Here is a 144,179-nt window from a genome sequence, read left to right as displayed (position 1 = left end):
CTGTGGAGCAAACCCAGTGTCTCCTTAGGGCCACATGATGGTTGCTTGTGCAGGGGGTAGCCAGGATATGATTACACCTCTACCCCGATATAACGTGACCCAATATAACATGAATTTGGATATAACGCGGTAAAGCAGCGCTCGGGGGGGGGGGCAGGGCTGCGCACTCCGGTGGATCAAAGCAAGTTCGATATAACACAGTTTCACCTATAATGCGGTAAGATTTTTTGGCTCCCGAGGACAGTGTTATATCAGGGTAGAGGTGTATTTGTTTCTCATGAACTCAAGGAGGGAGGGAGTGCTGGTGCTGCCAGAAGCACTCCATACCTGAGCAGGGGGCATGGCTGGGTAGAGTGAAGGGAGGTTAAACACAACAAATACAACCCCCTCCTGGGGGATGGAGTGGAGAGAGCTGCAGACATCCTCAGGTGTTCGCTTAGAATGTGGGATGTGCTCAGACCTGGACTGATACCAATAGTTACAATCTCACCCCTCTGCACACTGGCGGAGAAAGAGAACAAGGGCCACTGATGACTGAGCTCCCTAAAATGCCCTGAGAGAATCTGAAGTGCCGTGGGAGATATTATGCCTGTTGCTGTCCTATACAGGCATGATGTCTCCATCCATTAACATTCAGGCAGTGCACCTCCTCCCCTCTTGCAGTGGTTCTCAGATCCATAACTGCGCGCTTAAAAAGCACAGCTGGGAGACCTGCTGATTAAAGCAGGAGACATATGATGAGTCATTCATTTTCAGATGCAGAGTCACCTTCTGCCAAATTGCATTCTTCTATTTCTAGCCAGAATATGATTCAGAAGAGCTGCTCTTGGTGACTAGAGCACTGCTGACATGAACTTTGCTTACATACGTGCATTCCAAACTGACAGTGGGAATCAAATCCAAAACCAAGGACATCTTTTATATCCTAAAACACTGCCAGGCACTTCTTTAAATAGAGGGCACCTTTCTAGAGAAAGTTTAGTATTTTTATCTGATGTTGGTTTTGTGATTTAACTCAATTAAAATTCTTCTTTACTCTGTATTTGGGGTGGAAATTCACCCCAATGCTGAGGGCCTGCAAAGCCCACATCCCATTTATGCCCTTAACATGGGTCTTACATAGTGCATAAATCCTTATCCTATCCTGCTGGATAGAAGTGAATTTCACCCTGGTGTACTAGCGTCCCCATATTAGCCCTTGCAATCTTCTAAAACCAGAGCCACTCTAACCTACTGCTGTGGTGAATAAAGTGTCAGAAATGCTGGTGGGAACTATCCTGCTAATGCTGTTCACTGCAGTCTCAGTGCTTCAGTGATTTTCCGAAGTGCCAAAATGGCAGCCCGGGAGTTGTGCTTAGCTCCACGTACACTTTTGTCCTGATCAGTTAGGGCAGCAACGCAGCACTTCAAAAATAAAAAAAAATCTGTCTTCTGAGATATTTCTCCTAGCACGCCTCTCCTGCTGTGTTCCTAGTCTGTGGACCTTTTAGGAGTCCTCTCCAAGTTGTTTCAAGCCACCTCTGTCCAACTGGTAGGCCCCCCAGGAGGAACAGAACATTCCAACAAATACTTTGAATGCAGTGCTTCGGTGTTCCCACATAGCTGTGATCATTAACATTTCAAAAGCAAATTTTTGATCTTTCAGCAGGTGCAATCATGGAATCATAGCAATGTTGGACTGGAAGGGACCTCAGTAGGTCATCTAGTCCAGTCCCCTGCACTGAAGCTGGACTAAGTATTATCTAGAACATCCCTGACGAGGTGTTTGGCTAACCTGCCCTTAAAAACCTCCAATCACGTGGATTCCACAACCTCCTTACATAATTAGTTTCAGTGCTTAACTACACTGACAGGAAGCTTTTTCCTAATGTCTGACCTACATCTCTCTTGCTGCAATTTAAGTCCGTTATTTCTTGCCCTGTCCTCAGTGGATAGGGAGAACAATTTATTAACCTCTTTATAACAGGCTTTTATGTACTTGAAACATGCCCCGTCTCAGTTTTCTCTTCTCCAGATTAAACAAAGCCATTTTTTTCACTTTTTCCTCATTGGTCATGTTTTCTAGACCTTTAATTATTTTTGTTGCTCTCCTCTGAATTTTCTCCAATTTCTCAACATCTTTCCCAAAGCGTGGTGCCCAGAACTGGACACAGTACTCCAGTTGAGGCCTGATCAATGCTGAATAGAGTGGAAGAATTACTTCTTGTGCCTTGATTACTACACTCCTGCTAAAACAGCCCAGAATGATGTTCCTTTTCTTTGCAACAATGTTACATTGTTGACTCATATTTAGTTTGTGATGCACTACAAAACTCAGATGCTTTTCTGCAGTACTCCTTCTTAAGCAGTCATTTCTCACTTTTTATTTGTGCATTTGATTATTCCTTCCTACATGCAGTACTTTGCATTTTTCCTTATTGAATTTCATCCAAGTTATAGCAGACCAGTTTCTCCAGTTTGTCAAGATCATTTTGAATTCTAATCCTATCTTCCAAAGCAACCCCTCCCAGCTTGGTATTATCCACAAACTTTATAAGTGTACTCCCCATGCCATTATCCAAATCATTTTTGAAGATATTGAGTAGAACCAGATCCATGAAGATTCCTGCAGGACCCAACTCAATATGCCCTTCCAGTTTGAACCAGTGATAATTACTCTCTGGGTATGGTTTTCCAAGCAGTTGTGCACCCACCTCATAGTAGGCTCATATAGGCTATATTTCCCTAGTTTGCTTATGATAAGATCATGTTAGACAGTATCAAAAGCCTGACTAAAGTTGAGATATATCGCATCTACTCTTTTCTCCCATCCTCCACAAGGTTTGTTACCCTGTCAAAGAAGGCTATTAGGTTGGTTTGACATAATATGCTCTTGACAAATCCATGTTGACTTTTACTTATCTTAATATTTTCTAGGTGCTTACAAATTGATTGTTTGATTGTTTGCTGCATTATCTATTGCTTCATATTTGTGCCAAAGGTACCAAAGTCAAGCTGACCGGTCTATGATTCTCAGGTTGTCCTTATTTTCCTTTTTATAGATCAGTCCTTTGTAAATATTCTGTTCTTTGCTTTCAATTTCATGGGGTCTATTACAAATCCAATACAGCCTTATATTGTATATTGCACTAAAGGAGAATGTCTTAATTTCACAGGCATGCCAGCCCAAATAGCAGGAAGAGGAAAAAGCAATGCAGTGGAAGTTTTCTAGCAGGATCCAAGTCAATGAACCAAGTCCAGCCCTATGAAATGTATAAACCTCAGCAAATCCTGTGAAAGATACTAGTGGTGCTTCGCTGCATTTCTTGTATGTCCTGTTGTGTCAGATGTCAAATTTTTGAGAACTCCAACCTGGAATAACTAACGAGGGCTAGATCCTGAGCTGTTGTAAATCGGCATAGATCGCTCCATTGACTGAGGATCTGGAATATCTTTAGCACAATGCAGCAGGCATAACTTTAAATTTATACCAGTATAAAATGGAAACCCTAAATCTACTACAGTTTTGCTAAGCTTTGTGTCGTCTTATCTTTATAACTGAACATGGCAACTCTCTCCCTTATGGAGTTTTTATTCCTGAAGGAATGAAGTGGTTGATACTATGACTTTCTCATCCCTAAGAATGTCTTTTTATTTTTCTTTCTCCTTCCTGATCCTCAGTCTCTTCCCCTTCTCATTAACCCACATTCCCCTCATATTTACTTCCCACACTTTCCCAACAAATCCACTCCTTCTTCTCTCTATCTAGACTCCCCTTTTTTTATTTTCTCTCCAAGTTACTCTCCTTTTTCTCCGTCATTTTATATGAAGGAAGGGAAGAGCGAAAGGGGATGAAGCAAGGGAGCACCACATTCCCTCTTGTTCTCTGCTTAATGGCACTCAGTAGATTCACAGTCTACAGTTTATTCTCCTGAGGGCTGTAATACTTTGGTCTAAGTCTGGATGTTGGGTTTAATGTGTGGGTGCCGGGTGGTGTTGGTAGTCTGTGATACACAGGAGGTCAGACTAGATGGTTTGACCTTAAGCTCTTTGACGGTCTCTTTGATTCCTGATGAAAGCCAGAATGCCCAGTGGTAACTTATCTTCTGCAGCCCTCTCCCAAGCAAAGAGCTTGGGAACAATGCCCTGTACCAGCATGATCCCACAATCCCTTCCTCTCCTCCCTCACTGAAAGAGTGGAAGTTTTGGCACCGACTCCAGTGGGAGCAGAATCAAGCCATGAGAATTGGATACTGGATTCAATTCTCGTTGAAGCTGGTGATCAGCACCTCTGAGGGTCAGGCTCTTCGATTGTGAATGTCTGAAGGTCGGGGCTTGTCTTTTAAAAACGCTTTAAGGCCGCAGAAGTACAATTGCAGCAACCTATAAATAACACTGTGAGACAATATCCATTTGTCACATACCCCACTTGAAATACTCTGAGGCAGTGGTGTGTGGTGGGGAATGTTGTAATATTTGAAGATTTGTGAGTTAGGTAAAATACTAAAAAAAGCAAAGTGACCTCGATGTGATCCACTGGGGTTCCAGCTGAAAAATTCTAATTTCTCTTGTAAACCAGCTGTCACAGTTCAGGGCAACTGCACCTGTATTCCCTCTCCACATTCAGCAAGGGCACCTGCCCTAGGCACTCAGCTCCTCAGCGGTCATCTCTCTTGGGTAGAGACCCACATCTCTCCCTCCTGAATGGGGTTTCTCCAGGCTGCATGACTCTCTGCCTACAGTGTGATATCTCCAGCAAGACAGACTGCCTAAACAGCCAGTGTCTGTGCTTTGCTTACTCTTTGAAGGCTGATGAACAGCATCATTGCCCACAGTTACAAATTAGCACACAGCTCTTTCTAAGTAAGCACATATATTGTTAAGGTGAAATCATTCCACAGAAAACATATTAAAACAATCAAGAACCTACATATGTGCTAACAGTATTACCAGAGATCATCCCAACTCCAACAAGGGCTCTGGTCAGTGATCAGACCTTCAAACCCCACCAAGAGGTTTTTCTGTGATCCAAGTTCATGACAGCTGTTAGCTCAGAACCAGCCTCCCTGAATCTGAGACTCCCCTCATGAATTTGAGGGTCCCTCCTTTATACAATTTGGGCCTCTGATCTTGTCCTCGTGTAACAGGTGATCAGCAGACAGGTCCTCTTCTCAGGATGAAGCTTAAAAAGCCTGAGGACACTGTTTCAAATAGTCTTATGAAGCTCTTAACACTTCCCAGGTTTTACATCCTAGAGATGTTACATACAATCCTACAATAATACATCAACATTTGCATTTTTAATACAGTGAACTTCTAAAATACTTAACCATAATTCAACAAGGTTTGTCCAGGATATTTCAGGAAATTGCCGTATCAGTCACACCAGCCACTCACGATGGGCTTTGCATCCAACTATTGATCTCGACGCAGAAATAGACTAAAGTCATAAGTAATCTGTGTAGTATGATACACACCAATGGTGATTTAGTATGAGAAAACTGCATGCTGGATTGAATTGCACTTTCAGGCTGATGACAATGCACATGCTGCTTTGGAAAGACGGAGACCCCAATTTAGCTCTCACCAATGATACTCCCCTGTGCAATGATCTCATAGCTCTGCATGTACTGCTTTCTCATTAAGTGTCTCTCCAATACTTCTCAGAGGCAGAAGTGTGTAATAAATGACCTTTTACATATTAAACACCAACATCCGCCTTCATGTAATACTGGGCAGGGAGCAAATTCATTATATCTCCAGACCCTTCTCTGGTTTGAAATGTAGAGTTCACTGTGTAACTTTCAAGGGCTGAATCTTGACCCAGAATGAACCATATTGCAGGCATGTTTGTGATTTCTCTTCTTCTCTGTGTGCTGAATAGGCACAATGCCATTCCTTTTTTTTTTTTTTTTTTAAACTTGCTTTGTACGTTCTTAGCACTACAAGGCCTTGGTAAAAACTGAGTCAGGACATCAGGATTTGACCTCATGCTTGTATATACAATAATAAAACTTAGCACTCGTATACCACGTGGCAAATGTAATCTGAGCCTTCTCAAACCCTGTGAACTAAGGAAATAATACATAGTATTTGTGGTGTGCCTAGCATTCCTCCGCACTATAATCAAGAATCATTTACAGATGAGGAAACAGGGACAGAGACATTAAATGACTTGCTCCTGGCCACAGAAAAAATCCATTTCACATCTTAGATTAGAAAGTTCTCAGCTGTCAGGGTTGTGCTCAGTCCATTAAACCATAAGAACGGCCATACTGAGTCAGACCAACGGTCCTTCTAGCCCAGTATCCTGTCTTCCGACAGTGTCCAATGTGAGGTGCTTCAGAGGGAATGAACAGAATAAACATCAAGTGATCCATTTCCTGTCTCCCATTCCCAGCTTCTGGCAAACCATAGTACTCTTTCTTAAAATATACCTCTTAACAGATCCCCTAAGAAATAAGGCTGAGATTTTGAGCCTATCTCCATTGCACTCCTTTGGAAAAATCCAGCTCAAATCCTTTTCTTGCTTTGATGGAATTATTACAATATGTGAAGGAGGGAGTGGAAGAACCTGATTCTATTAAGAACTCACTGGAAAAAAGATGTAGAACTCACAAAACTTTCTGGTTTCCCCCACCCCCCAGCATTCCAACACCAGTACTGCTGTGCAATAACTGTGAGCTTGACGTGCGCTCTGGATGTTCACAGGCCAGTAAACACACCAAACCTCCCACCTAGTATCCAAATTTTCATATCAACATGACCAGAATTAATGGTTTTAGAAATGGAGTAGGCATTACCATGGCCAGGTGTCCAGTCATAAACCCATTTAACTCTGCAGGACTCATCCAGTATACTATAGTCATTCGATCTGGGGATGTGAGATAGGTATGATACAACATACGACCCAAACACTCTGGTGCTAATTGGAAAGAGCAGTCCACAATTACAATTGGCAAAGTGCGGATAGAAGAATGTGCTGCACTCTTCTGTTCAGCAGAATGAGAAAAAACATGATTTTTATAAGGTTTTCACTATTGCTTTCTGATACATACAGGAAAACCACTCACATACACAAAGAACTGTGTCTGCTGTTAGGGCTTGTCTCCACTTTACCGGGGGATCAACATGCAGTGATCGATCCACCATGGGTCGATTTACCGGGTCTTAGACTAAATTGACCACCGATCACTCTCCCGTCGCATCGACTGAGGGCAAGGCTACACTATGGGGCTAAGTCAACCTAATTTACGCAACTCCAGCTTAGGTCGACTTATTGCGGTGTCTACACCACGCTGAGTCGACGGGAGAAACTCTCCCATCAACTTACCTTATGCTTCTCGTTCCGATGGAGTACTGGAGTCGATGGGAGAGCGATCGGCGGTTGATTTAGTGGGTCTTCACTAGACCTGCTAAATCGACTCCCGGTGGATCAATCGCCACACGTCGATCCCCCAATAAGTGAAGACAAGCCCTAAAACAGTCACTTTGTCCTTGTATCCTAGGTCTGAATCCACTCACAAAGCAAAAGATCCTGTGATTCCATCTCAAATATTTTTGCCACTCAAACTGACCTCCAACTCCACTGACATGCTTCAAATCTCAAAGAAAGTGCAGTATGTTTTGTGTAGCAAGCACTGGCTAGAGCGTGTTGTTCTTATGCTTCAACAATCATTGGTGCTGAAGATTCTAGCAAAATCTTTTAACCTTTTAACTTTTTAATTCTCACTGAGCAATGCATTTTAAATCTTGTCCGTGCTGGGATGCAGTCAGCTGAAGTGCGAACACCATTTTGCACAGTGTAGGAAGAACAGTCAGTATCCATTACTGTAAATCTCTTTAAAAATATAAGGTCTGATCTAAAGTCCATTATGGCCAATGACCGTCTTTCCATTGACTTCAGTGGGCTGTGGATTAGGGCCAGAAAGGATGTTTTTTTTGGGACAGTACTAGTATTATCCACATGGCATAAATCTGAGGTGGATTGCATATTCTGGTATTTTTACACAGTGCTTTTATACAATCCTCTGCAGCCTCATTATACATGTATGTAGAGCAAATCTGAGAACTTTTGGTTTCGGTCCTTTTAAAACAGGGATGTGCAAACTTTTTGGCCCGAGGACCACATCTGGGTGGAGAAATTGTATACAGGGCCGTGAATGTAGGGCTGGGGCAGGGGGTTGGGGTGCGGGAGGAAGTGTGAGAAAGTGTGGTGTGCAGGAAGGGGCTCAGGCAAGGCATTGAGGTGCAGGAGGGGATGCGGGAGGGGGTTAGCGGGCTCGGGCAGGGGGTTGGGGTGTAGGGTGCAGGAAAGGTTCAGGATGTGGGCTCCAGCCCGGTGCCGCTTACCTTGAGCAGCTCCAGGGTGGCAGCAGCATGCAGCGGGGCGAAGGCAGGCTCCCTGCCTGCCCTGGCCCTGTGCCACTCCCGTAAGTGGCCAGCATGTCCGGCAATGGCTCCTGGGGGTGGGGTGGGGCAGGCGATTCCACCGCACGCTGCCCTGGCCTGTGGGTACCACCTCTGAAGCTCCCATTGGCCGCAGTTCCCCATTCCTGGCCAATGGGAGCTGCGGGGGGCGGTGCCTGCAGGTGAGGGCAGCGCACAGAGCCCTCTGCCCCTCCCTCCCCCAGGGGCCGCAGGGACATGGTGCTGGCTTCTTCCAGGAGCGGGGCAGGACCAGGGCAGGCAGGGAGCCTACCTTAGCCCCGCTGCGCCATGGGGTGGCAATCCTGTGGGCTGGATTGAAAGCCCTGATGGGCTGGATCCAGCCTGCAGGCTGTAGTTTGCCCTCCCCTGTTTTAAAAGATTGAAGAAAAATAATTTCCAGACATTCACATTAATTAATGTTATATGGTATGAGCTGAAACATGCCCTGAAATCAGAGTGCTGAACAAGCATATGGGCAAATCTGCCTTCTAAGAAAACTTGATATTTAAAAGGAAAAATCAGCAGGCTCATGGTCTATTACTAATACTTGACATTTAGATAGTATTTTTTTTTCTATAGATCTTAACGTACTTCACGGATCTTTAATAACTCCATTCTAGAGACAGGAAAACTGAGGAGGACAGATTTTAAGGCCTCAGTTCAGGAAAACATCTCTATTTAGGACAGTCCTTAAGCACATGGTTAAAGTAAAGCATGTGCTTAAATGCTGTCCTAATCAGGGCTGGACTTAAGCATGTATTAAAATGCTTTCTTGAATTGGGGCATACGGCCCAGATCCTCAAAGATATTTAGGTGCCTAACTTCCATTGATTTCAATCGGAGCTAGTTGCCTAAATATCTTTGAGGATCTAGGTCTAAGTGACTTGTTCAACATATCATAGCATGTTGGTGTCAGGGTCTAGATTAGAACCCAAGTGTCCTGACTCACAGCTCATGTTTGATCCAATTTAACTATTAGAGTAATTTTATTGTTTGTACAGTATCACTTTTCATATATAACTGACATCTAGGATCACTTGAAAGAAATTTGCATAGTCTCCACCCATCTGTCATTTTATATTTAAAAATCAAAACATGTAAAATTCTGTTTTCTCTATTGCTAACTACCAACATCAGTTTGTTTGTTTTTTAACTATTGTGTATTGGTTTTTGTCTGTTCCGTGCTGGAGGACATGCTGGCTGATCTCTCGAGATTGTATCTCTGTCCTAATACAGGAGAAGTGACAGCCTGCGTACGAGTCTTGGGCATAGCTAAGGTTGCAGTCTCCCCCCTTGAATGGTGCCAGGAAAGGACCTGGGAGAATCATTCTGAGCACAATGGCCCAGAGCATTTGTATCTAACTCCCATTTATTTCAATGGGAGTTACATACCTCAATACTTTTGAGGATCTGAGTTAGACTAACCACCTGACAGTTAAAGAAGCCACCATCGTTTTTAATTCATTATATAATTTAGATGAGATAAAGAGCCACTGATTAGGAATCCTGAGGGCCTAATTTGCCAAAATTTGCAATGCTGGTGCACAGTTTATTGCAGATTTTCTTGGGCAGAGGATCAATGTGGCATGGTCCAAATCAGCATTTATCTTGAGCGAATAATATTGTAATAGTGAATGCTTTGTTGCCAGTCACTACTCTAGAATAGAAAATGCCATTTGTATCTCTCTGTGTTGTACACTATTGTTGCTGGTGTTTTCTTAACAGTTAACTTGCATCACACACAAGTATGCCAGATGCTTCCTGTAAAACAGGAAGGGAGATCCCTGCCTCAAAGAGCTTACTGGAAGAGGCCCACTCCTGCACTGAGAAGCATGTTGGGGCAGAGCTCAAGGCAGGGTTGGGGCCTAAAGAAGAAATGCCTTGGGCCTGCGCCTCCTTTCACGTACACAAGTTTTACACTCTGTAACAACATGGATTTCAGTGGGGCTACTTACCAGAGTTGAGAACCAGGTCTTTTATTAAGACCCTCATCCCTAGAGCAGCCAGTAGGTATTGGAAATACTCTTGCTGAATTTTACATATCTGCATTGCAGAGGAGGACCTGTGCTGCACTCACTTGATGCACAAAGATTTATAAACAGACAAGTGCTGGGTTTCTTACAAAAAGACTGATTCTTCTTAGTTGGAAAAATATGACCAGGAAATGTCTGTCATGTAGGTTGTACTAAAATTGTACTCAGTCCAAGGCACTTTGGTGTGTGCTCTCATTGTCTTTTGTTAATCTTTCACTTTCTACATGAAAATTGCAGCAGTTTCTTTTCAGTTTGCATCCTTGTTTAGCTCAAGAGAATTGTATCTGAGCAGTGGTTTTATACTGGTTTCCTTCTTTGGAACACAACAATCCCATGGCACACAGTGGAAAGTTAAATCACAATGCAGTAAACAGATACATTCTGGTGCATATTTTTCCAAAGAGGAAAAGTCCCTCCTGTTGCCAGTAATGCACCTTTGTAAGAAAGTCCACTGTTAATAGTCAAGCATAATTAGAACCAGACAAAGCCAAAGAATATAATAGAGATTATTTTTTTCAATTAAGGAAATATTCTGATCTTGTGAAGGAGACTAAGTAAAAGGAAAAATAGTGATCTGATTTATCCTAAAGTACCAGAATGATATGTACACTGTCCATTGATCACTTCTATAGCATCTGGCTGATATGTAATACATAAAATATGAGGCTAGATATATGTCTGGATGGGTGGAGGGGGGATTGTGCAACAATTTATGATTCCATTAACTCCTTGCATCATAGTCAGTGGAAGAACTTCCATAGAATTCAATAAGAATTGGATCAGGCCCTAGTGCATTAGCTCCATGACTTGGGCTTGGGACACAGTCCATCCTCATGGTGTTGTGTTGTGGTTTAAGTATTGTACAAAAATACTACATAAATCTAACACGTGTATTTATTGAATTTGTTGGGCCCCTATTTTTATCACCTATTATCATAGTCATTGTCACTGACTGTACCAGAGTATCTGGGCCCTGTAACAGTGGGCACCACCAATCCCACTGTTAGTGGGGATTTGGCTCTTTAAGGCGGAGGAGTCCTGGGAAATGTAGTCCTAGAGGGAAGTCCGTAACCTGCCACTCCATGTAAAGCAAGCATGGAGCTCAGTTTAAAAGTGATTTGGTTGGAGGTAAAATTTAGCGTTGGTTGCTTTTGCAGGGCCTAGGCAGGAGGGCTTGAGGAATGGAGCCTGGAGGGGTTAAAAGATGGGATGTAGAAAGACTCCTGGAATGGATGATGAGAAAAGAAAAAGGCCCTGGAAGGCGAATGCAGAGTGTGTTAAGACATGAGCTGACACTTGCATTCACTTAGCGACCCGGGACATGGCCTCTGGTGAGGGTGAGAGGAAGTTCCTCTTATCTATCTCTGAACAAACAGGGCAAATGAGCTGCTGAGCTAGGGAAAGGAGCTATGGGTACTATTCAGTGTGGAGACGGGCTAAATAGACTATTGTAGCCTAGAGAAGGCACAAAGAGGAGCTGCAACCTGAGGAGGATGCACCCTGTGATGACAGGAGTAAAGAACTACTGATGGCTAGGAGGCTGTTTGATGGTGTTGGGCTTCAACTTAACTCTAGAAGGGGTGGACACTTTGGGCTTTTGACCAGAGACCTAAAAGCCTATGGAAGACTGAAAATGGGGGAAATTAGGTGCAGGTATGTGATGGTTACTGTAGAGGTAAGTTCCTTGCTTACAACCACAGATGATTAATTCTGGTGCCTAGGTACCTTGGTAGTCAGGAAGGATGCATTTATATCGCTGGAAAAGCTTTCACAACAGGGCTATGCCCAGGAAAGCAGGGACCACTCAAGCAGGTATGTCCTGTCCTTGTCTTGTTAATTAAGCATTCTGATATTTGTGCCTGCTGGCTGGTTATCAGCATACACAGTGAAATAGACAGGGAACAGTCAGAACAAAGGAGTTTGCTGAAAAGACAATTTATGCCCCAGAGGGTTTGTCTTTGGTGGAAAATTAGGTTGTGTTAGCATATGAGCTTAAGGAGATGTATCCACTAACACAGAAGGGGGCAAACTACGGCCCACGGGTCGCATCCAGCCCACAGGACCCTTCCTTCTGGCCCCGAAGCTCCTGCCAGGGAGTGGGGTCAAGACAGGCTTGCGGAGGAGCCAGCCGAACTCTCCACGGTGAGCGGGACGGAGGCTAGCCCCAGCCCCTCCCCTTCTGCTCCCCTCACTCCCTGCCTCCCTCGTAGTCACAGTTCCCCCAGTGCCTGGGCAGCATGGCTGCAGCTCCGGCCAGGCGGCACGGCTATAGGGTCGCCAGACCTGGTGCTCCAGGGGGTGTGGTCAGGGGGCGGGGAGCAGGGAGAGTTCCAGGGGGGGGGGAGGCGAGGAGCAGGGGGGTGGTCAAGGGGCCTGGGCCCTGCTGCCGGGGACAAGTGCAGAGCAAGCCAGGGCCCCCCTCCACTCCCAGCATGCTTGGCCCCCGTCCCCAGCAGCCAAGCCCAGACGGAGCGAGCCCTGCCCGACTGCCAGGGAGAGCAGCCAAATGAGCAGGGGAAACACACAGGGAAAGGACTGAGCCCCCCCCCCCACCCCACAGGTAACGTGGGGTGGGGAGAGCAGGGAGGGTGGGGGGGCCCAAAGGGGGGCAGTCAGAGGGTGGGGAGCAGGGGGGATTGGATAGGAGACGGGTGTCCCAGGGGGGTGGTCAGGGGGCAGAGAGCAGGGGTGTTTGGATAGGATGCAGGAGTCCCGAGAGGCAGTCAGGGGTGGGGAGCAGGGGAGGTTGGATGGGGGAGAGGGTTCCAGGGTGCTGGATAGGGGGCAGGGGCCAGGCCACGCCTCGCTGTTTGGGGAGGCATAGCCTCCCCCAACCTTCCCTACCTGGCCCTCCATACAATTTCTGTACCCGATGTGGCCCTAGGGCCAAAAAGTTTGCCTAACCCTGCACTAATATGATGCTAACTGTGACCTGGCAGCTAGTGCAGATAGGGTTTAACATCTTATCAGCTAATCCTGGGTAAATTGTGATTCCAGTAAAATTTACCTACAAGCGAGCAGCTGACAGTGTTAAACATGCTGGTCCCTGGATGTGAGACCATGCTTAACATAATGTTTCCCCTAATTTGTATCAGAGTAGCAGCCGTGTTAGTCTGTATCCTCAAAAATAACAGGAGTACTTGTGGCACCTTAGAGACTAACAAATTTATTAGAGCATAAGCTTTCGTGGGCTACAACCCACTTCTTCGGATGCATATAGAGTGGATACATACCTAATTTGTATGTTGTATTATTTAATTCTGGTACATGGGCCTGGAATGGAGGATGGATGCATTTTGAAATATACAAATCAAAATAAGCACCCCTAACATGCCCAGTTGTCAGTAAAAATCATCTAGTGATTTTATAAGTTAATGTGATATATCCTGGTGTCCCCATTTGTCCTTTAAGCCTGTGAAATAAACTTGAAAAGGATTTTATTTTGGTATGTGCCTTCCAACGTCAGAGCACCTTCCCCATGCTTCTGAGGGTCACTGGTAGTCAGAAAAGGGACAGGAAAAAATGTGCCATTTTCCACTAAATGTGTTTATCAGTATCTGGAAACAGGAACCAATCCCAAGCTTTGATTTAAAATAGACCTTCCTCTAGGTTAAAGTGTTTGCCTGGACCATATCCTATCAATAGGCTTGGAAGAATTAGATTTATATCGGTAAATGTCAATTTCATTGTACATGCCCAAACAAAGGAAAAAATATCTCCATCGACGATTATCAAAATTTACAGATAAGCCAAAGTTAGAAAAATGCTGCTGGAGACCTTATTAGAGTTTGATTTTAAAATATTTACTTTGTATATTTTTACATGCCATGTTGACAATGTGGGTTTGAATGGTTATAAAGCTTTAACTTTTTAATCTCAGTGTCTTCTGTCATTACATGATTATTATCTGATCCCCCTCCATTATTTCCAGCAGCTGTGAAAAATGCTTAAAAATAAACATCTGTCAAAATAATAAAATAAATAAATAAAAATTGACTTCTGCCAAGCCGGCCTATCAACAGAGGTTTGCTTCAGACACTGCTCTAGAGAGCTCCAAGGGGCTCTGCAGAAGAAGAATACCCTTTATTGCTTCCACAGAGGTACAGTTTCCCTCTAAATTATATTTCAGGCTGACTTAACCTGGAAATGTCCATCTCTGGACTTATCTATTCTGGCTGTGGCCCACTTTTGGGCCTGATCAAAGCCCATTGAATTCAATGGAAGGACTCCCATTAACTTCAGTGGGCTCTGAATCAGATCCTTGCTGTGGAAGGCTGATCAATGGGACTGAGCTCATTTCCTATACCTATTTCATTGAGCTGGAAGGGACTCTGAAAGGTCATTGAGTCCAGCCCCCTGCCTTCACTAGGCAGGACCAAGTACTGATTTTTGCCCCAGATCCCTAAGTGGCCCCCTCAAGGATTGAACTCACAACCCTGGGTTTAGCAGGCCAATGTGCAAACCACTGAGCTGTCCTTCCCCCTAGCTCAATCCAAGTGGAATCAAAATAACCCAAAACTCAATGTGTACATTCATACTAAGAGGCTCTCTGTTAGGAGAGCAGTGCTCACCAGAGCTCCTCTCAACAGGCTGTCAGCATCTTGGGCATGTATAACTAACTTGGCTGTTAACATTCATTTTCAGGCTGACACTAAACATCAAAGTTAATGACCCATCTCTACATTTTTAAAAACAGTATTTTTAAGTGTAGTTTGAAACCATTTTGACCTTTATTAGTTGAAGATGGCCAAAAACACAGTAGTATTTAGTCAAACAAACATGAGTCTGAAACTAGCTTCTTTAAATGCTGGGTGTAAGAATTCTGATGCCTTGAACAAACTGGAAAATGTTCACTCCTCTAGTCCCACAGTCACCAACACATCATAAAGAGTTTCTACGTAACTTCTGCCCAAGCTCTCTAGACATAGTTGACACTGGTTTTATACCAACTTACTGCACTGACTTACATCACTGGAGCCTGGAGTTACACTGGTATAAAAACTTATGCAAATGATCACTGAGTCCATATTATGTGTTGTATCAAGTATCAGGGGGTAGCCGTGTTAGTCTGTATCTACAAAAATAACAAGGACTCCTTGTTGTTTTCATATTATGTGTGTTTCTAAAGAGATCTGCAAAAATTAAAAAAAAACCTCCTAAATTTCAGAAAGGGTCAAATTAATGTTTAGAACATCCCAAGCAAAATCTCTCCCCTGCCAGTGTATGCTGGCACATGCTTTTTTCTTGCTTGTCCATGAATTACTATAAAATAGAAGGATCTGTAAACTGACATTTCTAAATTATTTTAAGATTCATACAAATGTTATGTAAGCAGAGTCTGAATGAGCTCTCCCCTGACATTTAGTGATGAGCTGTGGAAAAGGACATCAGGAGCTGATCTTGTTTGCATGGGCACACCCACCCTGCCTAGGTGCTCAGCATGATGGGATTGCTTGCCCAAATGATTGCTTTTGGCTGGTGTTGGATTCCCAGTCTCCTTGTTATTGGGCCAGGAGTAATAAAGCATAGTTATCCTTGTTGTGTAAATCGAGGGCAGTAGAACTGTACTTGGCATGCCCCAATGGAGGGACTCACCCTCAACTAAACAGCTCTTGCTAGGCAGGGGACATGGATTCCAAAGCCTATTGAGTTGCAAGGGGGTGGGGATAGGTACCTATACCTGGTGGTGTGGGCATTGCTTAAGGGTCTTAGGCAGCATTTAACTCTTTCTCTCCACTGTGTAATAAAAGAGCTAATTTAGGCTCAATTGAGAGTCTTGTAACATACTCATAGGTGTGTGCATGGGGTGTGCTGGGTGTGCCCAGGCACACTCTAATGCAGGGGTGGGCAAATGGCTCCACTCCCCGGCGTGGCAAGCCGCGGGGTCCGCACTCCTGGGCCAGAGCGCCTGGCCAAACGCAGCAAGCCGCTGGCCTCTCCCCCGCCTTCCTCCCTCCCCTGGAGCCATGCTGCCGTGAGCGCAGCTCTCTGGGGGCCGGGGCCGCGCACTCCCGCGGGGCAGCGTTTGGCTCCGCAGGGAGGCTAGGAGCCTCATCTCATGGTAAGGGGTCCAGGGCCAGGAGGGTTGGATAAGGGGTGGGGGCAGTCAGGAGACAGGGTGGGTTGGATAGGGGGTGGGATCCCGGGGTGGTGGTGGTGGTTAGGGATGGGGGGTCTCTGGAGGGGGCAGTCAGGGAGCAGGGGGGATTGGATGGGGCATGAGAGTCCCGGGGTCTCTCAGGGGGCGGGGGGGTGGATAGGGGTCAGTGCAGTCAGGGGACAGGGAGCAAGGAGGGTCCTGGGGGGGCAGTTATTGGGGGGGTGTGTCTCTGGAGGGGGTGGTCAGGGGACAAGGAGCTGGGGGGGTTGGATGAGTCAGGAGTTCTGGAGGGGCTGTCAGGAGGCAGGGGTGTGGAGAGGGGTTGGGGAGGCAGGGAGCAGGGGGGGTTGTATGGGTCGGGAGTTCTGGGGGTCCTGTCAGGGGGTGGGGAGCAGTTGAATAGGTGTGGGAGTCCTGGGGGTCTGTCTGGGGGCAGGGGTGTGGATAAGGGTCGGGGCAGTCAGGGGACAGGTAGGGGGTAGATTCCTAGGGGGGCAGTCACGGGACAAGGAGCAGGGAGGCTTAGGTAGGGGGTGGCAGTTAGGGGCAGGGGTCCCAGGAGGGGGTAGTTGGGGGGACAAGGAACAGGGGGGGTTGGGGGTTCTGAGGGGGGAAGTCAGGGGGCGGGAAGTAGGAGGGAGTGGATGAGGTGGGACTAGGGCAGGGGCGGGGCTAGGGCAGGGCTCCCTGGGTGCACACCCTAATGAAATGGGCTGCGCACGCCTATGAACATACTACAGAACTGAAATCACTGATACCTAGCTTTAAATATTAGACCTGATTTAGGATAGTGTCACTGATGCAAGAGACTGTGCAGTGTGCACCAACAGTTGAAATCACTGAGAACTGTCGTAAGTGGTGGGACCTGAAGACATCTGGGTGATCGGCTAGCAGGGCAGCCAGTGGAGAGGTATTGCAATTGGCCTGCAAGAGTGGAGAAGAGCGGAGCCTGGCAGAGAGGTGTGGTGATTGGCCAGCAGGGCAGTGGGCAAAGAGGTGTGGCGAGCAAGTGCCCGGGCAGCAGAGCAAGTAAGGTGCCTTCTTACGCCCCACTCCACCCAGGGTGGGAGGTGAACTCTGCAGATGCACCTCTGATCTCTGGGTCTGCATTGACCAAGGACAGCAACTGTGAGTCGGGTGCAGAGAAGGGACAGGCACGTTACAGGGACTTTTGTTACTGGACTTAAGAACCTGAGGGAAGGGTGGGTCTTTTGCTCATGGTTCGTGTTTATGGACCATGTTTATGGTGTTTTCCCAAATTAATGCTGAGTTACTTCCCTCCTTTTATTAAAAGTTTTGCTACACTAAAACTCTGTGCTTGCAAGTGGGGAATTATTGCCTCTTAGAGGTGTCCAGGGGGTGGTGTGTAATTGTCCCAGGTCACTGGGTGGGGGCTCGAGACAGTTTTGTGTTGTATTGTTGAAAAGGAACCCCTAGATACTGAACCAACTCTGCTGCTAACTCTGACTGGTAGAAGGGTTACAGTTACAAAGGTTAAAAACAACAGATCAAAGACAACGAAGAAAAGATAAGTGTAAAATTAAATACAATGAAACCAAAAGTTAATTTAAATGATTTTTTTTTTTTTACATTCACGTGAAAGTTGCCGACCTCAGCTAGCAAGGACCTAGCCATGTGTTTAAAGGCCCAGAGACACCATTACACATTGGTTGCCCTATGTCTTTCTGGTGCTGCAAAACAGTTGACTACCCAGTTCAGCTGGCCAGTTAAACTAAGCTTACAACTTTGCATCACCAGACCATAGTGGTGAATCTGGCTCCGATTTTTGAAACTGACCTTTCTTTCAAATTGCAAATAAACTAACACAAAGAACCCTGTTTCTTGTATCAGTGCCTGGGACCTAACTGATAGTAGTTGAAACACATACTTAATATACCTTGCATTGAAAAGTGTGCAGACATTGATATAGCACTTTCATCCAGAAGGATCCCAAAACACTTCACAGAAAGTAAATGGGAAAAGTCCAGCTATTACTGAAATGTAGCCACCTCTAGGGAGCATCAAAACACAAGAGTTTGAGAAGAGGAAGTGAAGAACAGCTTCTCCACTAAAAACTAAAGAGCTGTGTTGGCATCCTCCGTGGCTATTAGCATTGATACTAAGAAGTATGTTTCCCAGCACTTCAGGGTGCAGTTGAAGTAAGAAATCTGATATTGTTTCTTTCCTAATAAAGGAATTAGGCTCCTATTTTTCAGTAATCTCCATAACTGCTAATGGTACACTCTGCCATTTTGAAATTTTATAACACAGTGCTGAATCTTGGATTAGTCCTGAGTGTGATTGTTTATTTATTTATTTTTAATCATTTGAAAAAGCTTTAAGAGAAAGGGAGCTAGACGGGGTTTATCATTATGATTTCCCTACGGCAAAACTAGATAAAATTAGTATATTTTTCTGTAATTGTCTCTTTAATGCCACCGTATGGCTATATCTCAAAAACCACAGTACTGCTGGTTGGAATGAGAGTTCATGAGCTGTTGCAGAATATGAAGCAAACTGCTTAGTGCTGGTTGAAAACTTTTTGTCAGGAAATAGTGGTTTGTTGAAAATGAACTTTTTAATTTTCCATTTTTTTTTTTCAAAATGAAAAATGTTAGGAAAAACTGAATTTTCAAAACTAATTTTTTTTAAAAAATGTTTTGAAATAGAGCTGCTTTTCACACCTTTTTATTGTTTTAATTAAACAATAAAAGGAGTAAACACTGAGGTTTTCTCCTCTTCCTCACACTTTCCCTCCCTTTTTCCATTTGAGAGAAAGTAAAAAATAGAGGTACCTCCAAACTCTAAACAACGTATTTTAGATTAAAAAAAAAACACCTAAATTTTATAGTCTAAATGAAATACCCTCCCCCCCCCCCTTTTTTTTGTTGGTTTGTTTTTTAAAACAAAATAACAAATTTGAAAATTTTTGGTTAAAAAAAATTGGATAGGGGAAACTTTACCAACAAGAAAAACTCATCATGGAAAAAGAAATCTCATTTTCCAACTTGCTCTACAGCTGCTGGAAAACTCACACATTGAATCTGTTAATGTGTGTGCCAGTAATATAAGCTGCTCGGGATAGAAGTTCTCTTAGTAATATTCTGAGATTCATTGTCCCTGATGATAAAACTCTTTTTTATGGATGGAGAAGGTTGCTATCTTTTTCATATTTAATGCTTGCATCATTACCAGGACAGAGTAAAGGTAAAGTAAAGCTTAGTGGACAGTTGATTTATGAGTATGATGGATGTTGCATTGAATGGGTCTGGAAGAAGATTGTGCTTTCTGTAAATTGTTGTTGATTGCTGTGTAGTGTGTTTGCTAGAATTTCACTTGCTTTCCTAGGGTTTTTGTGGTAGCTGTTCAGTATAATTCTAAAAAATGAGTTTTCTGGATGTTATTTTTATTTACATTTATTTATTTTAATTGTCACATTGCTAAAAGCACAGCAATGTGACTATTTCCCCTTGTCTAGTTTCTAAAGACTCAGACCAATAGAAAGAGAAATAACCAAATCTCTGTCAGCAGCACATCAGCACTTCTTGGCTCTAAAAATAACATCCAGAAAACTCCTTTTTTCCTTTGCATAGAGTACATAAAATACCGCCAATCTGATTTGGAATTTGCAGTGTTGTAACCATGTTGATTCTAGGATATAAGAGACAAGGTGGGTGAGGTAACATCTTTTACTGGACCAGCTTCTGTTGGTGAGAGAGACCAGCTTTCAAGCTACACAGAGCTCTGAAGAAGAGCTCAAAAGCTTGTCTCTCTCACCAACAGAAGTTGGTCCAATAAAAGATATTACCTCACCCACCTTGTCTATCTGATTTGGTTTGTTACCCACGAAAGCTTATGCCCAGATAAATCTGTTAGTCTTTAAGGTGCTACTGGACTCCTTGTTGATTTGGTAATGTTACCCACACCTTGACTTGTCTGTTACACCTGAGCAAAGTAGATCAGTAGCCAGTGGAGCCAATGGATACTGGCCCCTGCCATATAATCCTGACCCATGTCATGTGACTGGAATCAGTCACTAAAGATCAGTCTCTTACTTGCTCTCTTGTCTGTTGCACCCTTATTACTCAAGTCAGTGGAAAATAAGGCCCCAGGTGACCCTTTGGTCAACAAATGAAGGGGAAGGGAAGCCCTCTCATAATGGGCCAAATCCTCAGCAGATGTAAATTGTTTTAGCTCCACTGACTTCAGTGCAAATATGCTGACTTACACCAGCTGAGGATCTAGCTTAGTGCCCTGAATCTTTCTCAAATCAGACTACTTAATTTTCCATTTTTCTCTATTTCCTGCCTTTCCTCCAAGCTTCGTGTTAAGAAACACTATCTCATTGTACGCTTGATCTTCCCTGTGGCAAAGATCTCCAGTCTTTGCCCATAGAACTCCTGACAGCGTGTCCAAATGCAGGCAAGCAAACTCCAGTCCTGCTGGGACGATTTTGGTGAAAACCTTTCAAACTAACTGCAGTTATCACCATATCTTCATGCACGATTTCGTATCAGGATAGGACAACTGAACCGGAAATTTGTATGGTCTGATAACTTACTAGAGTGAACATAACCATATTTCTCTGCCTTCATCTCAGGACCCCATACTTGTAAACAGTTTGTCCAAGAATATTTCTGTTGTCTAATGTCTTGTGACCATATAATGAAAGACTCTATCATAACACATAAAAGCAAGGGAGGCAGATATGCTGGGAGGAGAACAGTGATGAAGACAATTTCTCTGATTCCTTATCTCTGACCTCTTGTGGTTTTAAATATTGGTATTAACATGCAATTAAACTCGTTTTTATGGGTTGGGTTGAGCACAATTGTAAATTATTAATCAAACTGTTAATGTAGGTATAAAATACTTCAGGGGTAAAACCAACCCACACCAAAACAATTCCTTGGAACAGGAGGAAACTGTATAAAAAAAAGGCATTGCTATACCATATTCAATTCCTGACACTTCACTTCTCTCTGATACAGCATTAAAAATGTTTTACCCAGACTTAGATTCAAACTGTCAAATAGTTCACATTTGTGGCAATTGACATTGTTCAAATTAGATGTAGTTTAAGATCTGATTATGGACAGTTGTGTTTTTTAAACCTTAAAGAATTGTATATACAGATTAAGGATCAAATTCACTTCTCATTAAATACTACGTAGCTCTTATATAACACTTTTCATAAATTGATCTCAAAGTGCTTTACAAAAGAGGTCAGTATCATTATCTCCATTTTACAGATTAGGAAATTGAGGCAGAAGAAAGGAAAGTGACTTGCCCAAGGTCACTTAGCAGGCCAGCGGCAGAGCTGGGACTAGCACCTAGGTCTCCTCAGTCCCACTCCAGCACTCTGTCTTTTGGGCTGCAGTACCCCTAGTGCACGTCACTGAAGTCTTTGAGCATTGCATTGGAGAGGAGAGTTTGCTCTTTTATACTGGTATAAATCCAGAATAACTCCATTGACTTCCAGGGATTTACCTTTGATCTACAGTGTAACCAAAAGCAGAAATTGGCCTGTATTTTGGTATTTGGCCAAGTTCACACCTTTGACATATTTACTGAGTGTGAAACAAACTGTAAGGTGTAACCAGTGCTCAAAATGGGAAGAAAAAAGAGGAAGCTCATGTAATCCCACAGTTCAGATTTGGGCTGTGAAGCAGAATGAAGTGGGAATGTGGTGAAGTGGGAATGAGCCCTGTAGAACAGGCCTCTGCAGACCCTTGGGTAACCTCTGTCTTAGTTCCTCTTTTTCTTAGCTTAAAATATTATTTCCTTTTACCTTCTTGATTCATCCAATGAATTGTTTTTCCTTATTCAGTGAAAAAAAACAACAATCTACCTATCAAAACAAAGCTTGAGGTGCTGTGATGGAAGAATTCTTTTGTCAACCTAGCCGTGTTTACAACGGGGGTTAGACTGCAGTGAAATTTTTCACATCCCTGAGCAACATAACTAGGTCAATCTAATTTTTAAGTGTAAACCTGGCTTATCTCCAACAAGCCTGAATGGACTTTCTTAGGTAGTTTCAAAAACAGAAATGCAATTGCAAATGAGTAAAATGAGCATGATGTGACGCATAGTTTCTGGAAAACAAAAGCTGATGATATAAATTATATGACCTCCCATATTGTTGGTGGCATGAATTACAACTAATTTTAACAAAGCCAGTGCTCAAGTCTGTGTGAATTAGATTTAAATGAGCAAAGAGAAGTAGCACGAAGGTCCAGATTTAGATGCGTACCTCAGATTGAAATCGATGGGAGTTAGACACCTTTGAGGATCTGGGCCTAAGACTATAATCAAATGATAGGTATATATGATAGGAGGTAGATTGCAAAAGATCAGCCAGAAGGACTGAAAATAATGGTGGATATAGAATTTAGACTGTGGTGCAAGTAATCAAATAAATATACGTGGCAATTGCGCTAAAAGTACTAATGGTTCCCTTACTAATAAACTAATAACCTGGTACTTAAACCTGCTAAGGCAAATTTGTGTAAATGAACTAAAGGTCATATTCTGCCATCCTTACTCACACTGAGCAATACCTTACCGCAGGGGTGGGCAAACTACAGCCCGCGGGCCGGATCCGGCCCCTCAGGACTTTGGATCCGGCCCGCGGGATTGCCCCCTGTGGCACTGCGGGCCCCGCACCGCTCTCAGAAGCGGCTGGCACCACTTCCTTGAGGCCCCCAGTCGGGGGGCAGAGGGCTCTGTGCGTTGCCTTTGCCTCCAGGCACCACACCCTGCATCTCCCATTGGCCGGGAACAGGGAACCGCGGCCAATGGGAGCTTCGGGGGAGGTACCTGGAGGCGCAGCAAGGGCAGCGCACGCAGAGCCCACCGCCCCCTCTCCCGCAGGGGCCGCAGCTTCCCGGAGAAGTGTGGGGCTGGGGACAGGGCAGGCATGCAGGGAGCCTGCCCTAGCCCCGGTGCACGCCGCTGCCACCCCGGAGCTGCTTTAGGTAAGCGGCGCTGGGCTGGAGGCCGAACCCCACCTGCACCTCGCCCCCCAACTCCCTGCCCTAAGCCCCCTGCCTGCACCTCACACCCCTCCTGTACCCCAACCCCTGCCCTGAGCCCCCTCATACATCCCACACCCCTCCTGCACCCCAACCTCCTGCCCTGAGCCCCTTTCTGCACCCCACACCCCTCCTGCATGCCAACCCCCTGCCCTGAGCCCCCTCATACACCCGCACCCCTCCTGCACCCCAACTCCCTGCCCTGAGCCCCCTTGTACACCTCGCACCCCTCCTGCACCCCAACCCCCTGCACTTAGCCCCCTCGTACACCCCACATCCCTCTTGCACCCCTAACCTCCTGCCCTGAGCCCCCAACCCCCTGCCACACTCCTCCTGCACCCCAACCCTCTGCCCTGAGCTCCCTGCCGCACCCTGCACCACTGTGCACCCCAACCCCCTGCCCTGAGCTCCCTCCCGCAGTCCGACCCCTCCTGCATCCCTGCCCTGAGCCCCCTCCTGCACTCCGCACCCCTCCTGTATCCCAACCCCCTTCCCTGAGTCCCCTCATACACCTTGCACCCCTCCTCTACCCCAATCCCTTGCCCTGAGCCCCTTCCTGCACACCGCACGCCCTCCCACACCCTGCACTCCCTCCCGCACCCCAACCCCCTGCCCCGGCCCTGCATACAATCTCCCCACCCAGATGTGGCCCTCGGCCCAAAAAGTTTGCCCACCCCTGACATACTATGTGAGTAGTCCCATTGACTTAATCTTAGATCAATCAGTTAAAATTGCACTAGGGGATTTAACCTTGTTTATGTATTTTGTGCAGGGGGAACAAGCACATTGTTAATGTTCACCAAAACACGCCCGCCCACCCTTATTGACGTCAATGGGGCTACACACATGCAATTCAGAGCAGAATTTGACCAGTCATTTGAAAATTTTAAATAAACAGATCAGTTGGAATAGAAAGATGTAAGATTTGATTTCCACTATGTTAGGGAATTCTACTGAGCCAGAAAACCTATCTGAGTATAAACACCTTTATCTCTATATGTAGAACCAAGTAGAAGAGATGTGGGACTGTACTAGAGTTGGCTGGTTTGCTTTTCTTCTTTGGGCAAAGACACTTCCAGTGTAATGGCAGCCAAGAGATTAAATCCATTTTCAATTCATTTAGATGTGAAGAATGCAGCAAGTAACGCTGACACTGGCACAGCCTAACTAATATGAAGAAAGTCTTTACTAACCTCCTTAGCATAGGCAAATCAGCAGAAGTGCAAGGAAGATTTGATATAGGCAGGAAGTGGACAATCTAAGTGGGAGCTAGAAAAGCATGAAGCATTGTTAAAAATGTTATAGGATGTCACACTGAAACTAGACTTGGTTGAATCTGTTGGCCTAAGAGTCCTAAAACTTTTCTATTTCTACCTTATTTCAAATGGTTTGGTGTCCCTGGGGAACTGCACAGTGAAGGAAATGGTGGAAAGATATATGGCTAAGAGGAGAGCGCTTTACTCTGAGTCATGGTGCGGGTTTACTCACCAAAGAGAAAGAGAGAAGCACCCGAAAGTAACTAATGCCTTGTATTGTTCTTTATATATTAGAGAGACTGTCCAGTGTGGTGCATTGGGCCAAGCCGAATCACTCAATAGGGGGTCAGACACAAGATCTGTACTATCTGTACAAGACAACACTGAGGAAGAGGGGACTAGAGACATGTCTGCCAGTCCAAGTCATGGGCAGAACAGGGGATCAAGTGTTTATTCCTGAAGTGATGGTGCCAGCAGAGGAAGATGTGGTGAGTACCCCCAACCCTCAGGATGACCTTAGAGATAGAGCCATGCAAATCTGCAAATATCTGTTTTATATCCGTGGATGTGGATATCCATAGAGCATGTTTGCAGATCATGGATTGGATGTGGATTCAAATTTTGTATCTGCGCAGGGCTTTACCTAGAGAATTCACTTCCTGGGGGAGTGGAGGGGAGTATCTATCCATAAATATGACAAGCCAATGCTAAGGTTTAGAAGTGATTGAAAGTTTTTTTATGGGAACATATGTTTGGGAACAAATGTTTTGGGGCATGTGGGAGCAGTATAATGGGTTTTGCTTTCCTTGTGAGCTAGGTTGTATATGGGAGGGTTTAGAGAGATGGCAAAGGAATGGAAAGTAAAAGAATATGTTTTGAGGTGTGGTGTTACTTGTAACTAACTCTTGGGGAGACAATCACTGTCATCTGAGGGCTATAACTTCATTAAAAGACTGTAGGATTTAAAGACAGTGTGGTCTCACCTCATTCATTCAGGCTATGTCTACACTACAAGCTGTGGTTGACGCAAGTTACATTGGTGTACAACTGCAGAAGTTTGTATATCACTCAGGTGCATGCATACTTGGCTGCTTGTATCAGCATTGTGTGTACTCACCAGGAGTGCTTGTGTTAATGCAAAGTAGGTATGAGTAGGTATCCCAGTATGCTACATGCCACTGTCCAGCACAATGCCTTTAGGGAAAATTTTGCAATGTGTTGTGGGATAGAAATGACTCGCCTAGGCATCTCTGGGAGCTAGCAGTCAAGTTTCCAGCATGCAACTTTCTCCATCCCATAATGCCATCCATATTTCATAATTTTTGTGACCTTTTAAAAAAATCCCACAAACCCACATGACACTTTTTGCTGTTCGCCATCTTTGACAGAACCATGGAGCCCCCACAGCTCTGCACTATGCTCATCAATAGCCCAAGAAGGTAACACTTGTAGATCCAATTTCATATTTTTCCTTTTTGACTCAAATCTGTGACTTTTCGAATTGGTGCAAGACTTCTTGAAGGTGCTCGGCAAGTTCAACCTTGGATGATCCCATAATCAGGATGTCGTCAAAATATGGTATGGTATCTGGAATTCTGGAAAATAGAGTTTCCATGAAGCATTGGAAAGTTCTCGGTGCAATACAAATTCCAAACTGGAGACACTTGACTCGAAATGCTCCTTGATGACTGATAATAATCTGAGCATCTCTAGCATCTTCACTGACAATTAGTTGTTGATACACATGCGCAAGGTTGAGTTTTGCAAAGACTCTTCCTCCAGCAAGAACAGTGAGCAGTTGGTTAACAGCAGGCACAGTGTAAGGGTGCTGTTTGAGTGCCTTGTTCAAAGTGTACTTACAATCTCCACAGATTCACACATTGCTGTTTGGCTTGAGTACGGGTACGATTGGTGTAGCCCATTTCATATGTATAACTCAAGGATTTCCTGTGCAATGAGATGCTCCAGCTCTGTGTCAATCTTTGGATGTAGGGCAAAAGGTATATTCCTGACCTTCATGTGGATCAGCACTACTGTTGGATTCAGGTGGAACAACACTAGTGGTCCCTTGTAAGCTCCCAATTCTTCAGAAAACAGTTGAGGGAATTCATCAATAATCTTTCTTAGTTGCTCTTCTTTGATGGCATAAATGCCTTGAACGCTGATTACTAATAGTGTGAACTAGTTCCTACCTAAGAGACTTTTACATTGACCTTGCACAGAAAGAGCCGTAGCATGCATTCACATCACAACTTCTGGTGAGGTTGACATTTTGTCCATTGCAGCCTTGAAAACTTGGGAGGACGATGTGAAATAAAAGACAATGTGTCTTCCTTGACAATCGACACTCCCAAACCAGAGTTAACTTCCATTTCACACTCATGGCCATTGATGAACACTGTCATGAACATTTCAGAACCTCAAGATTCCTTATTGCAGACACTCAATGTGGTAAAGCTTCCTGACATCATTTTTGATGGAAGTGTCAAGTTTGCTTGATGCTTGAGGATGAGAATACTTGTCACGGTCTTTTTGCTTCATACTTATGCATCCGAAGAAGTGGGTTGTAGCCCACGAAAGCTTATGCTCTAATAAATTTGTTAGTCTCTAAGGTGCCACAAGTACTCCTGTTATTTTTGCTTCATACTGTTGACCTTTGATTGGCAGACTTTGTTCAAGGTGATCTCTCCTGCAGAAATGGTACTCAGAATGTTTGAATCTACAAGCGGAACATTGATGCCATAGGCGCTGACTTCCTGAGTTCCCGGGTGGAGCTCGATCCCGCTTCACCCCAGGCCCTGCCCCTGCCCCACCTCTTCCCACCCTCACCTCTCCCCCTCCCTGCCTCTTCCTGCTGCCGCTTCTCCCCCTCCTCCCCAGTGCCTCCTGCATGCTGCTGAACAGTGATTGCGGCGGGCAAGAGGCACTGGGCGGGAGAGCGGGGAGCTGATTGGTGGGGCCCGCCGGCAGACAGAAGGGCTGTGGGGGGTGGAGGAGCTGATCTGCGGGGCTGCCAGTGGGTGTTGAGCATCCACTTTTTTTTTCTGTGGGTGCTCCAGACCCGGAGCCTGATAAGATATTGGGATGGTTAATCTTGTCTGAGGACATTGATGTGTTTGAATTCCCATTGTTGCAATGAATTTGTTGACGATGATCATCTTTCTGACTGCGGTGGACAGTGTTCACATTAGTTGCTATGAAAAATTTCAAATTCAAGTCAGCATGGAGACAGCATTGAAGTGCTTTGTTGTGAACTCCACAGACAAGGCCATCTCACAGCATGTCATTGAGAAGATTACCAAAGTTACAATGTTTGGCGCTGTGACGTTGGTCGGCAACATAGGGAGCAATGTTGATTTTGTTTATGTAATTGACATCTCCGAACAATGACAGATGGCATAGAAGAGAAATGTGCCTTCAGCAATGCTATAATTTCATTGCATGTCTTGATCCTTGGGCAAAGCAGGTTCAACGAACGATCGTATAAAGTCAAATGTCTTGGTCCTGCAGACTGTCAACAGAAGGACCTGTTTCTGTTTGGGGTAGTTGATCTTATTTGCTTCAAGATAATAAAATCTTCCTGAATAAGAATCCCGTGGTTCAGGGTGATTTACATCAAAGTCCTCAACGTGTCCTAGCATAGCCATTTCAAGTTACAGGTGAACAACATTGGTTCAGATTCTAAAAAGGCAGCCTTCAAACTCGAATGCTTGCTGGTTGTTCTAGATCATGATTTGCTGCTGGATTTGGTTCCAGAACTCTGCTTCTTGCCTTAATCTTCAACAGTATCCCATCCTTATCACCCAAAAAGTAACATGGGGCAGGGAGAGTGTGGTGGCCTGGGCTGGGTGCAGGGAGGGTAAGTCACTAGGCAGAGCACATGGGGTTCACATGTCCTCCCCTTTAGATTGTGCCCCCATGTGGGAGGCATGAGTCATTTATGACCCGCGCCCTGCTTTGCCTGAGCCCTGTCCCAGCATTGTCCTTGCCCTGCACTAGCCTCGTTCCAGCCTCGCATCTGCCTCCTGATCCCCCCCAAACCCTCAGACTCTGACTATCTGGTTTTGACCCTTGGCATCTATCTGGGCTCCAGCTTTGATATCAATTTGGCTTGTCTTTGGACTCTAATCACCTGGTTTCGACCTCTGGCCTGCACCTGGATTCTGGCTACAGTTTTGATTCTGGTTTGGCTACAGGCTCTGATCTCAGTTTTGACCCTGGTCTGTCCCTGGATCTCGGTTCCAGGACCACTGCTGGCCCAGGACCAATCCTACGCCTAGTTGTGATCCATGCTCCTACCACTAGGTCTGAACAGCAGAGGCAGAGCCTGACAACAAGGCTTGCCAGTTTCCTCTTCACTCAGCATGTCACTCCCTGCCTGACTACCACAGTTAGCCCAGCAGGGACAATGGCTTAAGACATGCCTGGACCGTCTCAACACCAACCTATCTCAGGAATTGCAACACAAACAGGAACAGGCTTTGGATTCCGCCCTGTCATCATCTACCCTGCGTTCCTTCACACCAAAAGGACGTGTATTCGCTAAAGGTTACAAAGCTAGACCAAGGTGGATTCCTTCAACAATCATTGAGGTCACTGGACCCATCTCATATAAGGAAAAGTTTGGTGTTGCCATGTTGATCAGCTGAGAATGTCACCACCAAGCAACATTGCTCCAGAGGAGACTTCAGATGTGCCTACTCTAGAGCCAACTATTGATTCATCATCGATACTGCCTCTAGTCTCTGACACCCCAAGCTTGCCGAAGCTGATCTTTGGAGGGGACAGTGCTTCTGTCTCAGCTGGGATTCATGTTGAATCAGTCACCAAAGACACCTGCCATGCTGAGCGTCACCGCAGCACAGGTGAGAGAACCCATGATGGCTGAGTGATTATGTTGCCTACAGAGCAGGGGGAGGGGGTCTTATGTATGTATATGGAGTGCTGTAGTTTTTTGTGTGGGTGACTATGCTCACCAAGGATGCTGCTATTAGTACTCCTGTGAGTTGTCTGGAGGGGGGAAAAAAAAAAGATTCACTTCAGTTAGTCCCTGCAGTGTTTCCTCCATGCTAGCGGGCAGTTGTCTATGGTTTTCCTGTTCGCTTCCCTCACCCCCCCAAAAAAAGAGTTCATCACCACTGACTATATTGTGATTACGTGTGTTCCTCATCACACAAATACAACACTCTTAAACCTCGGAAGGAAGAAAAGGTACGGTATAGGAACTATCCTGGACAGGAAGTAGTCTATTTTTTTTTCTTGGGTTTCTTTGCCCCAGAACAAGCAAAGTAAAATTATGGGGAAAGATAGATGTGAGCTGCCTTCCAGGGATGCATGTACACATCCTGAGGAAATACAGCCCTACAACAAGAGAAAGCTATACGAACTCTATGCACTCAGATAAGAGTTGCTCACAAAACCAATCCTGATGTGATATAATTATATAGGCAAACAGAGCAGCATGACACCTATGATTCATGAGTCAGTTGTATTTTGCTTTCCTGGCTTCTTTTTTTATTTATTTTCTTTGGATTTAGAATAAAGAAGTGCCTATACACAGCTCTGAGCGCCATGCCAATTACCTGCCTTACATTTTGGCTTTGTAACTTAGTGGGTTACTGGGCCTTCATGGTCCTTTCTTTGCCCCTAACGAGGCACTCCTGAGAAAAACCAAGTCTTTACGGCTCCCTGTAACAGGAGCAAAAGGCCTGAAAGATTCATCTCCGGGTTCTTGAATAATGTGACACCCCCATTTTTTTTTCATGGGATAGAGTCATTATTTGACAGAGATGCCAGCTACAAAATGACCCGCTGTTGACCTGAAGGTGTGCTCAGTATCACACTAGGGCTTTATAGGCTTTGATTAGGCTGCAAGCGAGGGCAGGGTCAGCGTCAGCCCCTGGAGACTGGCCGAAGACTCGCTCCTCAAAGACTCTCCTGTTCTCCAGCACAAACAGCTTTTGACCAGCACTAACCGCAGGCGCGGGCAAGTGGCCCCGGGCTCTGGAGGCGCCGCACGGGAACTCCCCCGGCCGGCTGCCAAGCGGCTCCCAGCCCCAGCGGGGAGGCAGCAAGCGGAGCCCCAGGCCCCGCCCCTTGAGCACATCTGGGCCAATCGGGTTCGCTTTATAAAGCTGCCTGGCCCGGCCGCTGCAGCTCAGAGTCAGGAGCGGAGCTAGACTTGGACTTTCTCTGAGTTACTTGGGTCCAGCGCGGCGTCCCTTCCGCTTCTCTCTCGCCCCTGCCGGACCATGCCCCCCGAGCTGTACCACAAGGAGTTTGCCAACGCTGGCCAGAAGAGTGGCCTGCAGATCTGGAGGATCGAGCAGCTGGACCTGGTGCCGGTGCCTGAGAACTTGCACGGCAATTTCTACGTGGGGGATGCGTACCTGGTGCTCCACACCCTGAAGAAGAGCAACGCCACCTTCTACAAGCTGCACTACTGGCTAGGTAAGGAGGTGGGGGAGATCGGGCACAGGGAGAGGGCTCGTCCCTGTTCCTTTCCTGGTACGCGGACCGCCTTTGGTCAGTCTCGCCCAGGATCTGAGAGCTGCAGGGCATTTAAATGTCCCGGGAGCGCTCAGTTGTGAAGACTCCCAGGAGACGCCAAGGAACATGCTTGCAAAAAGTAGACGGGGAGAAGTGGCATTTGTACTTCTCTTAGATGCTAAAGGGGGGGCGTGCTGCCAAAAACTAGCCGGATCCAGCAGGAAACCGGTACCAAATGAGGGGCTTTGCAGTTCTTGTACCGGGATGTCTTGGAGTGCAGCTTTTGTGTTGGTGAAGCAGTAGAAGTAGCACTTGCTGGCTATTTCGATAATACACTTTCTAGGTTTGTAGCCAAAACTTAGGAGGCTCGACATGCCAGATGATCTCAGGTGGTTGTGTTTGTAGCAAAACAAAGTCTAAATTGTTAAGGTGGAACTGGAGAAGCTAAACAGCTTCTCTACTTAAGCAGTGGAACTGGGACCAAAAACAAGCAGGATCCAGCTAGTGCCAACTCCGGCTTGTGGTGGGGCTCTTGTGCCTGCATACGTTGGGATCCAGATTGCTTTAGTGAAAGAGGAGCTTACTATTCACGGAGTATAATTTGGGATGTGGCCGGGAGAGAAGAAGAGGGGTGATGAGGTCAAAAGTTGGTTGGATCTAGCTATATCCAGGAGTGAAATCTCGGACCCATTGAAGTCAATGGGAGTTTTGCCTTCAACTTCAGTGTGGACAGGTTTTCTTCCCGGATGCAGGGTCTGGGGTTTTGCAGTGCTGCTGCACTGGGATGTGTGGAGGTCTAGAATTATTTGTAGTAGAGGCACTAGACTTGGTTTCTATTTGAATGGTACAATTTGGAGAAGCTTGGGTGCAAAGTCAACAGGATGTGACTAGATCTATCTTTAACCCAGACTCTTCCCACTCTCCATTTTAGCATATCTGCAATCCAAGCACAATTTCTTCCTGTAGCAAGTGGAACTGCTGGGATTCATGTCTGTCAACTCTCTTCCAGTAAAGTGTTTAGAATGAGGATGCTGGGATGAAGACATGTTTTTTTGTGTTCAGGGTATTGAGACTTTCCCATCTTGGCCACCAAAAGGTCATCTAGCTTTCCCAGTTACTTGTGCAGCTGAATGAAAAGTTTTGCAGTGTTTCCCACAAGTTTTCTCTGAATTCACACAGACACACAGCTAAATGCAGACAATTAAAATCAGTTTTAATACCAAGAATTAATAACAATTTTGTGTTTTGAAGCTTCGTTTCCCATGGATTCTAAATGCAATGATTGCATATGAGACCAAAAAATACCGATTTATTAACTGGTATTTTGGATCTGTTGGATCTGTGTGACTCCTTGGGAGGAAATTCCAGAGGAGACCATACTGGGCTCACCCTGGGTAACTCTTATCCAATCAGAAATGAGAAGTGTTGTCTGCTTGGGGTACTGAACAACAGGTGTCAGTGCCAGAAGTGTTATAAGAAGAGCTGAATGAATAATTGATTTTTCAGTTAAAAAAAATGCTTTGTTCTGAACCAAACCTGCATTGTTTATTTGTTTTTGTTTTATCTCCCAAAATGAAAAACTGAACAAATGTTATTTGAGACAAACAAAATGTTTCAACATTGCCAATTTAAAAAAAAATCAGTTTTTTGTGTGTGCTGTAACTGTTTTCTGAATTTGACCCAAATTCACAAATAGTTTTAGTGTCCCCCAAAATGCATTTTTTGGCAAACCTACTATTTTCCAAAAAATTTTACCCTGCTCTAGTTAGATGGGAGTGCGTTTTGGCAGATCTATTCACTTGGCTTCAGGCACTAGAGGTTGTTAGCAGAGTGTGGTAATTAGCACCTTTACCAGTTAACTCTGTATTTTGTATTATCCGTACTTTATCATTGATAGGGTGGCCAAAGTGTAGTAACAGGTTTCAGAGTAGCAGCCGTGTTAGTCTGTATCCGCAAAAATAACAGGAGTACTTGTGGCACCTTAGAGACTAACAAATTTATTAGAGCATAAGCTTTCGTGGGCTACAACCCACTTCTTCGGATGCATCCGAAGAAGTGGGTTGTAGCCCACGAAAGCTTATGCTCTAATAAATTTGTTAGTCTCTAAGGTGCCACAAGTACTCCTGTTATTTTTGCAAAGTGTAGTAGGCACTTTACAGTTAAAGATGGAGAAAAAGTTCTTTCTGCCTTAGGGCTTACAATCTAAATAAGAATTGACATTCTAAAAACTAACCATTTGTGTTCTGTTTGTCAAACTTCCAACAAATGTGGGAAACAAATACTGTCTGCATTGTGATGATGCTGTGACAAGAGTGTGGAGAAATTTTTATTTTCTATTAAAATGGAAAACAAATGAACACTTAACACAAATACATGTTACAGTTCTTGTAAAAGCTTGCCCCTAACAAGTGTGCTGACACTCTTATGCTCTAGATGACTTCAAATGGTGTAGGTCTACTTTATTTATGCAAATGAACATTGGACAGCAGTGTGTAGTTAGGTTTTAAGCTTCCACCCCCACCCCCCCTCCCCCCCCCCCAGTTAGCTATTTTGAGTTTCTTGACAACAGGAAATGTTCTCTTGAGGTATAACTAAACAAAGTCTGTTTTAGTAGCAACAGAAGACCTTGAGGGAGATCTTCAGTGCTTAAATTCCTTGACTTTCAATGGCAGTTTAGCACTTAATGCCATTTTTGCCTTTGAGAATCCCCCCATATTATAAGCAAATTAATGGGATATTGCAAGTAGAAAAGGCTACTAGTGTACAAAAGGATGGGTGTGTATGGCAGAAGCAGACAGAAATAACTCTATGTGAGTTACTTGAGCTGCATCTTTCAAGCTGTGTTGGTGTGGATGGTGTTCTTCAGTAAAATATCTCTGGTTAGATTCACATTCCCTTTTTAAAAATATGCTACCCATGTAGTAAATATGCACATTATGCTTGCTTATTAGAGCTAATAGAATGTATCTGTCAGTATAATAAAGCAACAAAAATAACCTGGTTAACCTGACACTAACTTATCTTAAAATTGTGGGCTTATACACTTAATGAGCAAATGGCTCCCTTGATCAGTTTTTTGAGTAAAAGCCAACCTTTAATATCTAAGGTGTAATATTCTTGGTTTTCAGGTGTCTGAGGAGTTTCCATTAGTGTGCTTTAGTTGGTGGTTGGTAGAAATGTTTCTAGAGGTGGTTATGAATAAGGTCTCTGCACTTGTAAAATTATCTTTGTGGTCCTGTAAGTAAATTGTCATCTGGCAAAGCCAAAGAAATAATATGCTAGAGCTGAAATGGCCTGTGATGCACTGAACTTGCTTTCCTTTATTGGGCAAAGCCTTCAACAAAAACATTTGTGTAGGTATGTCTTTCAGAACAGTGAGCAAGTGCAGCTCCCCTTTACACCAATGGAAGGGATACTGCTAAAACCCCAAAATGTATTTGAAAATGGTAGGCAGTTTGGGCCCTATGTCACCTCTCAGTAAAGTCAGCATCAAAACTCTCTTTGACTTCGAGGAGAGCAGAACTGGACCCTCTGCCTTCAGTGCTTAAGGAACAGTGAATTACGGTAAATTGAAACAATCTTCCATTAACAATGGAAAGAGGGGTTTGCTCCTCTCAGACTACTCAATTGTGTGGCAAGGGACTTCCTCTGTCTCGCTGAACTTAGCACTTCGCCTCTGGCAGTGGCAGGGCCCATTCTGGTCAGTGTTTTGTCTCCCCCCTCTATATTTACTGATCAGTATTTTCAAGATAGGCCTGGGGCAGGCCCAAGGAGTGCTCCTCCTCCAAACAAAAGAAACCAATTTACAATCACAAAACAAAGGGGGAGGATACCTTTCCCTGCCTCCTCACTGGGGGAGTGTTGCCCTGTTGGCCACAGGGTGTCAGTCCTTCCCTAAACAGGCACTCCATTTTGGGTTGTTGACCCTGTAGGGAGGAGAGCAGCTTCTCACCCTACAATAGCCTATCTTCCTGCAGCCACTAGCCTGGCAGCAGCTTGTCTCTCCTCCTTCTCTCACCAGAGGAAGGGTTTTTAAAGGTCTGGGGCAACCCTTAATTGGCCCAGGTGTCCCTAATTGACCTGCTGTAGCCCTTTCTGAGATTATAGGAAAAAGAGCCTTTATCATTCTAGGGCTAACATACCCACCCTTTTCCTGGAACACAATAAGGACCACTCTCTTGCAGCTACCCAGCCTGACTTTGTCACAACTTGGGTGTGGAGGACAGTCCAGAATAAATGATATTATTTATCATTTATTCAATGATAAATATTTATCTGGTCCTCTTATAATTAAGGATTTAAAAAAAAAAACCCAAATGAACAAAAAACAAAACAACTCCTCCCAAAAACACAAAACCAGAAATAATAATAAAATGGAAATAAATTCCCGAACAGTAATAATTGTTTCTCTTTAGGGATTGGACATTTTCATCCTCCCAGCCATATATGTTGTTCAGTGTGTTAGTCTCATTTATGGTGCATCTGATTCCTGGCACGCTTGTGTTACTTGCATCTGGTCAATGAATGTCACTGGCACTAATAGAAGGTAAAGAATTGCTAAATCTTGCAGCCAATTCTGGACTTAGCCCTGTGATCACTGTACTCTCAAAACTCCCATTGATACCAACATTTTCAATGCACCAGGAATGCAGCACCAGGTTCTCTTAAACTTATGGTGGGATTTTCAAAAGTGCCTAAGTATCAGTGAGACTTGTGCTGCTAAGTCACCTAGGCACTTTTGTGAACTCCACTCTTATGTCTACACGAGCACTTTTGTCCGTAAAACTTTTGTTGGTTGGGGTGTGAAAAAAAACATGCCCCTACCGACATAAATTTCACTGACAAAAGTGCCGGTGTGGACAGCGCTACGTCAGTGGGAGACACTCTCCCACAGCCATAGCTACCGCCACTCATTAGGGGTGGTTTAATTATGCCCGCAGGAGAGCTCTCTCCTGTCGGCATAGAGTGCCTACACGGGGTACAGCCGTGTCACTGTAAGGTCTCTAGTATAGTCAGCCTAAGTCACAAATTCCCAGATCCTCAAATATCAGAGGGGTAGCCGTGTTAGTTCGGATCTGTAAAAAGCGACAAAGAGTCCTGTGGCACCGTATAGACTAACAGACGTATTGGAGCATAAGCTTTTGTGGGTGAATACCCACTTTGTCAGACGCATGCGAAAAGCTTATGCTCCAGTACGTCTGTTAGTCTATACGGTGCCACAGGACTCTTTGTCGCTTTTTACAGATCCTCAAAGTTATTTAGGTGCCTAACTCCCATTACAATCAAAAGAACTTCTTTCTTTCTTTCTTTCTTTCTTTCTTTCTTTCTTTCTTTTTGCCCCCCTTAAGTCTCACCTTTGTTTCAGGGTCTGTCTTGAATCACATAATGGTGATGCAGATAGACCCGATGTTTATTGACTCTCTTTGGCAAGTTCTTAAACTTTCCCTTACCATAAATCTCTGAAATGGTTAAATGTTTCTTTCCCTAAATATGTAAATAAAGCTCTAAAATTCAATGAGCTTGCTTTTTTTATTGCACTTTTGCAACTTGGCTGCCCATGAAAATTCAAATGCCAGATATCTTGTTTTTCCAAAATATTTTGTCTAAGTTTTATCTTCTGCCACAGTTTTCAAAGCTCAGATGCCAAATCCTTTTATCATTTCACTTACTGAAAGTTAAGTTCTTTATTACCTTAATATGCTGGAGTAGCAGGGTTTGATATTTATTTCTTAATCTGGTGCACTTCAGGATTTATTCTAAGCATAATCTTATATGTGATTAAATTTCAGTGTGTTAAAATTGAGATCCATCTGTGCAGCCACTTAGCTTTATTAAGAGCTAGACTGGTTTAATGAAGAAACATTGACAGACATTCTGTTTCACTAAAGTTATTGTTTGAATACAGCTATTGTTTCTGGTAATTTTTCACAATAGCAATATCATCTTTCAACAAAATATCTAATTTATAGTGATTTCGGGACTAACAAAATAGCAAAAGGCAAACAAATATGTGCAACCAGTGGAGCGTTGTGGGTTTAAACTAACTGTACTGCCACAATTAGTAGATCTGAGATACAGCCAAACTATTTGTCCTTCACAGATAAATGATGGTCTTCTTTTTTTAATGTTGATTAATATAGGGGAATACTAGGGCCTGTTGATAGGATTACATCTGTGATGATGTCCTGGCCAAATATAGTGGAATGCACACCTGTGTTTAAAGCCCTGAATGAGAAAATTGAATGACCTGAAACTAGTAGCAACTGAAGGATGGTGTTGTGGGGCATATACTGGACTGGGATCCAGGAGATTTTAGTTCAGTTCCTGGCTCTGTCACGGACTTCTTGTATGACATTGATCAAGTCACGCAGGCTACGTTTACACTGCCTGTGGCAGCGAGCATCCCAGATTGGGTTGACAGACTCCAGCTCATGCTACTTCACAGAAAATACCTGTGTAGATAGTTCTTTTATGTTGCGACTCACGCTGGAGCAGGAGCTCTGGAGCCCACTCGCCTCCCAAGGCTTCAGAGCCCGAGCTCCAGTCCAAGCTACAACATCTACTGTTATTTATAGCCCGAGCCCAAAACTGCTGACCCCGGCTGAGAGGCCAGCTGCTGCAGGCTGTGTAGACATACCTCCAGGTCCTAAGCCATCAAAGAATAGTTAATGGGACTACTTACATGCTTAAAGTTAAGCACATACTTAAGTGGTTTACAGGATCATAGCTTTAATCTCTGCAGTTTTGTTCCCTATCTGTAAAATGGGAGTAATATTTCCTTTTGTCCATCTTGTCTGTCTAGATTAAAAGTGCTTTGGGGCAGGGACTGTCACTTTATTATCTTTGTACGGTTCACAAAGGGTCTGGATCTTAGCTGAGGCCTCTAGGTTCTACTTTAAAAACAAACAAACACAAAAACCTTGGCTTATTTGTATTAGTGTTTTTTTTTTTTTTTAAAGCATGGTGTTTATTTCATAACTTTTCCATCCATCAAGCTATTAGAAAGATTGTGCTTTGTTCTCTCTTTTCACCAGTGTCGGATGTACTCTTACAAAAGAGTAGGCTTTCAGAAATAAGGAACTAAATAATAACTTTGTGGCATTTACAGTATACAGGCTCTACTCAGCAAACACACTAAATGTCTCTGGCCATAGAGGTCCCTTAGGATTTCATATCTTGGAATCCACATGACTGATCCTAATTCCGGCATCAGATAGGTTTTGGTTTGACTGCAATGTTCTGAAAGGATTGTCTCTCCACCATTCAAATATTCTGTCTAAACAAAAGTGTAATCCAATTTAGAGACATGTGGGGTATTGCTGTCACAATACAATTCTAGGAGAGGAAAATTCCAGCATTATGTAATTGACCTAACCCTACCCTATGCCTCTTGTGCCTTAGAAAAACGTAAGCCTTGTGCACTCTAAAAACATGACTGTGGTCATACCATGTTAACATGGTTTATTCTTGGTTCCCTATGAGTCTTAACAGACCACCACAAACTTCTAGTTTGCTTTTGGCATTTGGTTTTTTTTTTTCTCACTTTTCCTAGCTGTCTTTGCTCTGCAGTTGTGAAGGCTTCAAGCCAATGCAGCAGTAAAAGATCAATTCGAGTCTGTTAACCCAAGAGCCTGTGAAGCAATGGAAAAGTGGAGCAAAGATGCTTACCAGTGTATAAAGAATATTTTTGGTTCTGGATTGGATGTCACTGTTGCCTAACTGAGTGCTCCTTTCAGCAAGTGTAACACTGACACACCCTGGTGGTTGTTGGGCAGGATTGAACTGAGGACCTCTGGAGTGCATGAGCCTCTACCACATGAGCTAAAGGCCAACTGGCTATTAGCTAAGGCTGTAGAGCAAACTCATTAATCTCTCTCTAAGTGGTCTTAGTGCCACTAGATGGGACAGAACACCACACCCAGGAGGTGTGTGGGTTACACAAGCACCAGTTGGCTTGTGGTCATGGTTACAGCTTGTGCTTGCTACCATGGGCAGCATAGGCAGAGTCTGTTTTAGGGATTAGCCATCAAACCATGCCCCATTAGGACATAGTTAAAGCCCTTGCATGCTAGCCAGACATCTCTCTTAGATCACCCTTCTATCTCATGGAAAATCTCTACCGGTTGCTGAGATCATGAGACTTGCCGTTTGTATGTGGTTTCTGTGGTAGGCCTCCCCCCCCCCCCCCCCCCCCCCGTTGCCTACCAGCAATGCTAATGAGAGGATTTCATGACTTTATAGTTTTAATATTCTGGGTTCTTAGTTATCTGGAATACTAGTCATCTGTTACCAGGATGGCACTCTCCTTGAGACCATCTTTACCAAGATTGCCATGGCCTCTGGTTTTTCAAGGTTTAGTTCTAGAGGCCATTTTGTTTTCCCAGAGTTGAATTATCTACACAAAAATGGATGAGCCAGAATCAGCCCTGAGGTAAATCCTCTGGGCCTGATTGCCTTCTTGCTCGCACTTGCTTTAATGGAGCCATTCCTGGCATACATATGTGTATGAGTGTGGAATCAGGCCCACCAGCTTCAATTGAGTTTGAGCTGTGTACGCCAGGCTGAATTTACCTGATATCTTAAACAATATTACATTTATTATAACAATTTTATTGCAAGACTTGGTATAGAAATAGACTCTAATCTATAACAATATTCCAGGGCCTATTTCCTTGGACCCTGGACCTATGGTATAATTACATGCTATAAACTTAAAGTATGTGCCGTACGGAAATGAATGTCCATAAATTAATTTTTAAAAGCAATTTTTAACAGTTGCTCAGTGATTTATATGAAAGTGTTTTACCACCAGTCTGCGTGTGCCTATTCTGCTTATGGAGTTAACAGTCCTGGCCTTGGCTTTTGTGCTGGGGTACCCAGTTTACAACTTTCCACTTGCTGGTCTAGTACCTGGAAATTAATGGAGCTCTGCTTATTGGGATCAAATTGTCAGGATTCCACTGGTCTGTTCCGCTCTCAAAAAGCGGGGAAACCCCATTGACGGATTCTCTCTTTCCTCTGGGCTGGCATGGTTCCTTCAAACTGTCTGCTTGCTGGCTTTGTCTGATCTAAAGCTGCTTCTATAAAGTCAGGCAGCTATATGATTCCACCCTCCAGAGGATTCTGCATAAGTTGTTATTACTCCTCCCTTTGATTCCCTGAGAACCAGGGTTTTCTCCATTTCAAAAGCAGCTCCAGCAGTTCTTCTCTCCCACTTGAGTCGTACAAGCATTCTCTAAATCTGCAAAGCAAGGCAGGATGCATATTGATGTGAGGGGCTAGTTAAGTGGCCATCCTTATGGAATGTAGTCCCCTTTCTCTGCTTCTCCTTGCCCTCTCCCATGCAGGTGGGGAGGACAGTTGGTGGGGAGGACAGTTGTCTGGTACATGCAGGTGGGGAGGACAGTTGTCTGGCCTCCTGTGATATGACACTTGGCTGGATCTTCATCTCTTCCTCCATCTTTTTCTCTCCATGCAACCCCTGAAAGGTCTCTTGGCATAGACTGTCTGGAGCCTGATGCTGGAAGTAAAGTCTTAGTTTTGTCACTTCTCACCCACCTAGGGTTGCCAACTTTCTGACTGCAGAAAACCAAACACCCCTTGCCCTGCCCTGCCCCTTCTCCGAGGCCCTGCGCTCACTCATTCCATCCCCCCTCTCTCTGTCGCTCACTCTCCCCCACCCTCACTCACTCATTTTCACCAGGCTGGGGCAGAGGGTTAGCGTGAGGGAGGAGGTGAGGGCTCCGGCTGGGGATGCGAGCTCTGGAGTGGGGCTGGGGATGCAGATTTGGGATGCGGGAGGGGACTCCAGGCTGGAGCAGAGAGTTGGGGTGTGGGAGGGGTACGGGCTCTGGGGTGGGGCCAGAAATGAGGGGGCTCAGGGTGTGGGAGGGGGCTCCGGGCTGGGGCATAGGGTTGGGGTGTGAGCTCTGGCTGGGGATACGGACTCTGGGGTGGGGCCGGGTGTGACGGGTTCGGTCACAGAGACCCCCTTGGGACTGCCATCTGATGTGCTGAGACTACCTCCGAGTCCGTTTTCCCTGCCAGCTTGGGACTTCAGTACCCTGCCTTGTTGAGGCAGACACGCTAGACTGTTGCAAACACAGACCCAGGTCTGAACCACATCCCCCAAAAGCTGCAGACGTAACTGAAAACAGCTTAAGAAGTGCTCTTGTCTCTAGCACCCAGATACCCAGTTCCCAATGGGGTCCAAACCCCAGATAAATCTGTATTATTCTGTATAAAGCTTGTACAGGGTAAACTCATAAATTGTCCGCCCTCTATAACACTGATAGAGAGAGATGCACAGCTGTTTGCTCCCCCACGAATTAATTACTTACCCTGGGTTAATTAATAAGCAAAAAGTGATTTTATTAAGTATAACAAGTAGGATTTAAGTGATTCCAAGTAATAACAGACAGAACAAAGTAAATTACCAAGCAAAATAAAACAAAAACACGTAAGTCTAAGCCTAATACAGTAAGAAACTGATTATAGATGAAATCTCGCCCTCAGATGTTCTAATAAGCTTCTTTCACAGACTAGACTCCTTTCTAGTCTGGGCCCAATCCTTTCCCCTGGTACAGTCCTTGTTCCAGCTCAGGTGGTAGCTAGGGGATTTCTCATGACTGCAGCCCTCTTTGTTCTATTCCACCCCCCTATATAGCTTTGGCACAAGGTGGGAATTTTTTCTCTCTGGGTCCCCACCCCTCCTTCTAAATGGAAAAGCACCAGGTTTAAGATGGATTTCAGTACCAGGTGACATGGTCACATATCCTGTGAGACCCCAAGCCTTCATTCTTCTCGGCCTGACTCACAGGAAGGCTTGCAAGTAAACAGAGCTATTTACAACGAATTGTCCTAGTTGATGGGAGCCATCAAGATTCCAAACCACCATTAATGGCCCACACTTTGCAAAATTATAATAGGACCTCAGAGTTGCATTTCATATTTCTAGTTTCAGATACAAGAATGATACATTTATACAAATAGGATGACCACACTCAGTAGATTATAAGATTTGTAATGATACCTTACAAGAGACCTTTTGCATGAAGCATATTCCAGTTACATTATATTCATAATCATTAGCATATTTTCATAAAATCATAGAATCATAGAATATCAGGGTTGTAAGGGACCTCAGGAGGTCATCTAGTCCAACCCCCTGCTCAAAGCAGAACCAATTCCCAACTAAATTATCCCAGCCAGGTCTTTGTCAAGCCTGACCTTAAAAACCTCTAAGGAAGGAGATTCCACCACCTCCCTAGGTAACGCATTCCAGTGCTTCACCACCCTCCTAGTGAAAAAGTTTTTCCTAATATCCAACTTAAACCTCCCCCACTGCAACTTGAGACCATTACTCCTTGTTCTGTCATCTGGTACCACTGAGAACCGTCTAGATCCATCCTCTTTGGAACCCCCTTTCAGGTAGTTGAAAGCAACTATCAAATCGTATGAAATGCAACGTAACACCGGGGATGAGGGGTTTGGGGTGCAGTAGGGGGCTCAGGGCTGGGGTTGGGGTGCTGGAGGGGGTGTGGGCTCTGGGAGGGCGTTTGGGTGCGGGAGGGGGCTCAGGGCTGGGGCAGGGGGTTTCCAGCCAATGGGAGCTGAGGAGCCAGCGCTCGGGGCAGTGCCTGGGCCACAGGCAGGGGCAGCATGTGGAGGCCTCCTGGCTGCCCTGCGCATAGGAGACAGCGGGACATGCCAGCCACTTCTGGGAGCCATGCAGAGCCGGCCGCTATGGCCAACTGGACATTTAGTGGCCTGGTCAGCAGTGCTGACCAGAGCTGCCAGGGTCTCTTTTCAGCCAGGTGTTCAGTCAGCTAGCAGCAAGGCAACAGCCGAGTTCAGTGGGTCTCTGCTATTGATGACTCAGCTGAAAGCACACAACTTTTTCCATTTAATAAAACAACAAACATGCCCCTTATGTGATTGCTTCAGAATTTCTGAACACTGCTTCACCTCAGTGCCAGAAACCAGGCACAAGCACTGCCGATGATGGAATAAAAGCCCTCTCTGATGAGACCGGTTACTACTGGTGCCTTTCCAGAGAATTAAACTTAAACACCTATCTTACTAAACATGTGCAACCTGGGTTTCTTGGACTGTAGAGAGAGTCTAATCAGGCTAGAAAGGGGTTTTTACAAAGCATGCAATAGTAGACTAAGATGAGCCTTGACCATAAATGTGGTCACACATTCCTGGTAAGACTTGTTGTGCGCTATTCTCTGAAAAGATAACACACCAAACTCAGTGTAAATGGAACCAGTGCGTTTAGCAAACTTGGTATCCTCCTCCCACCTCAAATATTGCCCCAGGTAACTATTTTCTGCTCCCTGGCCCTCCCAAGGGTTTTCCATGTTCACGCTCAAAACAAGTCACTTTGGAAAGCCAGAAGTAGCTTTCAGAGCCATTTTTCAGGCTTGAATTTGTCTCATTAAACTAGAATGTTACTCAAGAAGATTGAGAGAGGTACTGTTTAGACACTTTTACTTCCTGTTTCTGTAGAAAGCCAGTACTGCAAGTGGCTACGAAATAGTCCTGAAGGGTGTCTGTGTTTTTGCTGAAAGGGTCCAAAGGAGGACAGGGTGGGTGCATTTTCTCAGAATATAGACAGGCCATTATTCTGCTGAATGTAGCCTCAGAATATCATCACACATCTGATTATTGGGTCAGGAAAAACTATTTGCAAAACAAAAATCTAGGCTACCCATCTTATTACGCTAGGATGACTTGCTCAGTAAGGGTAATACTGTATCTTGTTTCAGGGAAAGAATGCAGCCAGGACGAAAGCACAGCTGCAGCAATCTTCACTGTTCAGCTGGATGACTATCTAGGTGGGAAACCTGTGCAGAGTAGAGAAATTCAAGGACACGAGTCTACTGACTTTGTTGGATATTTCAAAGGAGGGATTAAGTACAAGGTAAGCAGTCAGCTATGAAAATGTTTCTCCAAAACCAAACACCACTCCCCTCCTTCCCCCCACCCCAAAAGGTCAACACATATCTTTGTTGGATTCTGGGATACGTTCTGCTTTCTACTTAGCTTTAATACAAAGTAACCATATTAACACAATTAATGACTATTAGAACTTTTGAAAAAATCACAAACACAATTTCTTGACAACTTTTACTGGTATTAAAAAGAAAACAAAAGAACCATCTTTGCCTGTGGTAATTATATAGGATTACATTCTACCAAGGTTACTCATATAGACTAGTACCTTTCTCTGCAAGTAGCATTTATTTCAGTGGAAATATTCTCAGCGTAAGGTATTGCTTGACATAAGAGTGGCAGAATCTGCGCAATAAAAAGTAGGCATGAAACAATGTTTCATGGAGTACATGAAAATATTTGAAGGTCTCTGTCTAAGGGTGTCCCAGCTCATAAAAAGGGTGCCTCCGTCCACTACTTCACATGCCTGCTTGTGATAGGGGAACCAATGGTTCTGTTCAAATAAGCTCTCAACTTCTTAAGATTGCAAAACTGGGCTGTTAAACCGCATGCGAGCCTGCAGTCTTGCGATTCTTGGTACTTTCTGCTTCTGGGTAAGCTGTCAATACCAGAGGAATGACCCCTGCCTCACTGGTTTCGGCTTTTGGCCTCGTACAGAACCCAGTGTTTGGAGGTGTATAAAAAAGAAAAATGTGGAAGATACCCAGAACCTCCTTTGGCTTTTGCTTCAAAAGTTTGGTTTCCATCTTGTATGGAGGGGTTTGCCCACTCCTCTTACATTGGAGTTTTGTATGTGTAGTAGAGCTGGCTGAAAAACAGCAAGCATTTTTCATGAAACTTTCATTGAAATTTCAAAAAGTTGAAAATTCCAACCAGCACCAGTGTCAACCTCATTTCCAGATGTAGTGCTTCCAACAGCAATAACTTCTTATCTGTGGTGTTGCCTGCAGTAGGTTGTCATAACAGCTGCTACAGAAATTCTCCTGGGCAGCAGTAGCTAATTAGTCATTTGGAGGGATGGAAACATCTCTGGGCATTAAGAATATTGTTTTGTTAATTCAACTGCTGCTTGCTGAGAAATAAATAGTCTGTGTCTTTAGGCACAACCCTGAGCAAGGGGTGTTGTGTGAACTACACAGCTCCAGGAGTAGCCTCACAACTTGTAACTCAGTCATAATTCTTATTTTGCTTCTTCCTTGAACTGGAGATTAGTAATTTGCTACTGTTCTGACCTATCCAGTCAGATACTACCCCCAGTCTGGGCTGGCTCAGGTACAGTGGCTATTGAGCAGAGGAGCCGGAACCCAAGTTGCACTCATTCCCCACTTCTCCTTGACCATTTGCTTGAGGAAGGGAGTAGATGGGGCCCCTTGTTAGGGGTCTCAAGTGCTTATTCCCCTGTGCAGGCACATAGGCCAAGTCAGTCTAGCCCCAAGGGAATACATTTAAACTCATGAAAGCTCAAACCAGTGTTTTAGATTTTCCCTGTGTGGGCAGCACACTGGGTCAGATTGCTTCCTAAGTGGTAATCATCCACTTCAGGGACAAGGAGATTACTCACAGAATTACCTTGGAATTGTCTCTCCTTCCCACACAGAACAGCATCTTGAAACCAGGACATCTCTTGAGAACCGGAGGAGGGTAGGGTCGTTTGTAGAGCAGTGTCAGTAATGGCTTTTTTGGTGTGCAGGCAATTCTGTAAAATCAGCGGTGGGAAATCATTTCGGTCAAACTGAAAATGAATTTTTTCAAATAAAATATGGTTGGTTGGTTTGTATTGTGTCGAACAAAATGTTTTGTTTTGACAAAATCAGAATGTTATGATTTTGACCATTTTTTAACATTTGATTTTTAAAAAAAATGAAATTAAAGGAAATTTTGAACCAAACTCATTTTTGAATAAAAAAATTCAAATGTTTTGTTTCAACTTTTAAAAGAATTATTTTAATTTCTTTTGAAACAATTGAGCAAAACCAACATGAACTCTCAGTTCATTTTAGTGTTTCCAAATCTGCATTTTTTTCACCTGCTACGGGGGAGTTTTGCCCATCTCTAGTCATCTGTGCAGAGGCCTTATGCCTCCATACTTCCTCCTAGCCCCTATGGGCTCCCCTCTTGGGTTCTGCCCAGACAGTCTGGGTCAGCATTACCTTATGCTGGGTTTCCTCACATGGTTGTGGGGAATAGTGACGGAGAGAGCAGCCAGTGCCATTCTCTGCTTCCCGCATTCAGAGGGTCCCCATAGAAACAGGGAAGGGATGTAATGATACTGATACCCATCCCTTCTGTGGTAGTTCCACACACTGGTGTATCTGAATTACAACTGCATCCCCTCTGTTCACAGAAGTGCAGGGGTTGATCTGACCCATTGTCTCTTTTTTTTCTGGGCTGCAGTCAGTGTTGGTAATCCCAAGCAGCATGCCACATATCTCTCATTTCGTACGTGTCCGATGTCTGGTTTCTCAGTGCTGCTGTAGAAAGCAAACCAAACTTAATCTAAGTTTCCATATTTGTTTTTTATATTTAGGCAGGTGGTGTTGCATCCGGATTTAAACACGTAGTCACTAACGACTTGAGTGCACAGAGGCTTCTGCATATTAAGGGCCGGAGGGTAGTGAGAGCTACAGAAGTTCCTCTCAGCTGGGCCAGTTTCAACAAAGGAGACTGTTTCATTGTTGATCTCGGAACTGTAAGTTTTTATAGAACTAAGGCTTTGAAAAATAACAGCAACATTCCTCCTAAGGTCTGAATGATAGAATGAACTGTATAACTGATCTTGTCACGGTCCCATGAACTGAATGAAAGACCCAAGCTGATATAGTATCACATTAGGATTTGAAGGTCCTATGATAAATGACTCACAAAGGCTAACTTTAGAAAGTTAGTTTTATTTTCTTTACCGATATCAGAGTCTTGTATAAGCAGATTCTGATTTAGGACCCAGTCTTCCTAGTCACTGAAGGCTCTGGGAGTATAGACCTTGATGTCAGTATGAGCAGGATTTTACTTAAGACTTTATTGAGTTGTCTATAATGACACCCGGGTCCCTTTCTGACTTTCCTGTCTTGCCAGGGTTATACATTTAAAATGGCATTTTCCAAACTGTATGGTGGATTTTGTCTCCTGTGTTCTGCTCTCCCTGTGTGCACGATGCCTATTGATATCAGGGGCAAAATATTGGAGTTGAAATTCATTTGTGGAATGATGACACAGTTTTTGCCTTAAATGCAGTTCTTAATCTTCATTATCCCTTTTCATTTATTCTCTACAAACAATGCACTCGAAACATAACCGTGAAATGAATTGTCATAACAAGCTTACAATATATATTAAACAATGATAGGCTTGCTGTAGAACTGTTTAGGTAATCTGAGACCAATTATAATTCAGAAGACACTTGTAAACAATGTTCATTTAGGGTTGAGAATATTTAAACCTTTAAACATGATCCTTTGAAGAGACAGGAGAAGGGGATTATGAGAAACAGTCCTCTACCTTAAGGCTTTCAAGTGAAAATAAACAGACTGATTTACAGCAGATGTCTTCCTCTTTATATTACATAACTGCATATCCATACAGAAGTCTGCCTGTGTTTCCAGATCTTATCTGCACTAGTACAATGTTGCCTTCGTGGAATTAATGTCTGAATTGTAGTTTAATGTTTTTATATTAAAACAAATTCCTGGGATGTAATGCATACTAGTTAAACATTACATCAATTGTCATCAGTTTAAACTTATTCACAAAACTGACACTGACATAGTTAAGGTATGAGAACACATGAAAGAAAATAACTGGACTTTTCTCTTTGCAGCAGATCTTGAGTCTAAACTCACATTAGAAACCTGACTGATTCTTTACTCTGAAAGAGAATCCTATACCTCTGCCGGGTATGCAACTTGGGTTAGGTAATATAGACCTGACCCTTTTGGGGAGGCTAGCATAGGCCCTGATCTGGGGGGTTTGTTCGGTTTATGCTTGGTATGGTTTCCTCCGTTTCTTACTCAGGGAAGATATTGGAGCATGTTGCCCTCTTTATTGGTTGTCTTGTATTTGAAAGTGTCCAGGGGCCTTTGGCTGTGATGTCTTTACAGCTTTGCACTCCTGCCAAGGTGGTGCCCTCCAACCATGGAATAAATAACCAATTGTTAAATGCCCACACTATTATCTGGAAATGGCATTTTGGGATTGGACAAAAGACACCTGGAAGAGCCAAATCCCCCCTCCAAAAATAATCCATTGACAGATTAGAATTCTGGAGCCAATAAACACGAATGGAAAATGCTGTATCTATAGCTGTGCCATCTCAGGGCCTGATCTACCTATGAGGTACTTGCCCCTTGCAACTCCTATTGACTTCAGGCCTCCAGATTCTTCAGGTGCATTATGGGGCTAGAAAAATTTTATTTCTAGCAGCCCCCCACATGGTTACACCTCTTCAGTTTTCTGTTTGTATTTACAAACTGCATGTGTGTAGCATAAGCAAAAAGGGACCTGAATCTCATTTCTGTGTCTGTCACCTTTTTTTTAAATGTGAAAAAATAGACATGGTTGGTAAAAATTCATGAGCCCCATAAGTGGGGTTCTACTCTCCAATATAATCGTGATAGCCAGAAGGTAGACGATGAGGGATACTGTGACTGTGAGTGTACGGCATCTTTCACATTCAACTCTAGGGAAAGCAAAGCTTACCAAAATAAAGTCAGTTGGAGCAAGGGACAGTATTATAGTGAAACATAGGCTAAGGAGACGTGAAGTCCCAGCGAATATCTCTGCAATGGAAAATGCGTGGTGGTGGTGGTGGTGCTAGACATGCAGAAGACTCCTGCACACTTTCAGGTAACTAGCAGTCAGAACAGTTCTGGATTAAGGTATAAGCTATCTAAGCTACAACTTAGGGTCTCACAATATGAGGGGCCTCTAAAAAATAAAAAACCGACTCCATTTCAAATTTTATCAACCGATTTTGATAAATAAAGGAGACCTGGGAAAAAGAAGATTCTAAATATAGACATTTTCATTCAAATATGACAAAAATAAGCACATCTGGCTACACAAATACCCTTACCCTACCCTTATCCTTCACTAATTGTTCATTATTGACAGGCGAAAGGCCAAGGCTGAGGGAAAAAACAATAATTGCACTTGTAAAATTAGTATTTCTATGAGTAAGTCTGCTATCAGTCTCCTAAGGCAGCATTTCGTTGGCCAGCTGCTACTGGTAAAATTCTGACCATGTCTTCATAACTTATTTAAATAAATAAATCTCACTGCCAATAAAATCAGGGAAAATGTGAGGTTGGAGACGGCAATGTTGTGAAGCAATCCTACCAAGCTCACACTCGTATGTTAGTGTGTTCGTTCTTCTTTTGATCTGTACATACGTACAACTGTGTATTTTAGTGTGCACGCCGCTGTCTGCTTCATGCGCTATCCATGCTTCACATCATTGAGTTTGCAGGTGATGATCTTATGGACATGGGTCCAGTGGATCTTGAGGAGGATAAATTTTGTGTTGGCTTCCCTCCGTCAGTTTCGGGAACCTTCACAGTAATCAGAGAGTGCTGATGAAAGGATAAATAGATGGTTTTGAGAGAAGTGAAGGAAAATATACATATATATCAAAATATTCTGAGTCCTTAATTTGAAATAACTTGCTCACCATGTGCATATATAATTTATAGGCTATTAAAGCCTATAATATTCATTATATTTGCTTGCATATAGGCTAGTTTTTCTCACTTTCTCAATGCCTGTCTAGAGATTAACAGTCTTTTTTCTGGTAAATTCTTTCTTTTTTCCACATCTAGCTTGTTGTCACTCTGTGTCCGACGTGTTTACTCAAGATTAATTAGTGGTCCTGGGGGAGACAGATGATAGAGAAGTGAATGTGAAGAGAGATGTTTGCCTAGAAAAAAGACTGGGATTTTCTGCTTGGCAGGTTTGGAGTGTGCAAGATAATATTTTATTATAGGTAGTATGCTATGTAAAAATTCTTATATAGACTTATAAATCACATATATACATAATACATTGTATTTTTATAGTATGGCAAAAGAAAAATCCCAACAATTCATTGTTTCATAGCAAAAATTAAATCGGCATAAAAATGTGTAAATATATTCTATATAATATATATGGTCTGGATAAACTTTATATTTCCCTAACAAAATTAATCAAACATTTTTTCATTTATTCATATGAAAAGAAGGATAATTTTCCTTATTCATAATGTAAAAAAAATTATATATTCATTCTTGTTTTCCTGTGAGAACATAGCACTAACTTTCACAGAAATATGTTGGTGAAATAACACCGCTTTTTGGTATGTGTATAATCTATTTATAATATAATAAAATTATTTTTTTTACTGGTTTCAATAAAAATTTTCTGCTACTAATTTTAGTACCAATGCTAGGTAATTCAGCATAACCTTCTATAAAAACACAACAAATCTATTTATTGGAAAAATACAACCTGCATACAATTTTCTGATGGTTTGCTTATTACTTGGGTGTAATTCGTATCAATATAACTAATAGTTGAGCTTTAAGCATGTGGGTTATGTGCATCATATATCCTTTATTGCCTCTTATATCCTCTATTGCCATCTTATGTCCTCTTATATCCTCATTGCATATTCAGATAAGGAATTCCACATTTAGATACCTCGTCAGAGAAGAAAAAATTCTTGAGAACTCTTCTGGTACATTGTATTTTTACTGTATTTTTTTTTTATTTTTGTATTTTTTTTATATTGTTTACTTCTACTTAGGTGGAGTACAAGCATCGATTTGGGGATCGATTGTCGCGTCCCGACAAGACGCGATAATTCGATCCCCGAGAGATCGATTTCTACCTGCCAATTCAGGCGGGTAGTGTAGACGTAGCCTTACATACGCAATTAGTTCGAAGAATTTGTCTAAAATTTATTTCTGTCATGTCATCGTTACAGAGAGGGCTGCTGAAAATGAAGATTATTCTATTTTTCAACTTTGCCTGTGTATATATGCAAATATAAAGCTTTCGTGTTTATATATTCAATGTCCTTTCTGTGAAAATAATAAACTCATTAATTGTAGTTAGCCTGAGGTAAAATCCTAAGTGAAGACAAGGCAGTTTGTAGCTTTCACACAAGTTACTATGGGAGTGTCTGGGGTGTACCTTGACCTGCTAACCAATATGAAAATTGCAAAGTACTTTGTCTTCACTGGAATTTTACCTCACATTAGTTAACTGGAACTAGCCAACATGTGGTAAGAACACAGCTGTTTTCCTAGGGAAGAGAAGTGAGATGAGGTGGGGGTGGAAGGAGTGGAACACATTGCAAAATTAATGGGAAGTAATGTAAATATTTTACACTTTCTTACTTTCAGGTTTTTGAAAGTCACCCTGCTTTATACCATGCAGCAAACAGGTTACTGAGTGTCATTTTATTTGATAATCAAATATCTGATAGTGTTAATGCCTCCTTGGTCCAGTTTGTGATCTTCCATTACATATCTTATTGTGGTTATTCTTGCCTGCGTACCAGTATAATCTAATCCAACACTGCAATTTCCTTCAAGCTCGTTTTTAAAAAGACCACACACAGACTGAAACTGTGTTTATATATATATGTTGTTTTCACTTTTGCCCAAACTAAGGGCAACATATTCTACCCTCAGTAATCTTCATGTAATTGAGAGTAATGTCTACACTGCAGTTGAAAACCCATAGCTGGCCTGTGCCAGCTGACTTGGTCTAAGAGGCTCATGCTAAGGGGCTGTTTAATTGCAATATAGATGTTTGGGCTTGGGCTGGAGTCTGGGCTCCAGGACCCTACGAGGTGGAAGGGTCCCAGAGCTCGGGCAGCAGCTGGAGCCCAAAAGTTTACACTGCAGTTAAGCAGTCCCTTAGCCCGAGTCCCACAGGCCCTCCGTGGGTGTTTAATTGCAGTATAGACATACCTTGATTGCCCAACTTCAGCTCCCCCATCCCCTTCCCCCCCCCCCAATCCAACACCTAGCTTAATCTTATGTGATTTGATTTATTACCTGGGCTTTGAAATCAATGGGGATTTTATTGGTGTAGCAGAAAACAAAATTTAAACCAAATTCTCTGTACGCAAGTAAGTGAATAAACAGCAGTTTTGTGTGTGTATGTATCTACAGAGAGGCAAAGTTGGGATCAGATCCAAACTTCCCCAAAGTCTGGGGCTGTCTGTATCTGGGGCTTTGGTTTGGGCCTGTTTCTACTACTGCATCCGACTTCAAAGAGGAAGGGCCAGACATTAATGTTCTCTTTTCTATTTAAGTGATCAGAACATGCGACTTCTGAGTTGCCTAGCATATGGTTACTGAACAATCTATAGTTTAAGGAACAAGACATGTGGAAATAGTATACATGGAAAGGCAGCTAGTGAAAACTGTTCATTCAATGTATTCAGTTCCTCCTTATCAACTTCTCACAGTAGTTAATTCTGCTCATTTCATGAACATAGGTTTTTACTCCAGATACTCTACAGCTTGTGTTATTTAAACTCTAATCTCAAAGCCTTTAAAAGGCGAGGTTTAAAGAAGCCATGAAATATAGTGTCCAATGTAGGTTTTTTCTATGCAGTATAGTGCATCTGTTTTTGCTGTAAGTTATGCAGCTGCTGAAACTACTGAAATGGGGAGTGTAATGTGCTCAGTGGTCTGTCATTTGTAGGGGAGAAAAAGTCTCTATCGCTGACTAGCATGTGATCAGCACAGTATCAAGAGTAAGACATAGGCTCAATGTATACTAGGAACTTGGTGAAACAGATTATGGAACAAAAGCTTTGTACTCCAGTCCATGGATGCCCTTGCTGTGAAATTATTTTAGTTATTAGAATTTTTATGGCACTTGTTTTTGGCTTTCTTAACTTTTCTCTTTTTAGCCCTGGCTAGGGTTTTATAGTACATGGACAGTGCACATATTTTCATTTGCCTTCAATCAGGACAGGGTGCCAACTGAATACAAAGTGCACTGTATGTGGAGAAGGGGGGGGTGGGGTGGGGGAATTCATACCAAACCTCCTCTGAATGGAGCAAGTGTTTTTGCCTGTACTGTTATTAATAACTCCACACCCAGTTCAGAGCCAGAAATGGATGCACTGGGATGTGCCTTCATAATTTCCCTCCAGTAATTGCTTGCACCATTCATTTTAAGATCTCAGAGTTCTTTGCAAACTGTAAGTAATCAAGCCTCAGAACACTTTTGTTTAGCAGGAAAGTATTGCTATATCGTTCTTTCAAATGAGAACTCATGTCACTCAGCATGCCACTAGTCAGGGCCGGCTCCAGGGTTTTTGCCACCCCAAGCGGCGCAAAAAAAAAAAAAAAAAGTCGCGATCTGCAGCGGCAATTCGGCGGGAGGTCCTTCGCTCCGAGCGGGAGTGAGGGACCGTCCGCCGAATTGCCGCCGAATAGCTGGACGTGCCACCCCTCTCCGGAGTGGCCGCCCCAAGCACCTGCTTGGCAAGCTGGTGCTTGGAACCGGCCCTGCCACTAGCAGTCAGAAGAAGAGCCCAGGACTACTGATTCCTAGTTGCACACTGTACCCAGTACACCAAACTCTATTGTCCCTTCTAAACTAATATGTTGAAAAGGGAGAATTCTTCTTTGAGTTGATGCAGCTGTGTATTTCATGTAGGTGTGTACACACACCCAGCTCACTGAGGCTAGATAACTTTGCCTAGCATCCATACAGGGACGGTGGTTATGCCATGTGGCTCTAGCCTCTCCTTTGGCTATATAAGAGCAGCGCTGCCCCAACCCCCTCCTCAGTTCCTTCTCACTGCCCACGGCTAGAGTCGGCGCTTGGTGTGGTGTTTTCACCTCATGTTTTCAGTCTCAGTTTTCTGAGAGATTTTTCCCCCTCTAGAGAATAGTTGATTAGTAGAACCTTAGGTTTAGTTTAGTGTTAGTATAGTGTTGGAGTAGTTGGCTGCCTTGCGTGATGTCCTCACCAGGGTTCAAGCATTGTCCATCGTGTGCGGGAGCCATTCCCAATAGTGATCCCCACAAGAGGTGCTTGTTGTGTCTCAGTGATTGACACATTAAGGAACAGTGCTCCATCTGTAAGTCATTCAAAAAGAGGATACAAGTGTTGAGAGACTTATGGCTGAAGCAGTACCTTCCGAAGCAGGCCCTGAGGTCAGCTTTGGCACTGAGGCCCTCGTGATTGGTGATCGCCTGTGGAACTGGCAAGTGATGCTGCACCACGTTCAGATCCTGCAATTTCCCCCAAGAGGAGGAGGATTCATTCTCCCTCTGATGTGGTGAGGAAGAAGTCCTGTAAGACTAATCAGGACCACTCTCCGGTTCGGGTAGACTCTTCCTCCTCTTCTACGGGGAGTACTGACAGCACCAGACTCCTTCCTACATGCGGATGGAACAGGGCCATCTAACCACTTACCAGTACCCCGCTGAGATCAGCGAGAGCCCATATCATCGACTCCAGTTCCGGCCTTGGGGGGTCTGTTGAGTCCAATACTGAAGACATCGGGACCAGCACCGACTGTTTCCACATCAGTGGGGCTTCAGTCCTGCTTTGCCTCTCAGTCCCTGAGTCTCCAGTAGTTCAGGAGTTTTCCAGTATTTTCTGGTGTTTCCAGGAGTTTCTAGCACTTCATCCTCCATTGTGTCCTTGGCACCTTCTGGTCTGTATTGTGACAGCATACAAAATAGCTCAGATTGCATCTGCCCAAAGGGCATAAACTCTTTCCACGAGGGCCCTGGCATTTTGAAAACCACTGATTTAGACACAGCAGGTCGTGATCCAGTACTGGAATTGAAGGCACTGAGTCGTGGCGGCTCCAGTCAGCAGTGCTGACTGGACCATTAAAAGTCCCATCGGTGGTGCTGCCTGGCTAAGGCAAGTTAGTTCCTACCTGTTCCGACGCTGCGCTGTGCCCCGGAAGCGGCCAGCAGCAGGTCTGGCTCCTAGGTTGGGGAGGGAGGGGGGCATGGGGCTCAGCGCGCTGCCCCTGCCCCAAGCACCGGCTCCACACTCCCATTGGCCAGGAACCGGCCAATGGGTGCCTGTGGGCGAGAGCCACGCTGAGCCACTTACGTGCCTCCACCTAGGAGCTGGACCTGCTGCTGGGCGCAGCGCAGTCCACGGTGCCAGGACAGGCAGGTAGCCTGCCTTAGCACCCCAGCTGCGCTGCTGACTGGGAGCCACCCGAGGTAAGCCTGTGCCCCAATCCCCTGCCCCAGCCCTGAGCCCCCCCCAAACCCAGAGCCCCCTCCTGCATGCCAAACCCCTCATCCCTGGCTCCACCCCAGAGCCTGCACCCAGAGCCCTGACCCCCCCCCCCCGCATCCCGACCCTCTGCCCCAGCCCTTAACACTCCCCAAACCCCTCATCCCTGGCCCCACCCCAGAGCCTACACCCCCAGCCCAGAGCCCTGATCCCCTCCCGCATCCCAACCCCTGCCCCAACCCAGAGCCCCCTCCCACACCTGTATTCTGCAACCCATCCTCTATCCCTTCTGCACTGAGGTCCTTACTTTTGATGTTTGGTGCAAAGGAACTGAGGGAGGATGGGGGGGGCAGTGCTGCCTTTATATACCCAGAGGAGGGGGTAGGGCCATAGGGCATGAGCCCTGCCACTGTGGGTACTGCTAGGCAAAGTTCTCTGGCTTCGGGACACTGGGGGCACACACACCTACATGGAATACATGTGCACATCCAGAGACTACCTGTACCTGCCGATAGTGGGGGGCAGAGTGAGGGCAGCAGCAGGGGCACGTGACCATGCATGCTCCCTCCCCCCACATGCATCACATCTCAAAGAACAACAGGTACAATACAAGTAAATAACTGTTTTAGCCTGAGGAGCTAGATGCTTCCTTCACACAAAAGCAGCAGGACAGAGAGAGCACTAGAAATGTGGACCTGTTACTATGCCAGTTTGTACACTGCAGCTCCAAGGGGGAAAGGTCTGCTGGCAAGTATCTGCGGCCAGACACCCATCGGTCAGTACATAAAGTGCAGTCAACAGCGCACGGTTATGGAGAAAAGAGTGAAACTGTAACCCAATTTCACCTTAAACTTGAAAACCAGAAGGCAAATAACAAAAAATTCAACAATTTTTTTTTTTTTTTCAAATTGTGATTTTAAAGTCAGTCATGATTTTTTAGAGGCCTGACTCAGACTTTTGAACTCTTACACTTGACAATAGTCTAATCCTGCCCTCGCTGGTAGGATTGTGGCAGGAGATGTAACATGGGACAGCATCCAGGCATCTCCTGCCTGCATCAGCCAGGGCAGGATTTGAATCTCTCATTATTTTAGCATATGACCTCCATGCATGCATTGGTGACCAGTTACGCACACAAGTAGTCCCATAGACTTGAATTCAGTGAAATTGCTCATGTGAATAGCTGCTCACCAATGTGAGGAAGGAGATAATTTGTCCTACAGTGACATTAAAAATATATAATAGAGATGGATATAAAGCACTATTCATACCAGTAACAAAACACAGCTCTGTAACACACATAGTCATTTTGATTCCTCTCAAGCTGACTGTTAATATAATTTCAGAAATGGACTTCTAAAAAATAAACAGGGTATAGCATAGGAATTACACATGAATTAACATGCTGTTTTGAGAAGAGTGAACATTTGAAGGCTATTTTCACTCTTACAGATATTTGATTTGTCAGCCTTCCAATTCAGAATAACTCTAGTAAAGTAAGACTAAAAATAGTTTAAGTAAATTCTGTTAAATTATGTATCCTGTACCTGAAGTTCAGCATGTAACATTTTTCCTATAAACAATATTTTATATTGCATAAATCTTTAATGTATATTCTAATTCTGCTGCTTAGATGGAGATAGTAAAAAAATAATACTTTGAACGCAAAATACACAAATTAATTTTCACAACACTCCTGTGTGATTGACACAGTATGAATCATCCATTCGACAGATGACTCAATTGAAATAGAGGGACTAACTTGCTTGAGGTTGCCCAGCTAACCACTGAAAGGCTAAGAATAAGACCCAGGAACCCTGACTATCTACTGCACTAGCTTGGTCCCTAATGTATTCATTTCCTGTGTGAACTCCCTCACCTCTTCCTGGGCCTCTCACTTGACTAAGAACATTCTAAAACTTGAAAATTGATTGACCAGCTCAACAATCTAGGGCTAACTCTTTTTTTATGGTCGTATTGTTTTCTTCCACAAATTTCAAATTGAATCCCATCGTCTTTTGTAAAACTGGACTGTTGCAAAACCCACTAACATGTTTTTGTATGCTTTCTTGCAATCATCTTTTTTTACTAAATCAATTTAAATTAAGTTGGAGGCTGCTAGTCCATCATGTGGACTGTGTCCTTACAGTGATTTTTAATAATGGAAATTGAAAAGGATCACATAAGTTGCTGTATATATGAATAGTATTAAAAATATATTCATATTTATATTTTAATTTTCTGTACACACTAATTAGACTGGAAGCACAAGTGTATAATATCCTGGATAATATTTGCTTGGTTTTGTGCTTCAAGACTTCAGTTGTTTAGGTGATTCTCTTCAGGGAAGTAGTATAGAATTTTTATATTTGAGCTAGTAGAAACAGTGGACCATATCCTCACCTGATGTAAATGACAGGTTCCACTGATGTCAACTGAGTTATATTGATTTATAGCAGCTGAGGATGTGGTATCTGACCCTGGCTCCAACTCTCAGCTTAGATTCCTAGTTCTGATTCAGGCTTGACTCCTGGATCTGGTAATTGGCAGTTGACTCTGCTGCTGACCTTTGGCTTTGTTCCCCTACGTGGATACCAGCTCTGACTATTAGGCCAGACCACCTCTATCTTGGTCCCTAACACTGATATCCGCAATTGGGACCTGTGGCTTTGGCACTGGCAGTCCACAGTCTGGAAAAACAGCTGGGCAGGATGGCCAAGCCAGAGATCTTAGTTCTTTTTTCCCCATGACAATTCTGACTTCTGCCACTCTCTGTCTAAACTTCTTTTTGTACCTTACCCATGCCATGCACCCCTATGTAGTGTGAACCCTTGCGATTATGTTCTCATAAACACTCCTCCCACGGTTTCTCTCACAAATTATACTCTCATGTATGTGAAATGACAGTCCGATTCTTAAGGGTCTGGGCTACCTGGGGCTTGTCTTCATCCTTTTTTTCCTTTTTTCCCCGTGTCCTCAGCCAGATCCTCATGGAAAAAGTAGGAGGAACAATTCCACAAACTGCTCTTTCCATATTTTTCCTTTGCCACTTTAGATAAATGAGTCCTAACAGGCCAGTCAGGTTCAGCATATCCCTGAGCTTTGGCACCTGCATCACCCACTTGTACCTTGTTAGAAACTGTTACAGTACTTGAAGCCCCAAGGGGTATGCTGTTCTGGGAGATTAAGGGGTGGGGGTCTCCTGCCCTGGTAGCTCAGTGGCCTACTGTGGAACACTGACCCCACCCCAAACCAGTGACAGTGTTGCCCCTCCATCTGGGCAACCAAGGCCAACAATCTTGCCAAATCATCTCAAAGCCTGTGCATTAGGTGGCATAGCCAAGGTAGGTGGGAGCTGGGTGGCTACCTCTGGCACAGTGCACAGCACACCACAGCCAGTGCCTTCCCCTACTGGGGGCCATTGACCCCCATTCTTGGAACCCAGGGGCCTCAGCTGGCCTCCCTGCTGGCTAAAGGAGAGAGAGGCACAACCCAGAGACAGTCTCACCCTCTTCATCCTCCAAATCAACCTGTCAGGTTGAGACCCTCGCTTCCCCCAGACTCAGACCCCTGTGAAAGGGATTTGGGCTCCCACCTGAAGGGGAGGTGCCCATCACCTAATTCACTACCTACTGTAAGATGAACGTTTCCAGCAGTGGTCATGAGTTGTTCATCCTCTAGCTCCCGACCTCTGCTAACGCTTTCTCAGCATTGGGGCCATGCCAGTAGGCCTCTCTGCTCTAAAGTCTTGTGGAAACCGAGAATCTCTCTTCCCCACCGGGCAGCGAGCGTAGGCCCACGATGCCCTGGAAAAACTACGTAAAGAAACCCTCACCCCCACCCCAGGGGCAACCACCCCTTAATGCATCCGGGAGGGCTGGACTGGCCCTTTCCAGGCCATGAGAAGGGAGGACCCCCTCTAGAAGCCCTGTCCCCTTCTGTGGTCTTTCTTCCCCAAGCACAACCGACTCCTGCTGTGGCAACACAGGAAGGGGCCACTGCCAGAGAGGCAGCCACTGCTGCTGCCTGCCCCATATCCCAGGACGCCCTGCAGCTACAGGCTGGGTCCCACTGCGTGAGTGGGGGAATGGCCCAAGGCCATCCCTGCACTAGCTTCCTCATCACGGGGGCCCTGACATAGCCCCTCACCCCATGAGCTGAGGTGGCGGGGAGGGGACTCAGCCGCAGGCCGAGTCCCAGTCGAGCAGCTCCTGGAGTGGGCACCCCCAGTAGCAGCATGGCCCTCATCCCTCTCTCTTGTGAGCAGATGGACGGGGGCAGCAGTAGCGTGCCCAGGCTCAGCTGAAGGCCCTGGAGGCCTGGAGCCAGCCACATCAACCCCCTCCCCCCAGCATGGCTTCTTCTGCTCAATGGGCTGTGCTGCCAGCTTGGGGACCAGGAGTACAACCCCTGTGGCAGGACAAAGACCTCTCTGACAGGGTGCAGCCCCACAAGCAGGAAGGGGGATCCCAGAGCTTCTACTTTTCTCTTCACATGCTTCCTCTACTGGGTGCAGAAGCTGCCTCGATTTTCCTTCTCCTGGCATCCTGGAACTGGGAACTTAAAAAAATCCTGGGGGGAAAAAATTAGGAATCTTGGATCTGGGGAACCCAAAAAGTAACCTTGCTGCTGCTGAAATAGAGCAAAAAGCCTCCCTTCCCACCCATCCCCTCAATGTCCCGGGCTAGGCTTTAAATTAATGGGGGGGGGGACACACCAATCTGCTTCCCTCCTTCCCCAGCTGGTTAATGGGTGGCTAGAACCTCTGGAGTGCATCCCCTGCATTGCCCAGTGAGTGCTTTCCTCCCCCTTTCTATTGGGGCAGTCTTAATCACTGCTCGTCCCATCAAATTTTCCATCCATTCATGTAGGTGGGTGCAGATGAAAAGGATATCTGTGCAGATGGCGCTGGCTTTCTAGGATATGTCTACTTTGCAATTAAACACCCGTGGCTGGCCTGTGTCAGCTGAGTCGAGCTTGCTGTAAAATTGCAGTGTAGATGTTCAGGCCAGGACTGGAGCTCAAGCTCTGGGACCCTATGCGGGGGGACTGTTCCAGAGCTTGGGCTGCAACCTCAGACTAGACGTCTGCACCTGCAGATTTACATCCCTACAGCCTGAGCCCTGTGAGCCAGAGTCAGCTGACACAGGCCAGGTGCCAGTGTTTAATTACAGTGTATACATAACCCTAGTGTTTTCCCAGGATCTGCCCTGGGCTGGGCTGGGTGGAGGTTTGCAAATATCATGTCTGCCTAATGGGATGATATGAGAGGATTTAAAGGAGATCTCTTTGTGGAGATTTCCTCCCACAGAAGCCCATCCCACAGCTTTAACATATGGGGTGATCAGACCATTGTGTCCCGCTTTTAGGAAAAAAATACCTTCCCTGGGCTCACCACGTACATATCAGGTTTAATTCCATACAAATAAAAAACAAAATACAGTCAGCCATGTTAATTCCACTGGAAGAAACTGGGACCAAGATTTTTGTCAAAAGTGATTTAAGGTACCTCGATTTTTGGGTGTCTCACTTCAGCCTTAAAGGGGCTTGGTTTTCAGAATGTGCTGAAAACCAGGTCCCCTTAAGATGCATTAAGATGGCACCCCAAATCATTAGTCACTTTTGATAATCTTGGCCTTATTTTTTTAAATGCAAATGACAGTGTCCGTATTGTTAATATTGTAGTATATATTTATAGAGCTGCAGTCATCCTCCAAGACTGGACTTCACACAGCTAGGTATTGTTTATTTAAAGAAGAGAGAGTCAAGGTGCAAAGAATATTACTCGTATGTAGTGTAGTAGAAACCTGGTGAACTTTAACCTTAATGAACATGCTGGAGAGAGAGATTCTTTCAACTTGCAAAGCACACAGTGATAAGGCAAGACTTCCTTAATCTCTCCAGTTAATTTTGTAGAAACATATTTTATTTCTCCTCCTTATTGCTTCTATATCTCGCGAGAAATAACAAACTCTTATTTATTGCTGATACATCTTCAGTGGTCCCAGCATGTGTCGCTGATGTTTGAAATCAGCTAAATTGGGAGCAACAAAGAGAAAAGGAAGATGAGAATGAAAAGTAAGCCTGAAATATGTGTTTCACTTCTGCAGAAATATAATATGAACAATAGGTATATATGCACCCAGAAAGTCTTTGAGAATTTAGGAAAAAATTCAAAAATGCATGAGAAACAGATCAGGGGAAAACAATTTGGATAAAATTATAGTTCCTTTATCTTTCACTTAAACTTAAAGCAAATCTTTACTGAAGTTTCAAAAAGTTTGGTACTTCTCTCTTTTTTTTACCTGGACCTCCATGGTTCTGCTTCATGTGAGAAAACCAGCAGTATTGAAATGATGAGACTATTTTTTCCCCCCAGAGTTTGCAGCCTAATTCGTAGTAGTACCAAAAATCTTGCAGGTGAGACTTCTTACAAGATTTCCAGTTGGGTTCTGCAGATCTAAGAAATTTGGATAAAGAAGTGAACTTCTGGGTGCTTCTCAGAACCAAATTCTAAGTCTTTTGAGATCTGTCCATCACTGAGGCCCTGTTTACAAACTGATCAAATTGATTGGCATAGCTATTGCAAAAAAAAAACTATTCCACAATAGCTATTTCAGAATAACTCCCCATGCGGACACTATTCCAGAAAAAAGTGTCTTTATTCCACAGTAATTACTCCATTCACAAAGCCAAGTAATTATTCTGGAATAAAATCAATTTTATTCTGGAATAGAGTGCCCAAATGGAACAGTTAAACTGGAATAGCTCTGTGTAGACAAGACCTAAAATAAATGAGATTTTAGGAAGAAAATAAAAAGGTGAATGGAGTTATAGGTGTGCGAAGGATTTCTGAGAAGAGACTTCTTGTTTATAGCTCTTCTCTCTCTCTCCTCCATTCAATGAATGAGCAATAAAACAACACTAAACACTCCATTTAAGATCTCCCGCTATTTTCATATGGGTTGTCATATTTGTTTACAACAAGCATTAATTTTATGCAGTATGATTACAAAGGAAAAATATTTGTTTCTCAGTATTGGTTTATTACCTTATGCTTTACTAAGTCCCAGTGTCTTTTCTCTATCATTCATTAGGTACACCTTATTTGTTCAGTATTTATGTTTTTAATACACCTCTACCCCGATATAATGCTGTCCTCGGGAGCCAAAAAATCTTACCGTGTTATAGGTGAAACCGCGTTATATTGAACTTGCTTTGATCCTCCCGGAGCACTGCTTTACTGCGTTATATCTGAATTCGTGTTATATCGAGTCACGTTATATCGGGGTAGAGGTGTACATCCTTCTAATATTTTTGGCTTTGGTAAATGTTTTGCCTACATTTGTTGAGTGTGGTTAATTAAGTGGATGCTACATGGTCTTTCTAAGACATCCCTGATTTCCTAACCTCACCCTTAGTTGTTTTTGAATAAAAAATATGGTAAATGAGACTGGATTTGCAATGTTTTTTACTCTATACTTAGGTTTGGCAGAATTCAATTTCTTTGAATAATTTTGATGGATGATATAAATGTTTGTTTTAAAGCATTTTTTCTTTATCATTTTTTTAAAAATGTGCACAGTTGCAAGAAAATATGGGAGGCAGGCAACAGAATGGGTCAGTTAATTATTTAATGACAGTAGACATTGATTTCAAAAAGTTAAAGCTTTGTAACTGCTAAAACACAAATTGTAAACAACATTTGTCAAAATATAAGAAGTAAATATCCTTAAATCAAACTTTAATAAGATCTCAACCAGCATTTTTGTTTCTTTGCCTCCTATCAATCATTTTTTTTCATCTGTTTCTTTGTGTACAGTGAAATTGACGTTTACTGAGATTTACCAATAAAAATATAATCCTTCCGAGCCTACCTATACTCAGGCTACGTCTACACTACCTGCCTGAATCGGCGGGTAGAAATCTATCTCTCGGGGATCGAATTATCGCGTCTCGCCGGGACGCGACAATCGATCCCCGAATCGACGCTTGTACTCCACCAGCGGAGGTAGGAGTAAGCGCCGTCGACGGGGGAGCCGTGGAGGTCGATTTGCCGCCGTCCTCACAGCGGGATAAGTCGGCTCCGATACGTCGAATTCAGCTACGCTATTCGCGTAGCTGAATTTGCATATCTTAAATCGCCCCCCCCCCCAGTGAAGACGTAGCCTCAGTGTAGCACAGTTCTAAACAATAACTTTATCTGACTTCTCTTGATACAGATTTAGAATACTCCATAACAAAATCTTGTTTTAAAGATGGGTCAAGAAGGCACTATTTGAATCAGATTAGATGTAGCCAAATTTGAAGCCAAGATTTTTGGCCCCAGATTGTGGATAGCTCACAAAGTACACATCCAAATCAGAATGGGGAAAACAGGCCCATCTGCTTTTGACTCAGACCTAGGATCAAAATTTTAAAGGCAGGTTCAAAGATATGGAGATTCAAAAATGAGCCCCTTGAAATTTGAAGAGATCCAGATTTGAGCTTCTGGTTGTAGCTTACCTCTACTCTTAATGAAAGCCTACAACAGCTGTTGGCAGATTCCAAACATGGGTAACCACTTGGTGGGGAAGGGAGTAGGGCCTAGGCTGTGAGATCACATATATTTTAGTCTCCTTTAATCAGTTAAAGACAGACATTTGAAATAAGCTTTGAGTAGGTTATCTACTGCCTGTTCTACACATAGCAAGTTAGCATTTACAAGAAGGTACTTGCATTGACTTGCATGAAGAAGAAATATTTCATAACCCACTTGTCTGAAACTGATACTTCTGTGACTACAACTCTTCCATGGGAGTTATAGAGGCAATTTGCAAGGAAGAGTTTAAAATTGTGATTAAAAAAATTGGGCCACATTATTTTTATTCTATTGACCTAAACTTTACAAACCAGTTATTTACCCATGAAAGTACCGACAAACAGTGCCTCTCTTACTATTTGTACCATGTCCAGAGACACCAGCCTGCTCAGTCAATTGTTTAACCTCCTTTTTGAAAGATGAAAATATTAATTATTTAGTGATGATCCTTGTTCTTAAAAATGTGATGTGTATATTGTGTAGCTTTTGCCATTGCTACTGTATTGGAGTCCCTGCAGAATTATTGAAGATTTTTTTTTTTTTCCAAATTAACACTGTCCAAAAAGAAATGGAGAAAAAACAAACAAACTAGAAATACTAACTGATTAATTCCCTTTTGACTAGCTCCTTCCAGTTCAACCTCCAGAATTTCTTCACCCTCTTCTATTCTGCCTATGTTTTCAGCAAGTACTGCAAAGACCTAAATCTGTTTTCTTTACCTCTACACATAGTCTGCATCTAGGATAGAGAATCTGATTTGTGAAACATTTCAGATGCTCTAAACAAACGTTAATCATTGTGAGGCTGTCAATTGAAGGATCCCCATAGTGATAACTAGATCCTGGAAGGGCCTGCCTAGGGCCTGACCTAGACTCAGTGAGAGTCTTTGCATTGACTTCACGTGGTTTTGGATCGGAACGCTGGTGAGGAAACTCCCCAATTCAGAAAAGCTTTATTGAAGGCGAATATGCATTTGCTCTCTTGGAAGTGCCTTTGAGTGACCCCAACTTTAGTGATGGGTCAAAGCAGGAGTGGGCCTACACGAGAATAGCAATCTAAAATGAAGGGTCCCCAAAACGGGAATTAACAGACCAAATTGAAGGACTTTCGTCCATTTTTGAGAACCAGACTCAAAATTCTGAAATGTTTGGGTGAGGTTTCTTTGGCTCTGGTTTCTGGCTGAAATCAGAACTGGAACTGTCAAAGTCCCTGTGATAAATGAAAGTGGGGGGTTGTGGGGGCTCCCTTTTATGGACACCCAGCCAGCCAGTGGCTATAATATCCCTCTTAGTAGCAGTTCTCTAATTGCTCTACCTGTAGAGGGTTAAAAAGTCTCACTGTTATGCATAGGTAAAAGGAAGTGAGTGGGCACCTGGCCAAAAGAGCCAATGGGAAGGCTAGAACGTTTTAAAATTGAAAAAAGACTCCCCTTTTGTCTGTCTGTTGTTCTCCCGGGGAGAGGTGGACAGAGCAGCAGCTATGCTGTAAGAAGCTTGGGCCAGGTATGAAAAAATCATCAGTATCATACCTAGAAATTACTCATTTAAAACCCCAGATATTTAAGTAGATTAGGAAATGTCTAGGAAGACACGATTAGGTTTATTCCTTTTATTCGTTATGGCTTGTGGATTCCTCTGTGCTGACCCCAGGTGCTTTTGTTTTGCTTGTAACCTTTAAGCTGAACCTCAAGAAAGCTATTCTTGGTGCTTAATCCTTGTAGTTGCTCTTTTAAAATCTAGCAATAGCCTCAGTTCCCAGATGTATTTTCTTTCTTTTTTTTAATTAATAAAATTTACCTTTTTAAAGAACAGAATTGGATTTTTGTGTCTTAAGAGGTTTGTGCACATGTTGTTTAATTAGCTGGTGACAACAGCTGATTTTCTTCTTTTTTTTTCTTTTTCTTTTTCTTTCTCAGCTCTTCCTCAGAGGGGGGGTGAAAGGGCTTGAGGGACCCCATAGAAAGGAATTCCCAAGTGTACCCTCCTAGGCTCTCAAAGGGGTCCTGCACTTGGGGGGTGGCAGAATCTACCAATCCAAGATCAGAGAAATGCTGTAACCTTGGGAATTTAATATAAGCCTGGAGTGGCCAGTATTAATTTTTAGAAACCTTGCGGGCCCCCCTTCCCCCCACCTTCTGCACTCAAAGTGCCAGAGTGGGGATTCAGCCTTGACAGTCCCGTAAGAGGGGCTGAACTCTGAGTGTTCCTCATTGGAAGAAGTAGTACCAGAAATTTCATTTCTGAGGTTGGGGAAGAAATTTCTCATGAAGAAACTCAAGAGATTCAGCTTGTTTAGATAAGCTTCAGATAAACAGCCAGATTTTTGCACTTCTGAACCAAACCCAAGCCCTAGCGCATAGAAACGATGGTGAGTGACGCTACATGAATACTTCAGTTATAGCACTAGTCTATATGACATGGAAACAGTCTTTGATCCAGATCCTCAGCTGGTATAATTTGGGATAACTCCATTAAATTCAATGGTGCTGTGCTGATTTACACAACCTGACAGTCTGGCCCTTTGTGTTTTAGTAACAGCTCTAAAGTATTTCATAATTCTGCCCTATGTTGATTCTGATGGCTGAAGTATCTGTTCTCATTTATTCTAGGAAATTTACCAGTGGTGTGGCTCAACATGCAATAAATTTGAGCGTCTGAAGGCTACTCAAGTTGCTGTTGGCATTCGGGACAATGAGAGGAATGGAAGATCTCAGCTAATTGTTGTAGAAGAAGGAAGTGAGCCAAGACAACTTACAAAGGTATTGTAAATGTATTGCTGGTTCAAATACACTGTTATCCAGACTTCTGGGCATGTCCTGCCACCATACTACTACACCTCAGGATATGTCATCAGATCTCATAATCTAAGCAGGACTGGACCCAGTCTTTACATAGAGGAGCTCCTTACCGGACACCCAGCAACTTCATTGCTCTGTCGTAAGAGTGCTGTATACACAACAGCTGCAAAGTGCTCTTCCCCCTCAGTCAGGTAGTGCCCCAGCATAGTGCTATGAGATGATTTACTCCCTTTAAGTGCTGTCTTTCATGGCCCCCTTTTTGGAAAAGTAAAAATGTTAGCCCTTGTGTCTTGAACAAATCCCAGTTGAGTAATTACATTATACAGGCATAAATTCATCCAGCAGTTTCCCTAGCAAAGTTATTCCTTTCCTCTCCTAAATAAACAATACTCATATAGGGCTTGGTCCTATGCTCTTTGAAGTCTTAGATAAATGTCTATCAGGGATGGTCTAGACAGTATTTGGTCCTGCCATGCGGGCAGGGGACTGGACTCGATGACCTCTTGAGGGCCCTTCCAGTCCTAGAATCTATGAATAAGTCAAAGGCAAAGCTCCCTCAATGGTGCAGGATCAGAGCTATATAGAGTTGTGGGGAGGTTTATGGAGGGGAGAGATGAGTAGTGGGTGTGCCTTGAAAAGCTTGTGAAAGAACTGGTAAAGGGAGCGTAACAAACAAATTGAAGGACTTGGGAGGGAGGACAAAAGTCCTTGTGCATTGCTTTGGAACATCACAGCTACTTGAAACACCTTTGTACTATGGAGCTAGCCCATGGGACTTGAGTAAGTCCCGTTTTATTATATATGGCAAAGTTATTTTTCATACACAGAGATGTTTAAAATAATAACACAGACTTTGAATACAGTTATATGTAAAAAGATTATCAGCTGAGTCAGGTCATGTCTACACTCTGGGAACTGTACTGGCATAGCTACAGCGCTGTAGCTATTCTAGCATGACCCATAGTGTAGACACAGCCTATACCAATGGAAGAGGTTGTTCTGTTGGTGTAATAACATCACCTCCCTGAATGACACTAGCTTGGTTGATGGAAGCATTCTTCTGCGTCTACACTGGGAGTTATGTCGGCGTAGCTAAATTACTCTGGGGTTTGGATTTTACATACCACTGAGCGATGTCCCTATGTTGACCTAAACTTTAAGTGTAGGCCAGGCCTCAGGGCTTGTCTACACTTGAAACACTACAGCAGCACAACCTCTGCCAATGGGAGCGTTCTCTAATTGGTGTAGGTAATCCACCTCCCCAAGAGGTGGTAGCTTGATCGATGGAAGAATTTGATCTAGCACTCTCTACACTGGGGGTTAGTTGCTCGGAGGTTTGATGTAGCCTCAGTCTCATTTAACCACCAAAAGTGCCTGCCATTATAGGCTGCCTCCATGCTCCAGCAGAGTCCTGGGGGGTTGGGGCTGCAGCCACTGGGTGTGTCTGTGGGGTCAGGGCTCGGGTGGAGGGGGCACTTGGGGCTTCTGCCCTGAAGGAGCACCAGGGCTCAGGGCTTTAGACCGGGGGAGCACTGGGGCTCGGAGCTTCAACCCCATGGCTCCATTCCCAGCTTCAGCTTTGGGGGGGGGGAGACACACCATAGATCGGGGCTTGAGCCCCGGGACTCCGCTCCCAGTTTCAGCCCCACGGGGGGTGCCGGGGCTCAGGGCTTTAGCTACGAGGGGAGCGCCGGTTTCAGCCCCAGCATTCCCCCCGTAGTTAGAGTCCCGCCCTCTCCCCCCCAGCAGAAACCCCGAGCAGAGCTGCAGGGCTGAAGCCCCAATCACCGGCTCCCCTCGTGGGGCTGAAGCTGGAACAGAGCCGCAGGGCTAAAGCCCCAATCCCCAGCACTCCCTCCAGGTCTAAAGCCATGAGCCCGGGTGCTCCCAGGGGGAGAAGCTCTGAGCCCCCTGCCAGGAACCCAGATGGCTCCTAGGGTCAGAAACCCCTCCCCCCAAGTCCTGACACACGCCCCCCCCCCCCAACCCTACAGCTGCAGCCCCAACTCCGCCATGGCAGAAGTCTGTAATGTCTTGTTCAGAGTTACGGACCATTTCAGAGGTACGGACAGCCTCCATTCCCGAGGTGTCTGTAACTCTGAGGTTCTACTGCACTTGCCCCTCTCTAACTAGGTGCAGATCAGGTGATGAGAGGTGCAAGTGTCCTGATGTGCACTTTCAGTTCATTTTCAAATTGCAAAATTGCATGTGAATATTTTGGACATGCAATCCACCTTCAGAAAGGGAGGCCACACCTCAGCTACTTTGAAAACATGACCCTAAAATAATTTACTTTGACATCAAAAGTCAGATATCACTTAGGATTTGGACACCAGTGGCTACTTAGGGAAGGTCTACACTTAAAATTAATGAAGATGCTCTACGCCGAGGGGAGAGAGCTCTCCCGTCAATATAGTTAATCCACCTTTGTGAGAGGTGATAGCTATGTCAGTGGGAGAAGCTCTCCTGCCAACATAGTGCTAGTCTACACCAGCATTTAGGTTGGTATAACTACGTAACGTCACTATCCACACTCCTGAACGATGTTGTTAAACTGGAGTGATTCTGTAGTATAGACCTGGCCTTAAATCCTTAAGGTTTTCACTTTGTAAAGTATGTAGTTCAGCTGAAACTACCTACACTGCCTACCTCTAGCACTTCCACTCAGAGGCAAACACACAGCATTAACCACAGCTAAGACACAGTTAAGCTAACACAGCACTAATGAATCATGTAAAGGAGTCGGTAGGACTAATTTGCCTCAGGGGCGAAAGGCACAGAACCTGTCCTGCTCTATTGTGTAAACAATTATTACTTACAATCAGCATGACAAAACAGTGGTGCAACAGAAACCGTCTTCAAGCACACTCCATTAGTATTGCTTCATGCAGATAACAAGGGGGAGAACACACTCCAAACCAGAAAATAAATGTGCCTATTCTATTTTGCTGAAGAATTATTTTATGTTCAACTTTTTGCTCCTTTCCCATTTGAAAAAAAAATGACTGAAAAAAATTGGTTTAGAAACATTAATAAATACCAAGTGTGTTAGGAGGTTAGTATGTGAACTGTAACCAGATCACAATGTTGGTCAACATTTTTCAGCTATTGAAGATTCAGAAAACAGGGGGAGGAAAGGAGGGTGGGTGGCATTTCAGAAGGAAAAATTACAAATCTCCCCCTCCCCCACTTTTAAAAATCTACTCTAGACCTGGTTGAAATTGAGTAAATTTGTTTATTTTTTTTAAAAGGGTTCCCATCCTCTAAGCAATCCCTCCCCGTGCCCCCCTGCCCCCCCCCCCCCATTTTCAATTAGCTCAGGTCTCAATACAGAATATATATTATGAAGGAAAAGTTACACCCATTCATCATTAAGGCGTCGAGGGTCCTGATGAAGTGTCACCTACCTGCTCCACTGTGATGCTCAGGAATGCATAATTCTGTGATATCCCAGCTACTAGGCTGTACAGTATTTGCTTTTTTTTTTTTTTTTTTGTCTGCACTGCTGCCTGATTGAGGACTTCTGGTTTCACAGGGTGTCTGGCTGACCGGTAAGTCCGTAACTCTGGTGTTTGTATCTTTCAGGAAGTCCATGGGGTTATGTGGGTGTACAGGCTGGGACCTGGATCTCATCACAAAGCCCTCATTCAGCTGTGTGGTTCTATTAACTTGTGTAAAGTTCCTGGAACCTATAGTGACCTAGACAGGTGATTAAAAGGACAGGGAAAATGCCAAGGTTGTACTTTGATTTCCCTGTCCTGGAAAGTATTAGTGAATAATGATTTTCGTTACTTGCCCAGCAACAATGGAGGGAAAGTTTCTGCTTTTCCTTTCTTACTAAGGTAAATATTAATGTGGAAAACTATTGGTGAGTTAAGTGAACAGTGTTTAGTGCTCTGATTGCTCACCACTGTGGCAAGTCTTCTCCTGTGATCAGCAGTACTAGGGAAGTTCTGTGGGCAGTGCTTCAGGCAGCAAGGATGGGGTGTTGTCTCTATAAAGAAATATGGGGCTGCGTCTGCAGTGCCTCCATAGCACTCCCAGTCATTGCAAGCTTTAGGGAAATGTGCTACCATATAGCCACTAGGCCAGGGGTTCTCACCACAATTTTTTTGGTGGCCTCTGAATGTGGCCACCAAATCTTGCTAGTGGCCACTATGACAGTTTCCCCTAAAATAATTAATTTAGGAAAAACAAATAAATATGCACATATACATGTCCAAATCATAGTTATTTATGTAGGGTTTTTATTAGCACACTCAATAGTAATAATAATGTACAGTTGTCTCTATTCTTTACTGGACCTAAACAGAATAGAAACACAAATAAGGTGTTTTGCATGTTCTGGTCTTTTTTGTTGTTGTTGGGTTTTTTGCTTTTTTGGTTGTGGTTTTTTTTAGACTCGCTAGCTAGTAAGTCTGCTCCTGTGAAAAGTGATATTTGTATATTTGTTAATATCACTTTTCAGAGCAGCAGACTTGTTATCTAGCTCTGAGGCAGTGATGAGTGATATTTACAAACATACACATACCACTTTTCAGAGCAGACTTACTCAGCCCTGGCAAGCCGGGTGACAAATTAAGCCCCGGATGGGGAGGTGGGTAGGGAGACAGCGAGGGCCAAGGGTGATGGGGTGGATGGGTGAGGGGCTGGGGGCAGCAGCGGGGGCCAGGGGTGATGAGGGGGGTGGTGAACCCAGAGGCCTGGGAAATGGAGCCTGCCACTGCACAGCCAAAACCCGGAGCCGAAAGCCCCATGGTTGGAGCCCGTGGCTGGAGCCTGCCACCCCAGGCCTGAAGCCGGAAGCCTGAGCCCCACCGCCCCCGGGAAGGTGGGGAAATCACACCGGCTGTCTGCTCCTCTGGCACTTGTGGCTCCAAAGTGGGTCAGGGCTCAACACATCCTTGTAGCCCAAGGGGAGGAACCACTGCTTTGCCCCCACCCCCAATCACTGCCCAGGAGGCTGTGACCGCAAGAAAAGCCCCTTGTGGCTGCATGCAGCCACACTGCCTGCATTTGAGAAATGCTGCACTAGGCCATCTCTCCTCTTTCCTTCTTTAAGCGTCTGTCCCCTGATGTTGTTGTCTTTTTGTTTGATCCTTTGTGTCTTACCCTTGCTGCCCATGAAAGAGTGCCCCTATGCTTCTGCTCATAACACTCCCCTAATGCTGTTGGGTAGATCAGAAACATCATTGTATTTGTTCACTTTGGTGCCAGAGAAGTGTCATAGGCTGGGGCGGAGGAAGGTGCCACCCACTTCCCTTAAAGAAAAATTATAAAATGAGTGGGTGGGAAAAAGTGAGATTCTCATGATCCTGTACCAGAATGGAACTCCTGAAGGTTTTTTCTCCCTTGGATGCAGGCACATGACTCTTCCTGTTGCTTGTGAACACTCGCAAATAGATCCTATTCTGGTAGGCAGTTTTTCTCGCTGATAAGATGCCAGGCTGCTGCTATACAAGTACATGTTTGCAATGCAAATATAGATGAATTTACAACAGAATTGCTGCCTGGGTTGTAGGAATTAGTTGTTTGCCTCTTGGGGAAAGCCATGCCCTGCGTTTGGCTTAATGCACAAATATAGTTTTTTGTAGTTTGCAGAAATCTCTGCAGTCTAAGCTTCAGTTGTCTGTCAGGGAAACTTCTCCCCAACCCGAAAAGCTTTCCAGGGGCTTTCAGTGAGATTTGCACTCCTAAATCCCTTAGGAGCCTTTGAAAATCGTAGTGATCGAGTTTACTAGCACTAATGTTTGTGGGGAGGCAAATTTTACTATTCATGCTGCCAGAGCTTGCACTTCTACTTGAAGAACAAGAACAGTACCATGTGACTCAGCTGACCAATCACAACTAAGCATGAATATTCTAAATTTGTGCTGTGCTGATCAATCTACAGAGTAAAAAAAATATTGAACATTGAATTAGAAAAAGTTGGCTAAGGCCTGATGTACACTTAACATTTATATCAACATAACTGTGTCACTCAGGAGTGTGAAAAATCCACACTCTGAGTGCTGTAGCAATGCTACATAACTTCCAGTGTAGACAATGTACAATGCTTCCATCAACCTAGCTACTGTCGCTTGGGCAGGTGGGTGTTCCTACACTGACAGAAAAACCCTTTCCGTCATTGTAGGTAGCGTCTACACTATGGGGTTGTGTTGGCATAGCTACGGTGCCATACCTATGCTGCTGTAGACCCTCTAGGGTAGATGTGGCCTGAATTAACTACATTGATCACTTTTCAGAGTGGTAGCCGTGTTAGTCTGTATCAGCAAAAACAATAAGGAGTAATTGTGGCACCTAAGAGACTAACAAATTTATTTGGGCTAAATAAATTTTTGTGGGCTAAAACCCACTTTGTCAGAGACATGGAGTGGAAAATACAGTCGACAGGTATATACACACAGTACATGAAAAGATGGGAAAGTGAGGTTTTTACCCACGAAAGCTTATGCCCAAATAAATCTGTTAGTCTTTAAGGTGCCACCAGACTCCTTGTTGTTTTTGTAGATACAGACTAACACGGCTACCCCCTGATACTTGCCTTACCAAGTGGGCGGTCAGTGATAACGAGTCAATTCAAATAAAGTGGAAGTGGGCTAATTTCAACAGTAGAATACCAAGGGAGGAAAAATCCTTTTTGTGGTGGTAATGAGGGCAATGTACGCAGGGTGACCCTTTTCAAACAGTTGACAAGAAGGTGTGAGTAACAGTAGGGGGAAATTAGTATGGAGAAATTTAGTTTCTGTAGTGACCCATCCACTCCCAGTCTTTATTCAGGCCTAATTTGATGGTGTCCAGTTTGCAAATTAATTCCAGTTCTGCAGTTTCTCATTGGAGTAAACAAACTAAGGTGCCACAAGTACTCCTTGTTGTTTTTACATTGATCACTGTGAGTTATTCACTTAGTTCTGTGATTGGATCTGATTATCAGCTGCTGCTGGGGTGATCAGAGAACAGGAAGAGACACCCTATTCTTTCATCTGTAGCAGCCCTATCTGCAGTAGATGATTTAATCTGTTGGCTGTATTACACCTATCACACAGTGCATTCTCTTCCCAGCACTAGCGCTGGGACTGGAGGAGCAGCAGAGAGAAACTCTAATATTGTCAGTTTCGTTCTGCTTCTGCTTTCTCTACTTTCACTAAGGGAAACGTTACGAACTAGGCTCTCTGAGGTTGCAAATTGGAGAAGCTCCATTGAAGTCAACGGAGCTACTGTAGTGACAATTTTACACAACAAATATAGTGGCCTTATGTGACCAGAAGCAGGGGTGCAATACTCTCTTGAGATTCTGCTGGAGGGACTCTAAAAACATGAGGGAAGGATCTGGCAAAATGTTGGATTCCCATGATCTCACACAGAAGTTAACAACCAGTGTTGCCACCTCTTATGGTAACTTTTATCACAAGTATCCTGAGATTTGACACTTTTTCCTAAAAGTGTCAAACAAAAGAAGTAATTTTCTAGCCCCCATGGTTGTGGGGAAAACACAGCCTATGAGCTCAAAACCCAAAAGGCAAATAAAAGAACCCAAAATCGACTAGTTTAATAATCTCATCATTTGGGGGAGGTGTGTTTGACTCATTATTTTTTAACTTTGGGTTGGCAATAATGTGAATCTAATGTAGACAACCAGATTTCCATAGATATGGATTATTTCCTCACTCTTCAGTCTTTGGAAGGAGAGTCTTATCTTTCAAATGAACAGCTTTATGTTGCCAGTTGGCATTTTTTCCAAGTCAGAGTAACTTCCCTGTAGATTCCACCCAGCTGTAAATGTCAGGAAAATTGATTACCCGGTCAGTTAATTTGCTGAAAAGTAGTTACACATCCTTCTTGAATGGCAGTGTTAGAAAAGAAACAGTCACATGTCAAAAATTAATATGTATAAATATATATAGTAAACACTATAAGCTGATACTGATCCCATCTGTTGCTCACCAGTGTAATGGTACTGTAGTCACCTTTCAGTGACAATCCAGATCTCAATAAGGAGAGCAGTTACAACAAATGTTCTCTTATGGTCTCTTGCACCTTCAATATCTTTTCCTGTCCCATTTGAAAAATAACAGGAAGCCATTGCCCAGAAGTGTTTCTTTCTTAAGTTCACACCAGGTTTTTTTGTAAGGCAAACCCTGTTTAAATAATCTCACACGGTTTCTTTTGAGCTGTGATGTTTTTGGACATGTGGGGAATAGCTGGTGAGTATGTTCTTCTGATTCATGTTATGCATTTCACAGAATTATAGAAATGTAGGGCTGGAAGAGGGACCTTGAGGGTATGTCTACACTGCAGTTAAAAACCTGCAGCTGCCCTTGCAGCTGACAGGCTTGTGTGGCTCGGGTTAAGCTGTTTAATTGCGATGTACACATTCGGTCTCAGGCTGGAGCCTGGGCTCTAGGAACCTGCAAAGTGGGAGAGTCCCAGAGCTCGGGCTGCAGCCCGAGCATGAATGGCTACGCTGCAGTTAAACAGCCCCTTAGCCTGAGCCCCAGGAGCCAGAGTCAGCTGGTATGGGCCAGCTGCAGGTGTCTAACTGTAGTGTTGTAGACATAACCTTAGAGGTCATCTATTACAGACCCCTGTGCTGAGGCAGGGCCAAGTATACCTAGACCATCAGATTATGGTTTTTATTGTCATCCATCTTTTATACTTTTAAAGAGTACAGAGTTTCAGTTAAAGCATTAAACATTCATAGTTATATTGTCAGAAACTGTTCCTGTATTAAGAATTTCTTGATAAGAAATTAAGGTCTTGTCTACATGGGGGAAATTTTCTGGCATTGCTATGACTATTCTGGTATGCGGACACACTATTCTACAATAAAAGTGATTTTATTCTGGAACAGAATCTCTGCTCCCCTACAGCTATGCTGGGAAATTTCCCTGTGTAGACAAGGCCTAAGGTTTCTTGTAAAATAGATTAAGGGTCCGTCTGCTCTACAAGTGCTGTAGCTGCCCTGCTGTAGTGTAGATGCTCACTACAGTGATGGAAGGGGTTTATCCAGCGCTGTAGTAACTCCACCCTTCTGAGAGGCAGTAGGTAGGTCCACAGAATCCATCGACCTAGCAGTGTCTACACAGGGGTTTAGGCCAGCTTAACTATGTCTCTCATAGGAGTGAATTTTTCACACCCCTGAGCAATGTAGCTAGGCCAACCTAAGGGCATGGCTACACTCGAAACTACAAGGCGCTGTTGCGGGAACGCTCCCATGGCAGCGCTTTGAAGTGCGAGTGTGGTCGCGCGCCAGTGCTGGGAGAGAGCTCTCCCAGCACTGCAGGTACTCTACTTCCACGAGGGGATTAGCTTACAGCGCTGGGAGCACAGCTCCCAGCACTGGTGCACTGTCTACACTGCCACTTTACAGCGCTGAAACTTGCAGCGCTCAGGGGGGTGTTTTTTCACCCCCACAAGCAAGAAAGTTGCAGCGCTTTAAAGTGGCAGTGTAGACAAGGCCTTAGATTTAGGTTTTCAGGGCAGAGACAGCCACTTGAACATTGTGCTTATATGACACTTCACACCACAGACCATTGATCTTAGTTAGGGCCTCTAGAATGATGCTACTATACTACCATAAATTAGTTCCATCCATTTCTGACACATATTGCAAAGCATTGGACCTGCTTGCTAGCTACTGTCAGACACTTAAGATATGGCATTTTCTGAAAATCATGGGTTGAATATCACATATAATTTCTCAAGGAATAAGATTGGGGATATCTGGCAAAGTAAATAAGTTATTAAAAATTGCATAATAAATTATCTGTTTCTATTCAGGGGCATTTTGATCTTTTGTCTATTAAAACTGTCTGACTGATGAGCATGTGGGTAATTGACTGGCTGAAGTATAGTAGTTTCTGCCTCCAATGAAGTTATTTTATTGCTCAGTTTATGGCAGCTGAAAGAATATGCTGTCACTTTATCTCTTCACAGCATTCTGGCTGCACTGTAAACTGCAAAAATAAATAAATTAGTCACCTAGTTGACCTGCTTTTCATGCAGTGTCTACTCACTGGAGTGGTTGAAATTATTAACTGTAGTGTAGGTCGTGTGCATGAATATGCTTACGGGGTTAAGACATGTCTCAGCAGAGCTCTGTGTGGGAGGATGCAAATCACCCACATCTCAATGCAAGACATTATTTCTGCGTAAGACTCAAAAGGCAAATATAAATTTGGGCTCTTTTTTATTGTTTTATAATCTCATGATTTGTAGGCTAATCTCACAATGTTTGGAGGCCCTACTCAGGATTCATAAGTGGTTGGTGTTGGTGTTACTGGTTTTATTAGAACGTTAGTAACCTCCCAGCAAACTCTGGCACTGATACTCAGTTTTCTCCTGTGTGTGAACACAATTCTTGTGAAAGGCTGTATGTAACTTATTTAAGAACTAGCTTGTTTTGCTGCTTTCAGAGTTTGGTAATAAAAGGAACGAGCAACATTTTTGTTGATTCCTTGCCCATAAAGGTTAGTGATGGTTTTTTCCTTTTCTCTGAGACACCTTAATAAGGAAGCATATCTTGAAAAGCCCAGACCTTCTAAAATAAGCTTTGTTAATTACGTGCCATTGTGCGTCATAAACCCCAGGAAAGTTTGACTGACTGACCTGTGAATAAATATTAGAAATGAAGGTATGGAAATGGTTGGATCATTCTCCACAGCCAGACATAGCTGAACCTTTTTAACTGGAGAGACTCTAGTGTCGTGATGCAGTTCAAGGCACTTGCCAAGTAAAAGCCACACTAAATGTTGATCAAGGAAGTGCTTTGGATCAAATGTCATGCAAATAAGGTAATGATGTGTTACCTAGGTTCTAGGCCAGGGGTAGGCAACCTGTGGCATGCGAGCTGATTTTCAGTGGCACTCACACTGCTGGGGTCTGGAGGGCTCTGCATTTTAATTTAATTTTAAATGAAGCTTCTTAAACATTTTAAAAACCTTACTTATTTTACAACAATAGTTTAATTATGTATTATAGACTTATAGAAAGAGACCTTCTAAAACTGTCAAAATGTATTACTGGCACGTGAAACCTTAATACATTTTCAGTGTGACTGGCATGAAGAGGTGTGGCCTATCTCAAGGGTATGCGTCTGTGCAGGTTTCTGTATTCAAACAGCTGCATGAGATGTGCAGTTTCCTCTGAATAGGGTGACCACCTGTCCCTTATTTTAAGGGACTGTCCCTTAGTGCATTGATTTGTCCCTTCCTTAGGGGGACCACCTGTCCCTTATTTTAACATGTATTGAAATGTATTAAAACTAGTACGTACCATTTTAAACATTATATTGAAGCTTATGGTAATTACATTGTATACCTGAGGGCAGTAGAAATGTACACTTGAGAGAAAAATACATGGTGTGTTAAGGGAAATGGTTTTTCCCTAAAATGTCCCTAAAATTAAAGCAGTGCCCCTTATTTTTAATGTAGTTTTCCCTTATATCCATCCAACAAAGGTAGTCACCCTACCTCTGAAGCTTCCAGCATTGTCACACTATGTGTTGGTCATCGGGAAGGGCTCTAAGAGCAGGGTCTATGGGCACGAAGGCCCAGATCCACAAAGGTACCGAGGCACCTCACCACCAGATTTAGGTGCCTAAGTCCCAGTTTTAGACACCACTTTGACTCACAAAACTGCTCGACTGCTGCCTAATCCTGTAGGTCGGGGTAGGGAAACTTTTTGGCATGAGGGCCACATCTGGGTATGGAAATTGTATGGCAGATCATGAATGCTCACGAAATTAACAATTCAGAAATATTCTAATAAACTCTATTTAATAAAGATACATTTTAGTGGAAATAAACATAAAACCTTACTTACTATTCTAAATATACCATCATAACAACATATTACAATAATTAAACAAAATTTACCCCCTTTCCACACCCTCTTTGATTAATGTGGGGGAGGGGGACTCTATGGGATGTAGCATAGGGGGGGCTCTATAAGGGATGTTACCAAGGTGGAAGGTGGGGGACTCATGGGGGTGTGGCGCGGGGTGTAGTGCGGGGGGGGGGCGCTCTACAGGGGCGGTATCGGGGATTCCTAGGGGCCCTGCCGGCAGTGACACCAACGCGGCCGTATCGGGCACTGCCACGGGCGGAGGCACCCTAGCTGGAATGGGTGCGGCCCCTGGGCGGTTTCAATAGTCTTGAGGGTGTGGCTATAGGAGACCAGGAGGGTCTGGGCTGCGGTGATTGGCTAATGAGGAACGAGGGGAGTCTCTCGGAGGAGCAGTGCCTCAGGGATTGGTCAATGGAGGAGCTCGCAGTTCCTAATTGGACTCGATTAGGAGTAGTATCCTGCAATGCTGCTGACCTTGATCAGTGGCTAGTTTGGGCAGAGGCTGGCGCGAGGACGCTGGCGCTTTGGGGATTGGGCACGCTGGCACATAGGGGCATGGTTCCAATCCCAGAAACAGCGCGATGAAGTCTGGGTAAGTGGCGCCGGTCACGCAGTGTGGTTCTGCATGTGGGAAGATGGTGCTCATCAAGGAACTTTGAGTCGGGGACTGGGGAGCACTGGGTGGGCGGAGCGGGGCAAGCCCCCAACCCCGCTCACCGGCAGGAGCTCGAGAGCCGGATAAAAGGTCTGACGTGGCCCGCAGGTGATAGTTTGTCCACCCTTGGTCTACAGAATCATAGTCTCTCTTGCTCTCTGGCCCAATGACTCTTTAAGTATTTATACAAAGTGGAATAGCTTCAACAGGAGAGAGTGAGGGAGCCACCCTCCCTCCTCACTCATCAGGATGTGCCACAGCTCAGAGATTAGCATACCTCTTCTGAGAGTGGGAGATTCCTGTTCAACTCCTATCTCATGCTTATGCAGAGGTGGGAATTGTAATTGGGTCTCACACATTCCAGGCGAGTGCTCTAACCACTGGGCCACAAGGTGGGCTCCTCCTCTGGTTTTGTGTGGAATGAGGCAGGCACCTAACACATTTGCACAGAAAGTGACCTAAGTGCCTGAGCCCCCTGATTCCAGGAGAGGGATTCCTGGTTGTAGATTGCAAACAGAGATAGGTGCCTTCCTGAACCTGGGACTTAGGTGTCGATCTTTGTGAGGGGGCAGGGAACACTCATCTTGTCAGCATCTCCTATTGGATTGCTTAGATTATTCACTGCTCAGTGTGCTGTCTTTTGTGGATAACATTCTTGGGTGCCTATCTTGTCCCATTCATTGTATAAGGAGCCTGGGCACCTAACTCGGGCTTTGTGGATTGCAGTGTTATTCCTGGCACCTAAAAGTTAGGTGTTGCAGTTCTCAGCATCACAACACCCAAGGTTCCTTTGTGGATCTGGGCCTCTCTCTCTAACTCATGTATCCTGAGCTCATAGGTTTATCAAGAGCTTGCTTCTTCCATATAGGGAAAAATGACATGGTCGCTGCCATCACAGCACTGAGAAAGCAATAATTTCTAATACCTCCCTTAAAATACCTTTATTTCCACTAGGAATATAAAAAGGGGGATTACCTGGTCTAGAAATGGAGTATAAACAGTTATCTTGAGAGACTCCATTCCTTTTCCTAAACAACATACAGCATCAGAGACCCCTCAAAACTTTCACCAGGTGCCAGAGACTGTGAATGACTTATAGCCCCACATGATAAACCAGATAGCAAGGAATTGATCTATATACAGATACTTTAGAAAAATCATTTGACCAAATTAAATGATGACGTGGGAATAAGTAACGGTGAAAACAAGTTGCTTCCCTGCAGAAACAGCCCCATATCAAAGAGACAACGAGAACAAACATTTGCAAAGGAGAATTGAGATCTCATTAAGCAACCAAGAGGTAGGAGAGATGGAAACAATTAAAATCAAACCAGTTCCTTTTGAGACCACTCACATGCAGCCAAATATAAACAAATAGGGATGAAGGAAAAATTAAACTTTCATGAGAATGTAAGGACTTCAGAGAATAAGTCACCTTATTATGCATGAAAACCACTGTCAGCTGATTATGCAATAAAGGGAATGAAATGATACTTAAAGCTTATGAGTTACTATTACAGTGGTCACCTTTGATAATATGCTGTGCAGTTAGACCACACACACCTAATATAAAAGGTGAACTGAGAGACATTTCACCTTCCAAGATTCCAATTTAGGATGTCAAGTTTCTGCCTGCATGCCTCTCATTGGTTTCAGGCATTAGTGATTGTAAACTAAGGTCTTGTCTGTTAGTGATGGAGAAACTAATTCTAAACCATTTTTTAAATTTGAAATGTACTCCATAAACTGCAATTCCCAGTAAGAAATCTATTTGGAAAAGAATTTTCAGTTTCATGATTTTAAAATGCATATCAGCTCTCTATAATCATTTGACTGCTCCAGCTATTGTATATCCAGCTGAATGCACCTGGTGTGCTGCACAGTGCATCAGGCACACCCAAACTTACATTCCACTAATTTAAACAAACAAAAGTGTACAAAGGTAGCACAGCAGGTGTTGTGGAAGACCAATGATAAAACTGCTAATCTATCAAAGTAGTGAGCAGTGAACTGCTGGCTGTCATGAGACTGCCATTAAAGATTTTAAAGGTGCAAATCTCTATTTTGCAGAGAATTACATTTTAACATACTGTTTTATTTTAATAGAAATTGTGGCAGGAAATAGATCAGGATAACCCTAAAGAACAATCCAATAAATATTTACAGGTCAGTTCATAAAATTGTGGCCAAAACATTTGCAGGCTATTACAGACCTTTTCCATGCTATAGGCCAAATTTGGCTCTTAGTAACACTGGTATAAATCTGGAATAACTCCATTTACTTCAGTGGAGTTACTCTGAATTTACATCAGTATTACTGAGAGCAGAATTTGGGTCTACATATTTTTAAAGCTGTAAATAAGAATTTGTAACATTGGGAGTCAGAGTCAGGGAAACAATACTGCAAATGTTTTATAATGATTTATAAAAATTTAATTGGTTTGAATCTTGTTTTATTAAAAAAGGTATATTTTATAAGATATGGAATATGTGACATAGAGCCAAAATTGGTATTGTCATATATGTGTGTGTGTGTGTGTGTGTGTGTGTGTGTGTGACACACGCGCACACACACACACAAATATGACAATACCAACTTTGGCTCTATGTCACATATACTCTGTGTCTCTGTCATGTGTATATATGCCATATTTATATATATATATAGTTTTGAAAAATAAATAGTGACAATACAATAGTCTGACTCGAGACTTGTTACATACTTCTCAAGAAACTAAACACCTACTTACCTTGTATAAATCAAACCATACATTTTTTTTTTTTATTGGTAAATGTTGGTAACCTCGATTTCACTGTAAACACACAAACCAACAGAAAAATATAATTGAAATTTACAAAGTAAGAAAAATGTTGCTCAAGAACACGTTGGAGTTTGACTGAAAAACATTTATTTTTGCATATTTTGACATGCGAGGTTAACAAGTTGTATTTTAATATTATAAAGACTTAACTTTTTGAATCTCAGTATCTGCTGTCATTAAATAATTGTCTAGCTCCCCACCACCCATAATTTCCCACAACTATGAAAATTTGAATAGATAAAAACAGGAAAAATGCTTAAAGCCCATAGTTTTCCACGACTGTGAAAATTTAAATAAATAAAAATTGAAAAATGCTTAAAGATAAATATTAGTATTATACATCTACATTTTTATATATATAAAATTCTGCCAAGGTAATTAGTAGTGAACACAAAAGTTGTTTCCAGCATCTGTGCTTCTTAAGAAAAAATAGAAACAGGGCCATCTTTCATTTCTGTTGGGTGGTAACATGTAGAACAGGGGTGGGCAAACTATAGCCGGCGGGCCAAATCCGGCCCGCCAGGACTTTGGATCTGGCCCGTGGGATTGCCACCCCCGTGACACTGTGGGGCTAAGTGGGGGGAAGCAGCCGGCACCACGTCACAGTGGCCCCTGGGGGAGGGGGAGCAGAGGGCTCCGTGCACTGCCCTCGCCTGCAGGCACTGCCCCCCGCAGCTCCTATTGGCCAGGAATGGAGAACCGCGGCCAATGGGAGCTTCGGGGGAGGTACCTGCAGGTGATGGCAGCACGCGGAGCCCTCTGCCCTCTTTCCCCCCTCCTCCCGCCCCGGACTGCAGGGACGTGGTGCTGGCCGCTTTCGGGAGCAGCGCAGGGCCAGGGCAGGCAGGGAGCCTGCCTTAGCCTCGCTGCGTGCTTTGCCACCCCAGAGCCACTCAAGGTAAGCAGTGCCAGGCCGTAGCCTGCACCCCAACCCCTTGCCCTGAGCCCCCTGCCGCACCCCTCAAGCACCTCCACCCCCTGCTATACCCTGCACCCCAGCCTCCTTCCCTGAGGCCCCTGCCACACCCTGCACCCCTCCTGCACCTCAACCCCCTGCCACACCCCGCACTGTTCCTGCACCCAACCCCTTGCCCTGAGCCCCTTCCCACACTCTGCACCTCAATCCCTTGCCCTGAGCCCCCTCCCGAACTCCGCACCCCCTCCTGCACCCCAACCCCCTGCCCTGAGCCCCCTTGTACACTCCACACCCTCCTGTTCCCCCAACCACTTACCCTGAGCCCCTGCCACACCCCCTCCGCACCCCGCACTCCCTCCCGCACCCTAACCCCCTGCCCCAGCCCTACATTCATGGCCCTGCATGCAATTTCCCCACCCAGATGTGGCCCTCGGGCCAAAAGGTTTGCCCACCCCGATGTAGAGCATCATAGGAAGGGAGCCCCAGCATGATGTCACATAGATGCGGTATTCATTAGTATTCAGTACAATTTTGTAAATGTCTTACATGCAGATATTTGTTTCAGTGATCTAAAAGATCCAAATGTAATGGAACTTGACCTTATCTTGGAAAATAAAATAATCCGTAGGAAGATTATGGTGAATTAGATGAATGTGCCTTATTTTTAATAGTAACTTTTTAACAACAAAAATCCAATGAAAATTAAACCATTAAAAATACATTCAAACAATATTGTAGACTGAATTTTAGCTTACAAGAACCAGGAAATTCAGAATGTGAAATATCAATTACCTGAGATTTCTAGATAAATGTAGGAATGTAATGTAACACCGAGGTATCAAGTTTTTCTAAGCACCGATTGGATGAGAGATACCAGGAGGCCAATTTCTTGTTTGACGCAAATAGGTACAGCCCCCTTGGTTTCAGTGGAAAGTTGTCTGTTTACACATGCTGAGAACTTGGCCCAGAGTTTCAACCACTGAATTTCTGTGTTTTCATAGGCAGCGAGTTCCAGATCCACCTGGTGCTTGGGCACCAGCAATATTCAGAGCCAGGGGCCCAGCTCCAGCAATACTTGGGGCCGGGTGCCCCCCGGCCCCACCTGCAGCCCCCCCCCATGCCTTCCCCGAGTGTCCCCTGGCCCCGACTTGCTGCCCCCGCCCCCCGCTCGCCTTTCACGGCCCCCAGAGCAGTGTCCCTGTCTCTTCCTTGTGCAGCTCCCTGTTCCTCCCAGCAGCAACTGCTGCCGCAGGGTCCTAGTGCCCCCCCATCTCCACTGCCATGGCAGACTGACTCTGAGCCTGCCCTTCCCCCTCAGACCCTTCCTTTTTCCAATGGGACCCTTCAGCAGCACAGGGGGGCCCCCCGCCCGCAGTCACCGCTCCTGCCCCATGCTGGGCAAGGAAGCAGCCCCATCCCTCACCCCCAGTGAGGCTACAGTCAGGGGCAACAGCAGGGGAGGAGGTGTACGCAGCACCCCCCGGCACCCACCACGGGGAGGCGAGGGAGATTCCTGGACCTGAGAGGGGCCCCAGTGACAGTGGTGGGGGTGAATGTGCTTCTGGGGGGGGGGGGCGGGAAAGGGGGGCTCCCCAGAGCTTGCTGCTGCCGGCAGAGAAAGGGCTGGGGGGAGTCCTTCTCTCTGGCCCCTGTCCCGGAGCAGCCTGCCTGCACCCCAAACTCATCCCCAGCCCTGCCCCACCCCAGAGCCCACACCCCCAGTCAGAGCTTTCACCCCCCCACCGCACCCTCAGCCCTCTACCCTAGCCCTGAGCCTCTCCAACACCCCAAACACCTCATCTCCAGTCCCAGCCAGAGCCCTCATCCCCCCGCACCCTGACCCGAGCCCTGAGCCCCTCCAGCACCCCAAACACCTTATCCCCAGTCCCAGCCAGAGCCCTCACCCCCCACACTCCTAGTCTCGCCCTGAGCCCCTCCAGCACCCCAAACACCTTATCCCCAGTCCCAGCCAGAGCCCTCACCCCCCACACCCCAACCCTCTACCCGAGCCCCTCCAGCACCCCAAACACCTTACCCCCAGTCCCAGCCAGAGCCCTCACGCCCACACTCCTACTCTCACCCTGAGCCCCTCCCACACTCCAAACCCCTCATCTGCAGCCACACCCCACATCCCTCACCCCTGCACCCCATCCCTTTGCACCCCTCCCATCCCCAAACTCCCTCCCAGAGCCTTGGGCAGGTGGGGGGCGGAGTTTGGGCGAGGGCGGGTTCTGTGCACCACCAAAATTTCTACAAACATGCCACCCCTGCCTGTTTTCGATGGGTTTAAAGGCAGATCTCTAATGCTACCTGAACACAGCTTTGGGTGCCTGAATAATTGATAAATATGGAAGTAGAAAAGGTTGTGGCATTATATCCTTGGCTGCCCCAATCAGCTCCCTGAAAAACAGGGACCTTAAGGTGCATACTAACAGAGACCTCAGGCCAAAGTAACATTCATAATGGGAAAATGCTTACTTTAAAAATAATTGATAGGGTGCTTATTTAGAGTGCATTGATTTCATCCCAACAGTGATCGTTCAGCAATTCTGTCCAGTATGGATCAGACACTGGATTGTAGCCGTGGGCTTGTACTTTGGGCCATGCAGAGCTACACACCTTGGCAGAACTTCTGGGAGGGACTGTGCTTCAGAAGAGAACCATATGTGGGGTGAGGAAGGACTTTTCCCTCAGGTCAGATTGGCGGTGTCCTTGGTGGAGGGGGTGGCCTTCCTCTGCAGTGCAGAGTATGCTGGGATCATCTGCATATATCTCACTTAATGAAGTCCCTGCTATTGCTGGGATCTTGGGCACTGGTGTTCCTCAGTGCCTCCTGTTCTCTGCCTGTGGCACTCAATAGTTTAGTCTCCTGAGATGTGTAATCCTGTAATACTTTGATCTAATTCCGATTGTTGCTTGTAGGGGTTAGTGTGTGGGTACTGGGAGGTGGTGGTGTGCGATGCACAGGATGTCAGACTAGCTGGCCTTAAAAACTCTTTGTCTATGTCTTACCAGTGCTGTGCTGCAAACATTTTAACTAGAGGTCCCTCAAACAGTGTCCACCTCAGCTGAGGTAGAATGCTCTAGCCTTCCCCTGCCAAATCCCTCAATCCCACCAGCTCCTTCACCCAACCTATTAATTCAGCCATCCCCACCCTCTCTCAATTTATCATGCTTCCCCTTGCCCAGGGAGGTTCCTCCTGGGAACTCTTGCTCACAGCAGCAGTGGTGGCAGTCAAGTGTCCAGAAGTTTTGCTGGCAGTATGATTGTTATTTTTATTATGGTAGCAATTAGGGGGCCCAGTCATGGACCAGGACACCATTGTGCTGGGTGCTGTACAGAAAGGGAAAAGAGGGTCCCTGCTCCAAAGAGCTCACAGTCTATGGAATCCCCAGCAGGTCATCCAGTGAGTTGGAGAGTGGGTGGGTGAGGAGCAGGTCCTCTCTGGGGGTGGGCTGGGTGGTTAGTTGGGAATTGGAACCCCAGCTCCCTGAGATGTGAGTATAACCTTCTGCTGTGGAGTATTTGGTTATAATTCATTTTCCATAGTATTTGGCTATCGAAATAGCTTGCAGAAGGGTAATGCACACTTTGGTTTCTCATTTTCTCTCTCTGCTCTTCAGGTAAATCTTGCTACTGTAGCAGTCATTTGCCTCAAATACAGTAAATGCAATTAATTTAAAGTGTACAGTGTGCAAAGCCTAGGAATTTAGTAACACAAGCCTAGGAACTTGGTAACACAACACAAGGTTTTCAAATGGTGGAGCCTAAAATTCGGTGCCTACATAAGTAACTTGGTTTTCAGAGGCGTGAGATGCCCATATCTCCTTTTGAAGTAATGGGGAACTGAGGTTAGTCAGCAACTCTGAAAATCAGGCCACTCTGATTTAGATGGCTAACGTTAGGGTCCAACATCTGAACATGTTGGCCGCAAATGCCAGTGAGTTCGGCCTTTTTCCAAACATGAATTGATAGTCTCTCCACACCCTTGGGAAGTAGACATAATCGTAATCTTTTTATTTTTCCAGTAATAAAACATGTTTCTGTCCAAGCCCCTAGCCGCACTTTACTAATGTGTAAACAGCAGCACACAGAGATCAAATGATTTGCCCAAGGTCACACAGCAAATCCAGACTCTTGTTCCAACCACTCAGATTCACTCACGAAAAGAAATCATGAGTAAATCCCCCTATACGTCAAGGTTGAAAATTTTCTACGTAAAGGCCTCAGTCCTGGAGTCCTTATTCAGACCAAACACCCAGGGCCCAGTTCCTCAAGTGGTGTAAATTAACATGGCTCCACTGAAGCCAATGGGGCTATGCTGATATACATCAGAGGCATATCTGGCCCATTGATTTCAGCAGAAATGAATAGAAAGTTGGTGGGAGGTTTGCCTGAGTAAGTAATGTAGGATTGGGTGATGAGCGTGACATCATTACAAAAGATGTCACGCTCATATTACGCAGAACGTTATGCAGGCCAAATTTTTTAAACTTGGGTCCCTATGGCTAGGCATCTAAACAGGAGTGAACTCAGTGGGAGCTGTGGGTGCCTATTACATCTGAAAAACAGCCCAGATCTCTTATGCAAGTGCCTAAATATGAATTTGAGTGCTTAACTTCAAGGCATTCCCTCTGAAAATGTTTAGGCATAGTGTATCATTACAGTACATGATATTCATGCTATACTTTATGAAGATCTCTAAGATACAGGGTTGCAAAACCTGTAATTTCATATGCTAGAAGAGCTACCCAGAGCGTAGGTAGCTAAACTGCTTTCTGAAGTAATTATACATTTCTGGAAGTACTTACAATTAAATCATAGTGTGCCTCGCTTGCATTCATGCAGGTGAGAAAACCACTCATCTTTCCTATGAGATCTCCTAGGCAGCAACCAGAATGCCCCCAAGGCTGTCCTGTTAGTCAATTATTAGTACTTCCCCAAACTTATAATTACAGATTAGAAAACTAACAGAAGTGGTAATGACTTTTTTCTTCTAAACTATTACGACTCTGTTGATTAAGAAAAACTATTATAATTCACAGTAACTTATTATGGCACGAATCGTTAGGAAGAAAAGGCTAAAGAAAAAGAGTTGTTTGCTGTCATTTCCATGTGCATCTCATTCTGTGGATATTTTCATGGGAGGGGACCTCGCAGAGGAAGGGATGGGGTTTCCTCCCCCATGGAATGAACTGCAGTTCACCCCCCCCCAGAGCCCAGAGAATCCCCAAGATCTACGCAATGCCTCATGTGGAGACCTTGCATTTTCTGCACTGGCCCCAGGACTCCCGGCCTGCTCTCTGATCTCCTGACAACATGCTTCCAATGGTGCCACACCATCGGGGCCTCACCTGACCAGTGCTGCCTTGAGGACCCCCCTTAAGTGGATGTTCTCCAGTACAGAGGGGCTCAGTGGAAAAACTTATGTATCCTGCAGTTGTATTAATTTTTCCTATTAATCCTCATATCCCCAGATTGCCCACTCCCAAGTAGTCCAGCCCACTCCCTTCCCCAGCTCTGCCCACTCTCCACTCCTACATTGCCAGAATCCTAACAACCCAACTTCTGCCCCCCAAAAGAGTCCTCCATGGGATCCTAAGAAGGGAATCAGTTCCATGGTGGCATATACCCTTTCACTTCTGCAAAAGGGAAAAGGAGATCTGTATAGAGAAGGCCCCTTCATATCAGGGCCCTGACTGGTGAATCCATAACAGTGCAGAAATATGTAAACACAGTTATTGTGAACAGAATATTAAGGACCAGATTCCCTGCCAGCATAGTTCCATTGACTTCAATATCTGTAGCCTTAAATGCCAAGACTCTACCCTGCAAAGCTTTCAAACTAAAGCCCCAGTCCTGCAGAGACTTGCATGTGCCTAACTTTACACACTGTGAGTAGATCCCCTGAAGGCAATGGGACTACTCACAGTGCATACAGTTAAGCACTTTTGTGAAACTTTGCATGATCCGGCCTCAATTTCAGGCATGGCATAAAAGAAAAAGGTAACAATAAGAGTCAGGTGAGGTGAAAGGTAATAAAGGTACAGGCTACAGCTACACTTGGAGCTGGGGGTGTGATTCCCACTTCGAGTAGACATACACATGCTCACACAGTAGCACGGGCAGCGGCAAGTGGTGGCAGGAGCTAGTCACCTTGAGTACAACCCACCTGAACTCGGCGGGTACGTACTCAGAGCAGCTTTCCCGTGCTGCCACTCACTGCTGCTTGTGCTACTGCAGCTATACTACTATTTTTAGCTCACTAGCTTGATGAGAGCTAGCGTGAGTATTTTTATGTGAGCGGGGAATCACACCCAGCTCCAAGTATAGATGTAGCCACAATGAAATCAGTGGAATGTGATTCAGAATTAATAAGAGTGGAGGGAGGACCCGCAATAAAGTGGTTAAAATAGTGTGGTGTATAGCTAATATTGACGTTACAAGTAAGCTTTCAGGGTAAACCATTAAATCCAAGATGGCTCAGTAATGAAAGCTGGGCTGCTTTCTTCCTCTGCATAACTGAATTATTTATTCTTTATTATTCTCAGCAGGTAAACAGCCCCATTTTCATTATCCAGCTTCTGTGGCTGTAATAGTGAGCTCTGTGGTTTTTGCATACACTGACAGATGTTTTTTATGACTGGCCATCCTTCCTCCTAGAGACATCCCAGAGAGTTAAACATTTGCAAGTCAGACAGACTTGGAGGGAGTGTCCTCCCAGATCTTTATCATTTGAAGCTTTTTATCAGCAATAACTGGATAACATGAACTTCGGAGTAGAGTTGAAACTACTTTATAGTGACTCCAGATATAAAGAAGTTCTGGAGCTGTTTCTCATGTATGCTAAGACCCATTTACACCAGCCTGGCAGTGTTAAGGGGCCTGAAAGGGGGAGTTAATTACATTCCCACTCACCTTAACATAAAATGAGATTCAGACCCACTCTGTATAGTGAAGCAGGATGAAATTCCCAGATTGGTTCAGTACCTTATGATGTACCAGATCCAATTACGGTGGCCAGTTAGGATATAATGAATTTACACGAGCAAACCTTCGTAGTAATAAGAGAGTTTCGCTGCATTATAATGGAGCAACGTGATGGGATTTTTGAAAGTGCTCAGTGTTGGCTTAACTCAGCTCCCACTGAAATCAACAGCAAAACTCCCCTTGACTTGAATGGGAGTAGTTAGGCCAACACTAAGCACTGGAAAAGCTCACCCATACTGATCATTTTAAAATACAGTTTGTAAATGCCTACTGGAACTGGGAATTTCCCCTATATTGTATAACATTTCACTGTTGGGGCCTAGTCCTGGTCCCATTGACATCAATGGGAACACTCCTGTTGACTTCAATCAGTGCATGCATCAGCGTTCACGTCACAGTCCCCGACAGTATCCGGCTCAGGCTGGGGAAGTTAATGATCTAACCTGCAGACCAAATTTGGTGATGAATCCTGGTCATGTGCCGCCTGAGGCATGTTGTGCATACACTAAGAAGAAGAATTACATGATCAGGCCACTGGGCTTGCTTTGAAGTATTTCACAAACCATTCTAAAATATGCAACTCTCTTTGAAGATTTGGTTTGACCATATTGTTAGAAGCATAAGCCCCTACCACCATAAATCATACAGAGCTTCACAGGAAACAAATGCATGTCTTTCAGGCTAGACGCAACATGAATTTCCAATATAAAAAGCAGGCCCTACTCCCAAAAAACCTTTTAAAAATCCCTTTCTGGCTTCTTTCATGCTACATAAAGAAGCTAAAATGGGCTCAAGAGCTAGGTGACCTCCAAAGGTTTTTTAAAAAAGAAAAAGCTCCTAGAAGGCCATTCAAAATCTCCCAGAAGCCACTGCTATTTGACCTGGCCAGTGATACTCAGACTGAGGCTCATGAGCCTCAAGTGGCTCTTTAATGTGTCTCCTGCAGCTCTTTGCAGCACATGATATTAAGACACTCTGTGATTTCATTATTAACCAATCAGGATGCTTTTACTGTGTTATTAACCAATTGTAGTCGATAAAATAATAATACTGGTCAGTCATTTTGCTGTGAGAATAATATATATAAACTAAATATTTCCCCGTCGTACTGTTTAAATATGAATATATTGTACTAGTCAATGAAACAATGAATTCACACTGCTGTGGCTCTTTTTGGTAATGTTGGTTGCTAATTTGGCTCCTGAACCACTAAGGTCTGAGAATCAGTGAGCTGGGCACTCACTGGGCTGTGCAGCTGCAATGGTATACCAGAGCACACGTGTGGATGAGGAGGAAAACTGCACCCCACCTTGTCTCTAATATCCTGGGACTGACATGGCTACAGCAACACTGGCCATAACACCATAACAGATGCAGTCTAAGAAACAGGTTGAGAAGGAAGGCGGCTGGAGCCTACCGTGCCCTTGCTCAGACACGGACTAAGGTATCCTGCCTTGCTGATGTGCTGCTGTAAGTACCCCACTGCTAATAATGCATAGAAAATGCACAACCATAGACAGGAACCACATTTAAGGGGGTGAAGGTGATAGAAGGATAATGCGCCTTGCTCCCTCTGATCCAGGGACCTGTTGGTGCCAACTGGCTGAGGGCACAGAGATGCATAAGGGTTACAGGGATTCCCTGGATCTGGTTTGGTGATCTAATTCATCAAAGAGTGTCATGTAAGGTCTAAGCCAGTGTCTCAGTGGTCATCATAATCATTGCAAGATGTGTGTACAGACAATGTGTAAGGAGTTTTTTATATACACACACACGTATTGAAAATTATATTCTTCAGGTCTGTGAGTTAAGGCAGGTCACCAGAAGGTGATCTACATACTCCTGTCAGGCAAGAGGGAAGAGATGCTTATCTCTTTTTGGCTGGGCATGTGTGTATTGGGTAAGGTCCATTCACAATGGAAGCCTATCTACAGTCTGAGCCAAATGCTAATCAAGATTGTAAAAACTGACAAGAAAGAAGCACACAGGGAAAAAACAACTAGGTTGGGGGTGAGTCCTGTTTTCAAGTAATGGATTTTGGGACATTAACTGTAGAGACAGAGGCAAAGTGCATCGTTCACCTAGGAAATAACTGACAGTGGGCTTGCTTCATGCACAGAAGATCACAGCCAAGCCTGGCTGTAATACGCTGGAAAGATTTTGGGTGAACTGTTGCTCTTTAGAACTAATAGTGTTCTATTAGTTAAGATTAGGCTCTAGTATGCATGTTATGATTTTACTTCACACATAACGCTTTGTTTCCAATATTTCTGCTTGCTATCACTTGCATCGCTTTTCTTTTGTTAAAAACACTTATACTTGTTTCCACTATAAGTGAATCTCAGTGCGGTGAGTTAAGCGGAGCAGTGGGCTGAGGTGTAATTGGTGAGCTGTGGTGTACTGAGCCTTTGGGAAGAGCTCATCTGGTAATTCTGTTAGTGTCCAGCAGATCAGGGGCTGGACACTGCAGGGGGATGCTTGGAGGGTTTGGGGGTTGGTATGTGCCTGTCACTAACCTGTACAGAGCGCTTGTGGCCTATGGAGGCCTGGAAGACAGTGCTTCTGTGGTCAGTTGGCAGGAGGGACAATTTCCTGCTCCACTGCAAATTGCCATGAGCTCTGGTCTCTGATATAAAATGTTGTGAACTTTCCTTGCAATTCTGAGCAAATAATTCCCAAGAAGGTGGAAAATGTCTTGGTATCAGAAGTCTTCATTTCTGTCCTGTGCTGTCCACCTTTCTCCTCTTAGCAGCTCTGCTGCGCCACCCAGACTGTGATCTATTACCCACCATAGCATCCCACGTAGGCATAAATGCTGAATATAAATATTTGGTTTTGCAATGTGGTTAGTCGGAACAGAATAAGTTGCAAATCTGAGTGCCACAATAAAACTTCCTTCTGTGAGAATTTAAAGAGTGTGCAGGCATGCGAAAGGAGTTCCTAAGTGTGATTATTTGCATAGCAGAGAGAAACAAAGGAAGCTAGGTACACATAAGAAAATGTTAGGGCTGTCTAAAAAAAAAAAGGCTTTAGTTTATTATTGCTTTTAAGTAACTTTAATGGAAAGCTGCCAAAGCACAGTGCCCCACTTTTAGGAAGTCAAGCATAGCACCAGGAATCAAATTATGATTTATGTTTGAAACTCCAGAGACAACAGAAACCTGTTCAATTGTAGCCTGTAATTTAAATATTAGAAATCCTTTTATTATTTCCTCCACCGTATTCTCAACCTCCACTGAGGTCAATGGGAGGTCTCCTGCTGTCCTGGGAGAGGTGCAGACATGAGGAAGTTTGCTGCTGCTATGAATACCACAGGTACGTAACTGCAGTCAGAACCTGCTGTCTGTGAGGCAGCTTAGGAAAGCTTCCTTATCTTGAGCCTGCCTCCCTTTCTCCAAGGACATGAATCTATGTGCAGTCCCAAAGACTGTAACTTTCTCAGTGGGTAACCAATCAAATAGATTTATTCTGCTATTCCTAAATTGACCATCCAGTGTCAAAGGAGGTTTTTGTTGGTGTTTGTGCTAATGCCTGAGAAGCAGAAAGTGATCATGACTCGAGGCGAGCGCACTGTCAGTCACTGCAGCAGCACAGCCCTACAACCACAAAACCCAGTCACCCTCTGGGCAGTAAGGGATGGTAGCAGCATTAGTGGCTGCATTTGAGAGTGCTGCCTGACAAGGAATGAGATAGTTGGGAGAAAAAGGGGCTTCTTGCTTTCTTCTGTCACCCTCAGCCCTTAAAGCTTGGTTCTACTTTGTGGTCATTAAGCATTTCCTATGGCTTTTTAGGACCTTGGCCCTTATAGTGGGTCACCAGTGGGTGGCACTGTAGCTCATGCCCAAGCAGGGTAGGCTCCTGGCATGCTTCTTTTATTCTTTCTTAGGGCTAGTCTACAATGGCAACACTAAAGCGCTTCCGCGGCAGCGTTTTAACGTGGCTTGTGTGGTCGCGGCGCAGCACTGGGAGCTCCCAGCGCTCTAAAAAAACCCACCTCTATGAGGGGCATAGCTCCCAGCGGCTCCCAGCGCTGGGGCACTGTCTACACTGGCACTTTACAGCACTGAAACTTGCTGCGCTCAGGGAGGGGGGAGTGTTTTTTCACACCCCTGAGCGAGAAAGTTGCAGCGCTGTAAATTGCCAGTGTAGACAAGCCCTTAGACTGCATCTGCTACAAGCAGGTAGATGGGGGGTGGGGAGAGTAGGGAAGAGGGACAGGTAGCGGGAGGAGCCTTGGCTATGCTTCCCTACTTACCGGCCAGAGCACGCCAGAAAGGGATATGTAATTTACAGGCTGCCCCCTTAGAGCAAGGCGGCAACAGAGCAAAAATTGTGGCCCTGAGGCTCAATTCTTTTTCAGATCTTCTTCTGGGGCAATGCAACTCCCCACCATCCCTCACTCTGGGCTGGGCCTAATGGCTCAGTCTGGCCCATTAACAGAGGAGAGCAGTTCCCCCTGTTTTGTGTGCAAAGGGCAGCAGCATGGAAATAGAGTGAGTTACTGCTGCTTTTTTATTGGTAAGCGGAGGTCAAAATAGATGATGAATGCTGTATCCAGTGTAGCTGTGCTGACCCAGGAGGCCAGGGAATAGGGTTATCATATTTAAAAAATAAAAAAAGAGGACACCCCACGGGCCCTGACCCCACCCCTTCCCCACCCCCGACCCCGCCCCAACTCCGCCCCTTCCCCAAAGTCATCGCCCTAACTCCCCCTCCTCCCTCCCAGCCATGTGAAAAGGGCTGCCTGAGCGCTACCGGCTTCACGGTTTGCCGGGCAGCCTCCAGACCCTGCGCCCCCGGCCGGCGCTTCCCCAGCGCAGCTGGAGCCCGGGAGAGGAAGCGCCCAGCCGGGGGTGCAGGGTCTGGAGGCTGCCCGGCAAACCGTGAAGCTGGTAGCGCTCCGGCTTCGGGCAGCCCCCGTGCCTCCGGACCCTGCGCCGCCGGAGCAGAGCAGCTGGAGCCCGGGAGGGGAAGTGCCCGGCCGGCGGCTCAGGGTCCGGAAGCAAGGGGGCTGCCCGAAGCCGGAGCGCTCGGGCAGCTCGGCTCTTAAACAGAGCCGAAGAGTCAGGGGAGGAGCAGAGCAGCTGGAGCCCGGGAGGGGAAGTGCCCGGCCGGTATTTTTCCCGGACATGTTTGGCTTTTTGGCAAATTGGGGTTTGATTACCAAAAAGCCGGACATGTCCGGGAAAAACCGGACGTATGGTAACCCTACCAGGGAAGGAACTGTGACTTAGGGTCACCATTCCTCACCTGCTTCCTCTTTGCTCTAGAAGGGGAGGTAAGTTGCCACATCTCTTTTCAGGGTGAAGCTGTGGCTGCTCTGCCTTACCCCACCTACTGATCTACAGGAGGGGCAAAAGAGCATGGGACAAGCCACTTCTCCTCGGCTCCCAGGCTCTGAGTTGTAAGCTGGGCAAGCCTTAGTGTGGTCACACAGGGAAGGGGATAGAGTTCTTTCTCCCCTCAGTGGCCCTGTTAGGGGTAGGAACAATCTAGCCCTGAGCAATTTTATTCACTGTAATGGATTGGTTCATTGCAATGAGAATTTGTCTCCATGCAAAGCACTGGAATTGAATTGAGATTTGAGGGGATTTTTATTGTAGAGGCACATTCTCTGTGACAGCCTCCTCTCTACTTAGCAGATTAACACACAACCCCCTGTGAGTGCTGATGAGTTCACACAGAGATTGTGTAGCTCAACACTAATCATTCTGCATCCACTATGAGGGACCCCCAGTGCATGTGTATATCTTACATTCACACAAATGGATGATAGATATCTGTGCACATTGGGAGGGCTTGAAATCCATAGTGTTAGGAAATGGCAGTATCTCCTTGTGTCAGCAAGTTAAGCAAGAAAATAACAAACTCTCCTAATCCTGCAAGGAGTCCTGTGGCACCTTATAGACTAACAGACGTATAGGAGCATGAGCTTTTGTGGGTGAATACCCACTTCTTCGGATCACATGCATCCGAAGAAGTGGGTATTGACCCACGAAAGCTCATGCTCCTATACGTCTGTTAGTCTATAAGGTGCCACAGGACTCCTTGCTGCTTTTACAGATCCAGACTAACACGGCTACCCCTTTGATACTCTCCTAATCCTGTTTCTTTTCAAAGACATAGAGCAGTAAAATATCATCAAACCCATGAGACAATATTGACTTCTGTAAATATCTGACTTTCTTTTCTTTATCTGGCTCTTTGGGCAATAAATTAATCTCCTTATGTAGGTAAGATGGAAATTTGAGTTTTCTGAGATATGATACTTTGGCTCACAGCCACAACAAACGGCTCAGCTTCAGCCCCAGAGACTGATTATGTATAATACAGTAAAGAGGAAACACAAATATTGTTATGGTGCTAGTGTAAACAAATTCAGCGACACAAAACTGGTTTGGTCATTGCTGATTGGCCTAAATTAACCTTTGTCTGGCCTATTGTTTCAGGTGATTCACACTTCCTTCTTTATCTGTCCTCTCCTTCAACTGTAATATTTCCAGCCATACTCTCAGCTCCCCATAATCTTTGTGTTCCCATTAAATCAGTGTCTGCTTTGTTAGGATGTGTGCCTGCATTTCAAGGCAGGAAACTCCTGTAGTTAAAACAGCAAGAAATAGACTCTCTCTCTTCTGCTGAGATGTGTTGAGCCAAGATTCATTACCCTAGTATCCCTACAGGGTAGAAAGTTTCTCTTTGTTTGGTTTTGCTTAAGAGTGAACCTTGCTTTTGCATTTTGCACCTTTCCCAGAAGGCTGGCAGATGCACACTGAGGTTGGGTGATTAAGCAAGGACAGATAACACTGCTGCAAATTTAGGTTGTACCTCAAATATTTCGGAGGAGAAACATGAAACCATCAGAAATCAGGGAGAATTCAGGGTTCAATTAAAATCTCAAACAGCATCTCAGGTTCACAAACACATCATGAGTCATGGCTTGATGCCATTGACAGCCAACTTGTTGTCTACCTCAAAAACTGCCCCTTCACAAACATGTTTGTCTTCAGGTTGACTTCACCTCCTTGGATCCAATGGTCCCTTCACGGTCTTCAGAAGGAAGCAGGTGTTCGATTCCTACTCTTCCCCATTCACTGGAGGATGTTCAGGGCCTCCCCAGATACGGGCCTTTCCCCCCAGCCCTTTTTTGTTTTCTGGGAGATAGAATTCCCTTCTAGGTGACTGCAAGAAGATTGAAGAGTTATTGAATTCCACTGTACCTGTGGTGTTAAGTAAGGATTATGGGGCTTCAATTCCAACCATAGGAATGCAAACTTCAGTGGGACTGCTTGTGTAAGAGTTTACAGAAGCAAGTCCTATGTGACCAGCTATCACAGGTTTCACTACTAAATTGGAAATGTACGTAAATCAGGGCCATAAAAAAATTCCCCATTTACCTAAATGACTTCATTGGGTAGCTCTGCTGAAAGATCAATGGCCTGAGATAGCCTTTTCCCTGCAGCTGGTAAACCACAGTGGCATGACTAGTTTTCCTTGTGATGTACAGCACAGAGACTACTGCTATAAAAAGGTGAAGAATTATGTGGAATAGCAGTCTAGCCAACCATATGCAGATATAATAATACAACAAAATTTGGATTAATCTACTATCTCTGGCACACCAAAATTCAGTACAGGCTTTGTTATCTTATTGATAAAATTGTCACTTTTATACTAAATGATTTCCACTCAACTGACTTTGCAGAGGATTTTTTCTTCCCTTTTCAGTTCCCAGAAGCAATAAAGGAGATGATGTTGACAGAGTCATACAGTGCCTGCACCCACCAGACATTAACCCTGTTAGGAAGCAGGATATTATGAACCTGACATAAATATGGTTCATCTAATCATTGTAGATCAAGTAAAACAGTTGATTTAGGCCTGGTCTCCACATGTTTTTTATATCAGTATTACTGTTTTGGTTGGGGGTGTGTATGTGATTGTTGATTTTGTAATATAATCTATAATGTGGACATAGTTATAATCAAGATAAAGACATTATACTGATGTATTTTATTCATAGATTATAAAGCAAGAAGGGACCACTGTGATCATCTAGTCTGACCTCCTGTACAACACAGGCTAGATGACTTCCCTGAATTAATTCCTGTTTGAACTAGAGTATGTATTTTAGAAAAACATCCAATCTTGATTTAAAAATTGCCAGTGATGGAGAATCCATCACAACCATTGCTAAGTTGTTCCAGTGGTTAATTACCTCACTGTTAAAATGGGCATGTTATTTTTAGGCTGAATTTGTCTAACATCAACTTCCAGCCACTGGATCTTGTTATACTTTTGTCTGCTGGACTGAAGAGCCCTTTATTATCAAATTTCTCTTCCCCGTGTAGGAATTTACAGACGCTGACATGGGCAACGGGTATCAAAGGCCAGGGCACGTTAAGCCTCCCCTAACCCAGGTCGTGGCCCCGCCCATGTTCCGCTCCCGAGGCCCTGCCCTCCCTCCCCCATCTCCTTAAACTAGTGGGGGCTGAGCTCCAGCTGGCAGCCTGGAGTTGAGGCCAGGGCCCAGGGTGACCCGGGGCAGTACTTGGGCCGGCTTGGGGGTCGGGCCAGTAGCCCAGGGCGGCACTAGGCCTGGTGCTGGGGGCCAGCTGGTGGACTGGCTCTGGGGCCAGGTCTTAGGCCGGCTGGCAGGTTGGGGTGTCTGGGGCAGGTGGGCTGCAGGATGTGAGAGTCAGGCTCCTCCAGCTATGGGGGGGTGCTCAGGGCTCCTCCGGCCGTGGGGGCAGGGCCTCAGGTGGAAGGGGTGGGACCGGCAGGCTAGCCTCCCAGAAGGAGGTGTTCACCTGCCACCCATGGACTCTGATCAGGATTCAAAAAGGGATTGCATGTTTGCACAGCTAATGGAAACATTAGGTAAAGTTTGGAAGGGATATGAACTGTCCTGTTCAGTACAAAGTCAGACTCTAACTGAGGGTTAGGCATGTTTTCTAATCCTTTAATCCAATCTTTTAGTCATTCTTCTGGCTCTTTTCTGAACACTCTCCAGTTTAGCAACATTCCCCTTCCCATAACAAAATGAGGGCTAACCTACATAGGAGAGGGTTTTTTTGGTATAACTAGTTTTTTCAGCATACACTGCTTGGTGTCCACACATACAAGTTCTTTCGATTTATCTGGTGTCTTGTCCCACTTTAATCCATGTGGGAAGTGACATATATTCTGGAATAAATTATACCACTAGAAGGTTCATGAGGATGCATCCCTATTTAGGATTGACTATATTACTTCAGGCAGTCCTCCCTCTGCTATCCCACACTGCACTACTTCACACCTGGACCAGCCTGTGTGTTTCCCAGTGTGCACTCCACTGTTCCCCAGGTCATCTTGACGAGATGTCACCTTCCTATTTAAATCCTGGCACACACCCAAGTATGCCCCTTTGCGATTCTAGCTTGTGGCAAGTTTGCATTCCTTGAGTTCATTTTAGCAGCCATGCCCCATGCTTCCCTTGGAAGACTGTTCCAGAACTTAACTCCTCTGATGGTTAGAAATTTTGATCTAATTTCAAGCCTAAACTTGTTGATGGCTAGTTTATAGCCATTTGTTCTTGTGCCAACACTGACCCTTAAGTTAAATAACTCCTCTGCCTCTCTGGTGTTTATCCCTTGGATATATCTATAGAGAGCAACCATATCTCTCCTCAGCCTTCATTTGGTTCGGTTAAAGAAGCCAAGCTCCTTAAATCTCCTCTCATAAGAACATAAGAACGGCCGTACCGGGTCAGACCAAAGGTCCATCTAGCCCAGTATCCTGTCTACCAACAGTGGCCAATGCCAGGTGCCCCAGAGGGAGTGGACCTAACAGGCAATGATCAAGTGATCTCTCTCCTGCCATTCATCTCCATCCTCTGACAAACAGAGGCTAGGGACACCATTCTTTACCCATCCTGGCTAATAGCCATTAATGGACTTAACCTCCATGAATTTATCCAGTTCTCTTTTAAACGCTGTTATAGTCCTAGCCTTCACAACCTCCTCAGGTAAGGAGTTCCACAAGTTGACTGCGCAGTGCGTGAAGAAGAACTTCCTTGTATTTGTTTTAAACCTGCTGCTTATTAATTTCATTTGGTGACCCCTAGTTCTTGTATTATGGGAATAAGTAAATAACTTTTCCTTATCCACTTTGTCCACATCACTCATGATTTTATATACCTCTATCATATCCCCCCTTAGTCTCCTCTTTTCCAAGCTGAAGAGTCCTAGACTCTTTAACCTCTTCTCATATGGGACCCGTTCCAAACCCTTAATCATTTTAGTTGCCCTTTTCTGAACCTTTTCTAGTGCCAGTATATCTTTTTTGAGATGAGGAGACCACATCTGTACGCAGTATTCGAGATGTGGGCGTACCATCGATTTATATAAGGGCAATAATATATTCTCAGTCTTATTCTCTATACCCTTTTTAATGATTCCTAACATCCTGTTTGCTTTTTTGACCGCCTCTGCACACTGCGTGGACATCTTCAGAGAACTATCCACGATGACGCCAAGATCTTTTTCCTGACTTGTTGTAGCTAAATTAGCCCTCATCATATTGTATGTATAGTTGGGGTTATTTTTTCCAATGTGCATTACTTTACATTTATCCACATTAAATTTCATTTGCCATTTTGTTGCCCAATCACTAAGGCCTGGTCTACACTAACCCCCAAATTCGAACTAAGGTACGCAACTTCAGCTACGTGAATAACGTAGCTGAAGTCGACATACCTTAGTTCGAACTTACCGCGGTTCAGACGCGGTCCACACGCGGCAGGCAGGCTCCCCGTCGACTCCGCGGTACTCCTCTCGCCGAGCTGGAGTACCGCAGTCGACGGCGAGCGCTTCCGGGATCGATATATCGCGTCCAGACCAGACGCGATAAATCGAACCCGGAACTTCGATTCCCAGCCGCCGAACTAGCGGCTGGGTGTAGACATACCCTTAGTTTGTGAGATCTTTTTGAAGTTCGTCACAGTCTGCTTTGGTCTTAACTATCTTGAGCAGTTTAGTATCATCTGCAAACTTTGCCACCTCACTGTTTACCCCTTTCTCCAGATCATTTATGAATAAGTTGAATAGGATTGGTCCGAGGACTGACCCTTGGGAACACCACTAGTTACCCCTCTCCATTCTGAGAATTTACCATTAATTCCTATCCTTTGTTCCCTGTCTTTTAACCAGTTCTCAATCCATGAAAGGACCTTCCCTTTTATCCCATGACAGCTTAATTTACATAAGAGCCTTTGGTGAGGGACCTTGTCAAAGGCTTTCTGGAAATCTAAGGCCTGGTCTACACTACCCACCGGAATCGGCGGGTAGAAATCGACGCTCTTACTCCACCAGCAAAGGTGGGAGTAAGAGCCGTCGACGGGAAGCCGCGGAGGTCGATTTTGCCGCCATCCTCACAGCGGGGTAAGTCGGCTGCGATACGTCGAATTCAGCTACGCTATTCGCGTAGCTGAATTTGCGTATCTTAAATCGACCCCCCCGCCCCGTAGTGTAGATGTAGCCTTAGTACACTATGTCCACTGGATCCCCCTTGTCCACATGTTTGTTGACCCCTTAAAAGAACTCTAATAGATTAGTAAGACAAGATTTCCCTTTACAGAAACCATGTTGACTATTGCTCAACAGTTTATGTTTTCCTATGTGTCTGACAATTTTATTCTTAACTATTGTTTCGACTAATTTGCCCGGTACTGACGTTAGACTTACCGGTCTGTAATTGCCGGGATCACCTCTAGAGCCCTTTTTAAATATTGGTGTTACATTAGCTAACTTCCAGTCACTGGGTACAGAAGCCGATTTAAAGGACAGGTTACAAACCTTAGTTAATAGTTCCGCAACTTCACATTTGAGTTCTTTCAGAACTCTTGGGTGAATGCCATCTGGTCCTGGTGACTTGTTAATGTTAAGTTTATCAATTAATTCCAAAACCTCCTCTAGTGACACTTCAATCAGTGACAGTTCCTCATATTTGTCACCTACAAAAGCCGGCTCAGGTTTGGGAATCTCCCTAACATCCTCAACCGTGAAGACTGAAGCAAAGAATCCATTTAGTTTCTCCGCAATGACTTTATCGTCTTTAAGCGCTCCTTTTGTATCTCGATCATCAAGGGGCCCCACTGGTTGTATAGCAGGCTTCCTGCTTCTGATGTACTTTAAAAACATTTTGTTATTACCTTGGGAGTTTTTGGCTAGCTGTTCTTCAAACTCCTCTTTGGCTTTTCTTATTACATTCTTGCACTTAATTTGGCAGTGTTTATGCTCCTTTCTATTTGCCTAAGGTAGGGTCCATTCCTCGGATCATCCTAGTAGCCCTTCTCTGCACCTGTTGAGTTTGAATTCATCTTTCTTAAACATGGAAGACCAGAATTGCACACAGTATTTCAGGTGAGATCTCACCTGATGCATTTTAGGACTGCATTAGCTTTTTTCACTGCTGCATCATGTTGGTGGCTTATAGTCATCCTGTTATCAGCCAGTATACCCAGGTCTTTCTCCTCCTCTGTCACTTCCAAGTGATAACTCCCCAGTTCATAGCAAAAATTCTTGTTAGTCCCTAAGTGCATGACCTTGCACTTTGCACTATTAAATTTCATCCGATTTCTATTACTGAGGGACAACCTACCCTAAATGCTCAGTTACTGAGGGACAATCTACACTCATTGCTATACTTGCTTCCCATAAGCTACTCTTGGTATAACTTTTTGAGTGATATTAGCATCCAAATATTTGGGTACATTTTAACTGTATCTTACATTTATTAACCTTAATTTGAGATATTGCAGATTATGTATTATGTGTATTTTATGACTTTTAAACCAAACCTAGTACTTTGGGATAACTTAAGCATTATACCCAGATGTATAGAAACTCTTCCCTTAACCTGTGTATTAACTAATTTTAACATTAGCTTTAATAAAAACAGTTAAATCTGTTTGTATTGAGTGTGGGGTAATGAAATGGTGTTATCCCTGTTGTATGAGTAATGGGCAGCAGAATTGTACTTAATCTGCCCTGATTGAAGAAATTAAATCTTCCTTGTTAAGTTTGGGTGGAAGAAGGTTTTATTAATATGAGCACTTCATCCTCTAGAATGATCTTCACAGACATTTCAATATTACATAACCTCAAATATATCCTATATCTGCTTACATAAAGAAATATGCCTATTGCCAGGTTGTTGTCTGACTTTTCTGTAAAAAAGCCAATGGTCATAGCCTGTTGAGGCTTCGTACCTTGAATAGCTATAACTTAATGTGAAAGTGCATGATGGGGAGTATTTTCAATTCTTCCAGTTATTGCCATATATTCCCATTGATTATAATGTGTCATTCAGCTACATGGCCTGTACACCAATCTGAAAATTTACTCCTAATTACCTTAAATATCATTAACTCTGTAGCCATTGTAAATTCATACAGTGAACACTATTAGCCATTGAAAAGCTAATGGGAACGTCTCTCTTAAAGGCTAAGAGTATTGTTTTCTTGGTTTTTATCCAGTTAGAAGTGAACTACTTGAGGTTAACCTAGAACAATCACATCCAGCTTACATGATATTGCCAAGGCAGAAAATCATACAGATGGCTGATGATTTTTAGTAAATATTTATGGTATTTTTCCTCTGAACTCTTCGCAACTGTGTGCTTTGTGCCGCATCCCTGTAATCAAATATTTACAGTGTTTTAGCATGGCTCTATGCAAATCTACTGTCAACAGAAAAGTTTTTACTGACATTTGATTTTAACAGTTCACTATCAGATATTAAGCCATATCCTGGTGCCCTTACTCATGAGAGTAATCCCATTGAAATTATTTGCCTGAGTAAGGCTTGCTGGATTTGGCCATATGTGAATCAAAAAGGAAACATCTTATTAAAATTAGGGTTGTTAGGAAGGAGGATCTGACAATCAGTCAAAAAGCCAGTTAATACCTGTAGTGTTGTTGTAGCCATGTTGGTCCCAGGATATGGGAGAGACAAGGTAGGTGAGGTAATATCTTTTATTGGATCCACTTCTGTCAGGGGAGGTACAAGCTTTCAAGCTTCACAAAGCTCTTCTTCAGGTCTGAGGACCTTCCAAAGCTTGTACCTTCCACCAACAGAAATTGGTCCCGTAAAAGTCATTACCTCACCCGCCTTGTCTCTCTCATATCCTGGGACCAGCATGGCTACAACAATCCCAGACCCAAAGAAGAGTTCTGTGAAGCTTGATAGCTTGTACCTTCCCCTGACGGAAGTTGGTCAAATAAGTCATTACCTCACTTGCCTTGTCTCTCTCAATGAATACTTGGACATTTCAGTCTTAATGTATACTCTTAATATAACACTGTGAATTTGTTTTAATGATAAATTAGTATAAAACTAGCCCTGGTGTAAAACTGGCCACTTAAAGTACTGGTGGTTAACTAGGTAACAGAGCTGTGTGGGAAATGGGTTTCTCATCCCATGAGAGCATTTGAGATTTAGAAAAATTTTCCCCATCCTGGAATGGGACAGAAAATTGAAAGCTTGAAAGTTTTCACAAACTAATAATTTGTTTTTAAAAAATGGATTGGATCAATTGAAACATTTTCTTTAGAAAATTTCAAAATATTTTGTTTCAGTTTTGACCTTTTTTTATTTTTAACCCTTTTTTAAGTACAAATTAACTAAAATTTTGAAATGAAAAGTCATTTTAACTTGAAAAATGAAGCTTTTTTTTTTTTGAAAATGTTGAAACAGGATGTTTTAACAGTTCTGAATTTTTTTTCCAAAAATTCTTTGAATCAGGAGATGCATCGAAACTAGCCCTTTCTCACAAACATTTTTGTTTCAACTAATCTACATTTTCTGATTTTAAAAAAGCATTTTTGAGGGGAAAATCTCAATTAGCTTTACTGACACGACCCCCCAGAGGTGGATGTCTTTTGTTTAGTAACCAAACATCAGGGTCTGCTCAGGGTCTGGCAATGCCAAAGCATGAATGACCAAAACTGGAATGTAGGAAAACAAACAGAAAGCACCAAGAAGGTGAAAAATGAAGTTGGTTCTTAATTATCTTGTGGCCTGGCTCTCTCAGTGAATCCCCTTCCCAACGTACCCAAAACTAAGGAGCTGGCATGTGGGAAAGACCGCACATAGCAATGTACCATACTGCTGCAAATCCGGCACAGTTGCTTCAACACACCTGTATGTTTGCAATCAAGCCAGCCAACAGATGGGATTTATATTTCTTCAGAATAATATATAGACATGATCCACTCTAATTGCTGAGTTACCAGATATTAAAATTATGTAAGTACCTTTACTAAGAAACCCATGTTGCCTTTACAGTGAAGTTATTTTTCTTCTGGTATACAGGTTTTAGGGACTAAGCCACTGCTTCGTGAGGATAATGATAATGATGATGAGGCAGCTGATATCACAAACAGGAGAATTGCTAAACTATACATGGTAAGCACCAAATTTTTCTATTTCTTTTGTGGCTAGATATACTGAAACAGTGACATTCAGACATGCAGTATCCCTTGTATGCTAAACTCTGTTTTTAGGCTGTAGACGCCTGTTATTTCCATCAGTTTGCAGCCGCTGGTGTAAATCAGTATAGCTCAGTTAAATTCAATAGAGCTATAATCATAGAATCATAGAATCTCAGGGTTGGAAGGGACCTCAGGAGATGATTTACGCTAGCCAAGGATTTGGTCTAGGAAATGTTTTTAACCATGCTGTTCAAAACTGTGGCCCTGATCCAAGGAGGGGCTTTAAGCCAGCCTCCCTTTTTGCACCTGCAAGTGATTGTACCTGCCGTTAGTTGTGCGTGCGAATCAGTAGCTAGAGCAGGCTTTAAATGACTAATTCCCGTTGCATAAGAATAATTCATGTGTAGGTGTATTAGCCACAATTATCAATTTTGAATGATTCACATATTTTTAATTATATAAGGTATTCATAGAACGTGTATTTAAGCAGGGGTGGCGTAGAAAGTGAGTTATTAATAAGATTGTGAGAAAGGAAGCTGATAAAAATCACAACACTAATAGCATAGCTCCCTCTGTTGGACGTAATGTGAAATTAAACAATTTTTTAAAAAGTTCTCATTAGCTGTCACAGCTTTCCAGTAACGCACGGATTATATGAAGTCACTTATACAGGATTAGTAAAGCAATAGCTAATGTAGTTGGGGAGGGGAAAGTGATCTGAGTGTGAAAGCTTGGGCTGATCTAAATCTTAAATTACTGCTTCATCAGGTGTCAGATGCAAGTGGGTCCATGAAGGTGTCGGTGGTTGCAGAGGAAAACCCCTTCTTGAGGGCTATGCTTTTGTCTGAAGAGTGTTTCATTTTGGACCATGGTGCTGCAAGAAAGATCTTTGTGTGGAAAGGTAAGAGATGACCAACACTGCTTCTCAGTGACTAGAGAGTTCACTCAGGAACCAATGCTGCCAGAACCTGGGGAGTGCACACAGCACATGTGGGTACATAGATGGGCTACATACTGCCTGAGCACAGCATCCTACAAACCCTTTCTCGCCTGAGCAGTTCTTTCTCAGTTTTGTCGGTGGATAAGAACTGCTCACATGAGTATGTGTTTGCAAGGATTGGGTCCAGTCTATGTATCTTGGGTATTTATCAGCTTGGTGCCTAAGATCTGAACAGCAGTTATGAAGAAAGCATAAAGAATCATGTAGAACCTTGTTTGTGGGATGGCAAATCATCATGATCAGGGGCAAAATCCAGAGGCTGAGTGCTTAATAATTAATGTAAACTGTACCTTGCTCTCACATACACAGTATTGTTAGATATAGATGGGAGGTTGTAAGGCCAGCACTGAATCGCAACATGTCACGCATCATTAAAAGCATATGTTTATCGTTACTTTATTGCTTCTTTGTTTGTTTTAAACATTTCTCTGTGCCAACATAGGTGCTTTCAACAGTGTCTGGAGCTACGTTGATGCACATTTCCCTGTAATAGAACAGTATTGGAAAATCAAGAATACCTGAACTGCTTGGAGCTGGGCAGATTTCAGAGCTCCCATTAGATCCAGTATAAAGCGTGTTCTGTTCTCTGAGCACAGTTCTTAATAAAGTTGCTTTGTAGCACTTGCATTAGAAATAATACATCGCCAGTCATCTGCTGCCAATCCAGGAAGTATTGAAAACATTTTGCCAGAATAAAATCTCACCTGCACATGTTCAGGCATCTTTTAAATAGAGAAGAGCTGGGAAGCACCCATGTGTCCCCTTAGGTGCATTGGTGCTGCTCCAGGCATCCTCTCTTTGTTGACTTATGTTATCAACACAATTGGTTATAACCCTTATTATCCAGTGAATCTATTATTGTCTCAGTCCTCACGCTTGTACTGGGGGCAGCAATGACTGTGTGTGAAGATGCAGGCCGTCCCTGGCGGCCTCGTTTGGCATTTCAGGTGTGCCTCTCCTAGACTTGCCAAAGTGGAGCAGCAATAGATTCCATTTTAACAGCCCAGGGGCAAGGGGAAGTCAATGCACATTAACCATGTCCCTTTTACTAAGACTTCAATCCAGGGACCATTAGAGCAAACAGTTCATCAGGTCAGGCATCTTTACAACACACAGTTCCTGGGTCCAGGAATCATTACCACAATCATTTCATCAGGATGCCAAACTTACAGTCCATACCCAAGTCTCTGAATCAGGTTAGGCTTGTCTCCAGATGCCTCAGGGAGCAACTGCCACCCACTGCAGCCTGCCTGGCTTCTACTCCTCTCTCTTTCTGTAGGCTCCAGTCTGGCCTTAAAGGGATAGCACCACTTTCCCGATGCTCTCTTTCACACCTTCTCTCTTGCAAAAGCTGCATTTAGAGGAGACAGCTTTAAAGCAGTGCTACACAGGCTGCTTCAGCAACTGTCTTGTTCAAAATCAAATGTACTGAGGCTCCAGCAGAACCGCTCAGTAGACTCAGATCTGGGCCTTAGAGTGCAGTTATTGATGGTGCTGTGGGGAACAGAACCAGGATCCAATGCAGTGCCAGACAGTGTTTCAGGAATGTCAAAAAAAACTTTGGAGCCCAACAAGGAGCAGTGTGTGAGGAACAGTGGTGGCATGTGACATCCCGAAGTCTGGCTAATAGTGAGTTTCATTTAACCAAGGTATGGAACAGAGGGGCTGATGGGCAATGGGCTTGGCAGGTTGTGGAAAGCAACCTTATTTACCACCTCCCCCTTCCAGCAATGCAGGTAGCCAGTGAGCTTTCGCAGGACGAGCCTTTCTAAACACAGCACACATCATGATCATTGATTATTTTGACCCAGGCTATCAATGCCAACAGACACATTTTAAAAAAGTGAACAACTTATTTTTATTCATTTTCAAAATCAGTAGGAATCCGATTTTTGGCAGTTTGCCGTGGTGTGAATTTCTTTGCCTACCTCTGTTAGCGGTAGTTTTGTCATTGTGCCGCCTTGAGGCAAACACAATGTCAGAATGAGCTATGCTAAAGGATACCTCCTTCAGTTGCAACTCCTCCCAGAGATTTCTTTTACATCGTCTGAGAACGTGTTCCCTTTCCCCTGCTGTAATCTTGTCCTGTGTGTTTTAATCAGGCAAAGATGCTAACCCACATGAGAGAAAGGCAGCCATGAAGACTGCCGAAGAATTCATACAACAAATGAACTACCCTGCCAATACCCAGGTGCAGTACGTTTGATAAATAATACAAGAGATTCTTTTCTTTTCTTTTTCATATTGGTCAATTGTTTAAAGTGCATGTGGTGCTATTAATCAGTTTAGCCAATCTTTTTGTTAAGGTTTTGGGGAGTTTTAATTGATCAAAATAAATCTCATAACATTGCTTATAAATAGTGATGTGTGAATCTCCAAATGTTTGATGCACACAAGTATCCAAAAGTTTGGAGAGTCAGTGAAAGGGATCACTAAGGTAGAAAGCTTCTTATCCATTCATTTGAAGTAAGATAGTTCGTACAAACCTTACTCATTCAATGCCTGGCTTCAGTTCCACACCTCATTTTTTAGATTACCAACAACAGTAAGACATTTATCTCATGTGTGGAATGCCCTATGATAGGATCCTTGCTCTTCACTCTCTCCCCCATCACAACTTCTTGTCTGAAGGATCAGACTCAAAGTGGAGTGAGGCATCTTCATCCCTCCTTTTAGGAAAACTCCTCTGTGAAGAAACAGATCATGCAGCATGCCTTAAAAGCAGTCAGATTCGGGTCAGCCTAATCTCTGCCAGGAGCTTGCGCCACTGCTGTCAGATCTCTCCCCGGAGAGCTCTGTCCCTGGACCTGGCAAGATGGACTCTAGGTTCTGTCGGCCACTGTGCCCAGTTGATTATTGTCGCTATCTTCCTGATTTGTGCAACAAGGCCCAGTCCATCTAGGACTTTGTAAACTAGGAATTGGGTTTGGAAGTGGATAGCCAGCCAATATTTAGTGCTAAGAGCTGGTGTGATATGTTCTCAATGCTCTGTCTTGATCAGCAGGTGTATTACTCCATGCAGTACTAGCTTTAATTTCTGGATAGACTGTTTGGCTACCTGCAGATAGAGAACATTACCAATAATCCTAAACTGGAGGTCAGAAAGGCATGGATGACAGTGGCCACATGTCATTTGAGAGGGTCTCAAAAGCGTCCACAAACAAATTAAAACAATTTGCAACCAGTGGACCATCAGCAGGGCTGGCTCCAGGCACCAGCTGAGCAAGCTGGTGCTTGGGGCGGCAGATTGTTCGAGGCGGCATTCTGCCCAATCCTAGGGCAGCACGGCCGCTTTTTTTGTTTGTTTGTTTGTTTTGTTGTTCTTGTTCCGCTCCGGCCGCCCTGTAGGGGGCGGCGGCGCGGAGAACCAGAGCGCCCTGCAGGGCACTCCTCTTCCTTCCCTCCCCGCCGACCAGAGCGGAGCCCTCGCGGCAGGCGGCAGGAGGCGGCGCAGCGGGAGGGGCCGTGTGGCAGCGCCCCTGCTGTAGCCCTGGCCGCCCCCTTCTCTCTCTCTCTCCCTCTCTCTTCCGCCTGTTCCCTCCCCCCCCCCCCCAGCCGGTCCCCCTGTACCCGCGCTTTGCCGTTCTGGCCGCCCCGTTTGTTTTTGTTTTTGCTTGGGGCGGCCAAAAAGCCAGAGCCGGCCCTGACCATCAGCTGCCCAAAATATTCTACTTCGCTCCACTAAAGGGACAGTAGTAGTAACATACCGGCTTTTCCCTCCCGCATTTCTTGTTTACCTGCAGATTCAAGTGCTTCCAGAAGGAGGGGAAACTCCAATCTTCAAACAGTTCTTCAGAGACTGGAAGGATAAATATCAAAGCGAAGGCTTTGGGAAAGTCTATGTCACTGAGAGAGTGGCTAGAATTGAGCAGATTGAATTTGATGCTACCAAGTTACATGAATCTCCACAAATGGCTGCCCAACACAATATGGTTGATGACGGTTCAGGGAAAGTGGAGGTAATTTTATCATTTTAAAATATATATATATTTCAGCTACCTACATTCTCTTGTTACTTTTACTGGATAGGTTGTTATTTTGCAGGTTTAAACTGTTGAGTAGTTTTGTTGCAAAAACTGCAGCTTCACATCTCAAGAGCCTTTTGGTGGAGAGGGAATGAATCCCCACGTCATCTATGTGCTGTAGTTCATTCTTCAGTAAAGTGCTTTGATGCCCATGAAAAATGCTATATCAGTCATTCTGTACAAAAGTAGAACTATCACCTCTCTTATATAATTAGGCTTGGTAGAATTTTATTTTTGTGGTTGTTTTTTTATATAATTTTAATGGATATCACTGTTTCTTTTTAATCATTGTAATTTTTTTTAATCTATTTAAATTTTTATAGTTGCACAGAATTATGGGTTTTGAGCACTTTTTTCAATTTTTGTCTATTTAAATTGTCACAATTGCTGGAAATTATTGTTGGGGTCAGACAGTTATTTAATGACGGTAGAAATTGAGATGGCTTTATAAACCATTTAAACACAAATTGTCAACATCACATATCAAAATGTACAACATTAATAGCTTTAAATTAAATGATAAGTTCTCAAGCAGCATGTTTCCTACTTTGCCTATCTGTAAATTTTAGGTATTATTGATGGAAATGTTTTTTTGACTGTGCGTATTTGGTGAAATTGATGGTTATCGACATTTACCGATTAAAAATTTTAATCCTTCCAAGCCTCTACTTTAAATATGACACTTATTCTAAAGTGACACTTCTCCCTTCTCTCTACTTGAAAGCCTACCTGTTAAAGTGTATGGGTGAAATCCCAAAAGTCAATGGGAATTTCACTCATTCACTCTATATCTGTAAGTCCTTCATACACCAGGTCTGTTCTCTGAAGGCAGTCTTCAACTCATGGCTAGAGAGCTCCCTCACAGAAGCAGAATCAGTGGGTTCCATTGCCCAACCCTGGGGACTGGACTCGGAGAGGGCAAGATGGCACGATGTGCACCTTGCGGGATTCCACACGTGACTGCAAATCCTCGAGTCCTTGCCCCCATGGTGAGGAAACATTGGGGCAACAGAGGGTTATATTAGCCATTGGGCTGACATAACAGAACAGCTCTACAGCTTGTGGGGAGTATTCCTCTTGTTCCTTATGGGATTACTCTGTGCACTGCCTGCTGTTTGAGGTGACCCATGGGTCCCTGGGCTTAGACCTGGTTGAATAGTGTTCTTAGCCTTCAGCAACTCAGGTCTCAAGTGTTAATCATATGACATAGAATTGAACTATACAGGATCAAGTGGAGGATAATGTGTGCAGCAGTGGGTACTTGTCTGGAGTGCAGCATACGTTTCCCTTGTGGTATTTTAGTTCTGATGCTACTTATCATTCTATTTCATTAATGTTGTACCATTAACCTATGATGTGAAGGAAAGGAATGGGAATGGATTAGTGTAAGTGACATTACATGATGTGATATCAAAATGTCAAGAGGAAAGCACAATATTTTCTAATTACTTCCCGCCACCATTCATTTAGTTGGCAGTGCTGGGCCGAGTGCACTGCAAGATGGTTCAGTCTCTGTCATTTAGGATCACCTGATCTTTTCTGATGGTAGTTAGGTTAACATAGTATTTGGAGACCGGAAACAAGTGTTGCTCAAGAAGGTAACATAGTAAGTTATTTGACCACTTCCCTGATATTCAGCTTCAAGTCGAATGCTGATGAATTCCAATATTTTCCAGTGATGTCTTTGGTTTCCTAGGTCTGGCGTGTTGAAAGTAATGGCAGAATCCCTGTGGAGTCTGAGACATACGGAGAATTTTTTGGTGGTGACTGCTACATTATACTTTATACTTATCCTAAAGGACAGATCATCTACACATGGTATGTTTGGTCTGCACTGATCTTCAGCCCATGGATATTGTATTATTTGCTGGCTTTATGTGAGTTGTCCCCCTGAAACCAGTGGGATGACTCACATGTCTCATGTCACAAGGGTCCTAGGGTTGGGGAAGGGGTCCCAGCCACATGTCCCTGCACAAATGCCTACCCTCCCTCCTAGGGGATCAGAGTTAACCCTGGAGTAAGAACCACATTTAACTTTTATCTAACCTAGGCAGAGCCAGGAGTAGATGCAGGTTAGGATCTCAAGCGCGGGGTTAGAGAGACTCCCTTGCCCTGGCACAGCATACAGCAGAACAGCACCCCACACCCATCCCACCATGCCTGGCTAGACAGACACAGACTCTCTGGCCTGAGCCAATGGAAATCTCCACCTCCCAGTCATTCCAATCTGTCCGTGCACTCTGATACTGGCACCTGCATTGAGAGCACAGACAAGTGGGTCTTGTAGCATGGTCTCAGCTGTCCTGTCGGCTCCAGGCAGTGTAAGAGTCCCCTTTTGGAAGCAGCTGGCTCCCCTGCAAGATGATCCTAGTGTAAACTCTGTACCCCTGCGCTCTGGGGGTGTCTCAATCTCTGCCCTAGCTCCTCGCTACTGCTTCTCCTCTGCCCTTTCTTTTGTTGTCTCCCCTAACCTTCCCAGGCTTGTTCCCCATCCCGCTACCTCCCCACCTGCTCATTGGCTCAAACCCTCCCAATGGTCTGCAGTTTAATTTTGTGTCCATGATCTGGCATGGTGCTGCCCCCAGCCTGACAGGTCTGCACAGAGTACTGGGGACTGGTGAGGGGAAAAGTGGGGAGAAAGGAAGGGAGGGGGGAAGTGGCTCTAGCCAGTCCCACACCTGAATAAAGGCTGTAGGAGCTGACTTACTTATTGTGTACTTTGCTTGAAATATATGTCCTGGATCATTTTGAAACTGGGCTTCAGCTTTGTTTCTTTCTTCTTCACTCTCAGGCAAGGAGCACATGCAACAAAAGACGAGCTGACTGCATCTGCATTCCTGACTGTTCAGCTTGATCGGTCACTAAATGGACAGGCTGTCCAGGTTTGTGTCTCTCTAAGGAATAAATGTGACCTAGTTTTCCTTTAAAAGGAGTGGCCAACCTTAGTAACACCCCAGGCCACACAGACAACTTGTCTGGTGTATGGAGGCTACATCTGTATTGCACGTAAGTGAACGTAAACAAACATGTCCTCACAGAGCCGTATTTTCTTCCCCTTGTAGCTTACTTTGGAGATGAAATGAAATTGCTTGTTAGTTGAGTTCACCAGAAATAAGCGGTTGATCCAGGCATCTTCCAGGCATCCTCCCTACTTCCTCAATAATTCCACATATTTTCCCTTTCTTGTTGTGACATGGCTTGACTTAGCCTGTAAGCTTTGGAAGCAGGGAACTTGTCATCTTCTACATTTGAAAAGCACCATATACATTTACAACACTAACTGGCTAATTTGTATTTTTCTTCTCGTTGTTACTACTCATAATAATCATCACCATCATTTTTTTCACCATGCAGAGGGAAGCTGTGGAGCACATTTTAGGACTCCATTAATATATTGGCTTTTCCCCCTCTGGAAACCTGTGATTAGATCACAAGTAAAGAGTTCAGACTGTCCACAGTCCTTAATGAAAGGGCTTGTTTCCTATGCCTTTTAGTTTTTCACACCTGCCTTGTCAATGGCACAAATCACTTTGCAACAGAATTTTCCAGCATAAAGTCAAAGAATTCCTCCTTCCTGCCCATCCCAGTCCATCCCTTTCAGCCATTTTAAACCTTTTCATCATGCACGTGCCATTCTACTGGAGGTTTCCTTGCCCACTTTGACCCTTGCTGTTTACTAAGGGCATATGAGTGTTTCCCCCGGCCACCTTCATGCCATTTTTGAAGTTGCTGAGAATGGCTAACCCTATGTAGCTGCTCGTTGTCAGACCTGATGACATGCTAGGGGCCAAATTGTGCCATTGAGGTACTGTCTTGCATTGGTGGGATAGAGACTTACCACCACTGGCAGAGCACCATGAAGCATTCTGCTTCAGGGTCTGATTTGTTCTTGTCACTTGCACAGGAGATAACTTGTGCCTTTCCTCCCTTGTGCACCTGCACAAAGGCCAGTCACAATCTGGCCCTACAGTAGTGCTCCCATCTGCAGAAATGCAGGATGAGATATCAGATACAACTCCTTACTTGAAGGAATGTGATATGCAGGAGAGGACAAAGGCTGCTAAGAGGTGTGGCTGGGGCAAGGCCAGTTCTGATGTGACCCACTGTTCCCCTGCTAAAAATACCTCTTGCTCCTCTGGCCTTCTCTCATTCTGTCCTGCCTTCCATCACCCACTGGTCCCACTCCCTACCTCAGAGGCAGCAGAGGTAGCTGGGGGGGTCGACTTCCTGCCACAGAGCCCAGAAACAGTTCTGTGCTGAAGAAGTGGCTAACGGGGAAGGCATAGCAGGTGGGAGTGTTAGACTTGCTGCCCACTGGGACAAGCCTTCACTTCCATCAGGGGTGACATGCAGCTCAGGAGGTGGGAGGGCTCTCCTTTGAAAGAGGGGATAGAGGAGGAGAAGAAGGAGGACTAGGGAGAGAAGGGGGGTTACTAGGCAGAGGATGAGAGCAGGAAAGTGTTTGACTCCCATCCCTTAAGTATAAGTGTGAAGATCCATCATTTTTCTCAAGTTTATAATTAATTTAGATTGCAGGGGATAGTTTTAAATGTTAAATCAATAGCAATTGATTATTGACATCCTACTAAGTGAGGGTTAAAATCTCTCGATGTAATTATATAGTTGAAATCTTCTTAAATACATGTTAAATAATCAATTATTCTATAACTTTCTTTCATTAAGCTAAAAGAGTTCCATCTACTTGCAATGACTGTAATATTTAAATGCTAATTGCTTTCAACATATATATGCTAAAGCTTAATATGTAAAACGATATTTAGCATAATTTGAAGCATTTTCCAGTGTAACCATATTTTTAGACACTAGATGGCACTACAATCCACATTACACTAAAGAGAGAGACTGAAACTTTAGTTACCGCCACGTATTTCCTAACAGTGTCTCTTTGCCATATTAGAGTCTTTGGGGCAGATTTTTAAAGTGTGGCCTCTCTTTTTGCACCTGCAGATAATTGCCATGATTTTGAATCCACAAGTGACAGGTTCAGTTGATTTCATTCCGTTGACTCACTCTCTGACTACACCTGCCTGTCCAGTAGTGAGACATCGAAATGGGATAGTGCCCACCATTGCTGCCACCTGCAACACTGTGGGAGCAAAAGGAAGGCCAGGCTGAGGCTGGCCTGAAAGGGAGCCCTTTATCTCTGGGGGGATCAAAATGTTTCTCCAGTTTGTTAAAATGATTGCTTTGGGTTGGACTAGGGAGCCGGCACTCAGGGCGAGGGCAGCATGCGGAGCCTCCCTGGCCGCCCGTGTGCCTAGGGACCACAAGGACCTGGCAGCCGCTTCTGGGAGACCCGTGGAGCCAGATCAGACAGGGAGCCTGCCTTAGCCCGGGGTCCCCACTGCGCTGCCGACTGGACTTTTAACGGCCCAGTCGGCAGTGCCAACCGAAGATCCCTTTTTGACTGGGCGTTCCAGTTGAAACCCAGACGCCTGGCCTGGCAACCTTAGGTGGGACTGCAGTCCTACAATCCAGCCAGAGTAAGGGGTGCACTGTCCCAATTGGAGGGTAGGAATACCGTCACAATCTGCTTCTTGCTTCCCCCGTGCTCCTAGCTCTTTTGTTGGCACAGATTACTCCCGCCTCTCCACCTGCTCCGATGCACTCACTGATATGCCCAGGCTCTTCCCATTCCCCATCCTTGCCTGTCCTCTCCCCACTCACCTGCACAGGAGAAGCAGCAGGAGCCTGACAGTGGCTCTGCTCCTCCCCTGCTCAAGCTCGTGTGCTGTGGGTAGCCCACACAGGGTAATAAGGCATTCATTTGCGCTGGCTTGAAGCCACACACCCTATCCAGCAGACAGTTCTCAGCCACTCAGTGCATCAGCATGCACCCGTCTCACACAAGCTCCTCACCAACACCTCACAGGCTCTGCTCCTTCCAGAGTCCGAGTGCCAGGCTCCTCAGCAGCTGCCATCTCTTCCTCATCTGCCTTTTCTCCAGCAGACAATGCTGAGCAGTTTGCTTCTTTGCTGCTGCTGGAGGCAGTGATCAGGGTTGTGCTGGGCTGGTATTGAGGCTCTCTCCCTCTCTCAGTTGAACACTCCCTTCTCTGGCCCTCTGTTCCTTTTCTTGGATGAGGGGAAGCCATTGTCATGGGGAAGGGAGGGAATCTGACATCTGGCCCAAAAGGCAGAGAACCCAGCTAGTAGGCAGATGTACCAGGGCTCAAAGCAGAAGTCTCAGGTCAAAAACCAGAGGTTAGGGAGCTCTGTTTCTATGTCTGTTTCAGTCTCTGAGGCTACATCTACACTACAGGGGGGGGTCGATTTAAGATACGCAAATTCAGCTACGCGAATAGCGTAGCTGAATTCGACGTATCGCAGCCGACTTACCCACTGTGAGGACGGCGGCAAAATCGACCTCCGCGGCTTCCCGTCGATGGCTCTTACTCCCACCTTCGCTGGTGGAGTAAGAGCGTCGATTCGGGGATCGATTGTCGCGTCCTGACGGGACGCGATAAATCGATCCCCGAGAGGTCGATTTCTACCCGCCGATTCAGGCAGGTAGTGTAGACCAGGCCTGAGGGAATGTGTCAGACTTGCTCATGGGCATATAAGCTCCCTCTGCTGGCTAAGCTGGTTGCTCTGCACATTCAGGACACCAAGTAGAAGTATGTGGTTCTGGCATCTGAAGTAATGAGTTTTCTTTCCCATGCCAGCTGTATCAAGTGGTCTTCTTTGCTGTTTTCTCTCCCCTCATCTCCCTCTTCTCTTCTGTAGTGCTCTTTTTTAAAGAAAGATTTTAGCCAATTCCCTGTTCTATCCCTTTTCTTCTCTCCTTTCTTCTCATCTATCCTCCATCATGCATTCCTCTGATACATATGTGGTACTTGATACATATGTGGTATACTTCAAATCATGCTTGAAGTATGCTGCTCTTGTATACTGCAAGAGGGAAGGAAAACAGAACAAAGTCTCTGGGCAGAATATAGCCTTTAGTTGTCATCTTTTTGTTTCCTCCAGAGTGAAGAAATAGAGAATTCTGCTGTACAATAATAAAGAAATATGTTATTTTTATATTAAGATGCCCTGAAAATTAGAGGCATTTGCCAGTTCAGTTTTAAATACCATCTTTTCCCATATACACTAGAAGTTTATATTGTCAGCCTAGTTATCCATCACGTGGTGGATTTATGCACCCTTTTTCATCCTCATGCAGACATACAGACCTAGAAATAATGGTTATGATGAAAAACCTGTTTTTCCTACTTCATTTAAATACAAATCCCCTAAACTTCAGAACCAGAGTCTTCCAGGAGAATTAAATGCCTACATAAAATCTCTGTAAAGAGGCAATGTTTTTTTCAAAAAGGAACAGTTTTCTTATTAAAGTAAATGGCAACCATCAGAGTTTTAATCCCTTAGAAACTAAATGTACAAGTCCCAATCTCAATGTTCTGTAAGAAATATTAGTCTGTGTGTATGAGTGTTAGTATGAGTGACAAAACAGCTTATGAATGCTGCAGCTACAGTGCCTCTGAAATTATGGGTGCTTAGCTTAGCTGAGGCAGCTTGCCATTAGTAATTCTTCCTGACCTACTTACCGTGTTAGATATCATCACCTTGGTCTTCAGCCATGCCAAAAGTAATGTAAAATCCTTTAATTTGTTTTCCTTTATTTGTACAGATCCGGGTCTCCCAAGGAAAAGAACCTGCACATTTGCTGAGTTTGTTCAAAAACAAACCACTCATTGTCTACAAGGATGGAACATCCAAGAAAGGAGGTCAGAAACCTGCTCCCCCCACGCGTCTCTTTCAAATTCGCAGGAACCTGGCGTCCATCACCAGGATTGTGGAGGTAAGAATCAGTTGTTCAGTAAAATATTCCCCATGTAACAAAGTACAGTTGGAATGAGCACCAGAGTGGCAAGCGTCAGTTAAAATCACTTCTCTTTGATGGTTATAGTATGAGTAGGAACGTAGGAGCTCGCATTCTGGATTGGATCAGGTGCCATTCCAGGTCTAGTCCAGTATGACATCTCTGACAGTGGCCAGTACTAGATTCTTCAGAGGAAGTTGCAAGAAACCCCATAGTGGATAATTAAAGACTAAGCTGAGCGTATGGAAAGTTTCTTGCTAACCAGAGCACAGACCTGAAGAAGAGCTTTGTGTAAACTGGAAAGCTCACCTCTCTCACCAACAGAAGTTGATCCAATAAAAGATATTACCAAATCCACCTTGTCTTCCTAACCCTAGGCAGCTAGTTAAAATTCTTCTCTCAGGCCAATTATCAATTTTAAGTGAAATACTAAGGGTACGTCTACGCTGGAGCTGGAGGTGTAATTTTCAGTTTGGGTAGCATATGCATGCTAGTTTTGATCAAACTAGTGCACTAAAAATAGCAGCGTAGCTGCAGCAGGTCAGGCTAGCTGCCCATGTACAAACTTAGGGTCTTGGATAGGCTCATACTGGGGTGGTTAGCCTTTGCCACCGTGGCTACACTGCTATTTTTAGTGCACTGGATAAAAACTAGTGTTCTTATGTCTGCCTGGGATGGAAGTTACAGCTGCAGCTCCAGTGTCGGCGTGCCCCAAGCTAGTGCAGTGTAAATCTAGAGAAACGCCACAGCAGACAGTGCAGTTACTCTGGATTTACACCAGTATTACAGGTGTACATCAGTGTGCAGAAAGGTGAATGTGTGGGTTATTTAAAAATCAGAAGAATGAAACAATCTCACTCTTGCTCTAGGTTGATGTTGACGCAACTTCATTGAACTCCAATGATGTTTTTGTTTTGAAACTGCCAACAAACTCTGGCTACACCTGGGTCGGAAAAGGAGCAAGCAGAGAAGAGGAAAAAGGAGCTCACTATGTAGCCAGCATTCTGAAATGTCAAACCACTAGGATTGAGGAAAGCCAGGAACCAGGTTAGTACTGGGCGATCTGGCTGCTCAGTGGGACTGAGGCTGCACAATACTAGACAGGATTGGGTCCCAAATGTGCATACAAATGGTTTTTTTGCAAATACACATTTTTGTGGCCAAACCAGTTACACTCCCCTTTCTTTGAAAATCTGGCTGTATTTTGCAATAAGGATATTTGTCCCGAATCTGAGCTGATTTACAAGTGGTGCTATCCTATAGAAGTCAATTGAGTTGCCGTGGGTGCAACTGAATTTAGCCCTTTCCACATACTGAGTGACTAAAACAAATAGAGAGAGAGAGAAAGAGCAAGGTGTGATTACGTGTAATCACATGAATATCTGCATTGGCTTTTATAAACAATGGGAAGAATAGAACTATTAAAGAAAAACTTACACATTATGGGCCAGGCAAAGGGAATACTGTATTGTTTGGGGATTTTTGAAACAATATCCATCAAGTTAAAGAAGAAAACATAAAACTCAATGCCAAGTAGATTATATCATGTATATTCCAGAGGAATTCTGGAGAGCCCTTGGAGGTAAGAAAAAATACCAGACTTCAGCACAGCTGCTAACTGAGTCTGAAGACCACCCTCCTCGTCTCTATGGCTGTTCCAATAAGACTGGCAGGTTTATTGTAAGTATATGATGGATCTTTCCCCTCTGATAATTTTGTACTCTGACATATTGGGCAGCAATAGACACTAAATGAAACACCACCTGAGGCCTCCATTGACACAGCATGGTACCTTTGTGAATTGCTAGTCTACTATCCCACTGCTTGCCAAGCAGCACAAGATAACAATGGTGTAAAGTGTCTGGACTAGTCCTGTAGGGATACAAACCGGTGACTGCTGGAGGGAAATAAAAGTTCAAGACTATTTCCTTCTCATTTTGTTATATGCAGATCAATGTGGTGGGAGAAAAAAAGTTTGATGGAAAAGATGAATGTGTCAAAACCAGACTTGCACATTAGTAGGTTTTTTAAGAATTCAAAATCATGGCCTACATTACTGTTCTCTGTAGAGGTGGTGATGGTGGTGGCAGGTGGAAAGCTAGAGGGGATGAGCAGTGCTCTGAAGACATAGGGAGACACAGGCATGAATGCCTTAGGAAGTTCTGGGGAGAGCCCTGCTTCTGAAGGAAGTAGCTTGTACTCCTACTAGTGTCTGCTGCCTGCAACTAGAAGGTGCACTGATAGGTAAGGCCCCAACCAAACCCTCCATGTTTTCATGGAGCCCTGGAGAATTGCCAGATATGCTAGCTGAGCCCACAGCCAGTTGTTCAAGAAAATGCTAGGTCTATATCATGCCTGGGCCCTTCAAGTGTTGCTAGTGGTGGTGGGGAAAGGGAGGGTTCCTTGAACCCTCATTAACCCATAGTGCCGGAGGCAGATGGAAGTTTCCCTGTAATTGTGCCTTTAAGGTGCTGAGTATTGAGGGAGGTGAGGAGGCACGCTTCCCCAGCAGGCATTTCCAGAGCCGGTTTGTGTGACTGAGGCACAGTGACTCAGGGAGCTCTGAGAGCACAGGCACTGCACCACGCTTGGCAAGGAGGCACTCTCTCTTGGGCGAACACTGCTGACTAGCATGGAGGGAGTGGAGCTTCTCCCTACTCATGCCCCTTGCGGAAAGGTCCCATCCAATTTAAAAGAGATGAAACCGATAAAGTTCTTAGAAAAGTACTAAGATCTTATAAAATGTAATGTAGAGGTATGTCTTTCCTGCGGCCTTTTCAAACCCTCCCATGGAAATCCACAGGGGAATAGAATTTGGTATAAAGGTCTACAAGATGTTTTTTTTTTAAAAAAAACTATATCCAAAGTTATCACTTTCTATTAAATTCCATAAGACCTGGCCTCACTTTAGTGCTCACCTTCCCATGTCTGCACTCAGGACAGCACAAGGAGCCAATCATTCCCAGCTCCTGCACATGCTCACAAAAGAGAGGAGGGAGAGAAGGTTCTTTGCACCTTCTGCCCCCTCCTCACCTCAGCATTGCCCCAGGGCCAAGCACAGACAAGCCTTTCAATCACATCAAACAAAGGCAGCCTGACCACTAGCTGAACTGTTACCTATCCTGCTTGATACAAACCAAAATGGAACTGCTTTCCTACTTGCCTTTAACACATCTGAAGAAGTTAGCCTCTGATTCTCTTGAGGCCCAACCCTGAATTCCTTAGTCAAGCAAAAGGTCCCATTTTTTTAAGTCAGTGGGAGTTTTGCCATTTCAGGACTGAGCCCATGGACTGCACATCAAAACTATTGCCTTCCTTCACTTAATCGGTGTTGTGGTACCTGGTAAATGTTAATGCCCATGAACATACAAGCTGAAAGTTTGGCTCTGTCTAGGCATTTAGTGTAGGTAGGCACTAAGCGGATTTCCCTACCCCTGTCCACCAGTGCATCTCAGTCCCGATTTACAACACTCACTGCTACCATTTCAAATCTGTGCCTCTCCTGAGTATAGACTCCCAATTGTGCCAAACTGAAAGATGGGTTTATGATGTGGCCAGATGTCTGGTTTGCTCCCATCAATCTACTGCATTTCACTCATAGATCAACATCAGTTTTGAACCTGCTTCTGCAGAAGGAAAAAAAAAAAAGCAAATGCATGACTGTTTTTAGATTCATCCATTTTAAAAGTCTCATCTTTGTCCAAACTCAAGCATGACAATCTTGAATGGGCCTACAATACCAATTTTATTATCCATTTTAGATTGAGGAGGTCCCGGGAGAATTCACTCAGGATGATTTAGCTGAAGATGATGTCATGTTGTTAGATACTTGGGAGCAGGTAAGCTATGTACTTAATGCTTTATGTGACTAAAAGGATTTACTCCTAACAACAATTTACGGATGGACAACCAGCGAGAAGACAGCAAGAGAATTATCATAAAAGCAGAGGAGTGACGATAATTACATACAAAAAGTGCGTTTGGAGGCTAGAAGGGATTTTGCTTTCTTGAAATTATAACTGAGGAAGAAAATAGAGCTATGTTTTCTCTTGAGCTATTTGACATGCACGTATGAATATCCACTATGTTTTCAAACCATCATGCAAGATTATGGTTGCATTTCCCATTAATGCTAATGGAAGCTGCTTGACTATAAGCCACCACAGTGCAATGCAAATCAGCCCAACAATGTTTTGGAGAATTCTGTTTGTCTTCAAAATTCTTGTACAAAAACCTTTCCAAACCTACAGGAGCCTCCAGAAGAACATAGCCGTATGTGGCAGAAAAGGCACATGAGTAGAGAATGGGCCAAATCGTAGGCTCCTGGTGAGCACCTCTGCAAACTGGCCTTCTTCAGGGGAACTTCACAGGGACTGGAGAAAACAGAAGCTCGCTCCTTTCCGCCAGCTTGTGGGAGACCAGCACAGTTGCTCAGCAGCTATTATTGCAACCGAAGGGCGGCATCCACCCAAAACAAATGGGGTTGGCTTTTAGATCCATTATGCCCGTACACCCTAACCCTCATCCACACTGCTATACAAAGAGTTATTATGGAGCACTTTTTCACGGTATATAGGGAGTGAGGAATCGCCTGCATTGCAGAACCAAGGCTGGATTTGGCTCAACAAACATAAAAACTAAAGATGTTTCTCATATTTTTTTAATTACACACTGAAAAAGTCTGATTACTAGTAACACATGCAGAACACATTGCCCTGGTTTGTGATCTATACAAGCTGGGGGGCGGAGGGGATTTCAGCATGGGTTATAAATGAGCCTGATTCTCCTATTCCTTCCATAGGTGCAAAGTAAGTGTACAGTGCTACCCAGAATCCTTTTTGATTCTGTTTTTCACCCACTCTGCATGACTACACCAGGTGCAAGGCAGAGAAGAATCAGGCCCAACATTTTTAGCTTAACCTGAAAAAAATTGCAGTGCCAAACACTAGGACAAATCTATGAAGAGAGAGGGTCTAACAAATATCCCTGGAATTATAGGATTTAGCACTGAACTTGCAAATGTCCAGGATGTGGAGGGATTTTGAAGCATAGAACTGTGTCTGTAGAAAACTTGTGTCTTTAAATATGATGGGCAAGATTCTGATCTCATTTACACTAGTGTAACTCTGGAGTCACTGCATTGATGGCTGCTTTTTCTCCTAATGGAGTCAATGGAATTACTTTAGATTTCAATGGTGCAAATAAGATCAGAATCTGAGCCAATCCCCATAACAATATGACAACTAAACTTTTAAATCTTCTATTTACAGGTCTTTATCTGGATTGGTAAAGATGCTAATGAAACTGAGCGAAATGAATCTGTGAAATCTGGTAAGAAATGTGTTTGACAAAATCTGATTGAAATGGATTCAGCAGCGATTAAAGAAATGAATGAAAGAGGAGATGTGAAATGGTCAACACTCTAATTATACTAAGCATGGTGTTTAAAAGAGCTAGTGAGCTTGAGTAGCAATTACCTCCGAAGATTCCATGATTAGGTTATTCCCTCTTTATATGCCATTTTAAACAATGCAACAATCACCAAAAACTCAACTCTTTTCTTCTTAAATGTAACTTTCTATAAAGAATGAAATTCATCAACATGGTGTTACTAGGCAGCAAAATATCGTTAAAAAGTATAAAGGACCCGTGTCTGTAGAACCTGCCCTGGGAGTTTTGTATGTGGAGTGTCTGTAGAATTTGACCCTAAACCATTTATAGCCAGAGAAATAAATAAAGCTTCCAAGTCTGCTCATTGTTGCCCTTCTCTAATTCTGTCATAATGGGCTGAATTCTGCTCCCCGAATTTACATGGGTGCAAATCTGTTGTGTGCCTAAACTACTTGAACAGTCTGAAATCCAATTTTTTTAAATGTGCCTCTATTGTAAAACATGTGCCAGCAGTGATGTGAATTAACCCACCCTAGCTATCATACTAAGATTTATATTGAAAATGCTGGCACACCCTCACCTCCCTGCAGACATAGTTACCTAGCTTGTTTTCAGACATTTACTAGCATCACTTACTGATACCAAGGCAAACCATTGGATTCAGCCATAAGGCTCTTCCTTGAAAAACCATGAGTGAAGCATCTACATTCCGGCAGCAGTACCTGAGGCCTTCACCCATTCCAGAGCTAAAGAGCTATTACATGGTAGGACCCAAATGACATGGGCAAAGACCACTGTGCCTGTATCTTGTTGTTGTTTTTTTAAACTGACATCTGAGCTGACAATTCTGAAAATTTGACTGGCAGCTGAGAGAAAGCAATAATTATTTGATCATTTGATGTAATTAAGCTGAATCAGTGTAATAACCGCCTGGTTTATTTTGCTGAGGATTTTAATTATTTTTCTCCTGGTGAATGGACTAATATTTTCCATGTTTTACTGTTATCTCTTTAGCCAAACGCTATATTGAGACAGATCCTTCTGGAAGAGACAAGGGGACTCCACTTGTTATTGTGAAGCAAAGATACGAACCCCCTACATTCACAGGCTGGTTCCTGGGCTGGGATTACAACAAATGGAAAAACTGATCTATCGGTGAAGGCCTCTGCTACAAACAGAATGCAATCAGAGCACAACTATTCTCTAGCATTCTTAAGCATTAGCTTGTAAAACAATATTGATGCAGCTGTTGTCATCCATTCCCCAGCGTTCGTATATTCCTCTGAGTAAACTAGCATGTCTTAGCTTTGGAAAGGTTAAATGAGATGATAAAGTAATAACATAACTTCTTGGTGGCGGGTTGGGTTTTTTACACAGTATCTATGTGGAGTGATACCATTGGTTTGGTTCTAAAATGCCTTTTTCTAAACAAAAACTGTAGATCAGTTACACATTAATATACAATTTACAAGCTAACATTCATCAGTGGGACAAATTCTGCTTTTTACACCAGCATAAGTGAGAGCAGAATTTGGCCCAACCAGGACCCATTGAAGTTGAGGGGAAAGAATCCCAGCAGCAGGATTGGGCCCTAATTTACCTAAAGTGTCAAAATCCTGCAGTCCTTACTAGTACGAAACTTCCATTGCAGTCTGACTCAGGAGTGGGAGCTCTGTCCTGCAGGGTGTGGCTGAGGATTCCGAGAGAGCCAATGTGAAAATGGTACTTTGTTACATGTGGTCCAGGAAATGGATATAATCTGAGTGGAGAAGACGCTATAGGCTTGAATGAATGTGATGTGAACATATATCATCATGAGGCCCGGCACAGTTGGCTGTGACAGACACTGTTTCTATAGAGCCCTCAGACACATACTGGTTGCATGTTATTCCTGTTCTCAGATTCCTCTGACTCAGGGGTGGGCAAACTTTTTGGCCTGAGGGCCACATAGGGCCGGCTCTGGCTTTTTTGCCGCCCCAGGCAAAAAAGCCTCCGGCCGGCCGCCCCCCCCCCCTCTGGGGGGGGGGAGGGAAGGGCGGCCGGAGCCCTGGGGGGAGGGCGCCGGGGGGGAGGGCAGCCGGAGCCCTGGGAGGAGGGCGGCGAGCCCCGGCTGGGGCTCGGCTCTCCCCCCGGCGGCCAGAGCGCAGGGGGCAGGGCGGCGAGAGGGCGGCGAGCCCCGGCGGGGGCTCCGCTCTCCCCCCGGCGGCCGGGGGGAGGGTGCCGGGGGGGAGGGCGGCCAGAGCGCCGGGGGGAGGGCGGCGAGCCCGGCCGTGGCCCCGCTCTCCCCGGCGGCCGGAGCGCCGCGCCGGCCCCCTCCAGGTGCCGCCCCAAGCACAAGCTTGGTGGGCTGGTGCCTGGAGCCGGCCCTGGGGCCACATTGGGGTTCCGAAACTGTAGGGAATGCTGTGCCTCCCCAAACAGCCAGGCCCCTGCCCCCTATCCGCCCCCTCCCACTTCTCACCCCCTGACTGCCCCCCTCAGAACCCGCGACCATCCAACCCCCCCTGCTCCTTGTCCCCTGACTGCCCTCTCCTGGGACCCCTGCCCCTAACCGCCCTCCCCCCCCCCCCCCAGGACTCCCATGCCTATCCAACCACCCACTGCTCTCTGTCCCCTGACTGCCCCGACCCCTGTCCACATCCCCGCTCCCCGCCCCCTTACCATGCTGCTCAGAGCACCAGGACTGGCAGCCGCGCCGCCCAGCCGGAGCCAGCCACACCTCTGTGCAGTCTAGAGCACCGGGGCAGACCGGCGGCTTTTGCAGCCATGCTGCCTGGCAGGAGCTCACAGCCCCACCGATCAGAGCGCTGGCGGCATGGCGAGTTGAGGCTGCGGGGGTGGGGGGACAGCAGGGGAGGGGCCGGGGGCTAGCCTCCCCAGCTGGGAGCTCAAGGGCCGGGCAGGATGGTCCCACGGGCCAGATGTGGCCCGCGGGCCGTAGTTTGCCCACATTTGCTCTAACTGCTGCTCTTAAACACACTTAAGTGAGCTATTGCTCCTGAATGGCAGCAGGAGTCAACTGGCACCTTTAAAAATGGATCAACACACATCATTTCATTCACCGGCCTGTAAGCACACACTGCATATCCCAGCCACAAGTTACCTCAGGCTGCACCAGTCTCATTTTTTCCCCTACTCATCAGTGCTCAGTTCTGTGCAAGTGTAGAGATTTGCTCATATGGCCAAACGTGTTGCATGTTTTTCCTCAATGGGCAGAAGACTGGAACTCTTCACACACGTGCTGAGCAGACTTTGAATGTGCTGTGCCAATGCTTAGGGGAACCTCAGCACTGAGTATCCTGGGAAAATGGAGCTCTGAGTAAGCACTGTAGAATCTGGCCCAGGGTCTCTCTCAAAAATTGCAAAGAATCACATAGTCATTCTGGTGTAAAGAATGCAGATTATTTTTATTCTTGTGAGTTTAGAAAAACACTTTCAAACAGTGTGTGTGTTTGTGGTTTAACCACACAACTCGCCGTAAAGTTAGCAGGGACCATTCCGCTTCAAACCCTTTGCAATGCTTTGAACATTTATCCCGTAGCGTTCATTTTAATGCCAATGTGTACAACAGTAAATCATATGGACTCCGGGGCAATGTGGATTTTTAAATAAGGAATTCTGATTGTGTTTTTTAATTGTACTTTTAAATGAGTTTGAAAATAGAATTTTAAAATTGCTTTTTATATTTTTTCTACATGGCTAATGGTGAATTTGAAGCTCAGTAAAGCCAAAGGAGTGAAAACAGTCTCAACTGCATTAGTCAATATTATTGAACAAAGTTGCACAGCGGGGTAACTGACAGCTTAAGAACCAGAGAATACTGCACCATATTAAAATATAAGAATCTAATTCTATTTTTCAAGGGTTGGGAGGGTGAAGTGGGTAAATTTTGAGAGTTTGTTAGCTTTAAGTGTTTGTTTAAATCTATATTAATGCAACTTGGCTGTATTTGGATGTGTCATTTCATGTAAAAAAAAATTACAAAACACAGTATTATAACTATTTGTGGAAAGCTGATTTTTTTTCTCCTGAAACATTCTTGTTTATTTTGTGTTCCCATTGATATTTAAAAAAATGGCAAACACTCACTTCCTTGTTAGGGGGACAATTTAATTAGCCAGTAATTAATCCTCTGTGCCAATTTACACCCACAGAGAGTTGACCCATCATATCAGCTCATCCAGCGACATTACAAAGTTATACGAAACATGCTTTGACTAATGTATGAGCAGCCAAGAAGTGCATGCTTATCAGCATATTATTTCATCTTTAAGGAAAGTTAATAACATTGTGATCAAATTAGTCAGCCAATTATCAATTTCCTCTTTGCAGCCCTCTTTGCAGGACACACTTTGGGTAATGTGTGTAAAGATCATTTTATGAAAAAGGAAATGGCATGATTTTTTAAAAGGATGTCCTCTGCACTTTTCTAAGAGACTGAAATTAGGCTAAAAAGAAGGAATATTAAAAAGAAGAACATACAACCTCAGTCGATTAGTTAATGGGGTTCTCTACAGCCTATGGACAATCAGCAACCTGTTGCCCACTCACGGTTTTAGCAATCTTTGCCATGTCAGAAGAGTGTATTATAAAATATAATAATGCCTTAATTGTATTATAAACAGAATTTAGTCTCACTTATGTACATGGGATCAAAGTCAAACTATGTTTTAACTGTTCCAGTCCACTGTTACAGCTCTGATCTTTACAGGGGTCAATATATTCCAAAACACAGATAAAACAAAGTTTTGGTTCACATGCAAGATAAACTGTGTTATAACTTGGGCAGGGCAGTATGATGTTACAACAAGTCCTTCTGACGCAGTGATTACTGCTAGGTAGATGGGCATTAGGGCCTTATGACTGAACAATTCTATCAATTGTGTTTAAGCACAATGGTTGTTAGCAAGACTCCACAACATTTCTCTGACCAGTGAGGGCTTTAAAAAAAATAAATAAAAAGTTGTTATAAATTCCTTAAAAAAGAAAAACATCTTTGACCACATTGGTCAGTGAAGTTGTGCTCAGATCTATTTAGGTGCCTAACTCTAAGGACCCAGATTTGGAAATTGGAACCTATTTGTCTCTGGCAATGCCCACAATGTGGTAGGTTTAAAGGTAGGCAACCTTTCAGAAGTGGTGTGCCGAGTCTTCGTTTATTCACTCTAATTTAAGGTTTCGCGTGCCAGTAATATATTTTAACGTTTTTAGAGGGTCTCTTTCTATAAGTCTATAATATATAACTAAACTATTGTTGTATGTAAAGTAAATAAGGTTTTTAAAATGTTTAAAAAGCTTCATTTAAAATTAAATTAAAATGCAGAGACCCCCGGACTGGTGGCCGGGACCCGGGCAGTGTGAGTGCCACTGAAAATCAACTCACGTGCCGCCTTTGGCACACGTACCATAGGTTGCCTACCTCTGTGCTAGGTGCTGTACAAATAGGATTTTCAGTTTCCTCTACAGCTTCAGCTATATTGGACACTGATTAAGGTAGGTCTCCAGACAGCATGGACCAATAGTCTCATCTAATGTGGCAAATCCTGTAACCAACGTATGTATTATCAATGAGAGCTGTGAGTGCTCAGCACCTCTGAAAATAAGGCTACTTTTATTTAAGGGCTTAAGTACCTAGTTTTAAGGTCCTATGCGGCAAACACATCTGTCTTGTTGCACAGAGGTTAGAAAGGAAAAATGTGGGTATAGAAACACTCAGAATTGCACCCAAGGATGAGCCACATCTTGCATTATTACCAAACAGGAGAGGGCACTCTTTGTCCATTTATAATAGCAAATTATTGCAGTATTGTTACCTTTACTAGAAGACCAGTCTAAATCACTAGTGATCATATGTGCTGCTGCTGGTAAATATAGTATCATAACTCATCGGCATATACTAAATTGAAATTGAAAGATAACAATTGAAATCATTAGGCCCAAAAAGCCATTTTACGATTACAAATGGTATTAGTAATTTAGATCTATAATAACGTGGCCAATTTCAGAATCTCAGCAAACATTACACATGGCAGAGAAGCCTGCCTCCAGGATCAAATAAGTATATTTTAAATATACATTTTGCCCTATAGCATTCTGTGATATCTAGCTGCAGTTCTGCTCTGAAAGGTGACTATAAAAAGGGTTGGGTTTTACTCAACAGTCTGTTCAGTGTGTGTGTATGGGGGAGTGTTTCAGAATTGTGCGTGCTTATATGTGTGACAAAAAGCATGTTATTCCTTTAGTCCTGAAGAGCCAAAACAGCTATGGGAGGGAGGCTAGCTTCTCCTCTTTCTCACACAGCAACAAAATTGTCAACGTTCCAGCTGCAGAATCAAAGAGAGCCTAGAGGAGGTGTGACCATGGCCCTGCCCTCTAGCCATCTGTCAGCAGAATTGAGAGGAGGCATACAGTGGGGGAGTATGTTGCACTCTGGCTGGCAGCAGCAGGTGTATTCTCCCTACATACCTGAGAGAGAGTCTGCGTCCCAGATGCTGATTACTTCCCAGAGCTCTCCCTGGAGCAGTGCAGCTCCCTGCCACACCCAATGTGGGGCTGTGCCTTAAGGCAGGCTTGAGCCTAAAGTGAGAATACATTATGGAAATCACTAGAAGCCTAGAAAAATATTGTAATAATCACATTTCTAAGCAGAACCCCTGTTTTGTAACAGGTTCCATTTGATACACCGTGCCTCAATGTGAGGCTCACAGTTTCCCCCCCAAAATGTTTGCTCTCTTTTTCTTTCTCAGTGACCCTTGGCCCCTCTTAGGATGTGAACCCTAGGCCACTAAAATCAGTGGGAGTTCTGACTTAAGTGGAAGCAAGATCAGAGCCTTAGCCCTCCCCAATTACCTAACATCTCATCATATTCCCCTTTTTATGCTATATTGGTTCATTAATCACACTCATCACAATAGTATCTGAGTGCCTTCCAGTGGTGCATTAAGCAACGTGACTACACATCTGTTCTCTTATCCTCTCTCCAGGGGGAAAAGGGTGTGTGCAGTGAAGTTTCTTTTTTGGTAGGGTTTTTTTGTTTTGTTTTTAAATATACACCTCTACCCTGATATAACGCGACCCGATATAACACAAATTTGGATATAACGCGGTAAAGCAGCGGCTCCGGGGGGCGGGGCTGTGCGCTCCGGCGTATCAGAGCACGTTCGACATAACACGGTTTCACCTATAACGCGGTAAGATTTTTTGGCTCCCGAGGACAGCGTTATATCGGGGTAGAGGTGTACTTGATTGCTGTGTGTTTGCTAGAGAAGGCAAAGTCATAGAACTGTACCTGCTTTAGAAAAGTACTCCATCCCTGTCCTGTACAGTCTAAATTAAAAATGTGTGGCTGGGGTTTCTCTAATTTACTTATATTATTCCTTTGAAATAATTAGCAGCTCAGTGATTCTTCAGAGGATAAGTAGCTGGGATTACAGAAGCATCCCATGCAAAGGTACTTGTCAATTAAATAAATCAATCCCTGCTACAAAAAGACACTATAGGGGCAATGAGATCAAAAAAGTGGATGCCCTCTTTCCCCCCCCAAATTCCAGATTTCACCAGAGTGCCATGTAATCTGGGGTTCGTGGCATATTAAAAAAAAAACCCACCAAAGGGCAGACCCTCCCCCAAAAAACTATTAACCAATTTTTTTCTCAGATTTATTCTTTTGCTATAATTACAAGCATAACAGTTATTCAACAGATAGGCAGACATCTCATAATCTACTAACACTTGGATGATATTCTGAACCAGATCAGTGCTGGTGTAAACTGGTGCTGTGAGGACCTGTGTCACCGGAAGCCAAGAGGCTGGGGGAGGCGCTAGGCAAACGCTGTACAGTGAAGCAAAATGACTGAGATTATCCTGAGTGGTGATACTGTTTTCTTTATTCTAATGAAGTTCCTTGTTCGGTATTGGAAGAAAGCTACTCTGTCTGTGAAACATTAACATTATCATGTAACAGGCATGATTCCTAGCGATTTCACAGGAGTTGCACCTGTTTATGCCAAGGCTGAATTTGGCCATCTGACTGGGCTGATTTAACCAAAAGTCAAATATAGGTCTGTGCTGTTAGGCCATTTCTATGCTAGTAGTACAAATATATTAGCAACAACTGCATTTAAACAAGATCGTTGCTAGTTGGTGTCTAACAGGCTTTCCCTCTGGGCAGCGATTTTTACAGTGCTGCCAAGTTTCATGCATTCTGTGTGACACACATTTGGCAGTCCTGTCTTGCAGCACCTCTGAGTCCACATGCATTCATCTGTAGTTTTTCCTGCTGATGCTAAAGGTCATTATGGAGCCTGGCTTCAGGCAGCCAGCAGGCTGGTCTGCTCTCCACTTGCCTCTCTTCTCCCCCCCCCCCCCCCCCCCCCACCATGCATCTGAGCAGGAGGAGCAATTGCAGCAGTAGCATCAAGAGAAGTCAGCAGTAGTGGTGAGTGACTAACAAGTGGGACTTAAACTGACCCCACTTTCCCAGACAGCCCCAGCCTGATGTCAGACAGACCTCAGCTTCCCTCCCATTCAGCACTCATACATGTATCCCACCTCTCTGACATCCCAGCACCCACTCAGCCTTGACAGCACCCAGGACCTCACCACCACAGCACCCATCCATCTACCCAGACATCTCTGATAGCACTCAGCAATCAATCACCCCACCTACCCCAGCACACATCCATCCCAGCACCCTCAGACACTCCAGTATCCACTGACAAAAGCTCCCCAGCACCCACCCATCTAACCTAGCATCCCGAAACATCCTCCCTCCCAGCCACCCCCTTCCTTCCCTGCCCCAGCCTCATGGCTGCCATGGTTTGTGCAGCTCCATGTCCTACCACCACCTTTGAGGCACAGTGTATCATGTAACTTCATCACTGTACAATGAAGTTTATAGTTATATGCAAATTATTTCTTTCCATAAAATGTCCCATCATTGGTGCCACTGGTTAAGAGCCACTGGTAGGAGCAGTGAATGATGGAAGCACTAAGGCATGCAAGACTCCAGGTGATGCCTGAGGGGTGGTGTGAAGTCTTGTGGTTAAAGTACTGGATGACGACTCTGCAGCTTTGCCCCAGTCTCCCTGTGTGACCTTAGGTAAATCACTTAATCTCTCTGTGCCCCAGTTCCCCATCTATAAAATGAGGATAATAATTCATTGTTCCCACCCTTTGCCTGTCCATTTAGATTGTAATCTCCTCTAGCTAGGGACTGTCTTTTATAATGTGGTTGTACAATGAGGCCTTGATCTCAGTCGGGTCCTCTAGGTTCTACTGTCATATAAATACTAATGATTATCCAGACAGCTGCAAGGGTTGCTAGCGGCTTGTCAAGTTAGAACTGCTTTCAGCAGGGTTAGACAACGTGGCATTTAAAAACAGATGCAGCTGCATGGAGCCTTTTCTACGCTGTGCTAACATTGGTTCAGCTTCACTGTGACAGCAAGTGTGGAAAACTTTATAAGGCAAAAAAGGCTAGTGTCAGCTTGGCTGGGTAGACAAAAGCACAGTTCTAATGAAAAAAATCCCTGACCATACTAGCCAGGGTAACGTTGCTAGCGAACCTTGCTAGCAACGACTATAGGTGCATCTGCACTAGATAATGGTATTCCCCTTTTTAATTAGAGCAGCTGCACTTGTGAAAGCAAGCACTAAGGTAGACAAGACCACCTGGTCATGAAAACCCTAAGGCTCATCTCTACTTAGGAGCCAGTATATTTGCTTTCAGGATGTCAACCCTCCCCCCATCGCCTGTATACACTAGTGTTCACACTGGAAAACGAGGTCTGAATTTTTTGGTGTAGACAAGGACTGTGTTTAAATGTGCCTGCTGCTGTCATGGTTCTACTGTTGACAGGGCCTTAGTTTTGCTTCTTTTCCACCACCTCCATTTCATGGGTTAGCAAACATACGTTTATGTGGTTTCAGTACATTGATCTAATGTGCCATGGGGGGACTATATCCTGCAAAATGTGTGAGCTGAAGGGAACATTGAGCTCATGCTGACCACAGGCAGTGTGATCAATATAATTGATGAGATTCCTATTCATTTTGATGCTTTTTGCTTTTGCCTTTGTACTGGCTTTTCCCTGTTGAATATTGTTCTGGTGGCTCTTTTTGTTTCACATAGTTTTGTAACAGCAAAAGACTAAAGCTAGGGAATCTAGAATTGCCTGGAATTTTGTTTGTTTAAATCTTCAGCTACCAGGGATTAAGAAACACTCAAAGAAATGTTGTGTACTGCATGTGCTAGACTGCTGGACCCCCACATCACTTCACAACAGCAGATCAGAGACCAGTAATGTTAAGGGAGTCCAAAGGTTGCTCCCCTAAAAGCCTTGGTGTGGAGTAGTACTGAGATGAAAGATCAGATGTAGGGCTGGGTGTGTAAATGAGAAGGCTAGGTTCTGAACTATAGCCCAGCATGTAGGATCTGCCCAGACGTCTAGCCGACAGTTCTAGGGTTTCAGCAGCAAGCCCTGAGATGGAGGCCTTTGGATATTAGATTTTGTCTACACTGGCAACTGAAAGACAAAGCTTTTGTCACTCAGAGGTGTAAAAAACACCCCCCCCCCCAAAAAAGACAAAAGTTTTGTTGACAACAAGTGCCAGTGTGAACAGCGCTTTGTCGGCAGGAGCGCTCTCCTGCCGACAACGTTAACGCTGCTCGTTGGGGGTGGAAGTTTTTGGTCGGCAGAAGAGCTCTCTCCTGCCAACAAACAGTGGCTACAATGTGCACCTTTTAGTGGCAAGGCTGTAGCAGCACAGCTGTGTTGCTAAAAGCTGCGCAGTGTAGACTTAGCCTTAATGTAGGGGGGAATCAGTGGCCACAACTGTCCCTTCTCCATAAAAAGCTCTGTTGCTTCTCCTTGGGGCTTGGATTGGGCCTGTATGTACTCATCCGCTGTACCAGCACCTTTCTGAACTTCCCACCATCTTACCCTGCCTCCTTCCTGCCGTCAATTCTGCCACTAGCCCATCAGAGCCAGAGATGCCAAAATTAAAAAGTGTTGCTGCATAAGACTGGGGTATGAAAGCCTCAGATCAGGCATCTGATTTGTCAGCAGCAGGAACACCCTCCTTCCACAGCCCCCCAACTTCTACTGAGGCAGGAGAGCAGGCAGTACAGCCACTAGAGTCCTTTCTCTGCATGCAGACCTGGGGCAACAGGACAGGATCTGCCAGCCCACAAGTCACCAGGAGCTGGTCCAAAGTACTGCTGTTCCAGAAGAGAAGCATCTGCCTGCAGGCTCCACAGCAGCCATGCCCTGCCTTTGCAGCTGGAGAGAAGACACAGCCACTTCGGAGGCCGGAGAGACTCCAGGCCAAGATCAGCACAGCTCCGTTTCAGCCAAGGAGAGGAGCGTTCACCCCAGCACAGGGGAACCAAGACCCCGCTACACGTCCTAAGGAGGACAACTTAGAATACCCAGCATTTGAACCCAGGAACCCCAGCACAGGGAATCTGAGACCACCCAGAGGGAGGGATAATTTTAGTTTTCTACCCAAACTCTAATGGGTGAAATTCACACCTCTTCTATTCTGTCTCTGGAGATGTTTACAATTAAGCCGAGAGCGTACTTCCCAGCTCAGGTAGGCAGATGTGCTAACTCTGCTTGAACTAGTGCATCCAATTTAGCAGTGTAGCTGGGGGTAGCACAGAAGGTGGCTCAGACTAGCTGCCCACGTAAGTACCTATGGGTCCGGGTTGTTTTCTACTTGGACAGCTAACCCAAGTTGGCACTCGTGCTACCCCCAGCTACATTTCTATTTTTAGCACTCTAGCTCCAGCAGAGCTAGCACGTCTGTCTGCCCGAGTTGGGAAACACTCCTAGCTACCGTGTAAATGTACCCTATGTGTTGATGTGGAGTCCATCATGCTGCCATCTGCTCATCAACATTATCTCAGAATACTAGTAAGCAGAGCTTTGGTGCTGAGTGGAGCTTGGGATTATGACCTGTTCTTCTCCTCCCCCCCCCCCCCCGCCCCAAATTTGCCGCTTCCCTGCATCCTAACCCTAGCATGGGTAAGCAGCACTCCTCCACAGTTCTTCCTTGGCAGGTGCAATGAGACTGCTCTTCTGTTTCTATCTTGTAACCACTGCTCCTATGAGTTGGGAATTTGAGACCCCCATCTAACATCGCATCATCCAGCACCACCATGACCATCACCTTAATGTCACCCTTTCTCAGCCACTGTCCCCTGCATCTTCACCTATTGCAAAATGTTAGACCCATCCCTGTTTAAAAAGATTACATTTCAAAGCACAGTTTTAATCCTTAGAACTAGAGATGGGCCTGAACTGGAACATCAACTGCAAAATCCCTTGAACTCTCTGAATCTGATCTTCCTGGTTCAGGCTCAACTCTCCTTAGAAGATGAAGGATTAGCATTCTTGTCAGTACCACAACCAGTCCTGCTCTCTTCCCCACCCCCACCCCCCCCGGTAAAGTTCTGATACCCTTCCATAAACACCATGAACCCCCACCCACATTGGTCAACTTCTTTACACTCCCTGCCCATTTCGTAATCACCAGCCCCACTTCCTGTTCAGAGCTGCTCTAAGATACATGTTGGGTCTTCATTGAAACAATCTTATTTTTCAATGTGATCAACCTCTCACTCACTAATTCCAGCAGCTGGGAGGATGCGTCATATGGGAAGCATAGGCTGGAGCAAATGAGGATCCTAGCTTGGGAGGACATAGGCCAGACTCGTTCTTCCTTAGACTCCAGATCTGGCCTCAATAGCCAGAAACCCTCTCTTCTCCTGCTGTAGAAGAATCTAAGAACAATAGCTAGATGCCAGCTATCATCCTCACGAGGATTAGCTAGCTTTCTATTTTATTCTAATAGCCACTAGAATCCAATGACTTGATTGCAGGATAGCACAATTTGTAGAATTTTTCAACTTGCACCCAAAATATGCAGAACAAACAGATTTGGATGTCTCCCTTCCTCATCATGGAAGGAAATTGCTTGCACAGTTTAAGTGTTGGAGGTCATCTTTCAGACACTAACATGCTTTTTTAAAAATTTGCTATAAGACAAGAATGAAAGGACTGATTAGCAATTTCCTTGTATAATGCAATCAGTAAAGAGGCAAATCAAAGGCATTTCTAATTTTTTTCCTCAGTAAGCAATTTACATTGTGCTCTGGTTTCACAGATGCTGACGTCAAAAACAGCTGAAGACTAAGAATTGCCAACATCAGTTCCTTATTAAAATGTAGCTCTGGTGGATATAATTGACTCTGTGTGTGTGTGTGTGTTCTGTTGAGTCTCCATCATTCTAGGGAAAATGCATTTGTGCCACTCTTTGCTAATCTGGTGATAAACATCCTGTAGCCATAACATTTCTGTGGCTGAATATAAATCTTCTTTAATTTTACATGCATTATTAGAAACACTATGATGTTTCAAGAGACCAAATTCAGTGCTGAAATAATGGATGTGACATCATTATTAAAACTATGGGAATAGGAAAGGTTGTTATTAAATAGTACAATGATTGTACAAACATGAAAATAAAGGGCTGCCAACATGCTCGCTGTTATTCAGGGTGATATGGACAATAAATATATGGGATATATTTAGTGTTTTAAAATTCACTTTCAGTTTAGCTTTCATTTTCTATTTCACTTACTATTTGAAATAATTTGCATGAGATCACTGAAAATATTTTTGTCTTTGCCCAGATCATTTGGAAGTTAAATTACAATTTTTCTCTCTTCAGATAACAAATTCTTTGTGATGCTTTTCTCAAAGTTCCATTAGTTTAAGGTAGTCTCCACTTTATTAGAAAGTATTTGGAATCTACAGTTTCTCTTTGTGCCCCTATTTTGTATTTAGGTTTTATGTGTTGTTTTTTTTTAAATGTTAAGCTGAGCAATTTTGGCTCTAATATGTAGAATAGAAGGACTAGTAGGAGACATACTGTAATCATGCCCTCGCTACTAATCTGTAATCCCAGATACACACTGAATTTATTTAGGGAGTTCCATGTAGAGTTTAGAGACTGGGATCAGGACTCTCACTTCTTAGTCCAGCTTCACCTGTTGATCCACCGTGTGACCGTAGACAAGACATTACACCTCAGTTTAGTCACCTGTACTCTAGTCGTTCATAATGCTTTGCATTTATACAATCCTTTTCTTTTAAGCGTCTCACTCAGGTTTAAGAAATTCTTTCATAGGGAAGTGTTCTTGTTTGTGAAATGCTTTGAGAACCATGGGTGAGTCAAGTGATAATGAAGAACCCCCGAAAGTCACTTTCTTCTAACACCTACTCTATACTGAAAAGTTTTGCGTACATAGCTATATCAGTTAGGGGAGTGATTTTTGGTGACATAAGTGTGCCAACAAAACCTCCAGTGTAGACAAGGCATAAGACAGAAAAAGGAACTTAATTAAAATAAATAAAAAGGGATGATCATTATAGCTACTCTGATTCTGGCCGGGGTACATTACACAGTTTTGCTGGCATAGCTGTGTCCATTAGGGGTGTGAAAAAGACACAACTCTGACCAATATAGCTATGCCAGCAAAATGCCCCATGTAGATGCAGCTTATACCAGCAAAAGAACTCCTTTTGCTGGTATCTGCTGTTTGCACAAGGGGATTTTGCTGGTGGAGCTATACCTGTATAGCTTTATCAGCAAAGCCTTTGTGGTGGAGACTAGCCCTCTCTCTCTCTGTATCTCTGCTTCATTGTAGAGCTTCTGCTAAGAATCTTCCCCAGCCCCACTGCTGCATCCCTTCCTGCTACAGATTTAGGATGAGTTTTTCAAAGGGAAAAAAGGCAGTTAGGTGCCTAACTCTCACTGAAAGCATTGTTGCCAACTGTTTTCATTTTATCTCCAGCTCCTGGAGTCACGTGAATACATGTGAATTTCAGCCTTTTTTTTTTTTTTTTTAAGGAAGATTCTAGTCCCCATGGCTGCAGAGAAATGCTGAGAAGTGTGACAATGTGACCGCAGTGCATTCTAAAAGGCTCAAACCACCAGACTAATAAAGAGCCCCAAATTCATTAGTTTAAAGATCTCATGATTTTGAGGGGGGAGCGTAATTTTTGAATGTTTGAGGTTTGCAATACTGTAAAAGACTGAAACTTGGTGCCAAACTTCTTTTTGGGCTTTTGAAAATGTTGCCTTTAAAGGGACAGTGCACCAATCCTCACGGAATGAAAGATGCTATTATGCATTCAAATAATTTACAGGTTTCCCTCAGCTGGAAGGGCACAGAAAAAAACTAAGGGCTTGTAGACATGAGAGAGTTTTTCCAATATACATTTTCCGACTATGATTATACCAATTTATAATGATAATGAAACAGTGCATCCACATCACTTTGTTTAAGTTGGCTTAAGCTGCTTCTCTTCTGAGTCATTGTATCCACACAGCTCCATGCTTTTTCAAAGTAATCACACAGCATTCTGGGCAGGTATCCTATGGTGCAATGTTCCACCTTTAGGCTCAGTGCACTCTGGGATTTTTCTCGCAGGCCATTGTAGGATTCCAGTAGGTGCTGGTAGGTATTTTGGGACAAACTCTAATGATTCCTTTCCTGATATCTCATAATTCATCTGGGTTTAGTGGGTAAGTGTCATTTTCAAATGGCCATCAGGCAGTTTGGAGAAAGCACTGCTGAGCACCACAGTCCTGCCCATTATTATGAACAGGGTGCTCTACCTGTATTGGCAATCATTCTGACAAGTGGCTTTGGATGAGTTGGCAAAGGATCACTGGCTCAATGTTGGGCCCCTCGGTTGTTCAGGGAAATCTCCTCCTCGCTTGGGTCCCTGGTTGAATGGCTGCCTTTCGATGCCATGGACAAATTGACCCACAAATACTGGGGTTCCATGATGGTCTCCCTGGCAGAAATCCAGGCTAGGTCCCTATAGTGAGTATGTGTACTGGGAACAGAGGTTGGTGGTTGTTTTTTTGGGGGGGGCGGGGCGGAGGTTGGGTAATTCTGCCTGTGCTCCTTAGCTTTTGAGTAGCACTGGTTCAAGTCCTCAGATGGCCCCTTCTCCTGCATTTACTGCGATCGCTGCTAATAAATTTTCAAATTCCAGTGACTCCTGTTACGATGGGACTAGACATTTTCCTCTCCCCAGAGGGCAACAAAGTCCAGCTCCAGATAGGGTGACAGAAGCACAGGGCCTGGCTGCTACAATGGACTCCAGGTATGTGAATTTGCCAGGAGCTGGAATGACAAAGGGATGCACAAGAGTGTGTGCCAGCACTTAAACAAGCATGTGACATCCCTGGAGCAGTATAGGGCACATTGATAACCAGGCAGGCTCATGCAGGTGTGAAGCAATGCAGTATGGGGTAGCAGAGGGGACTGCCTGAAGCAGTATAGATAGTTTGAAATAGGGATGAATCCACACAAACCTTATAGCAGCATAACTCATTCCAGAAAAGAGCCCTATCACTTTCAAAGCAGATTAACTAAAGTGGGATAAGATACCAGTTAAAGGAAATTTGTGTGTGGCCACAAGGCAGTTTATATGGAAAAGCTAGTAATACTGAATAAGCTTTCCTGGGAAGATAAACACTAACTTGCTACCAATATTGCAATCTGACTAGGCAACAAGGAACCTACTCACAGTCCACAGCATGTGAGCCTAACAGGCCAGAACCTCAGTAAGTGTTCATAGCTCATTTAGTTATACCAATTTACACTGGCTGAGAATCTGCTTCTATGTTTTTGTTTTTCATATTTGTATCACCTTTAGGATTGTGTTTAAAATTACCCCTGCTGTGATGATGATGACACATACCCCCCCCCCAAATCAGCACAATCTTCCTGTACTGACCCTCAGTTAAAATAAATAAATAAATTAAATAAATTTCACTCATGTCGCTTTTTTCTGTTAAAGCTGGTGACAGGCTTAAAATGTCAGCTAGCTTTATTTTTTCAATGTTCAAAAAAATCACAGCTGTGTGTTTGGTCCATCCAAACACTTCCTGCCTCCATCAGGTCTCTGCCACTATTGTTTTTCTCTTTTTAAAAAAAGGGGGGTTGGGAGAGGATCAGAAATGCAAGCCACCATCATCAGGGTGAATCATGATAGGCATCAACATCAAAACCCCAGGAGAATATCTGTATCTTTCTATCAGGTGACTAGATCAGACATCAACATAAGGCATCAATACATTCAGACTCGTTTTGCTTTTACGGAAACACCTGCCAAAACTTGGATTTACAACTCCAGTGGCAAAAGCTGATGATTGATAGAGTCACTGGATTAATCAGCTTTTAGTCCTCTTCACTGATACATGAAACTGCAATGTATAAATGTGTTTTTAAAAATCATGTTATCTGTGAGCTGAAAGAAAATAATGTTTTGTGCACATATCCACTTACAAATTCCCTCCAAGTGGGTTTACTGTTGTTATATGCAAGAACTGAAGTCTTGCAGTGTAACAGAAGAATTTCTGCTTGGCATGTTAATGATTTGCTGCCAAGTCAGTCTTCAGTTGTCTATGCATTTTACCCTTAATGAACAATCAGTCTGATTCTGCACTTATTGAAGTCAATTGGAATTTTCCCCATTAGCTTCAAAGGAAGCAGCATCAGGCCCAAGATCTTCCAAGCCCTACAAAACTCTTCTAATGCTGAGGCAGGTGGTGAGCTGAGACCACTTTTTATCAGGCATAACCCATTCATAGAACTGTTCTTCTTCGAGTGCTTGTTCACGTCCATTCCACATTAGGTGTACGCGCGCCGCGTGCACGAACGTCGGAAACTTTTCCCCTCAGCGGCTCCCGTTGGGCCCGCAGGGTCTCCCTTCCCGCCAGAGCGGCGCCCCGCCCTAGCGTATATATACCCCTGCTGGCCCGACCCTCCCTCAGTTCCTTCTTACCGCCCGTGGCGACGTTGGAACAGCTCTTCTCTCAACTCGAGAGTGTCCCTTAGCATAGTCATTAGCAGTAGTTATCAGTTCTTTGTTATAGTAAGTGTTAGAGTTAAGTAGTTTAGTTGTTACAAAGACCAACCAAACTCTTGGTGACAGGGGTTTGGTCAACCCCGGCACCGGCCCTGGGCGGCGGGGCATGCCGCACGCCCAAGGCTTCAAGGCTTGTGCCACGTGCCGCAGACCCATGCCAGTGAGCGACCCGCACGAGTCGTGTCTCCGTTGCTTGGGGGAAGCTCACCAGAAGGAGCGCTGTAAGATTTGTAAGGCTTTCAAGCCCAGGACTCAAAAAGAGAGAGACTTTCGTCTGAAACAGCTCCTCATGGAGATGGCGTTACAGCCCTCCGCTCCCACGGCACCGTCGGCGTCGGTGCGAAGTGCCCCGGCATCGGTCCGCGACCCAACGCAAGCGGTGCAGGCTAAACCTGCGGTGCCGCCTCGGCGCGATCACGCCCGGCACCGATCTGCTTCGCCGGCCAAGCCCAAGAGCCAGCCCAAGGCCCGGGGTCGCTCCCCGCACAAGAAGGCGGCGCCTACGAAGACCGCTAGCGCGCCCAAAGCCGTGCCGGCCCCGGCACAGGTCCCGGTACCAGTGGCTCCGGCGCCGAAAGGCCCGTCGAGCCCCGGGACAAGCGCGTCGAGTGAGGAGGAGGGGCTGGAGGAACTGTTGGAACAGCCCTCCACCCCGGACACATTTGAGGCGGCGAAGGACCTCATTGAATTGTCCTCCGTCAGCACACTCCGCGCCAAAGACATACCGCCGAGGCTGCCTTCCAAGGGCAAGCCGGCGATGATGCGCCCGTTGCGGTCGCCATCTCGGCACCGCTCCCGGCGCCGGTCCCGGTCGAGCTCCGCCTCGGTGGACTCCCGGCTTCCCGCCGCGCAACGGGCCTCCACGCAGAAGGGCCCCGGCGCGAGCGAGGCACCGTCCCAGCAACCCGGCCCGAGCAGGCACCGGGGCGCTTCGACGGCGCGGACCCCAAGACCGTCCTCCCGCAGCCGTTCCCGGTCCCGCGGTCAACGGTACCGTTCCAGATCCAGATCGGTACGGCGCTACTCACGGTCCCGGTCCCGACGGCACCGCTCCCCGACACCGGATCGGCACCGCTCCACGGCACCGCCGTGGCCCTCCAGGTCGCCGTCGCTCGCGTCGGAAGTGAGCTCGGGGCGGTCGAGGTACGATCGCGGAGGGCATTCCGCTACACGGCACGAGACCTCTTGGCAACCGCACTGGAGCCATCCGGGACAGTGGCCGTTCTGGACACCGTGGGCCTACCACCAGTAAGGCCCGCCATCCAGAACTTCGAGGTCGGGCCCTTCGGGGGACCGGTCCCGCTCCCCACGGTACCGTCCCACCTCCCGTGCGGAGGCTACGGTCTCCAGACCGCCTGAGGCCGAGAGGGCGGACTCGGCACCGAGCCAGGCACCGTCCGTGGCCCAGGGCAGGGGACGCACCCCGGAGGGTCAGCCCGCTGAGGAGGGCTTACAGGAGGATGAGGACGCTCAAAAAGCCATGACCTCCTCCTCCTCACCAGATGAAGCCGTGGCGGGCACAACAGTGTCCGGCCCTCCCCCAATTGACCACCGGGCACACCAGGACTTGCTCCACCGGGTGGCCCTCAACTTGGGGTTGCAGGCGGAGGAGACGGTCGAGCAGGAGGACCCCATGGTAGACATTCTCAGCCCGGAGGGTCCCTCCAGGATTGCTCTTCCATTGATAAAGACCGTATAGTCAAACTATAAGACTGTGTGGCAGACGCCGGCCTCCTCTGCACCGACCGCACGGGGCGTCGAGAGGAAGTACTTCGTCCCATCCAGGGGGTTTGACTTCCTCTTCTCCCATCCGGCCCCATGTTCGCTGGTAGTTTCGGTGGTCAATGAAAAGGAGCGGCATGGCCAGCAGGCCCCGGCCCCCAAGGCCAAGGAGGCGAAACGATTAGACCTCTTCGGTAGGAAGGTCTACTCGTCGGGAGGCCTTCAGTTGCGGATCGCGAACCAGCAGGCGATCCTCAACAGACATAACTTTAACTCCTGGGCGTCGGTGTCCAAGTTTAAGGAGGCCCTGCCTCAGGGGTTGCAGCCCGAGTTTGCGGCGATTGTGGACAAGGGAAAGGCGGTGGCCAAGACTTCTTTACAGGCCTCGCTCGACTCGGCCGATGCGGCCGCCAGGACTATCGCGTCCGGAGTGGTGATGAGACGTTCAGCGTGGTTGCAAGCGTCTGGTCTTCCTCCAGAGGTGCAAAACACCCTCCAGGACCTTCCGTTTGAAGGGACGGGGTTGTTTTCGGAGCAGACTGATGCCAGGCTCCATGGCCTCAAAGATTCGCGGGCTACCCTCAAGTCATTGGGGATGCATACCCCCGTGACGCAGAGGAAACCCTTTAAGCCACAGCCTCCACAGAGGCAATACCAGCCTCGCCCTC

At 44.7% G+C, this 144,179-nt stretch overlaps 2 protein-coding genes across 2 annotated transcripts in view; both read left to right on the top strand.

Annotated features, from left to right (window-relative positions):
• Positions 1-38, top strand: part of C2H7orf78 (chromosome 2 C7orf78 homolog) — an 8,111-nt gene extending 8,073 nt beyond the window's left edge. The window contains exon 4 of the mRNA XM_065398448.1: positions 1-38. This exon is cut by the window's left edge and continues 106 nt beyond it. Within this exon, the coding sequence (XP_065254520.1) occupies positions 1-38 (38 nt within the window).
• A 31,045-nt stretch (positions 39-31,083) lies between these two features.
• On the top strand, positions 31,084-124,980 carry SCIN (scinderin). Its single transcript, XM_065397694.1, has 16 exons — positions 31,084-31,282; positions 44,095-44,249; positions 46,809-46,970; positions 66,682-66,831; positions 105,452-105,544; positions 106,339-106,471; positions 108,673-108,761; positions 110,314-110,529; positions 112,292-112,413; positions 113,387-113,477; positions 118,250-118,420; positions 119,311-119,488; positions 120,000-120,121; positions 122,203-122,280; positions 123,712-123,772; positions 124,847-124,980. The coding sequence occupies exons 1-16, from the start codon at positions 31,084-31,086 to the stop codon at positions 124,978-124,980; spliced, it is 2,154 nt and encodes a 717-aa protein (XP_065253766.1).
• Positions 124,981-144,179: the final 19,199 nt, after the last annotated feature.

The sequence above is a fragment of the Emys orbicularis genome, chromosome 2 (genome assembly GCF_028017835.1).
Source record: "Emys orbicularis isolate rEmyOrb1 chromosome 2, rEmyOrb1.hap1, whole genome shotgun sequence".
Taxonomy (NCBI): Eukaryota; Metazoa; Chordata; order Testudines; family Emydidae; genus Emys; species Emys orbicularis.
The sequence above is the reverse complement of the archived record's forward strand: the minus strand, read 5'-3'. Positions and strand labels throughout refer to the sequence as shown.

Bases quoted from the DNA above. Each gene is read 5' to 3' on its own strand.
- SCIN (XM_065397694.1), top strand. From the start codon at position 31,084: ATGCCCCCCGAGCTGTACCACAAGGAGTTTGCCAACGCTGGCCAGAAG. The intron at 108,762-110,313 runs GTGCAGTACGTT...GTTTACCTGCAG, and splicing joins ACTACCCTGCCAATACCCAG to ATTCAAGTGCTTCCAGAAGG. The intron at 123,773-124,846 runs GTAAGAAATGTG...TTATCTCTTTAG, and splicing joins AAATGAATCTGTGAAATCTG to CCAAACGCTATATTGAGACA.